Source organism: Heloderma suspectum, chromosome 2, assembly GCF_057233095.1.
Source record: "Heloderma suspectum isolate Gila_16-S chromosome 2, 16-S_ref, whole genome shotgun sequence".
Lineage (NCBI taxonomy): Eukaryota > Metazoa > Chordata > Lepidosauria > Squamata > Helodermatidae > Heloderma > Heloderma suspectum.
Window position 1 is genome coordinate 232,296,812 of NC_139459.1, and position 130,601 is coordinate 232,427,412.

At 48.3% G+C, this 130,601-nt stretch overlaps 3 protein-coding genes across 11 annotated transcripts; 2 read left to right on the plus strand and 1 right to left on the minus strand.

Annotated features, from left to right (window-relative positions):
* The first annotated feature begins 28,344 nt into the window (after positions 1–28,344).
* Positions 28,345–83,262, plus strand: CAMSAP3 (calmodulin regulated spectrin associated protein family member 3). Of its 2 annotated transcripts, none has more exons than XM_084838433.1 (17): positions 28,345–28,625; positions 52,991–53,256; positions 59,534–59,668; positions 60,446–60,544; positions 64,512–64,650; positions 64,786–64,925; positions 65,914–66,007; positions 67,748–67,799; positions 69,656–69,732; positions 70,735–70,807; positions 72,340–74,071; positions 75,049–75,185; positions 77,965–78,191; positions 79,629–79,725; positions 79,919–80,037; positions 80,327–80,445; positions 81,508–83,262. In XM_084838433.1, the coding sequence occupies exons 1-17, from the start codon at positions 28,478–28,480 to the stop codon at positions 81,808–81,810; spliced, it is 3,957 nt and encodes a 1,318-aa protein (XP_084694559.1). In that variant the 5' UTR covers positions 28,345–28,477; the 3' UTR covers positions 81,811–83,262. The 2 variants fall into 2 exon arrangements, with proteins under 2 accessions (XP_084694559.1, XP_084694560.1); XM_084838434.1 differs by having other exon boundaries at positions 28,364–28,625; positions 69,659–69,732.
* A 1,316-nt stretch (positions 83,263–84,578) lies between these two features.
* XAB2 (XPA binding protein 2) lies at positions 84,579–110,427 on the minus strand. Of its 7 annotated transcripts, none has more exons than XR_014788334.1 (19): positions 110,284–110,427; positions 108,923–109,071; positions 108,567–108,690; positions 103,681–103,878; positions 99,767–99,901; positions 99,439–99,603; positions 95,535–95,679; positions 94,976–95,130; positions 93,943–94,062; positions 93,473–93,604; positions 92,693–92,824; positions 91,382–91,495; positions 90,580–90,742; positions 89,746–89,936; positions 89,014–89,136; positions 88,456–88,627; positions 86,794–88,329; positions 84,893–85,002; positions 84,579–84,815 (listed from the first exon to the last, which is right to left on the minus strand). XR_014788334.1 is itself a non-coding variant. In XM_084838439.1 (19 exons), the coding sequence occupies exons 1-19, from the start codon at positions 110,326–110,328 to the stop codon at positions 84,754–84,756; spliced, it is 2,559 nt and encodes an 852-aa protein (XP_084694565.1). In that variant the 5' UTR covers positions 110,329–110,427; the 3' UTR covers positions 84,579–84,753. The 7 variants fall into 7 exon arrangements, 6 of the variants coding, with proteins under 6 accessions (XP_084694565.1, XP_084694564.1, XP_084694567.1 ...); XM_084838439.1 differs by having other exon boundaries at positions 88,203–88,329; positions 94,976–95,127; XM_084838438.1 differs by having other exon boundaries at positions 88,203–88,329.
* Positions 110,428–110,538: 111 nt separating this feature from the next.
* Positions 110,539–119,296, plus strand: PET100 (PET100 cytochrome c oxidase chaperone). Of its 2 annotated transcripts, XM_084838446.1 has the most exons (5): positions 110,539–110,628; positions 111,418–111,592; positions 112,393–112,479; positions 115,633–115,665; positions 115,752–119,296. In XM_084838446.1, the coding sequence occupies exons 2-5, from the start codon at positions 111,572–111,574 to the stop codon at positions 115,827–115,829; spliced, it is 219 nt and encodes a 72-aa protein (XP_084694572.1). In that variant the 5' UTR covers positions 110,539–110,628; positions 111,418–111,571; the 3' UTR covers positions 115,830–119,296. The 2 variants fall into 2 exon arrangements, with proteins under 2 accessions (XP_084694572.1, XP_084694571.1); XM_084838445.1 differs by lacking the exon at positions 111,418–111,592.
* The last annotated feature ends 11,305 nt before the right edge of the window (positions 119,297–130,601 follow it).

Genomic DNA, 130,601 nt, shown 5'->3' on the forward strand with positions numbered 1-130,601 from the left:
CAAAGAGCTCAGCTGGAATACTGTCATCTCCGCTAGCTTTGTTGTTAGTAATACTTCCTAAGGCCCACTTGACTTCACTCTCGAGGATGTCTGGCTCAAGTTCAGTGAGCACACTATCATGGCTATCAGGGACATTCAGATCTTTCCTGTATAGTTCTTCTGTGTATTCTTTCCACCTCTTCTTGATCTCATCTGCTTCTGTTAGGTCCCTGCCTTCTTTGTCCTTTATCATGCCCGTCTTGGCACAAAACGTTCCCTTGAGATCTCTGATTTTCTTGAAGAGATCTCTAGTCTTTCCCATTCTATTGTTTTCTTCGATTTCTTTGCATTGTTCATTTAAGAAAGCCTTCTTGTCTCTCCTTGCTATTCTCTGGAACTCTGCATTCAGTTGGATATATCTTCCCCTTTTCCCCTTGCTTCTTTCCTCAGCTACTTGTAAAGCCTCATCAGACAGCCACTTTGCTTTCTGGCATTTCTCTTTCTTTGGGATGGATTGAGTTGCTGCCTCCTGAACAATGTTACAGACCTCCGTCCATAGTTCCTCAGGCACTCTGTCTATCAGGTCTAATCCCTTAAATCTATTCCTCACCTCCACTGTATATTCATAAGGGATATGATTTAGGTCATACCTGAATGGTTTTGTGGTTTTCCCTACGTTCTTCAATTTAAGCTGAAATTTTGCAAGCAGCAGCTCATGATCTTAGCCACAGTCAGCTCCAGGTCTTGTTTTTACTGATTGTATGGAGCTTCTCCATCTTTGGCTGCAAAGTACATAATCAATCTGATTTCGATATTGACCATCTGATGACGTCCATGTGTAGAGTTGCCTCTTGTGCTGTTGGAAAAGAGTGTTTGCTATGATCAGCATGTTCTCTTGGCAAAACTCTATTAGCCTTTGTCCAGCTTCATTTTGTACACCAAGGCCATGCTTGCCTGTTATCCCGGTGATTTCTTGACTTCCTGCTTTGGCATTCTAATCCCCTATGATGAAGAGGACATCTTTTTTTGGTGTTAGTTCTAAAAGGTGTTGTAGGTCTTCATAGAACCGATCAACCTCAGCTTCTTCGGCCTCAGTGGTTGGGACATAGACATGAATTACTGTGATGCTGAATGGTTTGCCTTGGATTCGTACTGAGATCATTCTATCGTTTTTGAGATTGTACCCCAGTACTGCTTTTTATATAATTTTAATACATTTAAAATGTAAAGCATTGGGGGGTAGGTTTATATCAGCCTTCTCCACCCTTATACCCTCGAGATGTGTTGGATTACAATCACCATCATTTCCAGCCAGCATGTCATTGGGCATGCTGGCTGGGGATAATAGGAACTGTAGTCCAACACTAGGATGGGGAAGTGTGGTGTATATCCTACTGATCAATTGGGAAGAATGGCGCCTCCCTGCCTGCATGATTTTCCTTACATATCTATAAGTAAAAAAAGACAGAGGCTTCAATTTTTAAATAACCAATGCTGAAAATTGGGGGAGGGGTCTGGAATATCCTTGAGCTAGCCAAGACCTCATAGCCTCCCCCCCTCCCCTTGGCTACAGCCCTGGACTGGTATTAAAAATGGGCTCCAAGGCTCAGCCTTTGCTCAGATTAAGCCCTGATTGATTAAGTGCCCCACGTGTAGCTGAAAAAACAGAACAAGACCCAGTGAGAAGACAAGTCACTCTCTTCAGTGCTGAATTTGAATGGCTGGCAAGAGCTGCCCACAAAATGTTGACAGCAAAAGAAACTTCCTCTTCCTCAAACAGTACCCATTGTGTGTTCTTAACAAGGAAAACTGATGTGTGGTGAAGTCAGTGGTGTGCATGCACTGCAGACATCAATGGCAGAATTGAGGGCCACCACATGGGCACCGTTTGTGCTGGTACGTTCTGGGGCTGCAGAGTCATATGCAGCACACACAGAGAGATGATCGCTTCTTAACTGAGGGATACCACAATGTTCAAAAGGGACTGGAAGACGGAGCTGGAATCTGTTGCTGACTGGTCTGTGAATGGGTCATCCCACTAATAAGAAGTATGGTGAAGCCAGCTGTGAAGATAACGTAGAGGAAAGCCAGAACTGGAAATAGCGAAGGGCATCGGTCCACACTGCTCGAGGGCGGCCTCAGTGTCAAGATATTCCTCTTTTTAATGTCACTCATAAGCTGCCCCTTCGTCCTTCATTATACTAAAATGCATCTCATTATGTGTTCCCCATTCTCGGGATTTCCCTACAACTGTGTCTAATAGCTGCTAGGAACCACCTTAGTGCCTATCAGACTAGCAACAAGGTCTCTTTGTTCAGCTGCATCCAACCTTTGCTTTTACAGCAAAACATTGGCTGGGTGGAACGCTGACCTTCAACAGCCTGATACCAGGAGGCTCTGTCTCAGGCCTCCTTTCCTTACAGTTTCACTGAGTAACTCTTTTCCACATCTATAGTTATTTATTTATAGAAGCCACCTTTCAGAGTTACTTCTTCCAAGGCAGCTCACCACACGTCAGTCAAACTCAGAATTCACAACATATTACAAACCATAAAATCACAATGTAAAACACGAAAACATCTCAAGATATAACAGAAGTTGAAGCAGCAACAGCTAAAAACAGTATCAGCAAAACAGACAATTCGGGCGCAATCCTATGCACGTTTAGACAGAAAAAAAGTCCTATAATTCCTAGCATTCCCCAGCTAGCCATGCTGAGAGTTGTAGGACTTTTTTCCTGTCTAAACATGCATAGGATTGTGCCCTTGGATAGTTAAATACCATACATTCAAATATCAATTAAAAGCAAGTAGGAACAAAAATGTTTTTAAAGCCTGTTTAAAAATCATTGGTATAGGGACTATACTAACCCGCCTAGGGAAAGACTTCCATAAATATGAGGCCACCACTAAAAAGGCCCTTTCTCAAGTGCCCACCACTCTAATACTTATTTAATGGCAGGCCTGTGAGCAGAGCCTTAGAGGCTGATCTTAAGGCTTGGGTAGTTTTGTATGGGTGCAGGTAATCTTTCAGACAACTTGGGCCCAAACCATTTAGGGCTTTAAAACTAACCACTAGCACTTTAAATTGGGCTCAGAAACAAATTGGCAACCAATGCAGCTGACATTAGATGGGTGGAATATGTTCCCACTACCTGGCCCCCCTAAGACAGGTCAAGGCAACTGAATTCTACATCTACTGAAGCTTCTGAGCTGGTTTCAAAGGCAGCCCCCATGTAGATAACATTGCAATAGTCTGGATGTAACCAGAGCATGCGTGACTGTGGCAAGGCCTGCTTTTTCTAAATAGGGTTTCAGCTGGTGAATTCGCTGATAAAAGGTGCTCTTAACCACCGACACCACCTGTGCTTCCACCCCCACGCTGCAAACATGGTCTCTCAGGGGGAGTGCAGCCCCATCCAGAACTGGTTGCCCACCTCCATCCTGAGCAGCATATTTCTCCACTCACAGAGGCCACATTCGGATGTTTTAAAATCTGCTTACTGCCACATGTGAGCATTGAGCAGGATTGCACTGCATGGTCCTGCTCCCCCAACATTGCACATGGGACATCACTCTCCCAGGGAGCCTATGCAGGTAGAGCTGGACGCGCATTGGCTTCCCTCTCCAAATGTTTTTGTTCTGTGCATGAGAATGCTGGGCAGGAGCAACATGCTATGCATGACATCAGGGCCGGGCTACACAGTATGGCCCTGCTCCCCTCTCGTGTGTGGAAGTAAGTGGATGGAATAACGGCCACAGCTTGTTTGCTCTCACCCATGCCAAAACTACCTCCGGACACCTGTTTCGGTTTTCCACAGCTTGCCTGGAAATAGTTCGTGGAAATGAGAGGTAGAACTGTGTGTCATCTGCAAGCAAGGGTATTGCTAGGCACTTGAAAGATTTGGGGCCTAGGTCCATAGGACACAAATCTGCATATGCTAATTTATATATATATCTACACATTTAGAAATAATTACTAGGATTTATTTGAACTTCATAGCAGGCAAAGCCAGCCAATTAACTTCTCATCCAATCTCAAATAAAATAAATTCTTCAATTAATTTGCACCCCGCCCCAGATCATCCCAAATGAATGGAAAACTTTTTTTCTAAGCTTAATTGCCATGCAGGGAGAGATTCTTTGGGGGGTGTTGTAGCACACTGGGAGGAGAGAGTTAATCCTTCCCTCTTCAGTTCCAATCCCCTTGTAAAGCACCTCTTGCATGGCATCAAGGCTTAGGAAAAAAACCCTTTCCATCGGCACCAGTGGACACTCAGGGCTCTGGCAAATAGACTGGGAGAAATAGATTCGAGGCTGGGCCCTCATGGGCCCAGGCATAGCAACATGCCCAAACCTTCAGGCGACTTCTCCCAGCAGTCTCATGCAGATATTAAACAGCATGGGAGACGTCATCTGCCCCCTGCCCCCCTCTACCACTACACACAACCGTACATGTGTAGGGTCAGCATACACAGTCAGGAACCTTGACCTGTAGTGAATGTCTGGAGAGGGGAGTGGGTGGCACCAGATGCGTGGAGATGGATCCCTCTCTCCCTCCAAATGTTCAATCAACATGTGGACAGAACATGAGAAGAGGGCTATATGGTCTTTGGAACATCTTTTGCCCAGCATGTCTCATGCTGGCATCAGGAAGTAAGGAAGAGAAACAAGAAAACGCGGGTGGGGGGGACGGTCTCCTCTCCCTCTCTTACTCCTTTATAAACCTTGAACATTCACGGAAGTTCATGCAACTAGGTTTTTATTTATTGCCTAGTAAGAAACATCTTTAGCATTAGCATTAGACATTTTCAAAAATGAAAACAATTCCACCTGATGCTTTTCTGGGCTAACTTACCAGAAACGTGGAGCCCAGAACAACAATTCAGAACATTTATGGGGATTAGAAAGCAGATGGAAAGATGGAAAGACGTAAGTTTTTGGCGTCTGCATGACAGAGAAAGGAATCTGATGATAAGAGATAGAACATACTAGCATTGGTACCTCCCTAAAATGTAGATTTGCCCCTGTTAAAGGGGAATGTAAGTCATGTCAAGCTGTCTAAACATTAGCAATCATGGCAAACGAAAGTTGTGTTCCTCTCAGAGTGACTGACTAGTGCTGAACTCAATGGGTCAATAGAATTGGAGTCAGGCAAGAGTGGATGGGTGGTGAAGAAGGGGGAAAGAGGAGCATGTTTACCATTAATTATTTTAGTCCACTTTAAATCAGCATATTTTTAATCAACGCTGGTTTGGTGATGTCCTACAAGACAGAGCAAGTTTAAACGGGTGGGCCCAAGTTTGAGTAAAATGTTTAAGAAGCACAAAAGGATTGCTAAACAGGCACATGCAATCATCAAAGAAAACTCTCCACAAATGGACCTTTTTAAGACTCTGTGTTTCAAGTGAGATTGTCACACCACCTCTTTTCTGCTTGAGCCACTCAGTGTTGGCCTTTCCCCATCTTATTCATGCACTAAACTCAACATTAAACGTGAAAGAAGACACTTTATACAGTTCTCCATCCCCAAGTCCAGACCACAAGGAAAACAGCAGCGCAGCTATGGTTTCCACATGGCCTGCAAATAGCACAGGCCAAAATTTCTCACCCACCCAGCCTCTCTCTTTCCTGCCACCCCACTTAATCAGCTCCAGTAAGCACATCTGTTCGCTATTCCATAGCCACGCAATGCAAACAGGCAGATATTTCCACAGAAATATAACTTGGTGGGCATATTTCTTACATAGCTACATTAACTCTGCATATGGTTGTAACAGGCAGTGTAAGGTTTGCTTGGAAGTAGTTTAATGTAGTCCTAGTTGTATGATGGCTGACAGATGTGTTACGTTGTAGGGAAGGGGGGAGAGGAAGCAAGAAAAAGAAAACTATTGGCTTAGTGAAACTGTGGAAACCAAAACTGCATTTCCTCTTTTTGTGGAAGGTTTGGTTTATGGGGTTGTGGCTTGTGGAATAGTCCAGACACTGGCTGAATTTAGTTATTTGTGAGTGAACTGCCCCATTTTTAAAACTTCTTAGTACACTGTTGTTTTGTTTTGGTGCTGCTTCTTCTAGCATATCCACATTCATCCCCCACACCCTTTTTTCAGTTTATTTTAAAATGAGTTTGCTAATGTGTGGCATGAGCTTTTTTTTTCATAGCATAAGCTAATTAGGCCACTTTTTTTTCTTGTAAAAGACAGCTGAAGTCACCTGTGTGTGACCATGCATGTCAAGCTTGTCTCTTAGCCCGTCCAAGCTGGCTTGAGCGAATCTTGGCATCAGAAGCTGCCTCAGTCTATCTAGGCAACAAGCAAATTGCTCTTGATCTGCAACCCGCACACTCTCTTTTCCCCTGCTGCAGAGAGCATGCCCCAAGCCCTGGCTTCTTCAGGATCTGTCTGAAATACTAAACGTTCCTAACCACTGGCTAAACTAGTTTGTGTTAGTTCTGCAATCGAGGACGCAGCCAACACATGGATTAAAAAAGGTTATTTAAGAAGGTTCAAAGTGACAATAGTTTGGGAACTAAGGGAGAGGTGAGGAAAAAGTTGAGCAAAAATATCTATCTATCTATCTATCTATCTATCTATCTATCTATCTATCTATCTATCTATCTACCTACCTACCTACCTACCTACCTACCTCCAACTTAAAGGGGAGCTAAATCTGTACTTTGCATTTATCTTCAAGGGATTGGATCTACAATCTGCCTTTGGTGAAGGAAGGTCTTGCTATCTGATTTTTGGGGATCCTCCCTCTCCCACTACAGCTTGACCCATTCAGTGGGTTCTGTGTAGCATTCAGGAAGCTGGAGGGGCTGCCATGGGAAGGAAGGTGTAGGGAAGTTCACTTCCATCAGTGTAGCTGATCCAGCTGGAATCTGAATCCAACCCAAGATGAGTACATTGCCAGTGAGCTTTCGAAAGTTAGGATTCAGATTTTACAGAACACTCCCTTACCTATTGCAATAGTACCCATGCAATGTTTAAACCTTGAAGTCCCGTACAAGAATTTTTATTGTTATTGTTTCATTGTTACTTTGTAGTTTCTTTTTATTTGTACACCGTCCAGAGAACTTCGATTATTGAGTGGATTCAGAATTCTATAATCTCCACCTAGATGATGCCTCTTCCTTCCTGGATCATCATGACATACCATTTTGTTCTCTTCTAAAACCCAACAAAACTTCAAACACAGGTCTTTTCCAATATACAAGGTACAAGTCTAAGCATTAGGAGAAACTAAGGAACTGTTCACAATGGAACAGTCTGCCTTACGAGGTGGGGGGTGGCAGCTCTCCTTTATGGGAAGTATTTAAGCAGAGGCTGGATGGTCATGTGTCAGGGATGGTGCAGCTGCATCTTGCATTGCGGATCCTGTATTGAGCAGCGTGGCTTTGCTGAGAATGATCCTTTTGATCCTATGTTTCTAAGGTAGAACCATCCTTCTTTATAGGGCCTTCTATGAGGAATGTCCAGGCTTGCAAGAAGCTGATTGGTGGGAGATGCAGGGCAGATAGAAGGAAGTACTGCTTCACACAGTGAATAGTCAAACTATGGAATTCACTACCACAGGATGTAGTGATGGCCACCAATTTGGATGGCTTTAAAAGGGGGTTCGACAAATTGACGGGGGAAAAGGCTATCAATGGCTATTAGTCCTGGTGGCTATGTGCTACCTCCAGTATCAGAGGCAGTATGCCTATGGACGCTAGTTGCTGGGGAACATGGGTGGGAGGGTGCTGTTGTGCTCATGCCCTGCTTATAGTTTCCCAGTCGACAGCTGGTTGGTCACTGTGTGAACAGAATGCTGGACTAGATGGACCCTTGGTCTGATCCAGCATGGCTCTTATGTTCTGATGTGCTTTTCTCACCCCACCCCTGACAGGGAGAAAACTTTTTTGTGTCGAGTTGCAATTCACAACTTGTCTGTGCCCAGACCAGAATGCATAACAAGGTGGATGGTTCATTTGCCATCTACCCATCATCACCACCCACACGGGAGGCCTGGGTTCTGCTCCTAACTGTTATCTTGCCTTGTCCAAGTATTAGCTCATTTGCAAAATGAGCTAGGCACTAACACTTCTTCAACTTGTAGAACAAGCCCTTAATCAGGAGACCTGTAACCTGGTAAATCACAAAGCAATCTCCAGCATTATGAAAACTGCTCTTGTAAGTTGTGCAAACAGACAGACCAGCACAGACTTTCAGTCTGGCTGAGGAGTATGCTACCGCTATGAAAAGTGTGCGTGTGTGTGTGTGTGTTTTAAGCCCAGGCACCTCTGAAGACCTGAACAAATGCATTAGGTGGGGTTTACCTGCCCCTACAGTCATGTTTTCAACCCAAAGCACTAGAGGGCCTTCCATATTTTTAGTTTAAAGCCCAACAGAGTTGGGCAGTTGTTGCTCATTTGGTGCACAGGATCTAGCCTTCCCTAAATGAGGAACTTCTGCTTGGAGGGGGATATTTAATATTTTCCTAGCAAGCAAACCACAACACTCTATTTCTAGGAAAATATAATTCTTCCTCCCATTCTATGCCCTGTTGTGATCAAATATCAGTGCTCAGTCTAGAAAGAGGGGCTTGTATGGGAAATGAAACTGACCAATCTCAGCTCTCAACTCAGACACCAATCTCTACCTGTCCTTGGCAAACCAATATTCTTTTAGCCTGGCATTATCAGGATAGTAATAACAGCCTGCTTTAAAGGGCTTTGGAAGGATTACTGAGATAATGTTTGCAAAGTGCTTTGAGCATTTAAAGTATGTGTGTGTGTGTGTGTGTGTGTGTGTGTAATTACTGATGCTAGATGTTACTATTAAAGCAAAGTGTGAAGAAGCTCACCAGTCCTGCTGCATTTGGGGGCTCCCTATTCATTCTGCTGAGTAGGGCCCTAGACTTCTGCCCCAAAGTCCTTCCCTGAATGCATCACTGCCCCCTCCCATCAGTTTCACCCCTAGCAAGCCTCACAATTTGGTCCTGAGATTTGACCTGAACTTGCACCCAAGGAGAAACTGTCCCAGGGCTTCTTCACACATTGCCCTGAGACTAGTTAGTTTTAACTCCTGGGAATCCTGTTCTTGCAGGTGGAGGCACTCCCTACCTCACATCACTGTCGTGATAGTTATCCAGCCTTTAGGAACAGGTACACCCCTCCTCAGCAAGGCTAACACCCATCCCATCCATTATGTGCAGACTGTGCATGTCATGCTATTACAGTACCTTTTTATTACTATTATTATTATTATTATTATTATTAAAATTCTTTATATACTGCTTGATATCATAAGATCTCTAAGCAGTTTATATGAGAAATACATAAAATATATTTATGAAATACATACAATATATGAGAAATACATACAATATATGAGAAATACATACAATATAAAAACATGGTAAAACAATAAATACATTTAAAACATTCTAGGAACAATAAAACAGAGCACTGCCATTATATGTCAGGGAAAGGCTGAGTCAACAAGTGCATCTTTAAGAGCATCTAAAGTTCGCCTGTGTCCACTTCTTGGACCACGTGTGGGAGAGCATTCCAGAGGGTCGGTACCACATCTTACATGCCATTGAAAGCACACTGTTGTGACTTCAAGAACTGTCCTGCAAAATCTAAACTGCAGCAGGCTCTTTCGATAAACCCTTGGGCACCCAAGCTGCCTAAGGGTACAAACAGATGACGCTTTTATCAAGAAATTGCCATGGTTCATTCACCGAATTTTAGAGGGGGGGCAGACAATGACATCATTTTCCACTTGTGACCCTCCCATGCTTTCCCACTGCTTCTTCCATCTTATCTCTTTCCACAAATGTTCTGCTAAGGAGCTGCACAATGTTTTTTGATTGGTAGTGCTGGGAGGCCTCTGTCCAGAAGCACCTTAAGCCAGCCTGAAGCTCCTTTAACTGGGCAACCCTATCAAGGGGTGGGGTGGGGTCGGGGATCAGTCACTGCTATACTTGTAGGAATTCTGCAGTATCGTTTATATGCTCAGCCCTGGGGTGGGAAAACACACAACACAGAAGCCCCTCAAATGGTGTGAAAATGGCAGTCACACTTCCAGTGACCTTGGAAACACTGCCAATACCCATCAATCAGGACTGTGCCAGCCCCACCCACACATGAAGGGAGCCAATGAACTCACACCGATGGGGACATGCCCCCAGCACAAATCCCTGCATTGCAACATACATAACATGTCCAACAATGCCAGAGTTCCCCATATTCATCAGTCCCAGTAACCCAGGCCAGCAGTGACCCTGTTACAGTCTCCAGGTATCCCTCCAGGCAGGGGTTTGAATCTCATTGTGCTATTCTCACAACCACTGTTTAATGAGCACAAAGGAGAGGAATGTCATGCCTCTGCTGGAAGACTCCTCCTCCTCGGAAGAGCTGGAGGACCAGGAACCACCAGCCACCAGCAATGCCCAGGATCTGCCGGTAGACCAGGAGGAGCCCAAGCCCTCAGGGGTGACTACCATGAGGGCATCACCTGTGAAGGACAAGGACTCTGCCTCAGAGGTGGAAGCAGAGAAACCCCCAAGCCTTTTGGACAGATGCCACTTGAAAAGACAGGAACTCTGGAGTGTTAGACTGAGCCAGAGGCCTCCTTGTGAGAAAAGGTCTACTTGCATGTGGGAGGCTTGCTCACAAGGAGGACCTTTTCATCTGCAGTCAGTAGACAGCTCACAGCTGAGGCTTGGGTGTGGCTCTGACAGCCTCTGCATAAAAACAGTAGGGCAGGGCTGAATTACTGGAAACAACCTTGAGCAGAGCCCCCTGAATTTAGCCTCCCCTCCCTTGGCTGATTCCTGGAGTGAGTGACTTCTGAACTCTGCCCTTCTGCCTGCCCTTTTTCTACTGTGTTGCCTTGTGACCTGTGCTGTAAAGACTTTGTCTTTTGCCTGATTCCTGTTTGTACTGACTGCCTTGGAACTCTTGGACCCTTGAACCTGCAATGGCTGGGAAACTTCCAGACTGTAGAAATGTGACAAGGAAGGAGAAGACATTTTTCTCCCCCTCTCATAATACTAGAATGTGGAATCATCCCATAAAGCTGAGTGGTGGAACATTCAGTGCAGATAGAAGGAAGTACGTCTTCACAGAGCACATAGTTAAATAGTGGAATTTGCTACCAGAAGATGTAATGATGGCCACCAATTTGGATGGCTTTAAATGGGGATTAGACAAATTCATGGAGGATAAAGCTATTAATGGCTACTAGTCCTGATGGCTATATGCTACCTCCAGTGTCGGAGGCAGTACACCAGAGGCAATATCAACTGGCAGTACAACAGTTACTGCGGAACATGGGCAGGAGGGTGCTGTTGCACTGCTGTCCTGCTTGTGGTTTTCCTGTGGGAAGCTGGTTAGCCACTGTGTGAATCATAGAATAGTAGGATTGGAAGGGGCCTATAAGACCATCAAGTCCAACCCCCTGCTCAATGCAGGAGTCCAAGTCAAAGAATCCCTGACAGATGGCTGTCCAGCTTCATCTTGATTGCCTCCAGCATGGGAGAGCCCACTACCTCCCTAGGGAATTGGTTCCATTGTTATATTGCTCTAACAGTCAGGAAGGTTTTCCTGATGTTCAGCCAGAATCTGGCTTTCTGTAACCTGAACCCATTATTCCATGTCCTGCACTCTGGGATGATTGAGAAGAGATCCTGGCCTTCCTCTCTGTGACAACCTTTCAAGGACTTGAAGAGTGCTATCATATCTCCCTCAGTCTTCTCTTCTGTTCTCAAGGCTAAACATGCCCAGTTCTTTCAGCCTGTCCTCATAGGGCTTTGTTTCCAGTCTCTTGATCATCTTCATTGCCTTTCTCTGAACCTTTTCCAGTTTGTCTGCATTCTTCTTAAAGTGTGGTGCCCAGAACTGGACACAGTACTCCAGATGAGACTTAACCAATGCTGAGTAGAAGGGAACTAGTACTTCTCATGATTTGGAAGCTATACTTCTATTGATGCAGCCCAAAAGAGCATTTACCTTTTTTGCAGCCACATCACATTCTTGGCTCATATTCAGCTTGTGATTGACAACAATTCCAAGATCCTTCTCGCTTGTAGTGTTATTGAGCCAAGTATCCCCCATCTTGTAACTGTGCATTTGGTTTCTTGTTTTCTAAGTGCAGAACTTGGCTTTTATCCCTATTAGATTTAATTCTGTTGTTTTCAGCCCAGCGCTCCAGTCTATCCAGATCACTTTGAATTTTGTTTCTGTCTTCCAGGGTATTAGCTATACCACCCAATTTTGTATCATCTGCAAATCCCATCAGCATTCCCTGCACCTCCTCCTCCAAGTCATTAATAAAAATGTTGAAGAGCACTGGGCCCAGGACTGAGCCCTGTGGTACCCCACTCATTACCTCTCCCCAGTTTGAGAAGATACCATTGATAAGCACTCTTTCAGTCTCATTCTGTAGCCAACTGTGGATCCACCTGAGAGTTGTTTCATCTAGCCCATGTTTAGCTAGTTCACTAATCAGGATATCATGGGGCACTTTGTCAAAAGCTTTGCTGAAGTCAGGTATATTATGTCCACAGCATTCTCACAGTCCACAAAAGAGGTTACCTGATCAAAAATGAGATCAGATTAGTCTAGCAGGATTTGTTCTTGACAAACCCATGTTGGCTTCAGGTAATCACTGCATTGTTTCAAGGTGCTTACAGACTGAACACTTTATAATCTGCTCCAGAATTTTCACAGGGAATGATGTCAGACTGACTGTTCTGTAGTTCCCACATTCCTCCTACTTGCCCTTTTTGAAGATAGGGACAACATTAGCCCTCCTCCAGTCATCTGGCACTTCACCCATCCTCCATGATTTCTCAAAGATAATAGACAGTGGTTCTGAGAGTTCTTCTGCCAGTTCCTTTATTACTCTAGGATGCAGTTCATCTGGCCCTGGAGAACGGAACTCATTCAAAGTAATCAGGTGTTCCTTGACCATATGCCTATTGATCTCAAGCTGCAATCCTGCCCCTTCAGCCTGTACTTCGCCTTTGCCAGGGGGGTCATAGACCCTCTTTTGGGTGAAGACCAAAGTAGGAACTGAGCACTTCTGCATTTTCTTTGTCATCTGTTATCATTTTGCCATCTTTATTTAATAGCTGAACCACTATTTCTTTCCTGTCTTTTACTATGCACGTATCTGAAGAAAGCCTTCTTGTTGCTTTTAGTATCCCTCACTAACCTCAGCTTGTTCTCAGCTTTTCCTGACACCATCCCTGCAATTCTGTGCTACCTGCCTGTATTTTTCCATTTCCTATATGTGTCCTTTTTTGTTTTCAGGTCATCTCTAAGCTTTTTGTGAAGCCACATTGGCTTCTTCTGTTGTCTTCCACCTTTTCTTCTTGTTGGAAGAGTTTGTAATTGTGCCTTGAGAATTTCGTTTTTTAAACCCCCCCACTCATCTTGGACTCCTTTTCTCATTAGAGTTGCTTGCCATGGGACCTTACTTATCATTGTTCTGAGTTTATCAAAATTGGCTTTCCTAAAATCCTGGCTACACGTTTGGCTACACTCAGCTTTTGCTTCCTTTAGAACCAAGAACTTAAATATAACACGGTCACTTTCTCCCAGAGTTTCCGTAACTGCTACTTTATCCACTAAGTCATCTCTGTTGGTTAGGATCAAGTCAAGGATGGATGAGAAAACTATCTGGGCCCCAAAGTTCTTGAGTTTCCTTCCCAAAGCTTCAAAGTCTGGCATGATTTCTTCGTAGCTCTGCTTGGCTGTATCACTTATTCCCACAGGGATGAGAAGAAAAGGAAACCTGTCAGTGGCTTTATGAGTGTAGGCAACCCTTCAGTCACGTCTCTAATCCGTCCTCCTGGGAGACAGCATGCCTAGTGAGTCCATGGGTCTTCGCAACATGCTTGAGTTTCAATTCCATGCAGCAAGGAGACTCTCACTACTACTACTCTTCTCTTCCTGTTGTTGTAGGCCTTGGTTTCATTGCTTCTGCTTGACTGACCTTCAGTCTCTTTGCTCACTTTCAGAGAATGCTGGACTAGATGGACCCTTGGTCTGATCCAGCAGCGCTCTTTTTATGTTCTTAAGACACACCACACAGCAGCCACATAGCACTGTGGGCATGATGTCTGCAACGCATGCACATGGCCCTTGTGGAACAAGGGCTCAGTCCCACCCAGGGGGACTGTTTTGCCAAGCAGAAAAGGGAGGGGCCACAGACGCACAGTGACTACAGCAGCCTCCAGTGGCCTACTGCATAGGGCACCGGGTTGGGACTTTGAAGCCCGCTGGGGGAAGGGGGCAAAATGTCCCCACTCGCTGTTTGCATTCTGGACATAAGAGGGGTGGGAGAGAGAGAGAGCTCCCAGGATACAACCCTTCACTGCAAACACCACAGAGCAGTTCCCTAACCACTCAGCCACAGCAGCAGGTGAGATCAGACATATCACAAGGCACTTGCCTTCCCCTCTCTCCAGCCTCAAGTCATGTCCATACATGAGGAGCACAGGGGCTGCTGGAGGAGTCTAGCTGGGTGGAAGAAACAGCTCAGGTTTTACATGCAGATGGTCCCAGGTCTGAATCTAGGGTACAACCCCACACTAGGAAAGGTGATGAGCAGCCCACCCCCCACTCAGGCACAGCTGGCTGATTCAGTACAGAGACATGCTGTGTAGACCAACAGCCAGGCTCCAGCATGGGCCAGCCCGCCCTCTTGGTCCTCCCCCTGGCCACCCCAGGGACCAACACCTCCCCCTGCTCCCCACCATCATGTCCCCAGCCTTGGGCGAGGAGGGCTCTGAGGAGCGTTCACCGGCCAAACCTGGGGCTGCTGTACCACTGGCTGGGGAACTGGACTGGGTTCCTAATACTGAACCTGAGGCTGGTGGTTAGGAGCCTGTGGAACCTGAGCCAGGACCCTGGGCCCAATTCACCTGAGGCAGGGTTGGGCGAACATGCCATGGTCAAGCTCATTGAGCTTCTCTGAGCCTCAACGCTCAGTTCACCTCATTCGTGTTCCCAGACAGGAGCATCCCACCCACCCCGCCATGGGGAAAAATGTGCATTTTCAATTAGGGAAAACGTGCATTTTTAAAAGTGTGCACCCAGAATGCGCACTTCCCCCCCATTCATTAAAGCATGAAAATGCGTTGTTTTTGGGAAATGCGTATTTTAAAATGTGCATTTTTCAAAATTGCACATTTCTCTAATGGGCTGACAACTTCAGAAACGTGCAAACATTTTCTCTGAAAATGCACACATGGTCACGTTTGGGGTCGCAGATGGGGCTTGTTCGGATGTTTTGCGAACAGAAATGGAATTCTCCTGTGCCCCCCACCTGAGGAGCCAGTTCTCCTCCAGCCTTCCTTGGAGCAAGACGCTCGCTCGGGGCTTCCCATGGTGCTGCAACCACTGGCCCACCTGGCCTCCTGGGCACCTGCTATGGGTGGATCTGAATGCGGCCACCCCACTATTTTGCCTCTTCAGGGTAACACCCCAGCAGCCCTCATTGCCCCTCCCTCCCTCTCCCTGCCAGCTGACTAACTCAAGCACCCACCCCTCTTGTGTACCCTGAGATGCCTGCCCCCCCCCAGTGCCCCCAGGGGACTTGAGCGAGCAGAGAGAGGGAGGGCCCCTGTCTCTGGGCCCATAAAGCTGCCTGTCCCACTCTCAGAGCCCCACCTTGAGGCCCATCTCGAAACCCCCTGATGCAGATCATACTAGGTTCTGGGAAAGGAATCCTTATCGACCATTCTCTAGCAATAAATAAACACACATGCCCGCTACTGAACAGCATCTGGGGTAGAGTGAGTCCTCAAAGGGCAAGACAACCAGCCAGTCACCCCACCTGGGCTCCTTTACCTTTTGGCAGCTGCTTGACAGATTACAGGGTTGCAGGTGCGGCATCCCTGTGGAAGAGGGTGGGGTGGGGTGGGGGTGGGCAGAGAGCAGTGAGCCACATGCAGCAGGGACACACTGGGGGCTGCGGTGGAACTTTGCATGTGTGGTGACTACCTGTTCTGCTCCATGCGTTCAGGCTGTGATTCTGCAAGGCAAAAGTGCTCATGAGCTTGGCGGCCATGGCTGGAGTAGAGTGCATGGCCTTTACCAACAGAAGGCTTCCCTGCAGGTGGGGACAAGTGCCTTCCTGGGGGTGGGAGACGCCGCTCCCTGCTGTGGGGGAGGGGGGAGTGTTTGATCAATATCGATCAGGCAAGATACAGTGTTCACATATAGTAGCCTTCCCTGACTAGTGCACTCCAGATGTGTTGGACCACAACTTCCCTAATTCCCAGCCAGCATGGCCACTGAATTGTGGGAGTTGCAGTCCAATACATCTGGAGGACACCCAGTTGGGGAAGGCTGAATAGCAAAGTGGCAGGAATGGGGAGGCATGAGAGATGGCCACAGCAGGTGATCTGTTTTGCAGCAAGTGGGGCCCTTCCCTTGCTTACTTGTGCAGAGTGCTCTGTCCTGGCAGCCCCAGTTGCTGGAGTGGAAGCGCTGTCTGGATGTTTGGGTGTTTGTGTCTGGAGTCCAAAGGAGAGGCACCTGCTCAGGTTCTAGGTACAGAACTGTTAGCAATGTGCTCAGGTTCCCACATGTGTGGTGGAAACAGGTGGTTGTGCGGGAAGTGCTCCCTGTGTGCGCAAGTCTCAGAATACAAAAGGAAGCATAATAAGAAATACCCTCTACCTTTATTACTGCCAGTGCCAAATGGTATCTTGAGTTAGGGCACCAGTATTTTAAAATGGAGAGTCCACATCAGTCCTCATAGTAGGAAGCCAGGTATTCTCTTCTCTTAAAAGCAAGGCCTTCAGTTTCAAGGGGAAATAAGGTTGACTTGCCTCACTGGCCACCTGCAAACTCCTAGGCCAAGTCTAGGAGGGGAGACAATCAATGTGCAAAAACGTTTTCCTTCTACTTCCCCTGCTCATGCTACAGTTGATCTGGGCAGGGGGCACCATTATACAAAACAGGGATGGTTAACTAGGGGGAATGTCTAAGAAAACAGCCATAATAAAAACAAACAAACAAACCAAAATATCCAGAAATCCTGTAGTGAGTGGCAGGAGTTTAGATATTGATAATCCCACCCCAGTGATCTTGGAGATAGTCTGACCTGCATGTGGAAACTAAAGATTTATTAGGTACCAATCCCAAACCTGCAAGCAATCCATGTTAGCATCCAAGAAACATTAAAACACACACACACACACACACACACACACACACACACACACCCCTTTACAGGTTTCTTCTCTTCAGAGGGCTCCTAGCGCTACCAGGTGGAAGGCACTGTGCAGCTACTCATTTTTTTCCTCAATAGATATTCTGTGGTTTAAAAAAAAGAAAAAAGAATAAAAAGACAAGGAGGAATTGGTGGGAAAACACAGGAGGGTTATGAGTGGATGACAGTGTTGTCTGGATCTCCCATAAAACTCCATAAATGAGGCAGGGTCATGGCAGGATAAAAGCCTCATCTGGAAGTACCTACAATTTCATACATTTGTTCCAGACACATTCAACTCTCACAACTGCTAGGTTTGTCGCACCCAAGCCCATAAATGTGAAATTCAGTCTCTTGATCCCTTCCTACTTGGAGAGCACTCCTCAAAGGCTCTCCCCCTCCCCCCCCAAAGTACTTTTGGCCAGTTTCATTGCTACTGCTCCTCCCTGGTTGTTCTCAGCTGTAAGTGAAATTGGCAAGGTGGTGAGGAAATGTATGAATAGCACATGGGAGACTTGACTGAGCAAAATGAAATGCGGAAAGTCTGTGTGTGCAGGTGCAGCTGCTCAGTAACCGGACGAGAGGGAGAGGACTGACTCATGCTGTGATGAGCCATGTGCCATGCAAACGTCCCTCCTCCTGTATCTTCAGAGCCAAAAACAATCCCTTACCACTTCCCTACACAGGCTCACTTGCTCCTGGGGTTGTATGTTACAGTAAGTGCTGACAGATCTTGATTAAGGCCATAATCCTACATGTGAGATCTGCTGGTTGATGGGCTATGCTGGCTATTTGAGATATGCTGGTGGACAGTGGTCAATTTGGAAATGCAGGTACTCATTAGGACAATCCACATAACCACGCCCCCAAGGATACCAACAAACCATTTCCAGCAGTGTTCATCTCTACCAGGAGCATGTCTTTTGTAAAGCTTTCAGATTTTAATTGCCCATTCAAGACCAAGCCACCCCAAAATACTTTACATTACAACCAGTAACAATACTTTGTTGTTGGGAAAATTCCATTTCCCCCACAGCTACTGTGAGCATTGCAGCTAAGCTCAGAGGAAATGGGGAATTTTAAGTGGTGGGAGGAGTGGCAGATGACATCAGCGACTCTGCGTATTAAAAAAGGGCAGGTACTGCGTCCCTGTGAGTCCTGGCTCCACTACACCACTGCTGGTGGAACTTCTCAAATACGCTGGTGAAGTAGCTAAAATGGGGTGGCGTCGTGGGTGGGACAGAGGAGCACCCTCTCTCCTATACTCCCTGAGGCCATGCCCCTCATTGACAGTAGAACTTTGCATCAGCCCTAGAGCTGGCAGAAAGACACTTCCTTGAACCCTTGTCCTGGGAGAGCTGTGTGTGCTCTCTGCAGGTGTCCTGCTAAAGGGGCTATGTTGTGCCACCTCTCCTTCCTTCCCTTTGTGGGTGTTGTGCTCCAAAAAGGTGGTTGTGAGGCGCATAAGGAGACTTGAAACCCTTCCTGTAGGGACGTCTTGGGAGTGGCTTTACTGGGGTCGTTGCTGGCTGCATCAGTGGGGCTGACGGAACGGGGGAGCTCTGGCACCATTATATGTGTCGTGATGCAGGGAGTTGTGATGGGGGCATGTCCTTATCATTACGAGTTCATTGGCTCCTTCTGTGTGTGGGCAGCATGTGGGGGTCATCACTAGCTCTACCGAATGGATGGGCTGTGGTAGTGTTTCCAAGGCTACCGGGGGCATGTCTGTGCTGCAGTGCAGGACAGATCTGCAGCACAATCCTATGGATGTCTACTCAAAAGTACATCTTTTTGGGTTCTGGGACTTAATCCCAGGTAGGTTGTAAGGCTTGCAGCCTTAGATAGATAAAAGTAAAAATAATAAATAAGGTCAAAAGTTTGCATTATGTTGCAGATGGGTGTTTTTTTTTAATTCCATGTACTCTTATTACATGTATTCCTTTGAAGAGTTTAGAGCAAAATAATATGAAATAAAATAATAATATTAATAGAGAGAGCACAGGACAGGAAGGCCTGGTGTGCGATGGTCCATGGGGTCACGAAGAATCGGACACGACTGAATGACTGAACAACAACAACAACATAGAGCTTTCAGCTAAGATGCTTCACTTTACATTACAATCTTTACAACAATCCTATAATCAGTGGCGGGGAAACTGGTGCCCTCTAGATGTTATTTGACTGCAACCCCTATCATTTCTAACCATTGAACAGGCTGGCTGGGGTTGATGGGAGTTGGAGTCCAACAGCATCTGTAGGCCCACAGGTTCCCCGCCCCAACTAATGGAAAGTCAGCATTGTTATTCCTCATATTGCAGATGGGAGAGAGCACTGAGGGCAAGTGAGAGCGGCTCACTGAAGTCCACCCAGTCAGTTTATGACAGAGGTGGCATTCATACTAGGGAGTTCCTGATACGTAGGTCAGCCTCTTAGCCTCTGCACTACACCACCTCTCAGGTGGTTTGCAGGCAATTTCCCATTTAGATGTCTCAAGGCCTGCTTATCTTCAGCATTCTGCACCTTCAGCCCATTCTCTGAATTATAGCATGTCTTGAATCTCAAAAGGTTGAAGGCCACTGACCAACCTCAACTCCAGTTTCCTCCAACCTGGTGCCCTCCAGAAGTTTTGGATTACAAATCCCACCAGCCCCAGCCAGCAAGGCCAAAAGTTGGGGATGATGCAGTCCAAAACATCTGCAAACTTCACAGGCTGGTGAAGGCTGCTCTATTCTGTGTCCCGAGAGAAGGAGTAACTTACCTGGGAGTAAGTCCCATGGAACTTAGTGGGACATGCTTCTGACTACATGTACATAGGACTGCATGGTAAACAGCTTGATGCTGTTGTCCTCACTGCAGGGTGTGTCTGGGGCAGGAAATATTAGCACTAGACAATGAAGCATTACCTAAGCCCATCAGAGGAATAATTATCACTGGGACGTGTGGATAAGACAATGGTGGCAGTAATTTCAGTGGTAACTAAACCACTTCAGCGGAGATAAATCGATAGTGCAGACACACCCTGTCATTCAAAAGAAAAGAAAAGGCTGGAATTGTACTAGTAATTACAGAGCAAAACATTTCCCTTGCTTCCTGTGTCCTATCATCCCTCATCTAAAGTGCATTCTTTCCCTTCTTTAAGGTGTAGCTGTGCTAAAGCTCAGCTATACAAAAAAATGGTACAACGTCATAATTCAAGACAGATATACTTTAGCATGTTGTACTTGCCTCTGCAAATAGCTGGCAGATTTCCACGAGCCAGACAGTTTCACAGCAGATCTCAGGATAAACAGTTTCATGTCTGAGCTGGTAGAGGAAGGCGTAGTAAAACATTGGCAAGGAAGCTCAGTCAACAGGGGGCACTCCTCTCTCTCTCTCTGAATTGCTATGATACTAACAACTCAAGAAGGTGAGAAAATGAGGATCTTCTACCAAGACTCTACTCTTTTTCAGCTTGTGTTGGTTCGGGTGAGGTTTATAAGTAGGTTGATGGATTAGCACGATTTGGGGTGGTTCCTTCCTCCCCCAGCAGACCCCCTTGCCCCTTCCCACATTGTTCAGGAGAGGCCCCGAGCCCCCTCTGGAGATTCTCTTTTGTGGGAGGTGCAGCTGGCTGCAGGGGGGAGGAGGGACTGTTCCTTCTGTTCACTATCTAGGATCAATGTAAATGCTGATGCTGAGCTCCAATGTACAGTCAGTATAGTTCCAATACAGTTTGTACTAGAATTCAGGTCTCGGCCACAGTCCAAAGACAGCGATTCTGTCTTGCTTTTGTATCCCATTTTAGGACAATTTTAGGATTAAAATGGTTAACTAGGCTATTCCTTACAGTGCTTGACAAGGATTATTGTGCCCCATACCAGGGAACAGGTGGCTCCTGAGCCGTCTCTTGGAATCCAGCTAAAGATCTGATGGTTCGCTGTGGAGGTGTTGTGGGAGGCTGACCCCTGCAGCAGGGCTGCTTCTGAAGCACAAGTGATTTGTGGGCTCAGTGAGAAATCAGTATGACCCTAAGTGTGTTCATTTAGAAGAAAACCCCACTAGGTTCAATGGGATTTTCCCGCAGGGAAGTGTGGATAGGATTGCAGCCAGGACACAAATTTGTAACATGAATGTGTGAACAGTCCAGTGAACTTAAGAACAGAAGAGGAACCCTGCTGGATCAGGCCAAAGGCCAGTCTAATGCAGCACTCTGTTCACATAGTGACCAACCGGCTGCCTGTGAGAACGGCCCATGAGGAGGGCATGAGGTCCACAAGTAGGACTTCTGGAACAATGCTGTGGCTCAGGATAACGGGGTGATTCTGGGATGGGATGGCAGCATGGAGACCTGCAGGAGGTAGCTGGCTACATTTGGGGTGGGAGAGGGCAGGGGCCTGGCATTCCTTGTTCTTGGGGAACAGTGTATGCACTAAATCTCAATCAGTTCTTGCTTGCTTAGTGAGGGGCAGTGTGATACATCTAGCAATTGATTCAAAAGGGAGCGCTAGAACCATTCTGACACACAGACATAGGCTGCCACACTAAAATAAGCTCACGACTGGCCTCTTTCCTGACCAGTGCTAAAGGACAGCCACAGCCTGAGGAAGAAATGGAATATAAGAACTTAAGAGCCATGTTGGATCCGACCCAACGCCTATCTAGTACAGTATTCTGTTCCCAAATTGGCAAGCTGCTTGTGGGAAGTCCACAAGCAGGGCATGAGTACAATAGTACCCACATGTCCCCCAACGACTGGTATGCACAGGTGTACTGCTACTGAATCTGGAGGTAATATACAGCCATCATGACTAGTAGCCATTGATAGCCTTCTCCTCCATGAATTTGTCTAGTCCCCTTTTAAAGCCATCCAAACTGATGGCCATCACTACAACTTGTGATAGAGAATTCCAAAGTTTAACTATGCGCTGTGTGAAGTACTTCCTTTTATCTGTCCTGAGTCTCTCACCCTTCTGGTTCATCGGATGACCCCAGGTTCTAGTATGATAATTATCCACTTTCTCCACACCATGCATAATTCTGTACTCCTCTATCATGTAGATAGGAGTTGGACTCGATGGTCTTGTAGGCCCCTTCCAACCCTACTATTCTATGATTCTATGTCTCCCTTACTTGCCATTTTCTAAGTTAAAAAGCCCCAAACGTTGTAATCTTTCCTCACTGGGGTGTTGCTCTGACCCCTTGATAATTTGGATTGCCCTATTCTGCACCATTTCCAGCTCTATAATATCCTTTTTTTATATGCTCTCCCCTACATGTTCCTAGCCAGAGGTTGATGTCCTGTTCTAAAGTGTTTGCAAATGCATCTGTGAGAGGGACTCCAGAGTTCTGGCTCACTTACTTTGGAGAGTGTTGAAGATTCTAGAGTTTGTTCTGGCTAACATATCTGTCAATGATTAATGCACAGGAAGCTTTGGACTGCATTTCCCCACAGTAGCAATGTCAGACTCTGGCCTGCAACATGAGGCACTGTGCTTTCCCATTTCAACTGCTGACCTAGGGGAACACCTTGGCACATACGTCTCTAAGATCAAGCCCATAAAACAGGTGTAGCATCTTAATCCACTGACCAAGCTCATACTGGTGGATTGATTCAGGCACTTTAACAGGGATATCAAACTCCAGGAATAAGATAAAATCAGGTACTAAAAATCCTGGCATACATTCTCAGCTCCCGAGAAATGGAATAGAACCTAATTGGTTGAAAAAAGTTGGACAAGGCCTTGACTTGATTGGTCCCTGGCTCTGCTTCTGTATCTTGTTTGAATTAGGTTTTTCAAACTGATACAAGTATAGTTTTCCCACACTCTCATACTAGAACCTGGCTGGCTGGCGTGATGCTGGGAGCTGTAGGCCTTTTTTCTGTCTAAACATGCATAGGATTGCACTTTCAATCCAAACAAGTTGAAGATTCTATTGGGTGGACAAATGGCTAGTCCAGGAATAGGAATCCAGTCTGTTCTGGATTGGGCTGCATGTCCGCTTAAGGAGCAGATTCACAGCTTGGGAGTGCTCCTAGAATTGGCTTTGCTCCTGGATAAACAGGTGGCACCTGTAGCCAGGAGTGCTTTTGCACAGCTTCAAGAAGTACACCAGTTGAGGACTGTTCTACAAGGGTGGATGTTGCCCCAGTTACACATGCCTTGGTTACATTCAGGTCAGACTACTGTACTATGCAGGGCCAGCATCAAGAGTTGGCATGATTGGGCACCTGCCAGGGGTCCACACCCCAGCAGAGGGTACATTGACAAGAGCCCCCAGACCCGCTCCTCCTCGCCACTACTGCAAACTCCTTGTTCACCCGCCTCTCACTCTGGCCCAGACGACAGTGGTGGAACGAAGGAGGAACAGGTGATGCCATGGCCTGCATACCCATTGGCTCTCTGCCTGGCAAGCAAGCAAGCGGCAGCAAAGAGGAGGAGCAGCAGCAAGTGAACATGCTGGTGGGAAGGTAGGCTCACGGGGGGAGAGGGATCCATTGAAGGTGTCCTGCCCAAGGGCTTTCCAGAAACTTAAACCAGCACTGGGATATGCTCCACACGGAATCTGCTTTGCCTTTGAAGAGTGTCTAGATGCTGGACTCGGTGCATAATGCAGCAGCTCGACTTCTGACAGGAGGCTACTTTTGTGATCATATTTCTATTGTACCAACTTAACTGATTGGCTCAAATTTAACCTTCAAACCTGAAACAATTTGGGTCCTGAAGGATTGCTACTGCACATACACTTGGGCCTTTAGAGGGGGCCCTGCTCCATGTTCCATCTCAGGTATAGTTGGTGAGCACAAGGGACGGGGTCTTCTAGTCAGCGGTGCCCAAGCTGGGAAACTCCTTGCCACATGAAATCTGGTTAGCCCCATCTCTGCACACTGTCAGGCGTCAGCTAAAATGTTCTTGTTTGAATGTTCCTTCCAGTCACATATTAAATTAAATTTCATTACATTGATTAAACAAAAAATACAGTTATATACTCTTGCTAAACAAATAAGATCCTCTTGTCTTGTTATCTGCGTGCCATGATTGCTGCTCACTGGTTTTTTAAAAAAAATTATGTTAATTGGTTTTATGACTGGCTGTTTTTATTGATGACTATTTTGTCTACAGGCAGCATTCACGGTTCTGTGGGCAGAAGGTAGATCTGAATCTACGGTAGATCTCTGTGTGATTTGCAATGGATTGGCAAGGATCTCTGACTCCCAATTGTTTAATAACAGCAGACACAGAATGACTCCCGCAACTTGCTCTAAATTACCCCAAGAGCTTGGGGTAAACAGGAGTGGATTTTTGTGTGGAAAGACTGTGAGCTCTGTTCAGTTCTGGTAATCAAAAACAAATTCCTGGACTCAGAATTATTGAATTCAAAGTGTATGCCTTTTGCACCTGCCTCTGGTTGGAGAATCTCGGGGTTCTAGTACCCTCCCCCCATGTGGATCCTGCAGGCCTGAAGTCTGCCCATCCTTCCTATAGAGGAACTGAAAGGAAGGATATGTATATTTTAATAAATAAAAATTATTGGCCTAAGAGATTTATCGGTGTGGTTTACTGATAAAGTGGATTATTTTTCCTGCCTGCAGTCCTATACAAATTTGAAAGTTGCAGTGTAATTATCAGGGCTTATTTCCAAGTACATCTGTGTAAAGTCAAGTTATAAATTAGTTAGATGCCAAGACCCAGTTGACCTTCACTGTGGTAACATAATCACTTAAAATATGCCTTGCTTCTAGAAGTTGCCCTAAAAACTAATAGTTGCTTTATAATGGAGTCATAATAGGGGGAGTCACTTTTGTGTTTCTTAGGGTTCAATCCTATGGCTGCTAGACAGCAGCAATAGGATTGTTTGGTTTTAGGGGACTGACATCGGAGCCCACGCTCCAAGGTCAGTTCCCGGAAAACCACCTCCCTCGCCATCTCATAGATGGCAAGGATCATTCCTGGGCTCCGCACTCAAAAGAGCAGTGCAGAACCGGGCAAAAGAGGACATTCCCATTGGTGGGGAGGGGCGGGGAGTGCGGAAGTGCCAGTACATTTCCTATGCGTCGTCTGGCCTCCCCCCTCCCGCTCTGAAATCCCACAGCTAGACAGCCGAAATTGGCCACCTAGCCACAAATGTAGGGCAGGCAGAGCACGGAGAAGATCCCCTCCATGCTCTGCCCGCCCTGCATTGGATAGGTGAAATGGTCACCTTCAAGTTCGGAGGAAGCCACCTATCCCGATAGGATTCCTCCCTCCATTTTTTTAAAATATCTTTGTTTTAGGATTGCTTTAACTATGTTTCTATTTTTTATTTTGTTTTCTTATTGTTAGCCATCTGGAACACCATTTCCTTGGTGGAAGGGCAGGGTATAAATCTAATCAACAAACAAACAAATTTTTAGCAGAGTAACTAGTGGCTTCTATGGGGCAAAATAATAGATGTTCATGCTCAGCATCAAGGATGAGGACTAGATGTGAAAAACAAGACACTGTGGGGCTGATATTCTTTGCTTGCTTTCTTCATCTCTATAGAGTTGTTGAGATGGAGCAGTTTTTCCAACTGTCTATTCCCCAGGACTGTATGTTGAGTGGATTGTCCTTTGGTGTTTTAAGATTCTAACATCTGGAATGTCCTATAAAATAAAGACATCTGGAAAACATGCCCCTGGTTACAAACAATAACCAAACACCACCCAATGGAAATGTGGGAGGTTTCAAAATACATTCCTCATTTAAAAGCATTTTAGGGTGCAATACTATGTCCCCTAGACAGTGCCAGGAACACTGTTCAGAAACTGAACAGAGAATAGTTCAGTTTCTGGGATCCAAAGTCGGAACCAGTGGCTTGACCTTGGAGCCCAGAAACTGCGCTCCCTGCCCCTCATAGCCAGCGCGCTTCTCTCCACACTGGCTATGTCTCCATGCTCAGAAATGGAGCATGGAGACAGCAAAAAAGAGGCAGTCCCAGGGAGGGGAGGAAACTGCAGGAGCTGCTTTATGCAGCTTCCTATGCATGTCCTGGCCTCCTTCCCTCCTCTTCCCCCAAGCCTAGAAAGGTGAAATCACCCATCTAGGGAAAATGCGGAGTGGCTGGTGCATGGAGGTGAGCCAGCATGGCCAATGGTCATGGATGATGGGAGTTGTAGTACACAGACATCTACAGGGGCATGTTTCCCCAACACCTATATTAAACACTGCCCACATGTCCTGCCTAGCACTCAGTCCTTAGACTATGGCTGAAACAGAGTATGCCCCCTTTTGAGATGGGGATGCCCTATGCATAATCCACTATCTCCCAATGTATTGGGCTATTAAGAACAAAATAGCCCCACTAGATGGGAGCAAGGGTCCATCCTGCCCAGCATCCTGTTTCCAACTGTGGCCAGCTAAATGCTTCCTGCAAGCATGCCAGTAGGGCAATAAGGGTAACAGCCCTTCCTCATCATTTGCCCCCACCCCCTGAGCAACTGGTATCAGAGGTATATTGCTTCTGAACATGGCGGTTCCATTTGGATCTCATAGTTAATTTGTTGATAGACACATTCACCGAGGAGAGCAGGCCTCATTCCCTTTTAAAGCCAGCTAAGTGCCAAACTAGGTGCGATAGTGGCAGGTCCATGAATGCTTTGCCACCAAATCCTTATAAAGCCACAGAGGGGAGTGTGTGATTTCAAGTGCAGCCTGTGTGAATGGGGGAAACTGAGATGCCCCCCATCCCGATAACACTTTAAAACAGAGCCAGGGAACTTGAGGCCGTCCAGATATTGGACTCCAGCCAGCCACAGCCAGCATAGCCAATGTTCAGGGATGATGGGAGATGCGGTCCAACATCTGGAGGGCCACACATTTTCCACCCCTGCTTTGAAACCCCCATCCCTCCCTCATTAGGGTAGCCCCAGACAGGAGAAACACTTCTGGGGAAAAGACAACGCTTCAGATGGAAAAGCACACAAAGGAAAAAGAGCTTTACTCCACATTTCACATCCTCTGCTTTAAATCCCACCCTATTTTATAGGAATCAGCAGGATTCAGGTAAGGTCCAGCCACTATCATGTCTGATTGCAACCTAAGCCAGTGGCTATCACCACACCTTTGGGCAATGAATTCCATACATTATCCCCCCCCCCCGCTCCCCGCATCTGTTCTGACTCAACTGCCAGTGTCATTGGTTGACCCAAATTCTAGCCTTCGGGAAGAAGGAGAAAAACTGCATCTCCCCTCCTCACCATGCATAGTTTTTGTAAACCTCTATCCCCACCTTCCCCAACATGGCGCCCTCCAGATGTGCTGGACTACAACTGCCATCAGCCCCGGCCAGCTGGAGCTGATGGGAGATGTAGTCCAACACATCTGGAGGGCGCCAGGTTGGGGAAGGCCGCTCTATCGTGCCCACCCCCAAGTTGCATTTCTAACCCAAAAAGCCTATACACGCTTTTAGCCTTTCCCCCACACGGAAGGCGCTCCAGCCCCTGATCCCTTCGCTCGCTCGTTCCCAGCTCTACAACCCCCCTGGTGGGAAGGCGGCGGGGACAGAACTGTGCTTCGTTCCCCCCCGCAAAGCTCCCGTTCACCTACTGGGAGAGGGGAATGGCGGAGAGCCACATCCGCGCACGACGTCCTGGCGGAGTAAAAGAGCAGCGAGCAAACCGCGGCACGGGATCCCGGGGATCTCCCCGTCCCGTCCCCGGCGGGAGGGTCCTGCCTCCCAACATGGTGGAGGTGTGCCTGCGAAAAGCCCGAGCACGCGCGCGCTCCAGCGGGGCTGCGGCTCCTTTGTGTCTATCTCCAGGAGCAAGGGGGGGAGGGGGTTCGCTCCCAGCCTCCGCGCGGAGGACGCGCGCGGGGGGCGGGGGCGGCGGCGGCGCCGGCCGGGGAAATCCCAGGCTTCTCTTCGCCCCGCCGCCGCCGCCGCCGCGTTTCTTTCTCCCTGTAAGATCAGTGGAGCCCCCCGCCCCCCATCAACGCCGGCCTGCAAGGCGCGCACGCGCCCAACCCACCCGGCCTGGGCGGCGGCAGCCGCTGCAGCAGCTCGATCCCACCCTGCCCTCTTGCGCCGCCACCGCCTCCCCCCGCCCTACCCGGGGCAATTACCTGTCTGCAAGCCCCGCCCCCGCGCTGATTGACGGCACGGATCACGTGGGAGGGGCAGAGAGGAAAGACGAGGACGGCGGGGCGGGCGCTCGCACCTGGCGCTGGAGGGGAGGGAAAGCCGGACGGGGATGCGCTCGGCTGGGGCCGCCGCCAGCTTGTTCCCCGCAGCTGCCGCCGAGCCAGGCCAGACCCAGCTCCAGACCCCGGAGGGGGGGCCATGGTGGCCGCGGCCCCCGCTGCAGCCGCGGCCATGAGGAAGAGCTTCCTGGTGCCCGAGATCAAGCCCTTGGATCAGTATGACTTCCCGCGGGCGCGCAGCGCTGCCAGCCTGGCCTGGGTGCTCGCCAAGGGCTACGGGGGCGCAGGTACGGCTGGAGCCGGGCGGGCGAGCGAGGGAGAGCGGCTCTCCTCTTGGCGGAGCGTGATTTATTTTCCTTCCTGATCCCTGCTAGAGGAGGGGCGGGAGCTTCGGGGCTGGGAGTAGAGAGAAGAGGCGGCGACTTCGGCCCCTTTGGGGCGCTGTCGCGAGCCGATCTCTCTGGCGGCGGAGCGGCTCCTGGGTTTTGCTCCCGAGCCGCGTTCTCTTCTGATCTCTTCTTCGCCCGCCGCCCCTACAAGATGTCAGCCTCCCCCATCGCTCCTGGCTGCAGGGGATGCCCTACCTGCTAGCATCCGCTGAGGGATGGAGGGGGGCGGTGGGCTGCCTTGGCAACCCTCCCGCTTCCATCCCACCCTTTCAGCGCTAACAATGGGCTGGGCTCGGCGGCCGCCGCCGCGACCAGTTTGCCCGGGTGGGGCTGGCAGAGCCAGCGGGTGGGTCAGCTTTGCACCTTTCCTCTTGGTGACGATCCCCTAATATCCTCCACCAGGGAGGTGTTTGGTTGCCTTAAATTCTTAGGGCTAGGATGGGGGTTGGCGTCGGGTGCCTTTATTGCTCGGCATCGGCGTGTGTGGGGGGGCTGCCATGAGAGGCTGGGAGGGGTGCGTTCTGCCATGTCTACTGCAGCCCCTCTCCTAAGGCTGCCCTGTGTAAATCTCGCCTCCCCCTTCAATAACCCCAGTTCTTCCCTAGCTTTGTGTTTGCTTTTGTTACAAGGGTAGCCGCTGCCCGGCCAGCATGTTAGGTGAGCGCAGGGGCTTAAGGCGCTCTTTGCTGAGCACCCCGAGGTCCCGTTGGCTCGTGAAGCCCGAGGGTGCCATTGCTGCCCCACCCTTGGCAGTGGCTGTGGCAGATGGTGCTGGGAACAGGATGCCACCATTGGTGTGCTTACCTTTGTTCAGTGGCATCATTGCTGATGTTGAATTCCTTGAGGGGAAGCAGCGCTGTTGGGTGGGCGCAGAGCCCCAGCTGGAAGCTCCTTCCTCTTCCTCCTTCCTCGGCTAGCCTAGGCTATGGCTGCTGGAAGAAGAAAGAAAGATGGAGCTGATTAGTGCTGTCCTCAGGATGCTAGGCTAGATTTGATCCCTTGGCCTTGCCTTGGCACAGGGTATCTTAAACAGGAACGACTGAAAAGGCCACTCCGCATCCCCAACGTGGTCCTCTTCAGCCCCCTGGCAATGCCAGGCTCGGGACTATGTGCCTTGGCAATCCTGGGCTCCTGCCACTGTTCCCTTTGTCTCTGCCAGTCCTGGAATTAATGTCCTGTGAGGATTTGCAGACTGGCCTTGCTTGAATGCACGATGGAGTGGGAGGGGAGAAGAGGGGTAGCAGAAAATCCCTGGGGCGGTGGCGAGCGGGGGGGGGGGTTGACCCTCTTGCTGTTGCTTCATAAAAGTGGGTGTCGTCTTTGCTGATCTGGTGCCCCTGCTAACCCAGTTCTTGTGCCCCCCCCTCATCCTCCCCGCTACGAAAAGGGTGACAGGCCTGTTGTATTCCTATAAGTCAAGCTCTCTAGATCTGTCAGCATGCTGTGGATGTGGAGAGTGGTGATGAGCTCATTCTAAGGATGAGTAGCATGTGAACTCCTATCTAGCTGTGGCAAGGTGGAAGTCTGGGCCAGCTGTAGAGCCCTTGGCGCTGTTGCTAAGAGTATAAAGAGCTCAGTGTTGTCACTGTACCTGCAGGCAGGCTAGACTGCCTGTCAGGGGTGGCAGGCCTTCCTGTGTGTGTTGTGTGGCATTCCTCTGAGGATGCTGACCTGGGAATAACATAATAGGGTTTGAAGCCTGCTGGGCTGCAGGCCAGCCGGAGAGCTTGGAGCAGGGGAATGGCTTGTGAGGTTGTGGGACAATGAACAACTAGTCTCCCCCCCCCCAGGCCTTTCTGCCCCACAGTTGTTCCCTGCTCCCCCCCCCCGCTGCCCCCTGCAGATGAAACGTGATGCCTCTGGGGTGATGTGCAACAGCCATTCCATGAAGCAACAGGAGGGAAGGAGTAAATGGCTATACTTGGTGGGTGTTGAAGGGCCATGTGTGTGCTTCTGTGTGCATACTCACAGGGGTGTAATTGGATGGCCACTTCTCTAGTTTGAAGTTAGTGTAAATATGTGATCTGGTCATACCCAAGCAAGAACAGGTTCCCCTTGTCCCTGCCCTTCCATGTCACACTGATGACACACAAACAGTTCACTGTGATGGAAGGGAGAGAGCCTTGTCATTTGGCTTGGATGGAGGCCAAAATGATCAGCCTTGCTGAGCCAGTGCTGGGTTCAAAGTCCAGTGAATTGTGGAGAAATGTGCCTGCCAGAGTTTACCATAGCTTCAGACTGGAGCCTTAAAAAGCCCCTTTCTGTTTGCCAGTCAAGCCCTTCTGAGTGCAACACCTGCTTGTCCCATATCAGAAAATGCACATGGCACTGTTAGCAACTGCTCCAGAAATAAATAAGCTACTGGTAATAGTGGGAGTCATCAGTAGGCCCCAAGCCAGGCATTCTGTGGGATTGGTGTGTCCTACTGGTACAGCATGGGAGCTATTGAAAATCAAAGTGAAAGAGCAAAAACAAAAAACAAACCCTAGATATGATTGGGCTATGTTTTAAATGGTTAAATTTTATGAGGTATCTTCAATTTTTAATTTATTTATTTTTAATAAATGATTACATGCTTGCTGGCCATCCCTGTGCCTTTCACTCATTGGCCAGAATATCAGAAGTTGGGCACAAGCTTGCTTTAAAGGACTATTGCCTGCACTTCTTTTCTTCCATCAGTGAGTAAAAGAGGCAGAGGCTTTTATTTACTGAAAATTCAAGGAAGGGGCCTGGAATATCACTGGAGTTGGGCCCAGCTCTCCCAGCCTATGACTACAGGCCCTGGCATTAATGCTATGTACTGTGGGTTGGGCTGTCTTGGCTTACCTATCCAGCAACTGAGACCTTCCCTGTAACTGGGTCAGGAACTGGCTAACCTTTGGACAGAATTTCCTGGCTGATGTTGCTGTGCGCTATACACCCAAGAGAGTTGCTAGTAATTATGTGCATTATGATGGTAGCACCCTGAGGTTAGTTCCCTAAATAAGTTGGAATCCCCTGTGTGTTGGTTCACAAACTGGGACAGGCCCTACCCTCAAGGGGTTGTGACAAAGGGTGGGACAGGAAATGGCAGAGGAGTGGGAGTCACTGGTGCAAGGGCAGCCAGCTGAGACAGGCACACAAACCAGCTGCTTGGATAATAATCTCATTACATGGGACTGAGCCTTGCTGCCCCCTTAACACTCACCATTCTGTGGGCTGAACAGACATGGCTGCTTGGGTATCACCTGCTGTAGCACCTTAGTCCAAGTGACATGTTCTTCCTCCACCAAAGACCAGAAATAAAGCAAAATCTTGATCTCATGGTCAGCCTAATGCTCCCTCAGCCATACTCTTCCCTGGCCTGTTGCCAAGACATGCACAATGAATTATGCCCAGTTTGCCAAGTTGGCAACTGAAATGTAAAGAGCAAATTTGAGTCTAGCTATGGATTATTTATATATTAAATTTATGTCCCGCCTTTCTACCCAAACCAAGGCTCCAGGTGGCTAACAATAATAAAATTGAAATTAAAACAAACAAAAAAGCATAACTTACAAACAAAACAAATAAAAGCACAAATGAAGTAGACAGTCCAACTCCAACCCATTAAAAACCACTTCAACAGCAGACCAGCTTGCATGCCAAAGTCCTGCCTGAATAAAAACATCTTTGCCTGCCGGTGGAAGCACAACAGAGAGGGAGCCAACTTAGCCTCCTTTGGCAGGGAGTTTCAGAGCCTGGGAGCAGCCACCAAGAAGGCCTTCTCGCATCCCCACCGAGCACTCCTCCAATGGCAGTTGGACCAAGAGAAGAGCCTCCCTGGGAGATTTTAAAACCAGGGTAGGCTCTTATGGGAGAATGCAGCCTTTCAAATAGCCTGGTCCCAAGTTAGGGCTTTATATGTCATAGCCAGCACTTTGAATTGTGCCCGGAAGCAGACCGGTAGCCAGTGAAGTTGTAACAAGGGAGAGTCACATGCTCCCTGTAATTGACCCCAGTCAACAGTCTGGCCACAGCATTCTGGACCAGCTGAAGTTTCTGAACACTTTTCACTGGGTTTTACCCAGGTCCTGTGCCCCAAACCGTTATATCAAGCAGACACTTTATGCAATTGAGCAAAACCGTCTAGAGCCTGCTTGAAGCAGAATGGATGATTGCAAATGCCATGTGCAAAGCCTAGTATGAGCCTGGATAGGAGAGAACATTAAAAGAGTAGGATGCAAGGCATAAGGGTACAGAGATGTGCCTTACTCAGATGTCCCGGATACATTGACGTCTTCTTCCATTCCAGAAAGGTACCCTAGCCCAGTCCAACACCAAGGTTCCCACTTGCAAACTCTTCCTGCAAATCTTCAGGGAAATTGTTTCGATAGCCCACTTGGGTAGCTTGTTCTGCTGTCCTTTGTCATAGTGCACTTCCTGATGTCTGCAGTGCAAACCCATTTTGCTGTATCTAGGGCCCATGGCTCTTAGTCCTTCCTTGTCCTGGTGAACTACTGTAGCACCTCTCCTTTGGGTGGGTTTTTGTGTTTTCTTCCTAGCAGAGTGCTGGGTGTGGACTGGGGGAGGTCTGAGTTCAAAACTTTGCACAGCCATGAAGCTTGCAGGGTAGCCTTGGGGTAGTCACCATCTGTCAGCCCAGGTATAGGTGGCCTGGCGAATAAAATGTGGTTGGGGTGTGTGTATGTGTCTAGATGCACTGGTTTAGGCTTCTTGGTCAGGGGGAGGACAGGATAAAAATGTGATAAATACGTTATCTTCCCTTCCATAATTTCTACAGATTAAATATGATTGTCTCCATCCGCCTTTCTATATAATTTGCTAAGCCTTCAGCACACTCCCCTGAATCTTGCCTTTGCTATGTTTTCTAGAAGGTAATCTCGAAGATGATCCAGTTCTAAGTAAAGGGCTTTTACACCTTGTGGCTGGTGCCATGAGTGAAGCCTTTTTACAATAATATCACATTGTCAACTTTCATTTAGGTTATATAGATTTTTTAAAAAAATCTAAGGTCCTTCTTGATGTTGTGAGAGCTGAGCTCTCAATTTTCTCAATGTTGTAAAGATACGTTGGTGCTGATCCAGCTCTGGGTGCGTGCAGTGACTAGGTGCCCATCAGCATCAAAAGGCAGAGAAATATGGTCTAGTGCATCCTTCCCCAACTGGGTGCCTTCCAGATGTTGTGGACTTCACAACTTCCATCAGCCCCAGCCAGCATGGCCGATGGTCAGGAATTCTGGGAGTTGTAGTCCATCTGGAGGGCACCAGTTTTAGGAAGGCTGGTCTAGTGGTGTTTGATTGCTTGCACCTCAGTGCTCCCAAGGTCACTCATTTTAATCCTGCCCTCTCTGCTGGAGTTGTTCATCCTGTCTACAAACTTGAGCATATTCTCTGTTATTTCATTCGAGTGACTAATGAAAATGCTTAATAGAATTGCACCTAGGAGAGACCCCTGACGAACATTGCATGTTACCACCTCTCAGATTCTTAAAAAAAACAAATTAACTTTGTATTTCCTGTTTGGGTGCAGCTTAAATTGGTAACGGGTACCCAGTTCATGGCAGTGTCATTTCTGCCTCTTGGAATGTCTTCTGCAACTGTGTACACCAGCCTTTCCCAACCTGGTGCCTTCCATTAGCCATGGTGTCTGGGGATGATGGGAGTTGTAATCCAACAAAAATTCATTTAGTTGCTAATGACCACCACCTTTTCTTCTAGATGCCTAAAGGGTTTTTTTTAAAAAAGAAGATAGAAAACAAATTTGCTCTTATAATGTCTTATAATGTCTTATAATGTCTTATAGGCAAGATTTAGGTCTGTAATTTCCTGGATCCTCCTATTCTCCTTGCTAAATACAGAAACGATGAGTGGCTTTTGCTAGTCTGCGGGAACTTCACCTGTCTTACAAGATTTCTCAAAGATGATAGTTAGTGGCTTTGAGGTTTCTGCTTCTTGTCCCTTTAGCATTTGAAGGGGTGTAGTTTGTTAGGACATGGATACAATATTTAGCTATCTCTTTTCTTAACTTGATGGCTGCCTTTCCTTTGTATCTATTTGAAACTAGGTATCTAGCAATCATTACCTTTTGTGTGTGTTTTGAGGAAACTGAAGCAGAGTGAGCATTAAGCAGTTTAGCTTTCTTGTGAAAAAGGAATCCAAAATACCCCACCCCCCACCCCAATGCCTACTCCTCTGTGGTGCTGTATGATTCCTCTTGTCAACCATGAAGTTGTGTATTCATCCATGGAATCAAGTCCTGGATGCACTGTTTGACCTCATTCTTGGTGGGGTATGCCTTGTTATGTCAGACTGGAGTGCCCTGAATTGAATCCTCAGCTAAGTGCTTGCTATTGTAGCCTGATTGAACTGGTGCCAGGGCATTTATTGATAGGAATATGCCTCCTTGTCATCTCTTCTTGGTACTTCTCTGTGATCTTCTGGGACTTTCTAACTGCTCCACAGATGTTTGGAGCTGATAGCCTAATTCTTCCTTGGCCCTGCCTTGCACCGACCTGACAACATCCTCAGTGGTGTGCCCTGTGCTCTGTGGAGGATCCCAGGCAGTTGCTGAAGAACTTTGAACCTCTTCTACTAAGCTAAGAATAGTAGAGAGTGCTTAGTTGTCCTGTACCATGCAGGTGCTCATAACTGTCCTAAACATGTTGGGATGTTTATTCTTGATTGTTGTCATGGAGACAAGGGCCTGTGGGCTGATGAACCCTGTATTGACTTGGAGAAAGCTGTTGGCTGGTACTATATCTCGCAGCCCTTTAGGACCCTGCCTTTGCCCTCTCAGCCTGACAAGCTCAAATATACTTTGAGAGTTAGGCCAAGCTCTACCTGGCATAGTAATCATGGGCTTAGGCACATATGTTTGTATTGCCATATATTTTTACAAACTGGGACCCATGGTGTGGGAGATGAAAGATTCCAAACCCTGGTGTTTGAAAGCGATTACTTTAATAGTAACAAATGTTCAAACCCAGAACCGACCCATTCTGAAACATGGAGCATCACTAATCCCATTCTACAACATGGGCCTTCTTCTCCATTTCCTACCTATAAAGCCATGGTACCATATTATGCCGTCCCTGTGCTTGAGCTCAAGATCCCTCCCTTGAACAGCAGTGTCATAACAGTTATTCCAACAGAAATACACTTTGTAGAAAGCTGCCCTGCTGCTTGATCTCTCTTGGCTTAGAGCAGCCCCACCTCACTATCTGCAGTGCTCCATCACCCTGAGACTTGTATATAATGATGGGTGGGTGTTGTGAGTGACTGTGGTACTGACAGCCTCATCTGACCTCTGCTGCTTAACTCTATATTGGTCTAGGCCAGCCTTCCCCAACCCAGTGGCCGCCATATGTTTTCATATCATATAACAGAATCATAGAATAGTAGGGTTGGAAGGGGTCTACAAGGCCATTGTGTCCAACCCCCTGCTTAATGCAGGAATCCAAGTCAGAGCATCCCTGACTGATGGCTGTCCAGCCTCATCTTGAATGCCTCCAGTGTGGGAGGGCCCACCACCTCACTAGGGAATTGGTTCCATTGTCGTATTGCTTTCCTGATGTTCAGCCAGAATCTGGCTTCCTGTCACTTGAGCCCATTATTCCATGTCCTGCGTTCTGGGATGATCAAGAAGAGATCCCGGCCTTCCTCTCTGTGACCACCTTTCAAGTACTTGAAGAGCGCTATCATATCTCCCCTCAGTCTTCTCTTCTCAGGGCTAAACATGCCCAGTTCTTTCCGTCTGTCTTCATAGAGCTTTGTTTCCAGTTCCCTGATCATCTCCTGATTGTTCCCTGATTGTTGCCCTCCTCTGAACCCTTCCAGTTTGTCTGCATCCTTCTTAAAGTGTAGTGCCCAGAACTTGACACAGTACTCCAGATGAGGCGTAACTAGTGCTGAGTAGAGGGGAACTAGTACTTCCTGGGATTTGGAAGCTATGCTTCTATTAAGGCAGCCCAAAATAGCATTTGCCTTTTTTGCAGCCATATCACCTTGTTGGCTCATATTCAGCTTGTGATGGACAACAGTTCCAAGATCCTTCTCACTTGTAGTGTTGTTGAGCCATGTATCCCCCATCTTGTAACTGTGCATTTGGTTTGTTTTTCCTAGGGGCAGAACTTGGCATATATCCCTATTAAATGTCATTCTGTTGTTTTCAGCCCAGCGCTCCAGTCTATCAAGATCACTTTGAATTTTGTTTCTGTCTTCCAAGGTATTAGCTATCTGTCCAATTTTGTATCATCTGCAGTTTTGATCAGCATTCCCTGCACCTCCTGCTCCAAGTCATTAATAAACATGTTGAAGAGCACTGGGCCCAGGACTGAGCCTTGCCGTACCCCACTCGTTACCTCTCCCCAGTTTGAGAAGGTCCCATTGATAAGCACTCTTTGAGTCCGATTCTGTAGCCAACTGTGGATCCACCGGATCGTTGTTTCATCTAGCCCACTTTGAGCTAGTTTGCTCGTCAGGATATCATAAGGCACTTTGTCAAAAGCTTTGCTGAAGTTGAGGTATATGATGTCTACAGCATTCCCACGGTCCACAAGGGAGGTTATTTGATCAAAAAATGAGATCAGATTTGTCTGGCAGGACTTGTTTTTGACAAATCCATGTTGGCTTCGAGTAATCACGGCATTGTTTTCAAGGTGCTTCCAGATGGATTGCTTTATCATCTGCTCCAGAATTTTCCCAGGGATTGATGTCAGACTGACTGGTCTGTAGTTCCCAGGTTCCTCCTTTTTACCCTTTTGAAGACAGGGACCACATTAGCCCTCCTCCAGTCATCTGGCACTTCCCCCGTTCTCCATGATTTCTCAAAGAGAATAGACAGCAGTTCTGAGAGTTCTTCTGCCAGTTCCTTTATGACTCTAGGATGCAGTTCATTTGGCCCTGGAGAACTGAACTCATTCAAAGTAATCAGGTGTTCCTTGACCATATGCCTATCGATCTCAAGCTGCAATCCTGCCCCTTCAGCCTGTACTTTGCCTTTGCCAGGGGGGTCATAGACCCTCTTTTGGGAGAAGAGTGAGCCAAAGTAGGAATTGAGCACCTCTGCCTTTTCTTTGTCATCTGTTATCGTTTTGCCATCCTTATTTAATAGCTGAACCACCATTTCTTTCCTCTGCCTTTTACTATGCATGTAGCTGAAGAAAGCCTTTTTGTTGTTTTTAGCATCCCTTGCTAACCTCAGCTCGTTCTCAGCTTTAGCCTTCCTGACACCATCCCCCCCAATTCTTTGCTACCTGCCTGTACTCTTCCTTTGTTACTTGACCTTCTTTCCACTTCCTATATGTGTCCTTTTTTGTTTTCAGGTCCTCCTTAAGCTTTTTGTGAAGCCACATTTGCTTCTTCTGTTGTCTTCCACCTTTTCTTCTTGTTGGAATTGTTTGTGATTGTGCCTTGAGAATTTCCTTATTTATTTATTAAATTTATTAATCGCCCATCTGGCTAGTCACCCAGCCACTCTGGGCGATGTATAACATAAAACAGTTTAAAACAATAAAATTCAACAATAAAAATATTTTCTAAAATACCCTAACCCACCCCAAATGCCTGCCTGAACAAACATGTTTTTAATGCACGGCGGAAGCTCATTAAAGAGGGGGCATAATGGAGTTCCTTAGGGAGGGAGTTCCACAGAGTGGGGGCCATCACAGAAAAGGCCCTCTCCCTCGTCCCCATCAATCTAGCTGTCCTGGCTGATGGGACAGAGAGAAGGCCATCCGAGGCTGATCTTGTTAAGTGGCCTGTCTGGTGTTGCTGGAGGCGATCCTTAAGATAAAAGGCTTTTTTTAAAAGCTCCCACCCATCTTGGATTCCTTTTCTCATTAGCTTGCTTGCCATGGGACCTTACTGATCATTGTTCTGAGTTTATTAAAATCAGCTTTCCTAAAATCCAGGGTACGCGTTTGACTACACTCGGCTTTTGCTTCCTTCAGAACCAAGAACTCAAGTACAACATGGTCACTTTCCCCCAGAGTTCCCGTAACTGCTACTTAATCCACTAAGCCATCTCTGTTGGTTAGGATCAAGTCAAGGATAGCCGATCCTCTAGTTCCTTCCTCTACTTTCTGTAGGAGGAAGTTATCCGCCACACAAGTCAGGAATTTTCTGGAGGGTCCATGTTTTGCAGAATTTGTCTCCCAACAAATATTGGGGAAATTGAAGTCCCCCATTACTACTACATCATGCTTCCTTGAAACATTAGCTATTTGCTTTTCAAAAGTTTCATCCTTGTCTTCTCCTTGATTGGGTGGCCGGTAGTAGACTCCGACCACCAGGTTCCTTTTATTCTTTGCTCCATTTATTTCAACCCAGATGCTCTCGATGGGGCTACCAAGCTCATCCTCCTGTATTTCTGTGCAGAGATATGTATTTTTCACATACAGTGCAACCCCACCTCCCTTTCTGTTCCTCCTGTTCTTTTTGAACAAGTTATATCCTTCAATTGCTGTATTCCAGTCATGAGAGTCATCCCACCAAGTCTCAATTATACCTATCAAGTCATAATTTCCCTCCTGTATTAAGAGTTCAAGTTCATAGAATCATAGAATCATAGAATCATAGAATAGTAGGGTTGGAAGGGGCCTACAAGGCCATCGAGTCCAACCCCCTGCTCAATGCAGGAATCCAAGTCAGAGCATCCCTGACAAATGGCTGTCCAGCCTCGTCTTGAAGGCCTCCAGTGTGGGAGAGCCCACCACCTCCCCAGGTAATTGGTTCCATTGCCGTATTGCTCTGACACTCAGGAAGTTTTTCCTGATGTTCAGTCGGAATCTGGCTTCCTGTAACTTGAGCCCATTATTCCGTGTCCTGCACTCTGGGATGATCAAGAGGAGATCCTGGCCTTCTTCTCTGTGACAACCTTTCAAGTACTTGAAGAGTGCTATCATATCTCCCCTCAGTCTTCTCTTCTCAAGGCTAAACATGCTAAACAAGTTCATTCTGTTTGTTTCCCATACTCTGGGCATTAGTATATAGACATCGAAGACCATGTGCTTCATAGTCTGGCTTTCTTCCTACATGTGTCTGAAGACTATTATTGGGCACTATCAGAGCTGTTCTCTCCATTGCAGTGCATGCACCTATGTCCATTGTTACCCCCAACATTACATCTCCCTTCCCCGTAGGATTCAGTTTAAAGCCCTCCTGATGAAGTTCTTCATGCTGTGGCCAAACAAATTCTTCCCATCCTTTGTGAGGTGCAACCCGTCCCTTGCCAACAGCCCATCTTCCAGGAAGTATAGCCTGTGGTCCCAGAATCCAAATCTCTCTCGTCAGCATCACCTTTGTAGCCAGTCATTCACCTGGAGTATTTTTTGTTCCCTTTCTATCCCTCTTCTAACTACTGGAAGGATGGATGAGAAAACTATCTGGGCCCCAAAGTTCTTGAGTTTCCTTCCCAAAGCTTCAAAGTCTGATGTGATTTCTTCGTAGCTCCGCTTGGCGGTATCATTTGTTCCCACATGGATGAGAAGAAAGGGATACCTGTCAGTGGGCTTTATGAGTGCAGGCAACCTTTCAGTTACGTTATGAGTGCAGGCAACCTTTCAGTTTCGACTACAACTCCCATCAGCCAGCATGGCCAATGGTCAGGAATTCTGGGAGCTGCAATTGAAAGCATCTGGGGGGCCCCAGGCTTCCCCAACTGGTGCCCTCTAGGTGCTTTGGATTACAAAGTTGGGGTTTGCTGGGCTGTGCTTTCTCTCTGGTGCACAGACTGAAAGGCGCCAGGTGGGGAAAGAGCTTCTGAAGCATTTGTAGCTGTGGAGAGCTTTCTTCCAGGTGGGAGGAGGGTTGAAGACTGTTCTGTCATGCCAGCTGGAGGGGGATGGAAGCTGTTGACACTTCTTTGCAAATCTCCTCCTTGACTTTGCCTCCAATCCAGTTTAACTTGCTGGTTCCCAACAGGCCCACAAGCTGGCAGTTTCCGCCTCTTGGTGGCTTATTCCCTTGCCAGTGGTAAACAGCTGGGTTTGTTTCCCCTCATACTGATTTGATATTGTGGCGCTGTACTGAGTGGTGCAAGATCTTCTCCCCAAACGCAGTGCACACCCACTACTGCCAAGGGCCACGCTACAGGAGCGGCAGTTGGCATAGCGATTATTCGGTTCCTGTGCCACCCCCACCCCTGGCGATCTGGGGGAACTCGTGGGATATTATTTTTTCATATAGGGTTCTCTGGAGCAGAGTAGCCAATGGGTTGGTGGGAGTTGAGGTCCAGCACATCTGAAGGGTACCAGGTTGGGGGGGGGCAGGAGTAAATTTTTTTTCCTCTATTATGCTGAAAAGGGCAACCAAAATGATCAGTGGGCTAGAGTGACTCTATGATGAAAGCTTATAATGTTTGAGGCTTTTTAGTTAGAAAAAAAGGTGAGGCGATACATTATAGATGTTTATAAAAAGCATGCATGGAGTGGCGAGAGAGAAGTTTTTATAGCAGAACCCAGGGTCATCCTATGAAGCTGATTGGTGGGAGATTCAGGACAGGTAAAAGGAAGTACTTCTTCACACAGTGCTTCGTTGAACTATGGAATTCACTACCATGGGATGTGGTGATGGCCATCAACTTGGATGGCTTTAAAAGGGGATTAGACTTTCTTATAATTGTGTGCTGTCTTCTGTATTGTGTTTTTAGTTTACCTGTACACCGCCTAGAGAGTTCTGGTTATTGGGTGTGCTAGAAGTGTAAGAAATGAAATAAACTATAAATAAAATATAAATGGCTACTAGTCATGATGGCTGTATGTTACCTCCAGTATCAGAGGCAGTATGCCTCTGTATGCCAGTTGATGGGGAACATGAGTGGGAAGGTGCTGTTGTGCTCCTGTCCTGTTAGCGGGCTACCCGCAAGCATCCGGTTGGCCACTGTGGGAACAGGGTGCTGGAGTAGACAGGCCTTTGGCCTGATCTAGCATGGCTCTTAATTTCTTATGAAATTGAAAGCATATAGCCATCCTGCCAGGCTTGATGCTGTGCATGACTGTTGACATGGCCTTGTAGCTGGCACAGCTTTGCCTTCCAGAAGGCTGACCTTATGGGAGACTTGCTGCCCCTCTGTCTTGGCTGTGGCCCTGCCATAAAGCCTGAGCTGTGACCTTGCTGTTCCAGGAGGGAGGGGGCTGCTGCCCTGCTTGTTTTTCTTTCTAATCCGGCTGCTTGGCAAAGACTCCCACATGTGATTTTTCAAAACGGTTTCCTGGCTTGAGTCAAACCCCTTTGCCTCTGAGACCCTTATCCTCTCTGATTTGTTGCATGCTCCAGGGTACCCACCACTCTCTGGTCTTGATCTGTGTCTGACCAGGCTTGACACCCTGTATGATAACTGCCCATAATCTCAACAGGAACGACTTTGGTCCTCAAGTAGGGGAATTCTCTCCCTTACCCATAATGGCAGTATTTGCTGTTAAGCGTATGTCTGTGCTGCCTTTGCACTTCACCCCACCCCACCCCAATGATATTCATCCTAGCCTTGGTGTGTCTAGTGGTTCCTTTAAAAACCTTCCTTGGGCCTCAATAATTTAGGCCTAAACAAATGGGCTCTACTACTTCAGGCTGCAAGTGGGAGAAGGCACAGCTTTTGAATGCTCCCTGATGTAAAAAAAAAACCCAAAGCCAAACAGCACCTAGGGCATTGTGGAGAGAGGCCCTGGTTTAGCCCCCTTTCCCTCCTGTGCTAGTTTCCTATTTTCAGGATTTTAAAAAAACCTTGGGAGAGCATTCAAAGATGTGACCCTCCATATGCCGTCTGAAGTGAGTGAGCCAAGGGGCCATGGCTCAGTGGTACAGCACCTGCCTTGCATGCAAAGGGTCCCAGCTTCAGTCCCTGGCATCTCCAGGTAGGACTAGGAAAGACTCCTGCCTGAAACCCTGGAGAGCCGCTGCCAGTCAGTGTCGACAATATTGGGCTAGATGGGCCAATGGTCTGACTCAGTTCAAGGCAATGTCCTGTGTTCCTAAGTGGTACAGTCCATTCTACCACCTGAGGGCTCTACCATGTCAATCTGCTGTTACAGATCTAGCCTCCATATCTGTCTTTTACTGCTGTATGACTGAGTTCTGCTGGTTAATATGACTGGATGAGTGAAGATCCTTTCCCTTGATCTGTTTGGGCTACATGCCCTTGTTTCATGTTGATCACAGACTTGTGCTCCAGGGTGAGAGCAGTGCCCCGGCCTGCCCCTTCCCCAGCCACTTCAGTGGTTGTGCTTAGGAGGGGGCTAATCTGGCTTTCTCTGCCTCCTGGTGACATCAGGTTCCATCTTTCATGGCAAGTCCTCCCAGGCCCTCAAAGCTATGTGTTACCCTTCTAAGTGCCTGCTTGTCCAAGCCTATCCTTCCTGAGATACAACACCTGCTATACAGGTGCTGCATGTCACTATTGGGATTGAAGCCTATGTCTGGGAAGTGAAGTCCAGGTGATAACGGGAAGGATGTGTTCCATTATACAGCTGATGTCATTTCAGGCTACGGTACTCACACCCAGAGGCCTCCATTGCATGTCAAGACCTGCTGCCTGTAGGGGTGTGATGCTGTGCCAGCTGCATATTTTGTCTTCACCCCTCTGGCTCTTGCATAGTTCCTGGGATGCTTTTGTCACATGGCCTCGCACAAGCCCCTGTGCTTTTGGGTGGCGGTGGCAGCAGGAGCAGCATAATAGGCTTGTTGAGGCCCATGGATGATCCACAGTGGGGCAGAGAAGCTGCTGCTTTGCCAGGGTTGGAGGAGCACACCACAGCTCACCCTGCTGGCTTGATGGGCAAGAGCAGGGTCTTCTTGGAGATATGCGGCACGTGGCTGGCTCCTTCTGGCTTGAGTCGCCTCTGACGAATGCTGCCCTCTTTCCTGTGTTCCAGCAAACTGTTGATGTGTCTTGGAATTGCCATTCAGTACTTCAGGGCACATTCCCATGATTAGATCACGATTTAACATGGATTAGTAAGTGCTCGAGGTGTTTTAACCACATGAGTGTTTGCTAACTTAGGCTGGCCTTCCTCAACCTGGTGCCCTCCAGACGTGTTGGGCTACAACTGCCATCGTGCTGGCTGGGGATGATGGGGGCTGTAGTCCAACACATCTGGAGGGGGCCAGGTTGGGGAAAGCTGGTCCTAAGGCCCAAACATGTTAACTTTTTTTTTTTTTTAAGTGTGTAATGGTAGTAACCCAACAACCCTTTTAGAAAAGAAAAAGCAGCTGGGGTTGAGGGCAACTAAGAGCCAAGTAAGATTTAAGGGGAGACGCTTAACCCTGTTTCTGATTGCCGTTTCCCAGCTTCAAATCACTCCCCCCCCCCAAATATTTCTCTCCTGTGGGGGTTTCAGATGTGTGTGCCTGAGGGCTGAACTGGACATGACCTTAAATGTATCTCCGCATTTAACATGCAGGTTTTTAGAAATGCAAATAGCACCAGTGGGCGGAGGGACTAATAATGATTGGTATTGTAGAGGCAGGCATGGAAGGGGGGGTTGACTTTCTTCTTCCCGGCTGTGGTCCTGAGGAAAATATCTCCTCAAAAGGTAGTACCTGCATATTAGAGGGGGAAATCCCCCACTGACACTATGTCTAGTTTGGTCCAGAGAGAGCATATACTAATTTGAAACCCTACTTAAGGCAACTCTGAGTAGGGAAACACTGGGCAGGAAAAATATTTAGCATTCCCACCCAGTCCCCATTGCTTCTGCCCTCCCAGTCAGTCTCCCCACCAGTTTCCTGTTTCAAAAGGGCTGTCAGGCTACCCACTGTTACATGCATTTGTACATAATGTGTAGTTTGGGTCTGGGTGCAAGCTTCTCTGTGTTGTGCTTCAGTTCTTTCCAAACCTGTTTGTATGTTCTCGCCATCCCATGTTGGTTCATGCTTTTTTCCCTCATGACCAGTGTGGAGCCAGTGTGGTGCGGTGGCTAAAGTGTTGGACTGGGAGTTGGGAGATCCGGGTTCTAGTCCCCATTCGGCCATGGAAGCTCACCGGGTGACGCTGGGCCAGTTGCAGACTCTCAGCCCAACCTACCTCACAAGGTTGTTAAAATGGAGAGGAGGAGGAGGATTATGTACGCCACCTCAGGTTCCTTAAGGAGGAAAAAAAGCGGGATATAAATGAAATAAATAAATGACCACAAGCGAAGATTAGAATGAAAACAGCACTCTCTTAAAGTGTCCCCTGGGATAGTGGGAACACTTCCCCTTTTGTATTTCATGTTTAAATGAAACCCATGAACCTGAGTAGTCTTAACACATCTGTTGAAATACCTCTCTGGGTTCAGCTTCCATCTTTCAGAAAAGAATGCCTGGGGGACTATTGCAGGAGACCGGAGGCTCAGAGCTAGGATTGCTGTCTTCTTCTTTTCCCAGGTCTGGGAGTTCCCACTTCCCTCCAAAACATGCTGAGCTTGTCATTTGAAAGTGTTCTCTGTGCACCATGGCGTGTGTCTGCTGTGGTGATGTTTTGTTTGAAGGAATCAGCAGGTTACCATTTCATTAAGTTTTAACCTGCATTTTCCCCTAAAACCTGCAGGGCCCAAAGCTGTTTATATAATTACGGATTCCTCTGTCTCCAATTTTGTATCAAGGATGGTTTTCTGTTTTAGGTCCTTTGTGGTCAGTGGCTACAGGTGTAACTCTTAAGCCTATCACGTTGGGACATTACATGGCATCATCTTTGCTGCTCATTAAATGTATTATAGCTCGTGCCTGCTGGCTAGAGGCAAGGGAGGGTAGTTGTCCAGGATGTAATTGTTGGGAGAGCTTGTTTTGTTCCACCTGTCCTCTGTGGCTTAGTCTTTTTTTTTAAGTCAATGGCCTGTGAGGTGTTGTAACTCCCTGTCATGGTAGTTGGCCTGACTCCTTTTTAATACCACACTGGGTGTAAGATGATAATTGTAATGAGTCCTACATGTGAGGGTCAAATGAGATGTGATGTTCATCATGTGCTTTGGTCTTGAGTGACTGATGAAAGAAATAGCTGGTGTAGGGCCCCCAGTTTGGAGCTGGACTGTGGTGTGGGGGGAGAAGGCTGTCTTTAACCTTTTGTCCCTGCCCTGGTCCCAGTCAGAACCAACCCCTTTTCATGACTGCTCTTTGCAGTGGGAGGAAAGCGCACATTGGCATAAGTGGGAGCTTTCCTTCTGCTGTGAGTGACAGGTGTGGAGTCCCTGATTCTGATGGGTGTCATGACAGGGGCAGAGGGTTAAAGCCTGTTTCCCCCCATGGGTCAATGAGCCACACAAGGCCAAACCACATGACAAAGATACTTCACAACATCAGTTGCGAAGTACTAAATCACAGCATTCCCTTGAGTTTGATGGGTCCGGCCTCACGGACTCTTGCCCTGAGTTTTTGGGCAGCATCAATGGTAGCCTCTATCTCTCGTGCATTTTCAGGCCTTTCTCCTTTGCACTTGCCAGATGTTTGACATGGTAGAGCACACTGGATTAAACTGTCATGGGCACCTGGTGCTGAACTTTGCTCTGGAGCTCAATGCTTCTCTTGCCAATATCCCTCCCCTGCCTGCATTCAAGCAGGCCCACTTTGCTCTTCCCATCGTGGAAAGTTCATTTGTTCTGCATATTGAGGAGGCAGCTGTCATTTTTTAAGTTTCTTCACACCTGAGCATGTGGCTGCTGCTCCCTGTAATGTGATAAGGCAGCCTTCCGGTGCTGGCTGGAGGTGATGGAAGTTACAGTCCAACACGCCTGGGCGGTGCCAAGTTGGGGAAGGCTGTGATCAGGAAATGGCCTCTTCCAGTTGTGGCTGACCTATGAAAGGGATCCAGCACAAAGAGCAGGAGAGGCTTGTTCCCTGCACATATGCCATAGCAGGGATTCCAAGTGTCTGGGGCCTGCACTATAGCATTCCTGGCATTATGCTTAATCCAGCAGTGGTTAACTGTAAAGGAGAAGGCAATGCTGAGGAAAGCTGGGTTTGGAACCTGGCCATTTCTAAGTGCTCTCCCTTTCCAGCCTCTGTGGCTTGCGCCACCACTTTCTGAATGAGAGAGGAGTTGCAGTTAGCAAAAACTGGCAGAACTGGAGGAAGAGCAAGGGGGCTCATCCATGGTGGTTCTTTATAACCTTCCCCCAGATATAAGCAAACTTTGGTTGAGTCCAGGCTAAGGCACAGTTATCTGTTGGGAGGACCCTCTCCATCCAGGCAAGGGCAGCTATGCTTCCAGCCCCAGGGTGTCAGTCTTGCTGGGACTTCCTGGGCTGCAGGAATGAGGTAATTTCTGTCCACTTGCATTAGTGCAAAATCAAGTTCAAGTCAAGGCCTTGGCAGCAATACCGTACTAAGAGCTTTCCTGTTTGGCCTACCTAGATAAGTAGCTTTGGCTGGCGATGGGATGAGCTCCCTGAGGCTGAACCAGCTTGCATGGGCCACCTTTCTCCACTTCCTTCTAATATGGGAGAGGGAGGGTCCTGCTTCCTTGGGAATGGGGTGAAGGCAGATAGCAAAGGTAGGTTAGTAGTTGGGCCCAGAATATGATGGGTTTCTGCATTCCACTGCCCCAGCCCTAGTGTGCCACAGCTCCTTCCTTAAGCGAGGGTAGATGTGTTGCCTTGATCATCCTTGGAGCTGCATTGGTAGTTTGCCATAATGGGCTTGCTCCTTGTGCAGGGCAAAGTACCCACCTTGATTTAGTTGGGAGCTTAAGTAGGTATTAGCAGCCATGGTGGTCCTGAGAAATGTTTGGTGCTTGATGTAGGCCAGGCTTCCCCAAGCTGGTGCCCTCCGGAAGTGTTGGACTGCAGCTCCTATCATTCCCAGCCAGCATGGCCATTGCCATTGCTGGCTGGGAATGATGAGAGTTGCAGTCCAACACATCCGGAGGGCACCAGCTTGGGGAAGGCTGATGTGGGGTCTGCTTTGCCTCAGGAAGGGTCTGTTTGAGGATGTCCTTTGTTGGGAGAGGCTTCAGCTCAGTCTTGGCCTATGGCCCCTGTTATCCCATGCCTGGGTTATTGTCTGCTCTGCCTGTATTTCCCAATAATAACTGGCTCATAGAATCATAGAATAGTAGGGTTGGAAGGGGCCTACAAGGCCATCGAGTCCAACCCCCTGCTCAATGCAGGAATCCAAGTCAGAGCATCCCTGACAAATGGCTGTCCAGCCTCGTCTTGAAGGCCTCCAGTGTGGGAGAGCCCACCACCTCCCCAGGTAATTGGTTCCATTGTCGTATTGCTCTTACAGTCAGGAAGTTTTTCCTGATGTTCAGCCGGAATCTGGCTTCCTGTCACTTGAGCCCATTATTCCGTGTCCTGCACTCTGGGATGATCAAGAAGAGATCCTGGCCTTCTTCTCTGTGACAACCTTTCAAGTACTTGAAGAGTGCTATCATATCTCCCCTCAGTCTTCTCTTCTCAAGGCTAAACATGCCCAGTTCTTTCAGTCTCTCTTCATAGGGCTTTGTTTCCAGTCCCCTGATCATCTTTGTTGCCCTCCTCTGAACCCTCTCCAGTTTGTCTGCATCCTTCTTAAAGTGTGGTGCCCAGAACTGGACACAGTACTCCAGATGAGGCCTAACCAGTGCTGAGTAGAGGGGAACTAGTACTTCCCGGGATTTGGAAGCGATGCTTCTATGAATGCAGCCCAAAATAGCATTTGCCTTTTTTGCAGCCACATCACATTGTTGGCTCATATTCAGCTTGTGATCGACTACAATTCCAAGATCCTTCTTTCTTGTAGTGTGCTTGAGCCACGTATCCCCCATCTTGTAACTGTGCATTTGGTTTCTTTTTCCTAGGTGCAGAACTTGGCATTTATCCCTATTAAATGTCATTCTGTTTTCTGCCCAGTGCTCCAGTCTATCCAGATCACTTTGAATTTTGTTTCTATCTTCCAAAGTATTAGCTATCCCTCCCAATTTTGTGTCATCTGCAAATTTGATCAGCATTCCCTGCACCTCCTCCTCCAAGTCATTCATAAAAATGTTGAAGAGCACTGGGCCCAGGACTGAGCCCTGCGGTACCCCACTCGTTACCTCTCCCCAGTTTGAGAAGTTCCCATTGATAAGCACTCTTTGAGTCCGATTCTGTAGCCAACTGTGGATCCACCGGATTGTTGTTTCATCTAGCCCACTTTGAGCTAGTTTGCTCATCAGGAGATCATGGGGCACTTTGTTGAAAGCTTTGCTGAAGTCGAGGTATATGATGTCTACAGCATTCCCACGGTCTACAAGGGAGGTTACTTGATCAAAAAATGAGATCAGATTTGTCTGGCAGGACTTGCTTTTGACAAATCCATGTTGGCTTCGAGTAATCACGGCATTGTTGTCAAGGTGTTTCCAGATGGATTGCTTTATGATCTGCTCCAGAATTTTCCCAGGGATTGATGTCAGGCTGACTGGTCTGTAGTTCCCAGGTTCCTCCTTTTTACCCTTTTTGAAGATAGGGACAACGTTAGCCCTCCTCCAGTCATCTGGCACTTCCCCCATCCTCCATGATTTCTCAAAGAGAATAGACAGCGGTTCTGAGAGTTCTTCTGCCAGTTCCTTTATGACTCTAGGATGCAGTTCATCTGGCCCTGGAGATTTGAACTCATTCAAAGTAATGAGGTGTTCCTTGACCATATGCCTGTCGATCTCAAGCTGCAATCCTGCCCCTTCAGCCTGTACTTCGCCTTTGCCAGGGGGGTCGTAGACCCTCTTTTGGGAGAAGAGTGAGCCAAAGTAGGAATTGAGCACCTCTGCCTTTTCTTTGTCATCTGTTATCGTTTTGCCATCCTTATTTAATAGCTGAACCACCATTTCTTTCCTCTGCCTTTTACTATGCACGTAGCTGAAGAAAGCCTTTTTGTTTTTAGCATCCCTTGCTAACCTCAGCTCATTCTCAGCTTTAGCCTTCATGCTGTGCTTGGGAAGGAATGGGAACTGCTGTGTTCACAATCTAAGCACTTCGGTGTCTCTCCTCCCTCCGCTGCCCTCCCCCTCCCTCCCAAGTAGGACGTTCCCAGTGTTGGATGCCCTGTGGACTTGGAGGCGGGTGTGATGGGCTCTCTGCCAGGATGGGTGGATGGGTTTGTTTGTTTGGGCCCTGAGCCATGAGGCGGGAAGGAGCTGGGATGGTAGCCACAAGTCTGGTCTCGTGCAGTTGTGGTTGTGATCAGGTGGTGCTGAATCAGCTGGTGAAGCTGTTCCACCTGTTCCTCTTGTGCTCTCACTCTCTCCCTCAGGAATGTCCTGTCCTCCCAGCCAACTCACTGGCAGGAGCTGACACGTATATCTTGAGTCTCGTGGCCTCACCTCTTGAGGAAATGGCCGGTGGAGCGCGTGCATCTAAGCCCTGGCATTACCTTTCTTTTGGGAGTTGAACATGTCTTTCTTTTCTTATTCCTGCCATTCACAATCCAGAGTGCCAGAGACCCAATGGGAGGGAGGGAGTCACACTTCCCCATAGAGGAAAGAGTTGCCTGGGCTTCTATTACATGTTTGTGAGCTTGTGGGAGGCCTGCTTCCCGGCTCCCATGAAACCCTACTCCAGCCTTCCCCAACCTAGCAGGGGCATGCTGGGAGTTGTAGTCCGACACATCTGGAGGGTACCAGGTTGGGGAAGGCAGCCCTCCTCTTTTTCCGAAGCAAAAGATTAAATCTAGAAGTCCTGACCCATTAGAATAAATATATATAAAAAAGATTTTATTAGTTTTCCAAAATAAAATCAACCAAAGCAGCAAGAAGAAGAAAAAGAAAGAAGAAGTAAAGGAAGTAGATTCAAACTTAATATATTTCTTTTTATCTAATTATTGACAGAGGGTAGAACGTTTAAAAACATTCATGTTTTTCTGCTTTACTTTACAAACCAAGACGTAAGTGGAATCTATAGGCTGCATAAAAGTTTTCATTATAACTCTTCAATATATCAAATTTATATTTAGTCCCTGTTCCATAATCTGAGGAAAGCCTTTGACAAATACTGCTGTATCAGTATATAGAATAAAGTCTTGCCATATTTTATACAAGTCAGATATTTTGATTTTGCCTTTGGCTATCTTCAGTTGGTATGTCAATTTGACTAGGAGAATAAACATTATTCTCCTCTTGCAACTCCGCAATTGGACACAGGATTCTCAGCCCCCCTCCACCTCCCCTTGAGGTAGTGATGGTAAAGCTCTGGAACCCCTTTCCACCCTGTGTCCAGAATGGGTGGTTGTATCTAGGGCTGCTGATGTTAAATCATGCCGCTGGGGTAAGTAAATAAGTTCTTTCTCTTGTGGCTGGATGCCAACTCTGGCAGTGGCTTCCCCTAAGCTGTCTGTCTGCACTGTGCTTTCTCAGTGGGGCATGTTTGTGTGTGAACTCCCACTTGATGCCTAGCAGAGGCCTTTGCCTTCTGTCCTGTGTGTCTGTAACTCGGTTTGGAGTACTCCAGTCTCGTCTGATGCCCGACTGTGCGGTGTCGCAGCTGGCCTCAGTATTCCCTGCCCATGTTGCTGTTTGCCCTCTTCCTTCCCTCTCACTGTTGGAGAAACGTGAAGGATGGGGGAACCCCCTCCTCTCCAAATCATAGGTGTTGCCATATCCAGGTGTGCATGTGCAAATGCTTTATGATGCAGGAAGCCAAGTATTGTGAGGGCAAGCAGAGATTAGACTCTTTCTTGTGGTCTCCCCTCTAGTCTAAGATGCTGACTGGTGATATCGATGGTCTGTTCTTGTCCCTGGCTCTGGGAGAGCCATGTTGTGCCCCTCTCTTTCTCCCCCACCCTCGGAAAGAGGTTGGGGAAAAGAGTACCTGCCAAGGTTCCTAGGTCCTTGTTCACTTTCAAGGTAGCTGTCGGTCTCTTGGATGGGCCAGTAATGGAATTGCAAGTGTGTATGAATGGGCAGTGAATTTGTGCAGTATATTTTGGCTCCCCCATCCCACATTTCAGGACTATGAGCTCAGTTCCCCTGATAGTTGGGTAGGGAAGCCCACCCATGCAGGGAAGCCCTTCCCTTCCTGAAGAAATCAGCATGTCCATCTGGGCACAGGAAGGGGTAATGGTGCAACAACCTTCAGCCAGTCCTCCAGTTGGTATGTAGTCTGATCAGCAGTAAGTTACTAACTCACAGCATGTCTTTGAATATTGAAAATGGGCATTGCAGCATGTATATTAGAGTTTCAAACTACGTATATAGACATACAACTTGAGGCATTTATAGTACGGAGTGGAGCCTCCTTGGACAACCTGTGGCGGCTGCTGATGGAGGCAAGGCAGGCTCCAGCAGGTTGCAGGAGCAAAGTGCCCTGGGGCTCTGATCATGCTAATGCTTCCCTTTCTTTCTCGCCTGCCTGATCTTGGACTTATATGGCAGCAGAGGCTATGTCTGGGAAGATGTATGCCATCTTGGTTTCCCCACAACACTCCAGAGCAATGCTACTTGGGGCGCTCTAGAGCACTGTGAGAACATCAAAATGATGGGCAGCTTCCTTGCCAGGTCCACTGCCATCCCTCAACCAGGCGGCCAGGAGGATACCAGGTAGTGCAGCAGGACCCCTAGCTTGACCTTTCCTGCAAATGCCCATTCCCAGATGCTTTCCTCCCAAGCTGCTGCCATAACCTCATGACCAACTGGGCAAGTGGGCCAAACAGCAGCACCAGTGGGTCCCTGTCATGACACCTGGGCCCCAAGTGGATGTATATAGCCATCATGGATGCTGGCTACATACATCCACTCTGGTGCAGCTTTGAGCAGGATTTGATGGGTCTGCTACTTGTTTGATTCCTGGTGAGAGGAGTGAGGAGACCAGTCTGTAGTATCATTGAGGATCTTCCACTGGCCTTGACAGCTTGAAGGCTGCACAGGATCCCCTTCATTTTGTGTAACTGGGCATGAGTAAGCCTCAAGGAGACAGGTCTGTGGTGATGGGAAGATGAAAGGGAGGTAGACCCTGAAGGGCCCTGGAGCGTGGGAAAGGCATGATATCTGCAGCACTTCCTCTGCTGGTACAGGTTATTTTTAATTGCATGTGTACCCCCTTTTCCTTCGAGGGAAGCCAGGGTGCAGTGTCCATGGGGGTATCTCATTTTATTCTCACAACAGTCTAGTGTGATAAGGTTAGACTGAGAACTGGTGACTTGCCCCAGGCTATTGAGCTTTGGGGCTGAGTGGGGATTTGAACCAGGGGGATCTCTTGCATCCAAATCCAACTCCTAGCAACTGGCTATACATCACTGATGTGGGATAGAGATGGCGTCGGCGGAAACTCTGTGGCCTGCAGCACAGAGGGCACAGCTGGATAGCTGTGACGTATTTTAGGGAAGTGGAATGGGCGCAAGAAATACCATGACCATTTTGTCTTCCAGAGCATGTCCCTGCTGAGCTGCGTGAGCCCTTCTATACGGACCAGTATGAACAGGAACACATGAAGCCTCCCCTCATCCGCCTGCTGCTCTCCTCAGACATCTACTGCCGTGCCTGGCGCCAGGCCCTGCCCCCGGGCCCTGAAGGTGCCCCTTCCCCCAAGGAGAATGCGGCCTTGCTGCAACTGCTGGCCCATCGTGGCTTGGTGCCCACCTTCCAAGAGAAGCCTGTCAAGGAGGCTGACCTGCACCACAAACCAATCAGGCTGGTAAGTCTGCAAGCAGGCCCACGATCCCAGGTGCTACCGTTTCTATCTGTTGCTCTCAGGGAGGAGGCGGGATAGATGCTGTTTGTTCACACTGGGGAGGATGGAGGAGCAGTTCTCAAGTTCATCCGCTGCAACCAATAATGGAGGTGGGGAGCCCAGAAGTTGTCTTCTCCAAATTCTTTGGTAGGGACGTTCTGCTATATTTTGAATGTTTTAATTGAAAATGTATTTTTTAATGTTTTTAATGGAGGCCTCTTGTATCCTGTTCTTAAATGTTTTATCTGTGGACATATTGTCTTTTAAACTTGGGAATGTGGGAAGCTGCCTTATACTGAGTCAGACCATTGGCCCATCTAGCTCAGTACTGTCAACCCTGACTGGCAGCAGCTCTCCAGCATTCCAGGCAGGAGTTTTTCTAACCCTACCTGGACATGCTGGGGATTGAGTCTGGGACCTTCTGCACGCAAAGAAGCTGCTCTACCCCTGAGCCATGGCCCTACAACATTTATGTTGTAAACTGCTTTGAGATTTTTTTTAAAGATATAGTCAAGTGGTTTATAAATGGATTAAATACATAAATTTAATGCGGTACATTGGGTTGCTCAGGGAATGATGCATGCATTGGGGTGGCTCAAGTTGAGGGACTTTGGTCCCTTTGAGAATCCTGGATGAGAGCTACGTTCAACATGTACAGCTTCCCCGCTTCAACACTCTGATGGGAGAAGTTGCACTTGTGGGAGGCTGTATTAAAAATTAGTCTACGAAACGGATACTTTACATTATGAGAATTTGGGAATACGGTTGCCCTAAATGGCTGCGATAACGCCTGGGTTGTGTATGTCTGCCTGGGTTGTGTGTTCTGATGTTGCTGATGCCGGTGGGGACAGTGCCCTCTGTTGCAATAGTAGCTGGTACTTCTGTAAAGAGAGAAGTGGTGGCTGTTCTGGGCATGTGCTCAGTGCAATTAGGGGAACAGAGATTTTTTTTAATGAAAGGACTCCCCCCCGCCACTTCCCCCAGAAGGCAGTCTTTGAGGTCTGCTGAAGATGGGGAGGAGGAGGCCAGTCCAAACGGAGCTGCTCCTGTTGATGGCCTGGTGTAGAGAAGATACCTCCCTGCGCTGTCCTGTGCGAGGGAGCCTGGTGAAGGCCCTGAGGGTGACAGACAAATCCCCAGACCTCCCTCTGTGCCTGCCTGCCTTTCTCTGTTAATACTAGGAGTGCCCCATGTGGCGCCGCAGCTTCAGGGTGGGGCCTTTACAAGCTTAGATCCCAGCCACCCCGTGGGAACCCCTTCCCTCATCTCTCCGTGGGTGGGGAGGGCTTAGGTGTGGCCAAAGTCACCCCAGGAATAGCTTTTTCCCAGGGCTTAGGTTGCCTGTTGAGGAGAGAGGAACCTGCTGTAACCACCTTGAAGCACTAAGCTTTTCAAGTGCTGAACTCCCAGGGAGCAAAGATGGGTCACGATGTGCTAAAGATTAGATGGCCAGTGTTGCCAGTTGCGCATGAATTCTTGCACATGTGTGGTCAATTAAGGGCCTCATAACAAGGTACAAGAACTTTTTTACTGGTACCAAAGTACATGAGAATTCAGGGTTCCTTTGATTTGGGCATCATGATAGCAGTTCCTTCTGTAGCTGGCAAGTCTAAAGCAAGAGCATGAGAGGGAGAATGCACCAGAGCAGCATATCCCAACATGGTGCCTTCCAGATATTTTGGACTACAACTCCCATCAGCCCCAGCCAGGCCAGTGGCAGGGGTGACAGGAGTTGTAGTTCACATGTTTGGAGGGCATCACATTAGGAAATACTATGCTAGAGAGGACGGGGTGTTCTTGTGTTTTGCTTTACTGCTATTGTTGCCCCAAGCAGGGCCAACAAGAGACCTTGCTGTGTATCCCTCCTTTAAAAGAACCTATACCAGCAGACTGTGGGAAAGAGATTTTTCTCCCTGTTCCCAAATTTATCCATGCGGATTGCGGGCAGTGTCACTGCTGGAGGTGGAATGGAGTGGGGAAGGCTGAGGGTTTTGTTACTTGCATGAAAGCAGATGGGGAAAAGACGAGAACATTGAAGGGAGGCAGCTGTGCTTGAGAGAGGGACTGGGGGGCAGACAGAAGGAAGCTGAGGTTGGAGTTTGTCTGCCCCCCCATCAATGTATGAGGGTTTAAAAAACAAGAATGTTGAGGTGGGGATTCCAAATAAGCTGGCAATATCGCAGGTAGAAAGCATTCCCTTCTTTGGCAGGGTCTGGTCAGTGTTAGTGGAATGGCTCCCTGCAGGAGCATAGGGTGCCACATTAAGCCAGAGTGGCTGCTTCTCCCAGATTCCCTGGCCAGTGCCAGGAAGGATGTTTGAATTGTTAACCACCCCGAAGGTGGGGGTGGAGTACTCTACTTTCTACTCCTGTGGACCAGCGATTATAGAGCTTCTGCCTGATGCACGCGCATGCGTGCGGCAGGAGAAGGCAAGGGGGAATCCCAGCTGCTGGTGCAGCTCTGCCAGCAGGTGCCTGCCGGGATTGGTCTGCGCTGAGCGGGTCTCTCCGATTGCTATTAATTTTGCTTTGGTGACTTCTGTCAAGGCTGGAAGGAGGGATCGGAGCACCAGTTTGCTGAAGTTAAGGATGTCTTTTCTCCTTCACTTCTTGTTGTGCTGGGGAATGCTGTCAGTTGAGGAAGCTTGAAAGGAAGGATTTATCTTGGGGGACAGGGAAACATGGATTGAAACGCTTGATTCTGAAGAAACTTTCGGAAGCCTCCTCCCCACCCCACAAAGAAGGCATAGGTCTTCCATGGGGCAGAAAGTACGGAACACAGAGGGCTGGGGGGTTCAGGGGAGAGAGAGTGCAGCTGGATTGCCACTACTGACACACACAAACACATGCACACACCAACTCCAAGGATGGGAGAGCAAAGCTGTGGATTAGTTGCTCCGTGGAGGGAGCTGGTAGCGGCAGCCATGTTGGCTTGCTGCCAGCAACGATATTGGAAAGCAGACATCAGTCAGAGCTGAGCAGTGGCAATTATCCTACTCCCCTGGCCTTGCCTGACACAGTCCTTGTGTATTTATTCCACAGAGCCTTTATTCAGGTCCACGGAGTGTGGCTTGGGCTAGGGTTTACGCCTGTTTCGTGGTGAGGAGTAGGCCCAAGCATCTCTGAAGCCAGGGGAACTGAATTTTGTAGTGGGAGGTTTCCTCACCCTGTGTTAGGGGTATTCCTGCTCTGAGGCAGGGGGGAGACCTGTATTCAGGGTTTTCTTTCAGGCTTGACGCATCCCTTGTTCTGCCATTCCCTCCCTCCTCCTCCTCCGAATCTGAGTTCCACATTAACAACCTCTCATTCTTGATTCACTGCCTAGTCAACACCTTTTTCACTGCTGCAGTTCCTTGTGCTGTGCTGTGGCAGATCCGGCTGCAGGAAAGCCTGGGCGTGGTGCAAAACTACCAAGAGTCCTATATCTAGCCTGCCTGCTGGTCTTGCTGCCTTTCCTTGCAAGGCCCAGTTTCTGTCAGGCACTTGGTGAGGCTGCTTGCTCCAGCGCACGGATGGGGAACCTCTGGCCTGTGGGCTGAATTCGGCCCACCAGGCCTCCCCATCCAGCCTGTGAAGCCTCAGGTTAGGCTCTCCACCTCAGACATACGGGAGTGAGAGAGAGTGGCTCCCAACTGAGCCACAGCCTCAAGGGGCGCTCCTTGAGGCTGTGGCTCAGTTGGTTTCGCTCCCCTCTCGCCTTTCCCAGTGGGAAAGCCAGCTTCGAACTGAGCCACCAGATTGGGGCCACTCCGCTCCTCAGCTGACCCACGTGGCTCAGCTCAGGAGGGCCCTGATTTTCATCCCCATTGAGGTGTGCTGAGTGGGGTTTTTTAAACCTCCCTGCCCAGCAGGCCATTATGTTGATGAAAATGCCGCTTCTTCAGCTCATTTCCATGGATCAGCTGGGGAGGGGGGCCTGGGAAGGGTGTGTGAGTGTGTGTGAAAATGTTGGGCGGGGGATGTACCAGCATTGGCTTCGTCCACTTTTGGTGGTGATCCCACCCACTGCTGGCAAGCCCCCCACCCCCGGACGTCTCTGCCTGGGGCTAATTCAGCCCTTAGGCCGAAAATTGTTCCTCACCCCTCCTCTAGTGCTTCATGTCAAATGGGTGCCATGTGTTCTTTGACTTCTGGTATTCTTTTCTCTCCCCCCCCCGCCCCTCCGGTTAGAGCTGTGTGGGATATGGTGCCTCTGTGTCAGCAGCCAGTTCCTCAGACTTCCCCTTAGTAGTTGCCAGTCTTATTTGTTTTGGTCATAAGTGCGTCCTAGGACTTTGGTTAAGGGCTGTATTCATCCCAGTTTACAGGTGTGGACCGACTTCCCAGAGCTCGTGTTGGGGTTTCAGTAAAACCATTGTAAGATGTACCAATTTATACAGTCAGCGGAATAAAAGAGTAAAGTGTATTCTCTTTGAATACAGCCCCCATGCCCCCTGCATGTGGAAAATGAGAATGTCAAGGGGAGTTCAGCCTAGTCTCTCTTTCTCTCTCTCTGCCCCCCACCCCTTTACATGCATGGAGCTTTTCTTGTTGGAGAGCATTCAATTATGCAACTCCATCTCATAGAACATTACCAGTTGAATTCTGCTGATGGTGTAAACTGAACCTCCATGTGAATGTGGGGTGAGCTTGGCCTGAGGGCAGGGAGAGAGAGAAGGAACACTCTCTTCTCTCGCTTGCTCTGTTCTTGTTAGCAGTTCTCTGCTGGTAAACAATCCTCCAGCACTGCTACGTGCTGTTCTTCAGGGCTTGTGACCTTCCTCTATACCAGGGATGGGCAACTTGTGGCCCTCCAGATGTTGTTGGACTACAACTCCTATCAGCCCCAGATAGCATGTCCAGTAAGGGATGATGGGAGTTGCAATCCAGAGATGTCTGGAAGGCCACGAGTTGCTCACTCCTGTTTTATGCATCCATGGGAAGTAGTGGGAAAGGGCTCAAGTTCAGATTACCTATGAGTAGAAGAGACGCTACTCAAATCTCTTGGGTTAGGTCAGCCTTCCCCAACTTGGTGCCCTCTAAATGTGTTGGGCTGCAATTCCCACTGGCTATGCTGGCTGGGAATTGCAGCCCAACACATCTGGAAGGCACCAAGCTGGGGAAGGTGGTGTGAGATGGTCTCATCTCTGCTCAGGCCGCCAATAGGCACCTTTGGGTCTCCTGAGCGAATGCTCCTCTCTGCTGATGCTCTGCATGCAGGTCCACTCCCCATATTGTGTACATTGCTGGGGTGGATATTTTCATGGCAGCAAGTAATCAAGAAACTGAACCTGGCAGGGTCACTGTGGGCAGCAAAGTGGGGTTGGGCATTGGCCTCCCAAGAGAGAGAAGCACTCTTGTCCCTTTTGTTCCCCCTTTAGGATCCCAGACAGCCTTTGGCATTATTGGCAGGGGCTGTGCCAGGGTCTTCCCAGAGAAAATTGGCTTGCAGCCTATCCTGTTAGGTCTTCCCAAGAGTTGCAGAGGTTCTTGCTCCTGGACCAGTGGACCTGACTATCTTGTAGCTTGCGCCGAGAAATCGTGTCTGCAGAATTTGGGGTGTGTGTGTGTGTGTGGCAGTGGGGAGACAGGCAGACTCCATACATGTTGTTAAGCCTGGTAATGAAGATTTCCCTATATCTGCACCCCCTCCCACCCCAGGCTGCTCTCATCCAGGTTCATCTTAACAGTATTAAAAGCTTAAGACAACTAATCCAGCTCTCCTGTGGTATAAGATTGAGTTAAGGTAGGACTGAGCTTGCTCGGTCCAGGAAAAGGAGGATTCTGATGTTACTGTGATTTTGCCAAGCGTCTGCCCTTGTGGATTTCTTTTCTTCCCTCTTTCCTGCTCCAAACCTGTATCCAATGGCAACTGCCCTGATCACTCTGGCTCATTCATGTCAGCATCCTCATACTATACCCCTGCTGCACTCTGTCTTGCCTTGTTTTATACCGCCAGGGGGGCTAGCTGTCACTCTCTAATCATAGAGCTGATCTGTGTTTCTCTGAATGCTGAGAAGGGGAAAGAGAAATAAGCCAAATGCAACTTGGAAGTCCATCCTAATGAAGGATAAAGCTTCCTTCCACCTGCCCCAGCATTAGTGGCCAGACAATTCTCCCTTCCCTTGGCATTTCAGACGCTGGTGGTACTGGGTGGTATCAAGTGTGCGTCAGAGCCCATTTGTGGGGCAAGAATGCCCTTGTGGCTAGTGCCCATCATCTAACTTGCCCCGTCTCTTCTCTCTTCCCTGCCACACTTACAGGGTGCCCACTTGGCACTGATTGACTCACTGATGACAGCATTTGCGTTGGAAGCCACCAGCTCATTGAGCGTTGCACCAGGTACTGATCCAGCTGCCATCTCCTGGGACCAGAAACTTCTGCACTGGATAGACATGGTACTACATGTATTTACTTATCATGCGTGGGTTTAATCCTTCCTCCCACTTCATCCACAGGCCAGCCCTGCAGGAGCGGTTAGGCTGAGCATCATGACTAAGTGGGATTTTGAGCCCTGGTTTCCCTAGGCCAGGCTCTCTGGCATGCCACATGAGAGGCTGGTCAGGTGGTTGCAATGGATTACTTGGACTGTGGGCCCATTGGGGATAGAGACGGATAGTGCTGAAGTTGCTGCAGGTTCAACCTTGAAGCAACAGGATAGGAGCAGGGTAGAAATGTAGTTCTGTTAGCCACTTTGAATATAATCTCATGGAAAAAGGTGTGTGTGTATAAATGAGTGCCAGCTCCAGGTTTTTGAGGGCCCTTGGGTAAAACACCCTCAGTGGGCTCCCTCCCTTAGTGAGGAGTTAAACTCACCAGCTGCTCTCACTCCTCCCCCTCCCCCTCATCATAGCTGCCCCACTTGTGTGCTTGAAAGGCAGAGAGCCAGCGGGCAGCAGCATCTATTGCTGCTCCTTCTCACTTTGCAAGAGGAGGAGCAGGTCCGGGGGCTCTTGTCAGTGGGCCCCTGCGGGGGTGTGGGCAGGAGCAGTTTCTTGATCCTGTTGTGAGCTGGGATCAGGTCGGCACCTATGTTTTTGGGAGACCCACATGGACTGCATCCTGTTTGGGAGGCAAGCAGAAGAGGAGGGAAGGGCACTTCAGCACCACAGAGGTTTGTGGGGCCTGAGGTGGTGTTGCTTATTCACGACATGCTCCTGGTTGCCTCCCTGCAGATCATCCACAAGATCCAGCAAAGCACCGAGCAGGAATGTTCTCAGCAGTCTGCTTCTGGTACCGACGGCCAGACCCCAGCCTCCAATAGTGGTCCCAAGGTGCGTGTGCCTTGCTCTTACAGCTTCCTTCTGAATGAAGCTGGGCGTGTTGGTGGGACTAGTGTCTGGGCTGTGGCATAACTGGGGGGAGGGCGGGTTGGTAGGTGGTCTGTCGACCCTGCCCCGTTAGTCAAAGTGTGGTGGGGCATAGAGAAGAGGGTGGCTTGTTCCACATTGGCTTTGTTCTGTGTATGAACCGCACCCCCCCCCCGCCTTATTGGACAATAATTTGCTGCCTCCCTCCTGCCCCCTCTGCCTCAGGGTTGGGCACTCCCCTGTCCCACTTGTAAAACTGCTGTGCTGCCCTCATTCTGTGAGGTGGCCTTGGTCTGCTTCATCTTCCCCTTGCCCTGTGGGTAGCTCATGTGTCTTCCTGGGAAACCAGTGGCCATTTACTTCTCCCCAAAGCTGTTTTGTGGAGCTGGCTGGCTTTGCCAGGCTGGAGCTGTTGAATGAGTAGGGTGGGGGTGGGTGCAAAGTGCCTGCCTGGGAAGCCATCTCCTCTCCGTTCCCGACAGGCACGATGGCCTCATCCCAGCCAAGCTGCCTCTCTGGCTGCCTGTGCTGTGAGTGCAATGCAGTCCAGGTGTGGTATGTGACGGAGCTTGTCTTTTTCTGCATCTCTTCCCTCTTCTCCTCCCCATGGCCTCCTCTCTCTCTCTCTCTCTCTCTCTCTCTCTCTCTCTCTTTCCTCTGCTTTAGTGTCCCACAAGGTGGTACTGGAAACTGGTTCCTGTAAGTGGGCGGCTTTACTTGTTATCTCCCTGCTGCCTCGGCTCCTGTGCTGCATGCCAGGGGGACCCAGAGCAAAGGATGCTGGGGGTTTAGGACTTTGGAGCAGAGGTTCCTGTGTGGTGCAGGGAGGGCTTCCCTTGAGGAAAATTTCTGGCAGCTGAGTTGCTCTGCTCCTTGTGGGGATGGGCACCGAACTGTGAAAGCAGAGGGGTCCCACCTCTCCTGGGCAGTAGGAGTGTTTCCACATGAGACACCAGCGGCTGGGATGCTGGTATATCCCAGCATCCTTTGTTCTCATCTCCCTTCCCTCCACCATCTGTACCTGCTTTGGTCTCTCTTAGCTCCACGTCGCCTCTTGTGGGAACCCTTGAGGGGCAGTTGACTAGTTGTGTGTGTGTTGGGGTAAGGGTTCGTGTGTCTCTTCTTCCTGTCCAGATAAAACCTCGGGTTTTGGGGTGCTTGGGGGTCTAATGGACAGGCAGCAGAGCCTTTGTCCAGAGATCAACAAGAAGCCCCCTCGTGTCACTTGTGTGGAGGGGTTAAGAGACAGCCAGAGCAAGGCGGCTCATGCCTGGAGCTGCCAAGTAGGAACAGCATGCTAGTTACATGACATGCCTTTATTCCCCCCCCACTTTTTTTTTGTTGCCTTCTGCCCTTTTGCTTGCTGCCCTGCTGTACCTGGTGCAGCCAAGGATGTGACCGGAGGATACTTTGTCCAAAAGGTCTGGATAGGATGCAGCGTGTAAATGTTTAGGAGTGTGTGGGATGCTGCAGAAAGGACAGGGCCTCAAGATTCCAAGTGCATGCTGGGAGGCATTAATCTAGGCAGGACATTAGGCCTAAGCTAGGGCCCCAGTGCCCCTTAGAGCATCTCCCCGTCCCGTCTTGCAAGGCAGCAACCCTTCCCTCCTCCCTCCCTCCTTGCGGGTGCATTGATCAGGCTCTCTCTTTTCTTTGCTATTGCATCCAGCATGCCATCGCTTTTTGTTTGAAGGAGTCGGGGAATAAGCCTCCTGTGGTAATGTATCCGTCGGCGCGCGCGCTTGCCCGCCCGCCTGCCCGCACCACCTTGCCATCCACTTGGGTTGCTGCTCTAGAACTTCTGGCTGTTCCTGCTGCAATGGGCCTGCCCCCACCCCACATGCTACCAACTTGCTTGGGGCTTCAAGAGGCGAGCTCCCCCCACCCCTCCCGCACCTTGCTGACATTTTTCAGGGGCCTTTCCCCATGTCTGGAGCAACTGGCAGCTGCCTCTAGTGGCCCCAAATGTTCATGGTGCAAGAGACCTGCCACTTGGCTACAGCTATTGGGAGTCGGCCTCATTTAGTTCCTCTATGCCTGAAGGGGTCTGAGCACAGACAGTGGGCCGGTTTGCATGATCAAAACAGCCCAGTGTGGTTTATTTATGCTATGGTGGGTGGGGTGTGTGCTGGCGGCCATTTTGAATATTCAGCACCTGGCTGTGGCTTGTCATGTTGTCTGAACTTGGGTGGCAGGGTTGTGCGAGGGTTAAACAACACAACAAGCTGCGGCCGGGCATTGAATATGCAAATTCCTCCTGGCAGGCGCTGCTGTCCACCATGGCATAAATAAGCCACGCTGGGCTGTTTTGATCATGCAAACTGGGTCAATCAGTCATGTGCCCCTTTTATTTATTCATTTTATTATTACATTTATAGCCCGCCTTTTTCCTCTTGCAAGGTGCCCAGGGCAGCATACATTGTCCTCCTCCTTTCCAGTTTATCCTCACAACAGCCCTGTGAGGTAGGTTAGGCTGAGAGTCAGTGACTGGCCCAGAGTCATCCAGTGAACTTCATAGGCAAATGGGGACTAGAACCCAGGCCTCCTGAGTCCCAGTCCAACACTAACCACCACACTACTTTGGCTCCTTGCCCCTTGTCTTCCCAGAGCCCACAGAAGTCTCAGGTTGCATTTCCCCTTTTTCTTAGACACCCTGTTTGTCAGGGCTAATTGTGTGTAGGCATCCACCACTTCTCTCTTCAGAAATCCATGGTCTGCCCATGTGTCGGGAAGGGAAACAGGTGAATGTGGTCACTGGCATAAAGCATTCTGCTGTGATAGGAGTTGACCGTTTTAGTCTCTAGCCAGGTGACCCCTCTCCTTCTACTTGTGTGGGGTCTCTGCCCATCATCCCTAGTTGGTGGATGTCTAAGCAGCAGGGGCAGCGCAGGGCTTGCACTCTGAATTCCTGACTTGAGCAGGACTGGGGCTGTGGGGAGGGGCAGGTAGGCATCTGGTCTCCAGCGCTTGCTGTGTATGGCTAACTCTTTTGCCCTGCACAGCCCTGTAACCTTTTCCCTCTGATCCTCCCTCCAGTTCATTGCAGCAGGAATGGAGGTGCCCCCAGTGCCTACTCTGATTTTTCTTCTTCTGCTGGCCTGCTGGGTGTCTGTGTCTGTCTGTACACCTCCTCCCTTCCCCTCTTTGCCCTGTACACCATCAACGCGCGGCCTATCCTGCTCTGTGTGTGTCTCTGGTGTGGGGGCTGGCTTTGTCTTGTCTGCTGTGTCCTGGGGTGAGGACAAGCATGTCTGGAGTGGGAAAGGATAACTTGTCATTGTCTGATGGAGGGGAAAGTTTGACAGATAGCTCCTCTGCCTTCTCTCCTGTCCAGTGCAGATCCTCCCATTTTAGAATCCCCCCACAGCCAGTGTGGTACTCCAGCCCCTTGGGCCTAGTGTGGGACCAGGACCTCTCTTGGAACAGTTGTGGGAAGGGGAAGAGGGGCTCTGGCTCTTTTGAGTCACCCGGAGCTGCTATAGAAGGGAGAGGGTCTCCTTTTCTATTCCTCTAATGGCTGCTTCCTTCACCTCCCTCCTGCTTTCCTTCTCGGCTGCCTTTGAAAGGGCTCTTGCCCAGGTTCTCGCTTGCCCTCTCCCCTGCTTTATATCCTTGTTCCCTGCCCAGCATGCACTCTGCTCTTGGTCTTGGGGTGGGTACCATATTGTGTGTACTCTTTTTGTTTGTTTGTTTGCTTGGGGAGGGGCCCAGTGTCAGCTAGTCCTTAACCCTCTGGGTGTCCACTCCCAAGAAGAGTTTGTGAGGGCTGCTGCATGGTAAAGTTTGGAGAAGACGGAGCTTTGGGTCAGAGGAACTTAGGGGGCAGAGCCGTAGACAAGGGAGGACACAGTGCCAGCTTTTCAGGTGGCCCTTATGCAGGGCTAGTGCCTGTTGTCGTCTTGACTTCTTCCTGCATCTCTGTTCTGTTCAGATCCGCTATCGGAAGGACAAGGCACTGCCCAAACAGACTCCCTGTTTCCCTGCCATCACAGGCATGAAGGATCTCGCCAGCGGGGGTGCCATTGCTGCCACCATCCACTACTACTGCCCCCAGGTTGTACGCCTTGAAGGTGAGTCAGTACTTTGGGGTTGGGGTGGAAGGATGGGTGGCCATTTGGAGCTTAGAGCTATTAGGAGTGGAACTCCTCCCCCCGCCACTCCCATGTTACCACTAACAGCCATTGTGCCCTTCCCCTGCCTGGTAGATGTGTGCCTGAAGGAGACGATGTCTGTGGCAGACAGCCTGTACAACCTGCAGCTCATCCAAGGCTTTTCTTCTGACTACTTGGGTGGCTCTTGTTTCCTCTCGTTAGAGGACCTGCTGTACATGCCCCCTGTGCTGAAGGTGAGTTCTGGAACTGGTGAGGAGAGCTGCAGCTCAGTGGTAGTGCACATGCTTGGCAAGCAGAAGGTCCCAGGTTCAGTCCCCAGCATCTCCAGGTGGGGCTAGGAAGGAATCTTGTCTGAAGCCCTGGAGAGCCGCTGCTGCCAGTCAGTGTGGACAGTGCTGGGCTGGATGGACCCAGGGTCTGACTCGGCATAAGGCAGCTTCCTATGTTTTGGTATTAATTCCGTGTCTTTGCCACCCAATAGCCAAAGCTCTCTGGGCAATTCACAGCAATTAAAACCATAGAAGGCATGCTAAAACATAATATAAAACTTTTAAAAGTGTAGAAGTACAGTGGGAAACCAAAGTAAAGGCTTGCAGCAGTGTAAAGATCTGAAAATACAAGGACAGACTTACAACCTACAGGTGAGGTGGTCCTTGGCCAGAGCGCCTCTGCCCCTGGGGAGGACGTGGGATGCCCTGGCTACTGGAAGGGGGCTTGCCTTCACAGCAAGGGAGAGTAGCTACCTGGAAGGCCTCTGGCCCTGTGGCCCTGCTTGGCACAGAGGGGAAAGGCTGGCTCCCTGTCCTGTGCAGCTGCTCGTGCAGAGCAAGCAGGGATTAGCAAGTGGTGCCAGCACTCAGTCTGCCTTGGCCCTAATGAGCCTTGGCCAGTGCCTCTGGCTTCACTAATTAGAGGCTGGCCTTGCAGAGACAATGGGGCTTTTCTGTGGTGAGTGGCAGAGTGGCGCTGGCCAGGGGGCAGTGGGGGGAGAGGCTTAGGCATTAGGAAGGCGGTCTCATCCTGTGCACTAGCTCCAGTCCTGGAAAGACTGACTGCGGGGTTATGCAGGTGTTAGAGCAGAGACCCCTGGCCTTCCTGCCCACCCCAACTCCTGGCCAAGGGAAGGGCAGTTTCAGGACTTGGGGCCCAGTGCTTTGAGGGGAAAGAAGACTCTGTTTCCTCCCCAGAGTCCTTTGCTAATTTAGTGTTCTGCTTCCCCAGATCAATGTTGGTGTGTTCCTGGCTGAGTTGTTCCTGTGCTTTGAGGTGCTTAAACCAGACTTTGTACGCCCAAAGGAACTTCCCGGACTTCAGGGTATGGTACCACCCCCCACCCAACCTAGTGAATTGGGTGAAGCGCAAATAGTCTAGGATGAGAGTGACGTGGCCCATTCCCAGCTTCCTGTGGATATCCTGATCTTCCTAACCCTATTCAGATGTTCTTCGCACTTGTAAGCTCTACATGCTAGTTCCGCCCCCGTCATCGCCTTTTACATATGGAGGGCGACTGTCCGCAGAGGAGAGCCTCCTGATCTGTGGAAACTGTCCTGAGATTTTAAAGCCAGGGAAAATCAGGATTTTAAAATCTCAGGGAGAGCTTTCCTGGATACTCTCCTCTGCAGGTAGTCACCCTCCATATGTAGAGGACAAGAATGACAAAGGAGAGGGTGGAGCTCACACACTTCTTCCCACTCCCCATCCTCATATGCTGAGCTTACATGCGAGGAGAATACCTGAATGGGATTCATAGAATGGTAGGGTTGGAAGGGGCCTACAAGGCCATCGAGTCCAACCCCCTGCTCAGTGCAGATTCCTGTCTTGCAGTGTGGCAAGATAGTGTAGAGGCCAGGTTAATATAGTCCTTATTGGCAGGGTTAGATATGCTGTGCACTCACAATTCCTAATAAGTGTGCTCAGCCCCCAGTCTGATAGTGTAGCAAGTGTGCCTAATTCAACGTATGCTTCAGAGTATGAGAATTTGGATTTTTGAGGCATTTGGGGTGAAGTGTGGGGTGGGGAAACTGGGCGAGGGAAGAGAAGGCAAACATGATGGGGCAGTAAAGGAAGGCAGGCAAAACGGCTTCATTGCAGCCAGATTCAATCTGGGGGGAGTTATTATTAGTGGCATGTTTTCAAGACTTTTTGTAACCCTGAGGCCTATGCACCTGCACTTGCTTTATGGCAATTTTCTGAGTTTCTCAAGCTTCTGGAGGGAAAAAACGACACCACACTTGCACAAGACATCAAATCCAGTTTGTACAGGCGTCTGGCTTGATAATTGGCACTTGGGTCCTCTCTCCTTCTAACAGGAAGGTGGGGGTACTGCATATGCCTCCCACATTTTGTGGTATAAAGCAAACAGAATGTGAGAGGTATGAAGCATTCAGACCAAAAAAATAACCACTTTAAATCTGATTACGTCACGAAACCTATTTGCAGCTTCCTCCACTTCCAACTGTGGACTGTGGATTCTGTCAGAGGATGTACATTGTGCTCATCTTGCTTTTTCCCAAGTGCTTACACAGATTGCTTTGTCTTGTCATACTTCATGGCTCCTCCAAGTAGTTGTTAAACCCTGGCCTTTCCTAGATAGTTTTGTGTTTTGACGTTGCAGACAATTTTGTGATTTTTTTCCTCATTCATTTTATACAGCGGATGGTACATTTCTTGCCTAAACTGTAAGGACAGCGCAGACTGTGTTATATAGCTACACTGTTTATAGCATGTGTGCACCTCAACCCCCCCCCAACACCCACACACCCACTGGTGCTTCGCATTTGACAGCTGTCCATCGCCAACTCACCTTTCCCCAAATCAGTGCCCTGCTGATTAAGTGGAGCAGCTGCAGAGGCTGCTGGGACCTGGCATGCCCCAGTCCTGGAACAATGGCCCTCCTGTTTGAGCTGAGAGTGGAGCAGGCTTCTCTCAAGCACCTTGGTACACGTGGCTGGCATTCCCACCCTCTCTCCTGACCTTCTGTTGACTTAATTGCCAGTCTGAGCTCTCCGCTCTTTCCCTTCCCTGCTCGTTCGCTAAAGTGGCTGTTCTCTTTCAGATTCCCCGGGGCTGAACGACTCTTTGACGCCCAAGAGTGCGAACAACAGCAGGTGAGTGAGCCTCCAGCACTCTCGCCACCGCCTTGAGCGCGCGTCCTCACTTGCCTGTGCTGGGAGCGTGGCTTGGGGCCCCGTGTTTCTGTAAACGGGGTGGAAGGGTTTCTAAGGGGCGCCCTCCCCTTGGAGCCTTGTTCTGGTGCCAGTGCCTGCAGAGTTAGGGAGAACAGATGGTGGCTCCACCGCGAGTCCTCTTCTGCCAGGCAGTAGTGCCCCAATGTGTCATCAGGGGGCCCCACCAAGAGGACAGTCACTGGGTCCTGCTGTGTCAGCTGCGGTTCCTGACCATAATGTGAAGCTGCCTTAGGTTGGGGCAGGACCAGCCCTACCATTAGGAAGAGTGAGGCAGCTGTCTCCAGTGGCAGGTGCTGAGGGGCAGGGCGTAGACACCTGTCTCTGCCATGCAGCCTGCCTTGTACCCCCTAAACTAGCCCACCACCCTCAGGCGTACTGGAGGACACTGTCCTGTCAGCAGTGTTGAGTCAGCAGCCGCCCCGGGTGGCTGTTGTCCATGGCATGAAGGGAGACGCCCGCTCGTCCTTCACCTCGGGCAGCGACATGGGTGGGGCCTGCCCTGGCTTGGCATGTGCTGTCACCAGCATTCGTGGCTGGCAGCCTGATAAGCCACATCCAAGGCTTCCAGAACGGGCCTGCCGTACGTGGAGTAATTCTGTCGGAAATGCTGGGATGGGGGCAGAGCCCAGGCCATGACCTGCCAGATCCATGGGCCACCCGGGGGTCGATGGAGAGCTCCAAGCAGCCTCAGCAGCGTTGAAGCTGAGATGCTGATGGCTTAACTGTTCCCTTCCCAGCAGTGCCCAAAGATCATGTCTCAAAGCAGGCAAATATTCTCTTTATTGAAGCGTGATGGGCAGTGATGTGTGAACAGGCGATCCTGCTGTTGTGGCAGGCTGAGCTAGGTAGCCCTTGAGGGGGCCTGACCGTTTCTGTGCTATTTGCTGCTGCCGCTCTGCTTGCCCAAGGGCCTCTTTGCATATTAGAAACTGCTCAGGGAAACTCAATATGGAAGCAGCTATTCCTGGAGTCAGGGTGTGGGGGGGAACTCCTCGTATTTTGTGGTGGCTTGGTGCCTCCTTATGTTTCAGGCTGGTGGGGCCTTCCTTTGCCCCAGGGATGGAACCGAGTCCTGAATGCCCAGGTGCGGGAGCAGCATGCTCCCTTGGCTGATCAGCAGTAGCTGTAGATCAGGAGAGCCTCCCTTACCTGGATTGAGTTGCATGGGTGGAGGGAAGAGGAGCGCTCTCCTGGCCAGAGCTGCTGTTCCCCCATTGCTCCAGGCCAGTAGAAATTGTCGCTCTTCTTGGGGGACAGGGAAAGGCTTTGATCTTAAGGCTGGCACTGATCTCCTCCCATTCGCAAGCTATGGGAATGCCTTTAGGCAGCACGTTAAAGGAACAGGTTCCTGCAAGCCTGTAAATACATGTTCACTTGATCTGCCAAGTGAACGAGCCTGCCGACGCTTTGTGCTACGTACACATACACCACGCGTATAATGTAAGGCAGTGATTCTCATGTTGTGTGAATTCCTTCTTGAGTCTCTGTCTCCCCTCCCACCCACCACCCACCCCCAAAATACTCTAGGTGTTTTCCCTGTAGGATTTGCTTTAAGCACCCAGTTGCCCTCTACAGCCTCCCCTTTTGTGTTTTGCAGGTTGTCTATATTTGTGCTGGTAACTGGCTTGAACTCTTCTCTGAGGGAGCCCTGGTGGTTGTGGCTGTAGGCATTGGATGCTACCCTCCTAACCATTGAGCTACAGCATTAGCCTTCCTGTGTGTGGCTACGAGTTTTGTCTTGATCTCATCTCTGCTTGTCTCTCTCGTTCTACCAGCAGCTCCCCAGTGTTCAGCTTCCGCCACCCGCTACTGCCTGGAGGGCAGGTGCAGTCCCCACTCTGTGGTTCCTTAGGTGAGATGCTGCTCCCTGTATTCTTTTCTTTTGCCGCCCCTCCAATGCGAACTACACATAAAAGAAGTCACATTACAAGCTTAAGCAAAGCATAAACCTCTTGGAGGTCCGTTTGGGAGATCTTGATCATAATTATCACCATCTCTCATGGTCAAAGGGGGGCTTCTTTTTTGTTGTCTTGAAAGCTCTTGGTGCTGGATAAACATTCAGTAATACTGGGCAGCTACTGCACTTTTTTCAGGGGTAACAGAGCCCTAGTAAGCCTGTTGTGGCAAGCACAATTTTAAGAGGGCTCTGACAAGATGTGCTTTCTGTTTGTTCGACTAATCTCATGAGTAAGGATGGGTTCCGCTGAACCGCAGTCAGGGCTGCTGCAGACCTATGCACACTTTGGCGCAGACATGCATAGGATTGCACTATGAGCTGGTCTTCGGTGACTCTTCTTCCTGTGAAACTAGTTTTTAATTATAACTTCAAAAGAGAGTTGTTGACATAAGTAACAGTGATCCAAGCTTGTGCTAATTGGTTTGGGTACTCATGGGGGGAAGTCCTGTGCTTTTTGTTTTGTTTTTCTTTCTTTCTTTCAAATGCGTGCTTGGCTAAAGGACACTTTTGCCAAAGAAGGGCAGTGTACTCTTACAGTAGCATTCCGTTTCACTTCTTTCATGTCTGCGTGCTCCTCCTTATTTTGATCTAACGTGGGGATTACTGTTCCCTAGGCCAGGGCTGGGCAGCCTGTGGCCCTCCAGACATTGATGGACTCCTCCTCCTCATATCCCTTGCTGTTGGTCAGGCTGGCTTGGGCTGATGAGTACTGGAGTCATAATCACTTCTGGAAGGCTGTGAGTTCCCCAGCCCTGCTCTGGGCAGGTCTCCCCCTCTGATGCCAGCCATCCCCTTAAGTGTGGGATTTGAATCCTGATACCACATCGTCAGGAGACCCCTGTAGTATCCTCTTGGTTCTGTGCTCCTCTGTGACTTTTTATCTCTTTGTTCCCGTAGGCTCCCTGCATCATTCCACATCCATGTCCCATGTAGAGGGCTTTGGTAAAGCATGGAGCAAGAAGCAGCTCAGGTGAGAGGGATGAGGAGGCTCTGTGGAATTATGGGGATGGTAGTCCTGAAAGATGAGGGGGAATACCAGGAACTTCTTAGCAAGGATGTAGAGCGATTGATTGGTGATGCTTTGGAGGTGCACGTGAATTGAAGGGGATGTTTAGGATGTTAAGTTTTTGGCTAGGGTTTGAGCACTGCATTTGTACTTGGTAACATACATTTTATGTATGTTAGCAAGTACAAATGCAGGGCTCAAACCCTAGCCAAAAACTAGGCTAGGGTTTTTATGTACGTTAGGGATGGATGGACAGACAGACAGATACATAGGTTTTATTTATTTATCTATCATTTTAAACAATTTAAAGGAACATCATTATATGTTAGATGATCAAAAGCAGATAATATGTTGGGAGGGGGAAACCCAACTGAATAATTAAGGCATTTTTTCTGAGATGGAAAAGAAGCCATGAGCATAATTAATTCCAAACATGTATGTGCAAAAAGCTAAATAGTCTCCTATGATATACAGTCCAGAATGTACACAAGGAAAAGACAACCATCTAGTCCTTATCTCTGTGTGATTCCAATTGTTCAGTAAAAGCCTCAGCATCCTTCTAAAAACTTTTCGTAGAGATTGTCTTTGTCCTTTCGGAAGCTGGAAATTTAAGTGGATGCTTTAAGAAATCAAAATTCAGTACCACCTTATATGTTTGTTCAAAATATATTTATTAGAATAACTTTTATCCTGCCTTTCCATTTACCGAAGTAGTGCTATTGTTGTTTAACGAATAGTAAAACCATCAATAATTAAACAATTAATACTGTTAAAACCCAGAAACAGCATGGCAGATAATTAACATCAGAGTCAGCTTAAAATTCCAAAATTAATAAAAAGGCTACCTGAACAAAACTGTCTTCACCTGCCCGATGAAAGGGCCGTGGCTCAGTGGTGGAGCCCCTGCTTTGCCTGCCGAAGGTCCCAGGTTCAACCCCCAGCATCTCCAGGTAGGGCTGGGAAAGAATCATGCCTGAAACCCTGGAGAGCCGCTGCCAGGCATCCATGGGCTAGATGGATGAATGGTCTGACTCTGTATAAGGCAGGTTCCGACATTCCGATGAAAGCCAAAATAAGATTTTATTTTAAATTATTTTGCATAATTTATACTGCATTCTGCTAGTCATGGGGACTTTGCAGAACACCAAACCTGTCTCCATTGACCACCAGAAATCTGCTCAGCTCCACCATCCCATTCCTATGGCTTCTGAGACTTACACATTTTCCAGGCCTTTTCTTCAGAGCCCAGAGGACTAGAGACTTGGGTTTTTTTGTTTTCTTTTTTTAAAGTAACCTGAGATTCTTGGGATACAAAGGGTGAATACGTAAGGCCAGAGGGTGGAGAGGGCATACCGAATCCCTTCATAAGTACAGACCTGGATGCAGAAGGGTGGGTGGGTGGGGAGACATCATAGGAGGCCATGGTTGAAAGGTGGACCTAGAAAATATCCTGCTTGCTCCTTTTTTGCTCCTAATAGTCACCTTCTCTTTCCCAGCCACCCGCTGTCCCAGGCAGTCTCGTTCAGTATCCCCTTTGGCCTGGACAGTGATGTGGACATTGTGATGGGCAACCCCGTGGGCATCCTCCGCTCAGTCAGTTCTGACAGCCTGGCACCAGCCCTGTATGCCTCCCTGCCTCGCTCCCCCCGCCCCCGGCCTGGCGACGTGGCTGAAGCCCCCAACGGGTTAGTGACGCCGTCGCCCCATGGGGCTGGGCACAAGAGCCAGGGGGGATTGGCTGTGGAGAACGGGCTGAGTGACGGCTACTCTGACCTGCCCACCATCGAGGAGGCCCTGCAGATCATCCACAGCAGCGAACGGCTGCTCCCCGAGGGCGCACCCGATGGCTTTTACCTACACTCGCCGGAGCCCCTGAAAGCTGCTGTGCCAGGAAAGCTGCCCACGCCCACGGCGTACCGCTGCCACAACGGGCCTCCCAGCAGCGTGGAGCCTGCCCAGGAGGGCAGTCTGGACTCTGATGCAGAGGAGCCCCTGCGGCCTGTGGGCCCCCCCGATGATTCCACCTCGTGCGTGAGTTCGCTGAGCTCGCAGCCCGACAGCACGGCTTCCTCTGCCTCTGGTGTGCGCATGACCAGCTTCGCTGAGCGCAAGAAGAAGTTGGCGGCCACGGACAGCAAGTCCAGCGGCATCAGCTCGGAGGGCTCGGAGGCCGGGCCTGTGCCACCCGATGAAAGCCCGGCCCAAAGCCCCGCTCTCAGTTCAGAGATGAGCCAGTTGGGGGCACGGCTGGAGGAAAAGCGTCGCGCCATCGAGGCTCAGAAAAAACGCATCGAGGCCATCTTCACCCGCCACCGCCAGCGTTTGGGGAAGAGCGCCTTCCTGCAGCTCCAGAAGGCACCTGATGCCCAGGCTCACTCTGAGGATGGCCGCCTTGCCCTGGAGGAGCGGCTTGCCCAACTGGAGGCCGAGGAAGAGGCTGGCAGCCCTCGGGCCCGCCTGGATAACAGCAAGCAGGTGACCTTCTCCCCGGAGATCACCAAGGGGGGTGGGCTTGATGAGAACCTGGGCGACTACAACCGGGCAGTGGCCAAGCTGAACACGGCTCTGAGCTCGCTGCAGCTGGACATGCAGCGCCTGAGCGAGCAGCAGCAGCGCCTCATGCAGGAGAAGAAGCCGAGCGCACAGGCCTGGGTGATCCCGGCCCCACGGACCAGCCGCGAGGGGGCACCCCCCCGCTCCTCGCTGGAGCTCTCCTCCCCATCGCCCTCACCCTCCCCGTCCCGCAAATCCCGCTCACCGCAGCCCACTCCCAAGAAGTCTCCAGCCCCCATGCCCCCCAAGAGCCCCAAACACACTCGGCCGGTCGAGCTCAAGTTGCCGACCCTCACGCGGGTTCTGACGCCCCCCCACAATGTGGACACCCTCCCGCACCTCCGCAAGTTCTCCCCCAGCCAGGTGCCTGTGCAGACCCGCTCCTCCCTCCATTTTGCTGAGGACGAGGCACTGCCAGGGCCGGAGGTGGAGTCCCAGAGCAATCTGCGGCCTGTAGCTTCGGTGCCTCCCCAAGGGGGCAACGGCCGCGTTTCTGGCGATGGCACCAGCGATGTCTCCTCGCCCAGCGACCGGCGCAGCAGCCTGATCGAAATCCCCCTGTCCAGCTTGAAGGGGGAGGAGGACGACGAGATGGACGGCGACGACTCGCTGGAAGAATCCATTGCGGAGACGTTGGATTCTGAGCCCCGTTCTGGTCTGGGCTTCTTTTTCAAGGTGAGTGCTTCCCCCTTCACTACAGACGGTTCCTCGCTGATTGCTGGAGCATTCCACTTTCTGTGGAAGAGGTTCTGGAGAAGGGGCACGGCTGTGGAAGGGGGAGAGGGATTCGGCTTTTCTCCGGGGAGCAGCCAGTCCGGAATTGGCATGGGGCGCCGTGGAGACAGGTGTTGGGCTTCCAGCTCTGCTGGCTGGCGCAAGGCAACATGAGTCGGATGCGTGCAAGGGCTTGGCAGCGGGACTGGGATGCCGAGGGGCCCCTTGCCAGGCATAACTCTACCCAGGGCTCCCGGGTGGGATCAGCCGGGCAAAGTACACACGCAGAGTGCACGTGCATGCAATTTAACACCACATCTCCTTTTTGAGAGCCTCGGATTCAGAAAGGAAAGGGGAAAGGCCGCGTTTCAGAGGCTGCTCTGCCTGCAACCAGTTTGCATCATGTCACCAGCTGCTGCTCTCTTGTGGTGACACAAGTCCGTGCAGCACCTGGACCTGGGACTAGCCGTAGTGCTCAGGCATGAACTCCGGAGCCGGAGCTCCGCTATAGGAGTGCATAGCATGTGCATGCTGGTCGCTGCCAGGGCAGCTTGGGGCAGGGATCTACGGTGGCCATTTCTGAGCTTTTTGCTTGTCTGACCCAGTTTCAAGGCATAATAGTCTGGTGGCTCCAGATGTTGCTTAGCGGTGGGATCCTGGTCCTGGCTGCGGATGCTGTGAACCACGACTTGGTCGAGACCCGTAGCAGACAGGATCACGCAGGATGTAAACCTGGTAGAAATGGCTGCAGTGGCATGCGGATGTCCTTTGCAAGCTTCTGACATGGGGCCTTTGCAGATGGGCAGAGAGAGATTGGCTCCAGTCTAGGGCTGGGTAGGAAACGGTCGGTCTGGGCTGGTGACTCTCCTCTTGGAGGCAGAGAGTGATGCTGCATCTGCTGAGGCATCCCCCCGCCCTGATGTGCCGTCTTTGTGCAGGATGAGGAGAAGGCTGAGGAGGAGATGGCGCAGAAGCGTGCCAGCCTCCTGGAGAGGCAGCAGCGGCGCAGTGAGGAGGCCCGGCGCAGGAAGCAATGGCAGGAGGCAGAGAAGGAGCAGAAGAAAGAGGAGACCAGGTGAGGTGGCAAAGGACGAGGCACAATCTCTCTCTCTCCCCCCCCCGCCCCAGACCTATTTTGGGTCCTCTTCATATATCTGTAGGGTGCTTTGCTGTGGTGACTCCATCTGACTGCAGTGTGCATGTGAGTATTGGCACCCAGTAGTTGGTGCCCATAGAGGTATGGGGCTGGCTTCTCCCTGTGTACTGTGGCAAAGGTGTGTAATACTGACTGGGGCCTTGGACACTGAGAACGAGATTAAAGTGTGCAAGTCTGTTAAACCTATTCTAAGAAGTGTGTCTGCATTTTTCTTGCCACAAAACATGGATGCTTGGGGTTGGATCCAGGATCTGCCTTCCATGACAGAAAGGGCTCCGCTCTCAGAACGTCCCTCCATTTGATTCCTGTCCCCCTGCCCCAGCTCACCCCATTCAGCATTCTCTCGGGATTCCCTGTGTCATTTTCAGGAGGCTGGAGGGGCTGCCATGGGAAGGAAGTGGGTGGGAAGACCACTTCTACCAGCACAGCTGATCCAGCTAAAATCTCGATCCAACCGCTCAGGTAGGGCCAGGTCAAATAACTCTTGACTAAAAATTCTTAGAACAGTGGGCCAAGAAAGCTTGCTTCTGTTGTCCAAGGACCTTCAAGGGGGCAGAGGTGCCATGGAAGTTCCAGGACTTTTAATTTAAACCAGTGCATTAGAACATACTACTTACTTATTTTCAAGGGAGTTTAGAATCCCCTGGGATGATCTGGTCAGGGCTGAGACATTCTCCACTTGCAGATTGTTCCTGATCAGCTGCAAGCATTGATGAATTGGTATATTAGCTGGGTGGTGGTGGTGGTGAGGGGGTGTTTGTTTTCTAGCTGTAGTTTAAACATTTGTAGCAGAATGTGCTAGGACTGCCTGGAATGGGACCTAAGCACAAGTAAGGATAACAGTGCAAAAGAAGTTTGTGCTAGTCCATAGATTGTTACAAGCAGAGCCCTGCAAATAAATGTGGCGGTATGGAGTGCTTCTGTTTCAGGATTCCAGCCATGCTGGTTCATTCATTCTCCCTGTGTCCCTGTGTTCCTTCCCCTCCCCCACCCCAGCAACAGTCAATCTGTACATGGAGCATGCTCAGTCCTCATTGGCCTGTTTTGGCTTCCTCTCCATTTTGGGTTTGTGGGGAGTGTGTGTGATAGGCACAGTTCTGTCCAATCCCAGTTGTGTTCAGTTATTTAATTTCTCCACTGATGTTTGTGGGTAGCTCTCTGTTCCAGCTCTCCATTGCATCCCTGGGGACATTTAAAAATAGCTTCTCTGTGTGAATGTGAGCTGACCTATCCAGACAATGAAATTATTCTTTCTACCCTTTGTTGTATATCTATGTGTCTCCTTCTCCATTCCCCCTTTCCAGACACTTCATTCCATTCCCACTTCATTGTAAATTCATTTTCCTCTCTCTTACTCAACATTCTGTGCCATTGAGTTGCTATGGGGCTGTTTGGGTTTATTCCCCACCCCTTAGAGTTTTCTCTTAAAGATTTTTTTGTTGCACATCTGCAAATGCAGATGTTACCTCTCTTTTGGTTGGTGCAGTTTTGGGTGAGCATGTGAAGATTCAGATCGTATTAGAAGGAATGGTAGCGGTTTTCTGTGGCGAAGCTGGCACCAGGGGTGTGTGTGTGTGTATTGGGGAGCTTGCCAAAATGGCATCTGTTGCCCCACCTCCATTCACTGTGTTTACTGCTGGTGCCATGGTGGACTGTGATCTGTGGCAGGGGCTTGCAAGCCAACCACCAGTTTAACATTCCCCTAATGCCCTGATGTAGCATTGCTCCAGGGCATTGAGGGAATGTCAGTAGCAGCTTCCTACCTCCTTGCTGCTGCTGCTGCTCGGTAAAATCAATTGAAAAGGCAGTGGAGGGCAAGAGGGCCCAGCTCAAACGCCAGTGGGCCCTTGGCAGCTGCCCAGCTGTGTTGGGTGCTGCCACCAGTTCTGACCTAGTGCAAGATGTTCAGTTCCTTTCTCTGGATTATCGAGTAGTTGCAAACTTTTAAACTTGCATTTTCACCGTTCAGAACAAAAACACTGCTTGCCTGTCCAGACTTCGGCTACGTGGATCGGCTAACTGGCTGGGTCTGCTGCTGTTAGAACAGAGATGTGAGCAAGGCATTGATATGAACTGTCTCTTCTTTTAGGCCATCACTTTCTAAACAATGGAGCTTGCCTTGAGATACTGTGGTGTTCATTGTAATCACTGTTTTGTATTACAAAGCCTTAATCTAGCCTTTACCAACCGGGTGCCCTCCAGATGTGTTGGACTGCAACTCTCATCATTCCCAGCCTGGCTGGATATGATGGGAGTTGCACTCCAAGTTGGAGAAGACTGCCTTAACTGAATATTTTCTAGAGTTTATACATTCAGAAATCCCTTTTCATATCCATTTAGCTGCTGTGGAATTCCTGTAGGTCTGCCATGCCATCCCCATGCCTCAGCAGAGGATCCTGGAGTAAATTCTGGAGCACACGCTCGGTTTATATGGGACACTGGCCAGGCGTCTTGTTGCTCTGTGTGAATGGAGAACCCAGCCCACACTCGTGACTTTGCATGGCAGGGGAAGAGAGCCAGGGTGGTCTTGTGGGGAAGCTTGTCCGCTTTTCCTGACTTTTCTCGTTGACGAATCCCCAGAATGCCTTTGAGGCCTTCCAGGTCCCTGAACCTGTTGAGAACGACGAAATGTGTGGCGGGGCACGTGGCTGTGTCGTTGCTTCTGACCTCTGGTGGCCCTTTGACTGTGTTTCCCCAGGCTGCAGATGGAGGAGCGGCCCCGGCAGGAGGAGGAGGTGGGGCCGAGGCGTGGCGACTTCACCCGCCAGGAGTACCAGCGGCGCCATCAGCTCAAGCTGATGGAAGACCTAGACAAGGTGCTGCGGCAGAAGCCCACCACGGTGCGTGCCCTGAAGAAGGGGCGGCCCAAGACGGTCTTCTGTGACGACTCTGCCCTTGCGCGCAGCCCTGTCAAGGGGCTCCTTGGTAAGCGTTGCAACTGGCTGGGGGGAGAGCGTGGAGGAAGAGGGGAGCTGGGCATATGCTGTAGGCGGGGAGCAATTTGTAAATGGGGCTGCTACGTCCCATGGGGGAGGAGGATGCAGGGTGCCTTGGAGTGTCGGTGGGGTTGGAAAGGGATGGGGAAAGGCTCAAAGGGTGCCGTCATGGTGGTCTGTTATGAGTCCACCCTGCTCGCTGGGTGCCCTGTTCAGCAATCGCCAGGTTTTAAGTATCGGCTACTGATATTGGCTATGCAAAACAGGGCAGGGATTCCCTCCTCCCTGCCTGAGCTGGCCCAGGATTTGGAGACACCCAAGCTATTGGTGCTGGAGGACTTTAATTTCCATGCCGAGGCCCCTGACATACATGCAGCTCAGGATGTCATGGATACCATGGGCCTGCTTGAGCTGATGTCTGCCCCCACTTGTCAAGGTGGATACATTTTGGACTTGGTTTTCACTGTGAGGCAGATGGATGGTGATCTAGTAGTGGTGGTGGAGATTGTGATCACTCCTTTGTCATGGACAAATCATCACCTGGTAGAGTTTAGACTTACCAGGACTGCTAACATCTGCAAGGGATAGGTGAGGGGAAATGGTCCACCTTCAGAGGCTTAGGGATCCAGATAGATTCCTGATGGCTCAGGGGGAATCTCCTGCCTGCATGGTGATGATGGTCCTGTTGAAGCTGTGAGTGACTTCTGGAATGGGGAAGTGACCCTGGCTATTAATACAACTACTCCCGAGTGTCCTTTCTCCACCCATAGAGCAAAGGCTGCTCCCTGTTTCCTGGGGATTGTTGGCAGTAGAACGGGTGCAGTGATTACTAGAGCAACAATGGGGGGAGGCTTGGGACTAAATTGTACCAGACGCAAGCCAGAGACCATTTTTGGAACTACTCCATGGCAGCGATGGCAGTTCAGAAAGCTTACTGCTTCAGCACCGTGGCCACACAGGATGGGCCAGCATAGTATTTCTGGGTGGTCTGTGGTCAAGGTCCCCAGAAGTTGGAGGTTACCACATTGGCCCACTGTGACCAATTTGTGGGGCATGTTGTGAATAAAATCACTCTTCTCCATTCCGACTTTGGACTCCATTAATACGGAGCCTGTGATGTGCCTTCTGCAGCTGCTTCTCCAGTGACTAGGGATTCTTTTCCACTTGTGCAACCTCAGGATGTGGGCCGAAATCTTGGATCGGTGTGGTCAGCCAAGTACATGCTTGACACACCCATCCTGGCTGGTGAAAGCAGCCAGAGGTGAGCTGGCTGACTGGGTGGACAACACAGCAACTCTTCCTTATGCGAGGGTTCTATTCCATCTTGCCTAAAACTGGCAGTCATTCATCCCCTGTGAAAGAAGCCCTCTGTGGAGCCCAGGGGGAGGGCGCTCTGCCAAAGCCTGTATGTGCCCATTCTTCCTAGGCTCCAGGCTCAGCAAGGTGTACTCTCAGTCCACGCTCTCACTTTCGACGGTGGCCAACGATCCCAGCAACACTCTCTCCTTCAAGCGATCCTCGCGGTAAGTGTGCGGCACTTCTCCCACCAGGGACTGGTGCACTAATGCCCACAAGCCACCCTGGAGCAGGGTCTCTGGCCATTGTTTGGGTCTGAGGCCAGGGTATTGTGGCTGGCTGTAAGCCCAAGCATGTAGGTTTGCTTATGCAAGGCTGCAGCACTCGGGGATCAAGGGTAAACACTTATCTGTTCTGCAGAGCTGCATCTCCTTCTGGGCCAATGTCTCCCAGCCGGTTGCTGCCAAACCAGAGCCGGGAGCGTGACTGGGAGAACACGTCAACTGCCTCCTCGCCTGCTTCCATTCCAGAGTACACTGGTAAACATCTGCTGTCTTCATTCTGCCCTTTCACAAACCCCACTTCCCTGCCCTGATGCTGCAGATGCGGTCTGGCTAAATCTCTCTTTCCCAAGTGCCCTGGTAAAGCTGGTTACCTTGATCTGGCCCTGGCTGTGCATACTCTGGTGCACTAAGGGACCTCTGCACCCGCCTTCTTGCCATGCAACAGATTTGTGAGCCCCTCTGCGTACCTTTGCTGGGCCTGCATTCCTTTGGAGAGTGGGACACATCACCTGCCTTCTCTGCTGATCTCGCCTTCTCTCTGCAGGGCCCAAGCTGTACAAGGAGCCCAGTGCCAAGTCCAATAAGTACATTATCCACAATGCACTGTCTCACTGCTGCCTTGCTGGCAAAGTCAATGAGCCCCAGAAAAACCGCATCCTGGAGGTGAGCTCCGGGGGGACTGGAGGGTGGTGGGGCAGGTCATCAAGTGGTTGTGGCTTGACAGCTAGGGAACATGGAAGAGGCCTTCCTTGCCCCTCATCTGGTGAGCTGGCTATCCCCATAGCATGCATACGTTAAAGTCTGTTTATCTCAGAGCTGGGTATAATGTTTGCTTCAAGAAATCAGAGGTAGGGTTAAAGTAGGTATTTGGCACATCTGCAAGTAAGCAGTGTAGAATGAGGGAGAGAGGTGTATGTTTGTGAGAGAGGGAGAGAAAAAAACTGAACATGTACAGTCCAGGATGGCTCAGAGGGCAAAGAGTCTTTGGAGGTGGGCCATCTGTATAGCTTCCTCTTCACTGCTACCATATGCCATGTTTCCCCTGCTTAGTTAATTTCTGAAAATCAGTTGCACAGGGAGAGAGAGAAAGAGGAGCCAGAGAAAGAGAGATGGGACAGAGATGGAGGGAGGGGTGTGAGAGTGGAGCCAGAGAAAAAAAGGAAGAGCAGCCAGAGAAAAAAGGAAGGGGAGCCAGAGGGACAGAAGGCAGGAAAACACAGATATGGGGCCACTCCTAACTTTTTTGTGATGCCCCCCCCCCCTTACAGGAGTCAATTTGTAGTGGTGCCCAGGCACTTTTTCAAAATGCCAGATGTGCTCCAAAAGGTTGGAGACCCTTGCCATAAAATGAAGTGCAAAGGCTTGGTTATCTTCTTTAGCTGTGATGTTGGGACCTAAGAGAAGAGTTCAGGCAGAGTGCTGGTTGAGATGTGGAGGTGGCTGACCCTGCTGCCAGAAGATAGGAGAGACCCCTCTGATATGTGCAAGTGGGTTGATACATAAAGCAAAGCCGGTCTCCAGCCTGTCTATGGGGAAGAAGAAAACAGTGTGGGGCTACTCTTGCTCACCTAGTTTCACGGTGTGACCATCTGCAAAAACTTAGAACTGTGCCTTCTAGTTGTTCTTTAGCAAATTCTAAGGTTATAGGGTTTCCTTTGGACTTCACCCTGGTGTTTCCTAACCCCTGACTACACACATCTACTTTTTCCCTTCCTCTGTTTTAAGGAAGTTGAGAAGAGTAAAGCCAATCACTTCCTCATTCTGTTCCGCGATTCAAGTTGCCAGTTCCGGGCGCTCTATACGCTGTCAGGGGAGACAGATGAACTGACGCGCTTGGCAGGCTATGGGCCACGCACCATCACCTTGGCCATGATCGAAGGTATCTACAAGTACAGCTCTGACCGCAAGCGCTTCACTCAGATCCCCAGCAAGACCATGTCCATGAGTGTGGATGCCTTCACCATCCAAGGCCACCTCTGGCAGACCAAGAAGCCAGGCACCCCCAAGAAGCCAGGCACCCCGAAATAGCTGGGACTGGCAGTTTGCCGTGTCTACTCTCTCCTTTCGGCCAGGACTTTTGAGCTGCTGTTAGGTTGCCAGCCCAACTGGGATATGTGGGACCTTGCAGGTGGCCTGAGATGGGTGGCTTGAGTAGACAGGGCTGTGAGGCATGGGTGGACACCTTGTCCTGGAGCAGCGCTATCTCTGGCTGGATCAGAGCCATCTGGAAATCTTGCACATAGTTCTTGTGCCTGGTCTGAAGATGAGACTGCTGTTGGCGGGCTGGGGTGGGGTGGGAGGGACAGATGCTCTGGAAACTGCCAAATCCCATGATAAGCTCAAGGCTCTGAGTTGCCATAGTGACACTGCCCTACATAGGGCCTTAGGCGTCTGGGCTCTGCATGCTGTGTCTGCCTTCAGCCACCATCTGAATGTCAGTCCGTAGCCAGAGAAATGAAAAGTCTCTTTTTTTCCTTCTGACTCCTGCTTTCCTGGGCAGTGGTGCCCAGGCCCTCCTGGGTACTGTGCTGGGTTTTCTCATTCCCTGGGTGTTCCTGTTTATATTTATACATACTATACATACATGCATATATATATATATATATAGGAGCTATTTAATGATTTTTCAATTATTTGTATATAAAAAGGAACAAATTGCGTTTGGAACAGTGGGGCAGGGTGGATTTGTATGTGAGGTTGGCATGGTGGGGGTAGCACAGAGCAGGGCGTGTATGTGTGTGTATGTCTCTCCCTTCAGCGTCTTTTCCCCTCAACTTTTGTTTTGTTTTGTTCTACTCCCTTGTACACAAGGGCTATTGGGTGTAGGGATGGGAAAGGGCTGTTACATGTGATAGCATTTTAGCAGGCATTTCTGGGACGGCAGGTTATTAGTAGGGCCCCGTTTCTCCAGTGAGACAGCAAGCTTTAGCTGGCCCCTCCCAGTTAAATGTTGAGAAGCTGACAGTTGCTGTAGGCACAGAGCAGGCCTCTGTGCATCCTGAGTTGAGCTCCCCCCCCCCCCCCAAGCAGGCTCCTACTACTCTAGGAAGAAGTGAGCTCCATCCTCTTCCTCCTTCTCCAGCCCTTATCAGTTTGGAGCTATAGTTTGGTCTGGAGGCAGAGTAGGCCCTGAATGTAGGTTGTTCCTTCCAAGAGCCAGGGGAGGCCTGAGCCCAGCGTGCTCCCCCTAGCCCCTGCTGCTTGGGCATCCTTCTCCTTCCCCATGTCTGCCTCCTGCCCTTCTGCAGGAATCTTAAGGCAAAGAGTGGGAAGAAGGGGGTGAAGCCAGTGCCATTCAGCTTGGGTTCCCTGGCCTGGATCCGTCTTGTTCAACTTTATTCCTGGTCTCCTGTGGTTGCTTGTTGCTGACTGAATGTCATGTCGGTGTTTGGGGGGTACAGTATAGTGCAGGATTGGGTTGGTGTGAAAAGCAGCAGGGGCTTTGCCCTGTCTGCTTAATAAAGTAACTTAAATGAGGTCTTTGCTGGTCATTTACTTGGTGAAATTTTGAGTCTTGCGCCCAAAAGTGGAACCTGTACCATTGATTACAGAGTGAACATCTGTACTTCTACACATGATGAATAGTGGACATTGAATGCACCTGTAATAACCTGGAGGCAGCTTGCCTCATGGTTTTGAAAGCCCTTCTTCCATTTTTCTCTATCATTGGTATTATGGAGACACATGCCTGCTTTTACTTACAGCATTGTCCATTTATCAGCTGCTAAAGAAAAGCATATAGAATCCATAGGGAGCTTACGACATTTGGGAAAGCTGTAAAAGTAGAGGATTAATAGGGATGTGAAACATGGGCTTTCAATACAGAAGAAACCATTTTATGTGTGTGTTTCTACATTTATTCCTTTAAGGGTGTAACTAGTGGAGTAGGACTAGCTGCTAATGTCTTGCCTCTGTTATAGAACTCTTGCCTCTACTTACAGTGGTAGGCTAGTTTACATAATGGGTTAATAGATGTTCTATACGTTCATCCACTTGGGTGAAGGAAGTGTGGTGTCTCTCCAGCACATTCTAGCCCAGAAGTAATGGAATGCCTTCCTGCTACAGCATGAAGCCAGTGTTCCAGTATTTGCAGTAGGTCCAGTGCTAACAATTCAGCTACTGCTGTTTAAGCATACCCTTTAACTGATACTCTTAGACATCACAGCTTATTCATCGATCTGCTTTAATCTAATGCCTGCAGTTGTCCAGTAAAAGTTACTGTTGGCACCAAGGCAAACTAGTGAGAAGCTTTTGAACAGTATTGCAGGCTTTCCCAACCTGGTGCCCTCCAGATCTGTTGAACTACAACTCCCATCACTCAGTCTGTGGATGGGAGTTGTAGTCCAACAGAGCTGGACAGCACCAGGTTGGGGAAGGCTGCATTAGAGAAATCTACCATTAGCGGTCCCCCCCATCTTTGTATACTACCTTTCTGTAGTACAAAACATGTTTTTAAACATACAACACTTAGTTCATAGCAATTAATGTCAATTAAGGAATCACCCTGAAATTATACAGTAGTTTAAACACATGTATTTTGTATTAACTTCACATCTATGCATCAAGCTGAGTTTGAGACAAACTGCACAAGCCTCTCAGCCCTGGAAATTCCTCGTGATCAACCCTGCCTTACCAGCCTCTTTCTTACTTACCAGCTGAGCTAAAGGTTCTTCTAATTAGGAAGCAGCAATGAAGCATATACCAACACTGCAGCTGCCAGTAGCAATTAAGCTTGCTTACTCATGGAGAGGACAGCCACTGATGTTACTTCCCACCTTTCCCCAAGAACACAGCAGTCACTGACAAAATTATTTTATAAATAGCAATTTGTGACAAAATAGAGAAGGATGCTACAAAGAACAGTAGCTTAGATGATCACAACGAAAGCAGTCAGTTACATAGGTCCAGGCTTATAAAGAGGGCATAGCCTCTCCTCTACCAGCTCAAAGCAGTTCACTGGCCAAAGACAGCTCAATCATCCTTAAGGCCCCCAAACACTGCAGAAGGGATGCTTTTCTGCTCCAGCTGTACCTCTGTAGGAGAGAAGTGGGATAGTTAATATAGAGGACAGAGACAAACTGGATTGAATCACATAGCCACCTTCTCTTACCATCAGGCTCGTTATCCTCACTCTCATCCCCATCATCCAAGTCAATGTCTATCTCATCAGGGTTAGCCTGTTTGGAGAGTTCAGCCAACTCACTGCGGGAAGCATCACTCCTAGAAATAAGGGGAGACTCGTGAGACACAAAGAGTGCCAGCCAGCAGCATACTGGCAGTGACTAACCCCCAATGCATGTGCTTCCCTAATGCAGGAAACCCTCCTCATGAGCAGATCAAGCTGTCATTTCAGTTTCACATGGCTCTTGACCTCCTCAGCCTGTAACTGAAAACCAGTAGTCTAAGGTATGCTGATCAGGGGTCCCTGGTGGGCACCTCCGATGGTGGCCTCAAAGCTTTTCACTCCCTGCCCCCTTCAAAAATAATTTTTTAATTAACAATTGAAAAGCGTTAGGGTGCCAGGTTCACCTTCCTGTTCCTGAATCTATTGCTAATCAGCTGTTGAGCAGAGGCAGGAAGAGAAAATAAGGCAAAGGGGTAGAGGGGAGAGAAAGAACGAGGCTAGAGGCTTGGCGTAGGGAGAAACTGAGGAAAAGAGGTTGTGTGTGTGTGTGTGTGTGTGTGTGTGTGTGTGTGTGGCGGGGGGGGAGAGAAATAGGCTAGAGGCTGGGAGTGGAGAGAAACAGCAATATAAAAGGGTGAATAGGAGAGAAAGAGCAAGGCTGTGGGCTAGGATGGGAGAAAAATATTAAGGAAAGGGTCTAGGGGACAGAAATAGTGAGGCTAAATGCCGGGAGTGCGTGTGTGTGTGCGCGTGTGTGCGCGCGCGTGTGTGTGTGGGGGAGCAATGGGGAAAGGCCTTTGTGGACAGACGGAAGACTGAGCAGGCCAGGAAGCAACTCTTTCCATGTTCCCCTCCCAGCCTCTAACCTCACTGTTCCCCCCACCCCACCCCTTGACTAGCCAGGCCTCCACAGCAGCCATTGTATGACTAGCCCTCCCTGGGAGCCATGTTTTGGCAGTGCCCACAGCAGTTTCTCAAATTCCCAAATGGGCCCAAAGGTCCAAAAAGGTTGGGGACCCCTGGAATAGGTAGTTCAGTATTTATTTTTATTTATTTACAATATTTATGTACCACTCCACAGCACATTATTTTGGAGTAGTGAACAGCAAAGATAAAAGATTAAAACTCCATGCTAAAACAAAACATTTTAAAAGAAACAAATTCTGAATTTAATAAACTCTGGCTGGTCACTCAAGGAAGGCCTCTCGAAATAACAATGTCTTCAGGAGGCACCAGAAGCAGCACAACACTGGCACCTGCCTGAACTCCAAAGGCAGGGAGTTCCACAAGAAGAGGGCCATCACACTGAAGGCTCTTCCTGGTGGACCCCATCCGGACTATGGGTCCATGTGGAACCACCAGGGACATGGTCTCTGATTATCTCAGTGACTGGGGAGACTAGTAAGGAAGAAAGTGCTCTCTCGGGTATCCTGGTACCAAGCTGTTTAGGGCTTTGTACACTAGTACTAAAACCTTAAACTTGGCCTGGTAGTGAATACGCAGCCAGTGCAGTTCCCTCAGTAAAGGAGTTACATGCTGAAAAGGGGTAGCTCCTGACAACAGCTGAGCTGCTGCATTCTGCACTAGCTCCAGCTTCCGGACCAGCCTCAAGGGTAGCCCCACATAGAGCGCATTGCAGTAATCCAGTCTTGAGGTTACTAACACCTGTACCTTTGTGGCTAAGCTATCCCTGTCCAGGAGAGGCAGTAGCTAGTGAACAACTGAAGCTGGTAAAAGGCACTCCAACAGACCATGGCCACTTGGGCCTCCAGCAACAGTGATGGGTCTAGGAGTACCCCCAGACTACGAACCTGATCTTTTAGAGGGAGTGCAACCCCATACAGAACAGGCAATGAGCCTACCTCCTGGTCCTAGGAACCACTCACCCACAGGGCTTCCGTCTTGCCAGGATTCAGTTCAGTTTCTTGGTCCTCATCCAGCCCATTCCTAGGCACTGATTCAAGACTTGCATAGCCTCTCCCCATTCAGATGTCACAGGGAGATAGAACTACGTGTCATCAGCACAGTGATGGCATTTCATGCTAAATCCCCTAATGATTGCTCCCAGTGGCTTCATATAGATGTTAAACAACATGAGGGACAAGATGGTACCCTATGAAACCCCACAGCTCAATTGCAAAGGGGCCGAGGAATGGTCACCCAATGTTACTCTCTGAAATCAGCCCCACAGGTAGGACCGGAATCACTGTAACACAGTGCCTCCACTACCCATCCCACAGAGTCAATCCAGGAGGATACCATGTTTGATACCAAAAGCCGATGAGACAGCATGCAGAATTAACAGGGTTGCACTGCCCCCGTCCCTCTCTTGATAAAGGTCATCCATCAGCTAACCAAGGCTGATTCAATCCCATTACCAGATCAAAACCCAGACTGGAATGGGTCTAGATAATCAGTATCCTCCAAGAGTGCTTGCAGTTGCTCTTGCAGTATTAGCTCAAAAGTGCTAGCTTAGTGATCTGTGTGCTGTGTGGCCGTAATTGTGACAACGATAATGATGCCAAATATTTAACACACATCAAGCAAAGAGAAATATAAGGGTGAGGGTTCCAGTGGTATAAAAACATATCAGTTGTCCCATTGTCTTATTCGTAAATCCTTCCCTTGGAGTCTTATTAGCTACCATTGTACTCCACCATGTACCCTCTCAGCTAAGAAGAATCCAATAATGCACTGGTTCCTTCCTTCTTTCTACTCTCAAAATCTACAGATTTTCACCATAGCATTTGGTGGACATGACTCCAGTGTCCGTCACATAAAAACTGATCAGAGTTCTCCTTGACAATCAGTATCCACATCCTGCTCCTACTAAGCCAAACCCTAGTTTAATTCTTCACTGCAGTTTGACTACCTTTCCAGGTTGAGTACATGTACATACATGGACAATAAAGCTGTAGGTACATTAAAAGCACAGAGGCTTTGCCTATAGTTCCATGTATATAACCTAAATCTAAGGAAAACACATTCTTAAACCTGTTACTACAAATACATTAATATATAAATTTACACATCAGTCTACACTCTACGCTAAGTACACGTTCTAGGCATCGACTGCCTAGAGTCTCATGGCAATAGCAATGCTGACTTTATCTCATTTCTGATTTCCTTACGGCCTGCTTGTAACGGCAGCTAAGACTTCTGACAACTCTCCAAGCTTGCAACAAACGGTGTGGTTCGTGCCCAACCCTGAAATCTTGCAATTTGACCCCTGCTGATATTGCATGCTGGGTGGAGGGAGGAAACTAAGCAAGTCTTTCACCTACAGCACACTCACCTGACAAACAGGATCTTCTCCTTAGCTCGGGGCTGATCTCTCTCTGCTTCAGCTGCCAGCTGCTCTGCCCGCTGCTCTAACAGCTTCATGTCATCCATGCCACTTTGCCCAGGTGCCAGGTCAGACACTGAAACCAAAAGACAAGGAGGGGGAGGGGCAGCAGAGACAGAAAGGGGTTGGAACTGGACAGATGCAGTTGACACCCTCCCCACCCAGCTCTACCAGGGGCTATACATAGGGCAGCATGGCTTACCTGTGCCTGTGGCATTGCTGTAAACTTTCAGCATCTGGGAGGCCATGAAGTTGACCTGAGTATTGTAGGTAGCCTGCACACTTCGCTTAATGCGCAGCATCTCCCGGATTGTGTCTTCATTCCCATGTCGGATCTCAAATTCCTTCCATGTCTGCCAGAAATTGGCAGTAGTCTGGACAGAGAAAAGGTGTGTTTTGGGGGGTGATGAGGGAGCAGGTAAGTGATTGCACAGTTCAATAGACTGGTGTGGCTGAGCGCAGGAGAGTACAGAGGTCAGTGGCTACTGTGTCATGTATCTCTGCACGTGGAGTGGCTGATCACGAGCAATGGCCACAGAGAGAGTTATCTGTGCAGGAAGCAACACCTACCCCTTCTAGTCTACACCCTTACAGATACATAAAGCATCTTTGCCTGGACAGAGTACAATATTGTTGCTGCTAAGAAATGATCTTTGAACTGAATGGGAAGCTACCAGTTTTAACCTTGCCATATCAAATGGGAGGTCTTTCTTCCCCTGCCTACTAAGCAATAACAGGATTTACAGAATAGGTCACTTACACGGGGATCACTTATCTGTGAACAGTAGGAATAGATGGCCCGAGCTCGATCTATTTCACCCAGCTTGCACTCCATGTCGGCAAAGCGTAGGCACATCTCCCGGGCATGTTCATCGGACAGCACCTGCAAGGGGATATTTTATTTATTTTTTGAAATAAACATCCCTCCCATCAATATTTCTACTTCCAGAGCAACTAACAGGTAATATAAAAACAGCTTATCAAAGCAACAGATCAAATTGGTTGACACAAGGGCAACGAAACTAGTAGAACAAAACTGAATTAAATGACTGGGAAAATAAAGACGGTATTTAGTGACAAGGGACCCACCGTGGACAATCAGGTGAGCCTCCTTGGGGAGAGTGTTTCAAAGGCATAATACTGCACCAAAGAAACTTCCTCTCTCTGGTTGCCACCTGCCTTGCCTCTGCAAGTGGGGACAATTGGAGGAGGGCCTCTGAAGATGACCCTAGGGCAGGCTTGTGTGCAAGAAGGCAGTCCCCAAGCTCTGCAGGGCTTTATAAGGCAATAACTGGCACTCTGAGTTGTGCTGGATAACGCATTGCACATTAACCCCCAGAGGAGCAGCGGTTGTCACAGAAAGGATATTCACTCCAAGCAGAGTGGGAGGGAACTGGGTCCTCGTAGTCAGCCACTACATAACAGATTATGCCCCTCATAAACCGGGGTGGCCAACTGGACCTCCAGTCTGCACTACTGGGAGAGAACTAACCTCAATAGCCTTCTCGTAGATGCTACGGGTGTGGGTCACCCCATAGATTTCAGCTGCTCTCTTGATGTAGATATTGTACATGTCGTACTGCTCTGAAGGCTGCACAGCCTGAGTGGCTCGCTCATACACTGCCATGGCATGGCGGGCCAGCCCATATTCCTCTTCCAGCTTGGCATACAGCAGATAGATGGCTGTGAAGAGATGGGAGATTAAAGCCAGGCTACATCCCTTCCCATCTTTGGTCAACGCTTCTCACCAAGACTTTGGGGTCTTTTGTGATCTAGAGACCTAGAGCAGGGGTGGGCAATGTGTAGGCTGAACTATCCGGAGGGCCACAACTCCCATCAGCCCTAGCAAGCATAGCCAATGCTGAGAGATCATGGAAGATGTAGGCCGAAACATCTGAAGGGCCACAAGTTGCCCACCCTGGTCTAGAGCTACAACACACCATGGTGGCACTCCTCATACCAGAGACGACAGAAATGAACCCTCCCTTAAATGTGAGTTACTCCGATCCAGGTTACCCTCTGCCACTGAGACAGGAGATGGGGAGGTGGTGTTAAACACCACTCCTGCAGGAACCATAGTTATCAGACCTCAAAGTACATAGCTCACAACACAGAACTGCTTCGGCCAGGTCCTGGAGCAAATCCATCAGTATAGGATACCCCTTTCACCCTGCCACTTGGGCCTAATCATTTCCCATACCCCAGTTCCCACTGTCCAGGAGGACAGGACCCAGCTTTTCTGGTTATCCACCCACTCCCATCCACACACGACTAGCCCATGGGATGGGAGTGTCTCTCCCTTGCAAGAGAGCACCGCATCACATACTCTTAGCATATTTCTGGGGACAGCCATCCAGAGCCTGTTCAAAGAGGTCCCGAGCACGCTCCAACTTCTTGCCGCCATAACGATCAATGAATTTGGTTAGGTAGGTGTTCCAGATGTCGTACACATTTGGCCACTTGAACAGTGAGATGCCCCTCTCGTATGCCTGCCAGACAGAATGGGTGGTGGGAATAAGATGACCACAGCTTCCTTCATCTCAGAAGGTTCCAGCCTATTCCCCACTTGCACATATGAAGCTGCCATACTGAGTCAGACAACTGGTCTCCGGAGCCCAGGACTGCCTGCTCTGACTGGCAACCGCAATCAAAGATCTCCAGGAGAGGACAGGCCTTCTCCAGCCTTGCTCCCCGACAGCCAAGATGCCAGAGAACAGGTGCATGCAAAGTATGCACTGTACCATACAGCTTTGGGCCCCTACCCAGCTAACTCTAAACTCCCTGCCCCATAAAGCTCTGCTTGACCACTTTCCAGTGTTCTGGCTACACCTGATTGTAGGCCAACTCTTCCCTGCTTGTATAGTTCTGTGTTGCTCAGCCCATGTCATGCAATATGAAATGGAATCGTGTGCTAATTTATCCCGTGATTCCAGAGACACAGCATCTGTGCAGTTCTCCTTTGCTACCCAAGTGCTAGCATCCCAGCATGCTGCAGCTGTTTTGGAGCCAAGGTCCTCTTCTGCTCCACTGCCTGCAGCCTTCAGATCCAGTGGTGCCCAAGCCAGCCAACCTCCCACTGCCCAAGCTGCTGTGGAGAGGAGATGGAAGTGCTGAGGGGGCCAGCTCACCTTGAAGCTCTCCTCAAAGTAGCTGTGTTCTTCTAGGAAGAGACCGTAGTTAATGATGATTTGAGGGGTGGCGATGCGCAGATCCAGAATGCGGTCATACACAGCTTTAGTAGACTAGGATGGCAACACAAAGAAGCATCAAGACCAGGTTGCACCAATACAGATACCGGCATTACAGGCACAGCCTGGACCCCTGGGTCATTACCCCTTGTCCAGCTATGTCCACAGACATGGTGAGGGCACCAGGCTACACACCTAAGCATGCGCCGGAGTCCCCGTTGTCAGTATCGTATGCCTTTTCAAGCTGCTGCACACAGCTGGTCAATCCAGGGTGCTTCCTAGGCCTCTATGACAAACCAAGCGAACTCCATAGAGCCCAGCTGGATTGCAAGAGCATTGGGGAGCAAAACAGGTAGCATGGGTGTACTGGGACAGGGACAGACTAATGGCCTGAAGGAGCGGGCTTTACACAAAGCAGCTAGCAATGACTAGGCGTGAGAAGGGAAAGTGGGAGGCGGTTCTCTGGGCCTTGCTGCCCTCCTTTAACCACTCATGGGAAGGAAGGAGCAGGTGGTTCTGCTCCAGTAGCCCTGCTGTGGCCCCAGCGCCTCGTCATCGGATCATTTCAAAGCCACCGCCCTGAAAGGAGGAGGAGCAGGGGACAAACTCTGGAGGACGACGTAGAGATGACAAGGAAATACTGAGAACCTTTCGTTTGGGATGACTCAGAAAAACTGCAAGTCTAGGAGTAACTAGCAGACAGAGGCTGATAGAATACCTAAGCTTTGACTTGGTGCCAAGCAGAAAGAATATTAGTTCAAAAGCAGTGCATCTGTGCTGAGCAGCTAAAGCTCCTCTTAAGGGACCCTTCTCCAGTCTTGGGAGGCCTTAAGTGGCAAAAAGTCATTTGCTCTCAGGGCAGCTTGTCCCAGTAAATCCTTCTGCCTGCTAGAATGGGGCTGGATTTCTAATCCCTCTTTAGTCTAATTCCCAGACGTCAACCCTTGTGTTCTCTCTTCCTCCCTCTCCGTGCCAGCTCAAGGAGGCCTTTTCTGCCCTGCACTTACTTCCTCGGACAGTCCCCAGACACTTAACAGCAGGAGGAGATGAAGGCTGATTGAACAATGATTAAACCGGCCGGAGAGAAGCACCATAAGAAGAAGAACAAAAGCCCAGAGCTAAGACTTTTGCTGTCTGGACAAGGTGGGCCGCCGTAAATTCTCCAAACAGAGATGCTGGCGGTAGCCCTTCCCATAATCTCAGCAGGCACCGGGAGTGGAGGGAGAACGGAAGCCAAAAAAGGCCACTTACATTGAAGGTGCCTAGACTTTCTTCCAGGTCAGCCAACATGGACCAAACCTTGAGGGACTTGTATACACGGCTCTGCACAGGTTCCGAGGAATCAAAATACTCTGCTTTCTTAGCTGGGATGGCTGTGGCTTTCTGCAAGTGACAAGGAACAGTAGATACTGGTGAAAGTGCAGAAAGCAGAGCCCAGGGCTGCAAAATGACCGGTCCCATGAAATCTCAGTAGCACTTGCTGATGGTTAAGAAGTGGGCTCTTTTTTTCTTTAAGACAAATACTTTTACCCAGACAACTCTGCCAGCACAAAAGAGACCAGGTAGCCTTGTTTATCCTTCCAAGTATAAGAATGCAGGAGTCTTGGCTCCATGCATCCCTTTTGTAACCACAAATGTGCCATTCTGCTTGTAGAGTAAAAGGGAGCCATCTCCTGCCTCCCTGTGATCCAAAACTAGATCCCACTCGATTCAGGAAGATGTGGACAGAACAAAGGAGCCCTATGCTTTGATCACAAGACCATTTGTCCTTCAACTCAAAAAGTAACCTTCTGAGCATGGGTAAGGAACCAAAAACAGCCCAGGGGCTGGGTTGCCCCCCAAACCCTGCCCACAGGATGGAGGACATGGGCGGGGGCCCGCTCCCTGACATCATCGGATCCCTGGCCACAGTGCCAGTTGGAGCTCTTCAGCCCAGGAGCCAGCTTTGCTCATCCTTCCCCTTCCCCGCTTTTGGGTAACACAAAGGAGCCCCTGCTTGATCATCAGTCCCTCTTGCCCTCTTCTCCTCACCCGCAGGATGCGCAGTGCTTGGTCATAGTTCTCATGTCGCAACTCCATCTCGCCATACTCACACCACACGCTAGCCAGTTCATCCACTTGTTTGAAGTTCACCTTGGTGGCCTTTTCAAAAATTGTTCTTGCCTGGGACAAGTAAGACAGGCAAAGTTAGCGGGCAAGCCAGGCCAGGAAGGGCCCACAGTTTCAGCCTCTCTCCTCCTTGGGCTAGGCTGTGTAGTGTGCGGCAGGTCATATCCCCAGTGACTTGAGCAATGCGTCACCAAGGACTGGCGCTTGCCCTGGAGCCCCTACAGCTCCATAAAGCTCATGGAAACGAGCCACACACTGCTGTCATGAAGGACATTTGCGACCCAGAATTTAACCCTCTCTGCTGTGAGTCTAGACAGCAGCTAGCAAAGTGAAGCAGGAAACATCCCTCAAAAGCAGGGCGGCGTTTGCCACCACCCCAGCACATCACTCACATCGTCTATCTGTCCATTGACCTCATAGAACTTGGCAAAAGAAACCCACAGCGTGTGTGTCTTTCCGGTGGCTTTAAATGGGTCAACGGTCTGCACCGCTTCTGTGTACGTGTTGATGATCTGGAGGGTGTAGGTAAAAAAACATAATCAAGGGGAGTGGGCATTGGAAGGTTCCTTCCTTTCTTCCTGAACCCTAGGCAGGCGTTGCTGTGAAGAAAAGCACAGCGGAAACACAAGGTGCCTCCTAGTACAACTTGTGGCTTAGTGGATAGGGAGGAGAGTGCCCTTGCCCGGGAACACCATAAGGCAACAAGTAGGGAGAACAGGCTATTCACATCACATTTCCAGCTCAGCCCCTCATGGCAGGCTCACTGGGCCAATATGGGCATTCATTTATCAACACTCCTGTGAGCAAATATGCTGAGGCAGCATCTGAGTTCCCATTAGCAGACAGAAGCTTTCAGTCCCTCTGATGCGCAACTCTTCAGCGTACCAGAGTTGGGAAACTTTAGGCCCAGGGGCCAAATCCAGACCTCTGGGATCCTCCAGACACCCCCCGCCCGTTGCTGATTGTTTGATGGTTTCCTGGCTTTTGCGTAGTTTTTCCCCATTGGAAAAGGCTGAAATGCCTCCCCTGAGGATTACGTACTGGCGGCAAGAGCTTGAAGCGGCAATGCGCTGGCATTTTGATGTTTTGGGCCCCACCCCTTTTGCCTTTGGCCCTGCCCACCACTGAAACATGGCCCCTGGGAGCTCCTCTGAAACTGAACTTGGCCCTTGGGCTGAAAGAGGCTCCTCACCACCGCAGTATCGCTACCTCCTGTTTCGAGCCAACTATTTGCACTGGCCTGGCTATCGCTGGGCAGGAGCGACTCCCAGGAAGGCGTTCACATCAGCTCCAAACCCCAATCAACACAGTTCATCTTTCAGCTTCAGTAAGAAATCTGTCCCCTCGCAGCTTTGGCTGGCCCGAGAGTTCAGTAGCTCCCCCTCTCCCAGCACTGGCTCTGCTCACATCACCATGTTCTCCTACCTCCCGGGGTTTGCCTTCGTACAGTTTCACCCGCTTGTGCCACTCGTGGACGTTGTGGGGATTCTGGCGCAGGAGGACACTGTTGAGAAGCAGGGGCCGGCGTGTGATCAGCTGCTCAAAGCGCGCAAGGCGCAGCTCCAGGTCCACATCATCTGCTTTCCACATCACAGGGAAAAAGAGCAGGAATGAGATCATGTAGGAAGGCAGTTGCTCGTAGCTCTGGCTCCCTCTGCTTTCTTACCGATGTGCTCCAGTGATCCCAAGCTCTGAAGGGTGTGCACCCAAGGAGAAGGAAGGAAATAGGGAACTGCTGTGCCCAATTGTTGTTGTGGGGTGGGGGGAGAGGAAGCAGCTCTCTTTTAATGTAAGGCTTTATCAATGATAGAACCACAGGGAGAAACGTCCACCCTAACCTTAAGGTTCAGGGAGACACCAAGACAGCCCCTGGAGTTTCAGCAGCTCTGGCACATGCTCCCCAAAACGCAGCATGGACAAGCTTTGCTTCTCCTCCTAAAGGGAAGGAGCAGCATCTGCTTTCCACCAGCTCTGCTGCTCTTACCCTCCTCCTCGCGTCCCATCTCGGATGTGGTCTCCATCTTTGCGGCAATCATGCTCTCCTCAAACTGGGCATAGCTGTCAAACACCTGAGTGAAATCCCGCACGGTCATCACTGTCTGTATCGCTTCTTCGTACACGTCGCGAGCCTAAGACAGACAGAGCAAAGGGATGACTGGCACGGCTCCTGTCCACAAAGGGTGGCAGTGGTGGTGGTCTCTATTTCCACCACCACCAGCCTCCTAGCAGCAGCCTCTTCTCTCCCATCTTTCAGAGGAACTGATCTTGAGAAAGCTCAGACCACCACTAGGATGGGCATCCACCATTACGGAAGGCAAGCTCCTTTTTTCGTGGGAGGAACCAGTGGACCACAAGGAAGCTGACTCTGGGATGAGAGGGATCTGCACTGAGGTAATCTGTCCCCGGAAGGGGCAGCAGAAGCTTCCTGTGCTAAGGAACAGCAGCTGTTTAATAGATGCCCATTAACTTACCACAAAGTGATAATTGCATTAGAACAGCTCAGAGCTCAACCCTATATTTAAAAGCAAAGTTCAGGCTACGGGAAATTCTGCACTGAAGCGCAGATCAAATCCAAAGTCTGTTGGCTGAAATAGTATCTTTGGTCCTAATTTAAGAAGGAATTAAATTGCAGAGTCTCCTAGATGTTTCATCCAGAACAGTTGGGTTCAGCTGGCACCAAAACAAGAAATGCATTACTGAGTAGTAATTCTCAGCCTTCTCCCACTGTCCATATCAGGGTTTCTCTCACCTGTCTGCTGACCTTAGCACTAGCCAAGAAAAAATATCAGGGATTTCTTAAAATCTATCTGGCATCCCATAAAGACATTAAAATTGTGTTTATTTGTTTATTTATTTATCAAATTTTTATACTGCCCAATAGCCGATGTTCTCTGGGTGGTTCACAAAATTAAAACCACAAAAATAGAACAGGATATACAATATAAAAGATGATAGATTAGAACTAGAATAAAAATACAACCAGAGTAAAACCTAGCCGCAGTGCAGATATTTAAAATGCAATAGCAGATTTAAGACAGCAGAGCTAAAAAACTAGAATGCTAAAATGCCTGGGAAAGTAAAAAAGTCTCCACTTGGCGCTGGAAAGAGTACAAGGTAGGCACCAGGCAAACCTCTCTAGGGAGTTCGTTTCAGAAGCAAGGTGCTACAGCAGAAAACGCCCTTTTCCTAGTAGGCACCTGCCTTATCCACACAAGTCAGAAAGCACTAAGATTTTTATCTGTGAACAACCACTAGGGAAGACAAATTCGGAATATGTAGAGGTCCAATACTGTTTCTTTGCTGTATATCAATGGGAGTCTCACAATTCTGAAGCCCAACGAACAGCAGGCCTTTGGAAACAAGTCTGCACAGCAGCAGGGCATTGAATGAAGTTTGCTCAATTTGCTGCCTTGATCAGATAAACTGTAAGTGGCCTGATAGCATCTGTTTGGTTCTCCCCAAGCCAGTAAAGAACCTGCTTCTCTACTCCAATGACAGGCCTCTCTGTAAATCTTGGTGAGGAAATCTATTCAACTGAAGCACTGCTTACTATCAAAATGAGTAACCTCACCTTTCTTTGCTTCAGTCCTCTGAAACACTGCTGAGGCATACCATAATACCTAGACTATTTTCTAAATAGCCAAACTAAATCTGATTTAGAGAGCTTTCACTGCCAGTGGAATATGGAACAAAGCGCTACACTTAAAATGCTTCAGTGGCTTTGTGCACTGAAATTTATTAGGATCCTACAGTAAGGAGTTGGATCCAGATTAAGTCACATGTAGGCTCCATTCCTACGTAATGGCAGCAAATCATGGGTTAATCAAAGACATTCAACCCTTGACTGGCTGCATGCATTCCACCACCATTTTGCATATGCAACCTCTAATCAGAGGTTGCTACATGACGGCCAAACCCGGACACTATAGGTTAATCATGGGTTAAGCAACCCAGTTAATCTAACAACTTGATATAGGTTAATTGCAGGTTGTTTAACCCACAGTGTAGTGTAGTGGTGAGAGTGACGGACTGGGAGCCGGGAGATCCGGGTTCTAGTCCCCACTTGGCCATGGAAGCTCACTGGGTGACTTTGGGCCAGTCACAGACTCTCAGCCCAACCTACCTCACAGGGTTGTTGTTGTGAGGATACAACGGTGAGGAGGAGGATAATGTAAGCCGCCTTGAGTTCCTTGCGAGAGGGAGAAAGGCGGGGTATAAATGCAATAAATAAATAAAATAAATAAATAATGTCTGGGTTCCAATGTCACATACCAACTTCTGATCAGAGGTTGCATATGCAAAATGGCAGCAGCATGCACCCAGCACACGCCATGGCAAATTGTGGGTTAATTAACCCCGACTTGCCGCCATTACATGTGAACTGGGTCTTAAGAGTCGACCAACTGAAATCAGTTAGACTTAACTCAGTCATGACTATCATAACTCTCATTTATTTCAAATGGATCTACTCTAAGTGTGACTAAATCTGGATCCAACCCAAGGTGTTTAATTTGTACTTTATGTATTGTGAGAGGCTTTGAATGTCTTTGATGGACAGAAATGTTTTAAAATCACCCATAGAAGGGATATGTTCAAGACTGCAGGGTTTTCTATACCTCTTTCAGCAGTGATAGATCCCTTTACCTTCTCTCCTATGCAGTGTGATCTCCACTGTTGTCATGCTTTTGCCCTGTCCTTGCCCCTTCTCTTAGCTCACTAGCCTTTTCTCTTTATTAGCTACTTCTTTTGGCAGCCATCCAGATTTTTCAACTTCCTTTTTCATTTGGCAGGTTGGAGTGAGCTCTGTGGGTTATTTTGTCTACTGTTTGATGAATGTTATCTACAAAATCTAGAAAATAAAAGCCTTATTTAAAAGAGTGACTGGGAAGAGGAAAACCCAAGGCTGGAGACCAACAACAGAGTTGTTGTTTTAAAAAAATACAGGATTGTGGCAACTTAAAGACTAATACATGTATTATGGCATAAGCTTTCGTGGACTACAGCCCACTTTATTAGACACAAATTGTTACCCTGAACTACAAACACACATACACACATTGTGGGGAGGAGTGTAAACAGTAAGGTCAGAGGGAACTGAAATGCAATACAGTGATAATTACCTTATTTATAGTGGCCATTCACAAAGGAGTAGTTGGATAATAATTGAGACACCTTTGCATTGGTGAGCTGATTAACATATGTAGTGCGATTAAAAAAACTTTGACCTTGTTCAAGCCACAGGAGGTAAATGTTGTAAAGTTTATGCCATAGTACATTTGTTAGTCTTTAAGGTGCAATAAGACACTTTGTTATTTTGCTCCCCTCCCTGCAAGTATGTGTGCATTTATATATATACTTGTAACTCAGGATAACACTCCATGCATCTGATGAAGGTGGCTGCAGTCCATGCAAGCTTATACCAAAATAAATCTGTTAGCCTTTAAGGTGCTACAAGACTCTGTTGTTTTTGTTGTTAGGAGCTACCCCTCTGCAGACAGTTATTTATAAGCAAATTGAAAGTGTTCTCAAAAAGGCTTCACAACTTGTATTGCACACACACATTTCTTCTGTCCAGCTGTCAACCTTGGTCAAACAGGCTTTGGAATCAATACTAACACCTACAAAACCAAATTAATAGGGGCAAAAGTAGGGTGTATGAGTATATCATGACTAATAAACCCTTATTTAAACAGCCTTCAGCCTTCTATAAAATCTATTGTCTGTCCCAAGCCCAAGGTTTTCCATACAAAGTCTCTGATGGATCTGGAGTTAAAGGAAACTGTTCAGGGGCTTGACTGTTACACTCTGTGCTTTTGTGAGCTTCAAACCGGGATCTGGCTCTGGCCAAGTCCAAGTCACAATGCACATTTCTGAGACGAGGTGCCTACCTTCTCAAAATGGCCACTGCGGATGTAGTAGTCCGCCAAGGAACACCATAGCTTGCCCAGCTGGTCAGTGAAACGGGTCAGGCCTCCCCGGATGATGGCACCCACATCGAGAGACTTCACCTTGTCCGGATTCTGAGAGATGAGGTCACAGAGCTCATGCCATAGCTGCAGAGGAGAGCACAAAATGTCAGAGATCTCGAGGCCACTGAGAGAAAAGCAAAGCAAAAAGCATACAGGTTCCATAGGAGCCATCTTTAGATGAAGGAAAGGAGACATTCGTCATACAATGCTGGAGGGTACAGCTCACTGGCAATTGCAAGGGCCTCACTTGATAGTTGGATTTGCCTTCCTTGGAGACAAAACGTTCATCATTCACCACCGCAGCAAGGCGGACAGCAGCCTCATCTAGGCGGTCAATGGAGTGCAGATACTCAATATACTCCTCAGCATTCTCTGGACTAAGCTGAAACATAAAGAACCGACAACACATCACACTCAGAATCCACCAGACCTCTGGGCGTGCCAGTATGGTGGCAGCTGGAGGGCTGAAGATTAACTACAGCATTGCAGGAAATGTCAACTTGGGGCTAGCAGGGAATACAAGAACTAATTAACCTACTTTGTACATGGCAGGCTGCTCAATTGACTAAAGCTATTATCTCAGAGAGAAGACTTAGGAAAAAAGTTGTACTTTGCAAATAGCATATAACAGGTCAGCTTTCCCCAACCTGGCACCCTCCAGATATTTTGGACTACAACTTCAAGCATTCCTGAGCATTAGCCATGCTGATGCTAAGCAAAAAACAAACTAAAGCAAAAATCCTTTATGAACAGAGGGATCCAAGCATTATCACAGTGTTGTTTCTATCATATGCCACAAAACCATTTATCTAGTCAGTTGCTTAAAGTTAACTAAGGTTTGTTGGGAAAGCTGTCGTTTCTTTAATTCAGTATAACCAGATTTGTGTTAATCCAAACATTAAAACATAAAAGTGGCAGGAGATAAATACACTGCAAATTACAGATTTAGAGTAGTGATCTTTCCGTAAAGAGGTGTTTAGACCAAGACGCAGCTCGCACAATATGACTGACTCGCTGTGGATTATTTAACCCACGGTGAGCTGTGGCATGCGCCGGGCCTGTTTTGATTGCACAACCCCCAATCAGGCTGATGGGGGATTGTGCCACGGCATCTGAGCCCTATCATCATGGATTATTCAAGGGTTGAACAACCCTCACTTAAGCCACGATTTGTAGTAGGGATTAAACAAGGCTTGTTTAACCCTTGAATAACCTGTGATTACTGGGTTTGGACAACACGGCACAATCAAAATGGTAGCTGCATACACCCTGGCTCATAATTTATTTATTTTATTTATTTACAATATTTATATATGGCTCCATATCTAGAACAGATTTCAGAGAAATGAACACAAGAAATAAAACAGTAAAAGAATAAAAAGATTAAAACACCACATTAAAATTATTACTTGTTTAAAAACACAATACCAATAAAAACCATAATTAGTCAATTAAGGAATGCCTCCTGGAATAGTGCTGCTTTCAGGAGGCGCCAGAAACAACGCAGTGTTGGTGCCTGCCTGCCCTCCAGGGTTGGGGAATTCCAAAGAAAGGGAGCCGCCACACTGAAGGCTCATTTCCTGGTGGACTCCAACCGGGCCATGGGTCCATGTGGAACCACCAGGGACATGCCCTCTGATGACCTCAGTGACTGGGCAGACTGGTAAGGAAGAAGGTGCTCTCTCAGGTATCCTGGTCTCAAGTTGTTTAGGGCTTTGTACACTAGTACTAAAACCTTAAACCTAGCGCAATAACGAATAGGCAGCTAGTGCAGTTCCCTCAGCAAAGGGAGGGAAAGGGGCAGTTCCTGACAACAGCTGAGCTGCTGCGTTCTGCACTAGCTCCAGCTTCCGGTCCAGCCCCAAGGGCAGTCCCACATAGAGTGCATCACAGTAATCCAGCCCTGAAGTTACTAATGCCTGTACCACTGTGGTCAAGCGATCACTGTCCAGGAGAGGCCATAGCTGGCGAACCGAAGGGCACTCCAAGCCGCCATGGCCACTTGGGCCTCCAACGACAATGATGGATTTAGGAGTACCCCCAGACTACGAACCTGATCTTTCAGAGGGAGTGCAGCCCCATCCAGAACAGGCAATGAGCCTGCCCCCTGGACCTGGGAACCACTCACCCACAGGGCTTGCCAGGATTCAGTTCAGTTTATTGGTCCTCATCCAGCCCATTCCTAGGCACTGATTCAAGACTTGCATAGCCTCTCCCCATTCAGATGTCACAGGGAGATAGAACTGCGTGTCATCAGCATACTGATGGCATTTAGCTCCAAATCCCCTAATGACTGCTCCCAGTGGCTTCATATAGATGTTACACAACACTGGGGACAAGATGGTACCCTATAAAACCCCATAGCTCAACTGCCAAGGGGCCAAGGAATGGTCACCCAGTGTTACTCTCTGAAATCGGCCCCGCAGATAGGACTGCAACCACTGTAACACAGTGCCTCCAGTACCCATCCCACGGAGTCGATCCAGGAAGATACCATGTTTGATGGTATCAAAAGCCAATGAGAGATCAAGCAGAATTAACAGGGTTGCACTCCCCTCATCCTTCTCTCGATAAAGGTCATCCATCAGGGCGACCAAGGCTGATTCAGTCTCGTAACTAGGACGAAACCCAGACTGGAATGGGTCTAGATAATCAGTATCCTCCAAGAGTGCCTGCAGTTGTTCTGCCACTCCCCTCTCCAGAACCATCCCTGAGAAAGGGGTATTTGCAACTGGGCAGTAGTTGTCTAATACCACTGGGTCCAGAATGGGCTTTTTCTGAAGTGAAGAAGTAACACATCATGGGCCAGCCATGTCACGTGAAGCAGCCCTAACAGTCTTCAACCAAACTTCACAGCAACAGCCCGTCTTTAACTCCAATGAACAACAGGGGACCCACTTCTATGGTAAAATATTAGGTGAGTTCGCACGACACAACAACTTACATGAGTGATAAGCTATGCAGTGTGGGTTGTTTTGTGAACAACCCACAGTGCTAGTTTGTGCGGTCAACATACGATCGGGCGGGTTGTTCCCACCCCCTCCTTTCCCCTCGATCCTCCAGCCAGGTCTGCCCAGTATACTAGGAGACAAGAACCCATCTTGTCTGCCCCCAAGTCCCCCATCCCTACTCCTATCATGACTCTGGTCATGGTCAGAGCTTTTTAAAAAATTCTCCTTTTTTAAATTGCACAAAAATGGGGCTGGAATAATTCCCTTCACATTTTCCCTGCCCCGTGGAATGTACACAAATGCACAGTTTTAATTATTTTTTAAAATCAGGTTATGTCAGAAATATACTGCCAGTATATACAAGGTAGCATGCAAGACTAGACTGTATGTCCACCATTATCTGTGAGAAAATCTTTGACCCGAACCAGAGAAGTGCAAAATTAAATAGCACTTCTGTCCAATACTCATCCCTCAAGAAGAGATTTCCATTTGAGAAAAAGCTATTTTATTTTTCTGTCAGAAGCAAAATAAATCGAAATGTTATGTGCCATTTAAGAATTTATCTCACAGCTTTCTGATCTCTCTGTATCCTCTTTAGTCTTCAAATATTTTTCCAAAAACCTTGCATACCCAAGCCAAATACGGTATTTCAGTAAGAGTCTCAGCAAACATTATTTCCATGCTCCTAGTCAATGCCACATAACAAAAAGTACTCTAGAACAAGGGTGCAGAGAAGGTAGACCTGGATCTACTGGTAGATTTCTGCATGATCTGCAGTAGATCACCAACAATTCCTGACTCCTGATTGTTCTAGCAATAGCAGCAACAAAAAGACTCCCCTCCTGCCCTAAAATTGTGCTGCTGAAATGAAAAAAGCTTGGTGTAACCAAGGACAGATTGTTGTGCTGAAGGACTGCAAGCTCTGTTCAGTTTTGGTACTCAAAACAAATTCTTGCCCCTGGAATGCTCTAATTTTAAGTGTATTTATTTTGCACCTGGGTCCAGTTAGGGGATCTTGGGGTTCTAGTAAAAAACAAGTTATATCATGCAAGCCTAAAGCCTGCCCACCTCTGGTCTAGAACAGCAGGGCCTGTCTGCTAAGCCACCACACACAGAACAAAATACTTTCTTTAGAGAGCGCATCCAAGTAGCAGAGAAGTGGAAATTCCTAAACAAGACAAGTTATTCAGGGACAGGCTGGGCCTCTTACCTTCAGGTATCTACGGTAGACTCGTACAGCTGTCTCGGGTAACGGATACAAACGCACAAATTTCAGATATAGTGGCCAGATACGATGGTGCTGTGTGATGGGCAGGGCCCGGAGTGCCCGGTCAAAGGTCCTGCGTGTACGAGTGATCCGACACTGGTCCATGAGAAACTGGCAGTAATCTAGCCATATCCGAGGCATCTGCAGGCACGCAAAACAGTAAGAATGTAACACCTACCTTGTTGGATCAGATTGAACGACAATGTTCTCCAGCAGCCTGTTTCCCAGCAGTCAGATACTGCTGGGAAGTTCACAAGCAGGCCATGATGACAATAACTGCTTGCCCCAGTCTGTTAATCAAGTGGGACACTGCCTCGGGATACATAGGCTCCATTCTTAGCTGTTCTGCCTAATGGCCACTGACAGCTCTATCCTCCACTCTAGTTTTTAGTTCAAAAAGTCAGTTAACCTATTTGGTTAATCACCACCATTTTGCTATAGAGAATTCCATAACTTAATTGGGGCAGTCTGCACATAATAGTGACAAATCACAGGTTAATTAACCTATTATTTGCTGGGATGCAAGTCCTGCACAAGCCACTTCCACTTACTGTAATCACCCTCTGATTGGCGTGATTGGAGGTTGTCAGCGTAATGTGTGAACCCAGACTGCTGAGTAGTTTAAGGGGCTAAACACCGCAGAAGTTAACCAAATAACAAACCATGGGTTAACTGCTTGGTTGTTTAGCCCCTGAACAACCCAGCAGTCTGCATTTGGATGTCACACTGACAACCTCCGATCATGCTGATCAGAGGTTGTTTACAATAAATAGAAGTGGCTTGGGTGTGAGCCGTGACGTGCAAACCAGGTTGTTATATGTTATATGAAATACTTCTTTTTGCTTGTCCTGAACCTACTTGCCAATCAATTACACTGGATGACCCAACTTCTAGTGCTTTAAAGATACTGTTATTCATTCTCTCCAAACAAGTCATCATTTTATAAACCTCTCAGTCATTTTCTCTGAACTAGAAAGCCCCAACTTTCTAAGCCTTTCTTCATAAACAAGATGATCCATAGTTGTTGTGGTATCTTCACTAGCTCTACCGTGTTCTTTTTGGGAAAAGCATGTAGAATTCTAAATGTGGAAGAACCACAGATTTAGGCTGAAGATGGATTATTGCTTTTAAAAAAGTTGAAGGTGACATAAAATCATTACTGCTCTTGAAGTATGTACACATTTCTTTTATCCCACCTTTTCCACTGGTCAAAGAGATTTTGCACGCCTTTGCAGTATTGCAAAACCTGTTTATTACAGACAATAGTTGGATGAGTGTCCATACAACTTTCAACACACTGAACAAACAATTGTGTGTTTCCACTCTTAAATAGTGGCATTATGATACCTGTATTATTTTAACCCATTTTTTACTAATGAATTTTTTACACTGACTTCGGCTTTTCATTGCAGGACCACACATTTCCAAACAGCTTTTTACTATGACCACAATCTCTCTTTACTGAGTAGTTGGTGCCAGTTTAGACCTCATCAGTATAACACTCCCTTCATGGATCACTGCCTTGTTGTGGCAAAGGGGCTTGCGTAACTCAGTGAAGCCATAAGCTATGCCGTGCAGGGCCACCCAAGATGGACAGGTCATGGCGGAGAGTACTGACAAAATGTGGTCCACTGGAGAAGGAAATGGCAACCCACTCCAGTATTCTTGCCAAGAAAACCCCATGGAACGTATCACAAGGCTAAAAGATATGACGCCGGAAGATGAGCCCCTCAGGTTGCAAGGTGTCCAATATACTACTGGGGAAGAGCAGAGAGAATTTCCAAGTAGTGCCAGAAAGAGTGAAGCGGCTGGGCCAAAGCCGAAAGGACACTCAGCTGTGGATGTGTCTTGTGGTGAAAAGAAAATCCAATGCGGTAAAGTACAATATTGTTTAGGAACCTGGAATGTAAGACCAGTGAATCAAGGTAAGCTGAAGGTGGTCAAACATGAGATGGCAAGATTGAACATCGACATCTTGGGAATCAGAGAACTAAAATGGACAGGCATGGGCGAATTTAATTCAGGTGACCATCATATCTACTACTGTGGTCAAGAATCCCTCAGAAGAAGTGGAGCAGCTCTCATAGTCAACAAAAGGGTGGGAAAAGCAGTACTGGGGTACAATCTCAAAAATGATAGAATGATCTCAGTACGAATCCAAGGCAAATCATTCAACATCACAGTAATTCAAGTCTATGCCCCAACCACTGATGCTGAAGAAGCTGAGGTTGATCAGTTCTATGAAGACCTACAACACCTTCTAGAACTAACACCAAAAAAAGATGTCCTCTTCATCATAGGGGATTGGAATGCTAAAGTAGGAAGTCAAGAAATCACCGGGATAACAGGCAAACATGGCCTTGGTGTACAAAATGAAGCAGGACAAAGGCTAATAGAGTTTTGCCAAGAGAACACGCTGATCACACAAGAGGCGACTCCACACATGTACATCACCAGATGGTCAATAGCGAAATCAGATTGATTATGTACTTTGCAGCCAAAGATGGAGAAGCTCTATACAGTCAGTAAAAACAAGACCTGGAGCTGACTATGGCTCAGATCATGAGCTTCTTATTGCAAAATTTCGGCTTAAATTGAAGAACGTAGGGAAAACCACTAAACCATTCAGGTATGACCTAAATCATATCCCTTAAGAATATAAAGTGGAGGTGAGGAATAAATTTCAGGGATTAGACCTGATAGACAGAGTGCCTGAGGAACTATGGACGGAGGTCCGTAACACTGTTCAGGAGGCAGCAACTCAATCCATCCCAAAGAAAGAGAAATGCCAGAAAGCAAAGTGGCTGTCTGATGAGGCTTTATAAGTAGCTGAGGAAAGAAGGGAAGCAAAAAGCAAGGGAGAAAGGGGAAGATATATCCAACTGAATGCAGAGTTCCAGAGAACAGCAAGGAGAGACAAGAAGGCCTTCTTAAATGAACAACGCAAAGAAATGGAGGAAAACAACAGAATGGGAAAGACTAGAGATCTTTTCAAGAAAATCGGAGATCTCAAGTGAACGTTTTGTGCAAAGACGGGCATGATCAAGGACAAAGAAGGCAGGGACCTAACAGAAGCAGATGAGATTAAGAAGAGGTGGAAAGAATACACAGAAGAACTATACAGGAAAGATCTGAATGTCCCTGATAGCCATGATAGTGCGCTCACTGAACTTCAGCCAGACATCCTAGAGAGTAAAGTCAAGTGGGCCTTAGGAAGCATTAGTAACAACAAAGCTAGTGGAGATGACAGTATTCCAGCTGAGCTATTTAAAATCCTAAAAGATGATGCTATTAAAGTGCTGCACTCAATATGCCAACAAATTTGGAACACTCCACAGTGGCCACAAGACTGGAAAAGGTCAGTTTACATTCCAATTCCAAAGAAGGGCAATGCCAAAGAGTGCTCAAACTACTGTACAATTGCGCTCATTTCACATGCCAGCAAGGTTATGCTCAAAATCCTACAAGCTAGGCTTCAGCAGTACGTGAACAGAGAACTAATGGAAGTACAAGCTGGGTTTCGAAGAGGCAGAGGAACTAGAGATCAAATCGCCAACATTCGCTGGGTCATGGAGAAAGCAAGAGAATTCCAGAAAAACATCTATTTCTGCTTCATTGACTACGCTAAAGCCTTTGATTGTGTGGATCACAAGAAACTGTGGCAAATTCTTAAAGTGATGGGAGTACCAGACCACCTTACCTGAGAAACCTGTACGAGGGACAAGAAGCAACAGTAAGAACTGGACATGGATCAACCGATTGGTTCCAAATTGGGAAAGGAGTACGACAAGGCTGCATATTGTCGCCCTGCTTATTTAACTTATATGCAGAGTACATCATGAGAAACGCCAGGTTGGATGAATGACAGGTCGGAATTAAGACTGCCGGGAGAATTATCAACAACCTCCGATACGCAGACGATACCACCCTAATGGCAGAAAGCGAAGAGGATCTCAAGAGCCTCTTGTTGAGGGTGAAAGAGGAGAGTGCAAAAGCTGGTTTGAAACTCAACATTAAAAAAACGAAGATCATGGCATCTGGCCCCATCACTTCCTGGCATATAGAAGGGGAAGAAATGGAAGCAGTGACAGTTTTTATTTTCTTGGGCTCCAAGATCACCGGAGATGGTCACTGCAGCCATGAAATTAAAAGACGCTTGCTCCTTGGGAGGAAAGCTATGGCAAACCTAGACAGCATAGTAAGAAGCAGAGAGATCACCTTGCCGACAAAGGTCCGCATAATCAAAGCTATGGTTTTCCCAGTAGCAACGTATGGCTGTGAGAGTGGACTATAAGGAAGGCTGAGCGCCGAAGAATTGATGCTTTCGAACTGTGCTGCTGGAGAAGACTCTTACGAGTCCCCTGGACTGCAAGGAGGTCCAATCAGTCCATCCTAAAGGAAATCAACCCTGACTGCTCATTGGAAAGACAGATACTGAAGCTCAAATATTTTGGCCACCTAATGCGAAGAGAAAAGTCACTGGAAAAGACCCTGATGCTGGGAAAGAGTGAAGGCAAAAGGAGAAGGGGGCGGCAGAGGATGAGATGGCTAAATAGCATCACCGATGCAATGAATATGAACTTGAGCACACTCTGGGAGAGAGCGCAGGACAGGAAGGCCTGGCGTGCTATGGTCCATGGGGTCACGAAGAGTCGGACACGACTTCATGACTGAACAACAAGTATAACACTGGAGGAAAAGCTCTACAATCAAACAAATGTGAGGCCTTCACACAGATATCATCACAACCCTATGAATACTAGCCATCATGACTTCTTCATTCCTCCCACTTTTTACCAGCCCTCTAAGCTTACCACCTATGACTGTACCTTGTGCATGAAGACAAGGGCACGCTCATGACAGTTGTTCACCTCTTCATAGCTGGGGTCTGTTACACACCGGCTCTTCACCTGTTTCCGTCGCTGCTTAAGGTAATTATACCACAGCTTGTAGCTGCAAAACACAATTGGGGTTGGGGGTGGGAATCTTATAGGACTATTTCCAGCAGAGACTAGAAATTAGGTCATGGTTAAATCCCCCCAGCCAGTTCTGGAGGAGCCAGAATTATCCCTACGTGTACATTATTTTATTATTTTACAATAAAGCCTTATGAAACACTGGACTGGATCTGTGCACACAGTTTGCTGAAGCACTCTCCACCTAAGAATGAGACACAACTGCATACCTGCCTGGCAATTCCTTAAGAGCTCTCTCATAGATCAAGTTCAAAATATGCTTGGGAGCATTCTGCTTGAACTCAATGTAGCGGATCCAGCACTTGACAGAGAATGGATTGCGCAAGATCTCTTCCTCATACTGCAGGTCTTCCTCCTCCTGTGTTGGGGGGAGCAGATGGTGATGTACATTTAGAGAGAGGACACACTCCTCTTTTTCCTTCTGCAACACTACAGCTTCAGCATACCAACACCGCTACTTTCAAGCTACCAAAGGGGAAAAATTCATAACTTTACATGTAAACACAAGAACTTTGGCTTTTGGGTGGTATAGAAATGAAATAAACAAATAAATAAATAGCTAAGAATGTAACGCATGAGCCAGAAATTCACCAGTTTAAATCCCACCACAGCCATAAATTTACTATGTCGCCTTTAGAAAGCCTCTCTGACTCACCCACAGCTGCCCACCCTCCACCACAACCTGCAATATGGGAATAATATTACTGGCTTACCTTACAGGACTACTATAAGTGTTAGCAAGGGTCAAAGTATATGGCATAAAGAATGTGGAACTGCTGCCACCCCATGTCTAATTAAAACAATGTGTGATGACACTGCACATCACTGGATGGCAGGGGCAGAAGAAGCCCAACATGATCATGTCATATCACTCATTGTTTGTATGAGATGTTTCAAGAAAGAGAGGGTCAAGTCACAGAGAGGCAGCGGCTCCATCTTTCATAACACCTGGTCTGCCCATGATATGTTCGCAAAGCACTAAAAAAAATCCACAACTTAAATGCGAATCAGAATTATGCAGGATTACCAAGATGGAATTATTATACAAGACTTGCCATACACAAGACTTTCTGCTAGCAGGAAGCCTGCTATATGCCTACTTTTCTCTACGACTACAAGTTCTCAAACGTGGATTTCCCTGAGGGTCACCATGCAGACAGTTGCATATGACAGCCATGAGTTCTTCGCGAGCCTCCCCAGAACAAGCTTCCTCCCTACCTCCTTGGCCACCAAAGAGCTGATCCAGCGCGGAGAATAACCCATAGCTACTAGGCAGGGCCCTTTCCCTTTCCCCAGGAGGGAGAGCTTCTTGGGGCGCATTCACAATGCTGCAAAGCCCACCCACTAGAACGACGCGGCTTCCCCTTCGCGTGGTCTGCTTATTCAGCAGGGAGAGGGAAGCAGCCCGCAGACGCTCCACACAAGCCTCTCCTGTTACTTCACGGGTGCCCTGGCCTAGAAAAGGGCTCCGCTGTCCCAAAGTAAGCTCTGCGAGGCAACGGAGCTGGGCCTGGGGAGGGACCCATCCGACCACGCCGCCCCCAGGCATCCCGCCCCCGGCCCCACTCACAAAGAAGAGCTCCCGCTTCCCCAACACCGTCTCCAGTTCCGGCATCGCGGCCTCCCCGCCCGAGGCCAAACAGGGCGCGCGAAAAGGACGCACGCGCGTCGCTGAGATCCATCGATCGACTTCCCCCCTCCGCTTGCGTCATTCGGGCGCCCTTCGGCAGCGATCTTCCTATTGGTTGCCCAAGAGCGAGGGCGTCGCCTTTCCCCCTTCCGTCCGTCGCCGGGCGCCATGTTGTTGCATGACGCAATCCTGGGTGGGCTTCGGGGGAGGAGCTTGTGGCGCGGGCGGGGTGCCGTTCAGCTCCGGCCCGGCGGCGCAATGGGGGTGAAGCTGGAGGTGTTCCGGGTCCGTGGCGCGGGGTCCCGGGCGCGGGGGTGGGCGGATTTCTGCTTAGTCGGCAGAAGAACATCGGGCGGAACTCCCCCCCTCGGCAAGACCGCCCTAGCGCCGCCCACCCCCGCTGTGTTTCCTGGTGGTGCGCCGAGCCCTTGTGGGCGACACCGGGCGGATTCGCCTAGCCCTCCCTGGCGGCTCTCTCCGCCATCACGGGTGCTCTTTCCCCAAGAGGCGGGATAAAGAGCAACCCGGTCGGGTCCGGGGACCCGCAGCACAGGCACACGACCCCCTCTCGCCCCCCGGGTGCCTCCGCTTGTGGTAGCGAAGGGGAACGACTGCCGCGCCAGGTGTTGTAGGACTGCAGCTCCCATCAGCATAGCTAATGGTGAAAGATGATGGGAGTTGCAGTCCAACAACATCTGGAGGGTCATGCATTCCTGGTTTATGGGATGTCATTTTGAAGGAGTGGGCCGCTAGAGTGCTTCAGCAGGCTCTTAAAAATGGTGATCTTGTTTGTTGTTGTTCAGTCCGACTCTTCGTGACCCCATGGACCATGGCACGCCAGGCCTTCCTGTCCTGCGCTCTCTCCCGGAGCGTGCTCAAGTTCATATTCATTGCATCGGTGATGCTATCTAGCCATCTCATCCTCTGCCGTCCCCTTCTCCTCTTGCCTTCAGTCTTTCCCAGCATCAGGGTCTTTCCCAGAGAGTTTTCTCTTCGCATTAGGTGGCCAAAATATTTGAGCTTCAGCTTCAGTATCTGTCCTTCCAATGAGCACTCAGGGTTGATTTCCTTTAGGATGGACTGATTGGACCTCTTTGCAGTCCAGGGGACTCGTAACAGTCTTCTTCAGCACCACAGTTCGAAGGCATCAATTCTTTGGCGCTCAGCCTTCCTTATAGTCCAGCTCTCGCAGCCATACGTTGCTACTGGGAAAACCATAGCTTTGATTATGCGGACCTTTGTCGGCAAGGTGATGTCTCTGCTTCTTGCTATGCTGTCTAGGTTTGCCATAGATTTCCTCCCAAGGAGCAAGTGTCTTTTAATTTCATGGCTACAGTCACCGTCTGCGGTGATCTTGGAGCCCAAGAAAATAAAATCTGTCGCTGCTTCCATTTCTTCCCCTTCTATATGCCAGGAAGTGATGGGGCCAGATGCCATGATCTTAAGTTTTTTTTTTAATGTTGAGTTTAAAGCCAGCTTTTGCACTCTCCACTTTCACCTCAACAAGAGGCTCTTTAGAGGTGATCTTGTTTACAATGAAATAAATGTAGTGTCGGGTATTTATATTTTCCATATGTGCATGATGTTTAAATACTTAAAATGTAAGCTACACTTATGGAGGGGTATTTATAGGGAAATGCTGCCTTTCCCCCAAGTGCTCTTAAGCCCACTAATTCTGTGGCCACAATTATGTGCCATCTGACCTGGAAATAAGTGAAACATGTTGCTGTTGAGTAAACGTGTGTACGATGGGGCCGCACCACATCTACTTTTGCTCTAGAGAGCAACACACCCCTGAATGTTACCAGGGGCTGTTCCCTCTTCGTTATGTCCTGGTGCAAATTGACTGCAATCTATAACTTTTTCTCTCCCATTCTGCCATACAATATCATCCTGCCCTTTAAGCAAAAAAAAGGGAGGCAGGGAGGCTTTTGACATAACAGGCCAGGTCAGGCAGAATCTGATAACATTCTGCAAGGTATCACCTCCGATGGATTTAATCAGTGCACCTGCGTGAGCATCTCATTTCCTTTCTTCTTTCTCCTGCAGATGATGCTGTATCTGTCTTTCCCTGTTGCTATGTTCTGGATTTCAAACCAGGCAGAGTATTTTGAAGAGTATGTAATCAAGCGGAAGGTCAGTCTTCTGTAATTAGAAAGCGGAGAATGGGGTGGACTAGTGCAGTGATTTCCAAACTTTTCCTGTGCAGCTTTATCTGTCCTTGAAATTCTGCTGTTAATTTCAGCTCTGGAATTGGAATAGGAAAACGGTGACTTTTCTTTTTTTAACTTGCATTATCCTCCACACTCAAGCCTGGCTCCTACAAGCAGGTGTGCAAAAGTCTGATGTTGCCCACCAAGACCTCTTTGACCTAATTGGTCCTGGTCCACCATTTGGCAGGAGTCATTGGTCTGTTATATTTGCATGAACAAGTTAAGAAAAAATTACAGCAAGTGGGGCTGTAACAAAATGTTGCAGTGTATCCTTCCTCTTAAAAGGTACACTCTTGTTCAGGGTTCCAGTCAGCCATTTCCTCCAAGGAGGACATTCCGCTCCCCCTTCAATTTTTCTTTTTTAGTGGTCGCTCTACATTCTGTGGCTACTTAGCATGCTCAGTACTCATTGGCCTGTTTGGGGACAGGGGGTTGGTCTCTTAGGTTTTGAGGTTGGTGTTATTTTGTTTGTTTTAAAAATTTGGTACATGTGCAAACCTCAGGTGATACATGTCTCTTGTTTCTCAGTGGCCCCATTTTAGCTACAGTCCTGGTGGCACTCAGCACTTGAGTTTGCTATTAGGAGGAATGATAAACCAATAAGAAGATAGTTCTGTCCTGTGCCTATCCCAGGGGAAAGTTCATCTAACTAGAAGATGTGCTTCCCACATGTTTATATCTGGGCCTAACTAAGAAAGATGAGAGCGTGATGAAAATATGAAGCCCCTCCAGGTCTGCTGGAACTCTGGTTTTCTTTCTTGAAGCATCAGAGATAGTCTTAACTGAACATAGGATATGTGGTGGGGCAGTTTGCTGGATGCTAAGAAAATGCTTTTTAGTTGGAATGTTACAGTCAGGGCCAGAAATATTGGAACAAGGGGCTTGACAAAAGTGGGGCACTAACCATTCAGGAAGGACAGCCAGTGGCATACACACACACCCATCGTTGGTGGCTCATAAGTAATGGAACAAGCCAACATCATCTCAGACGTAAGGATCGCCTTTAATAGCTGGATGAAAATCCTTTGCAGTTAATGACTGCCTGAAGTCTGGAACCCATGGACATGACCAAATGCTGAGTTTCCTACCTCGAGGTGCTTTGCCAGGCCTTTACTGCAGCTGCCTTCAGCTGCTGCTTGTTTGTGGGTCTTTCTGCCTTCAGTCTTGTCTTCAGTAAGTGAAAAGCATGCTCTGTTGGGTTGAGATCAGGTGACTGACTTGGCCATTGAAGAACATCCCACTTCTTTGCCTTGAGAAACTCTTGGGTAGCTTTTGCTGTATGTTTTGGTCATTATCCATCTGCAGTATGAAGCGGCGTCCTATCAGTTTGGCAGCATTCGGCTGAATCTGAGCAGAAAGTATAGCCCTATACACTTCAGAATTCATCCTGCTGCTTTTATCAGCAGTCAGGTCATCAATAAACACCAGTGGCCCGGTTCCGTTGGCAGCCATACATGCCCATGCCATAACACTGCCTCCACCATGTTTGACAGATGATGTGGCATGCTTTAGATCATGAGCTGTTCCTTTCCTTCTCCATACTTTTCTCTTCCCATTATTCGGGTACAAGTTAATCTTGGTTTCATCAGTCCAAAGAATCTTATTCCAGAACTGGGCAAGCTTTTTTAGGTATTTGCTGGCAAAGGCTAATTTGGCCTTTCTGTTCTTGAGCGTTACCAGTGGTTTGCACTTTGTTTTGACGCCTCTGTATTTACATTAATAAAGCCGTCTCTTGACTGTAGATATTGACAATGACATGCCTACCTCTGCAAGAGCATTCTTGACCTGGCTAGATGTTGTGAAAGGGTTCCTCTTCACCATGAGCAGAATTCTGCCGTCATCCACTTTAGTTGTCTTCCGTGGTCTTCCAGGCCTTTTGCTGTTGCTGAGCTTGCCAGTTAATTCCTTCTTTTTCAGGATGTTCCAAACTGTTGTGTTGGCCACTCCCGCTGTTTTTGTTATCTCTCTGATGGGTTTATTTTGTTTCCTCAGCCTAATGATGGCCTCCTTCACTCGCATGGACACCTCTTTGGGCCTCATGTTGGGGGTTCCAGTGAACAGCTACCAAATGCAAATGTAACACTCAGAACCACCTCCAGGCCTTTTATCTGCTTGATTGGTCATGGGGTCCCCAGGAAACAGGCCACACCTGGCCATGCAGCTGCTTGTCAGCCATTCGTTCCATTACTTATGAGCCACCAACAATGGGTGTGTGTGTATGCCCCTGGCTGTCCTTCCTGAATGGTTAGTGCCCCACTTTTGTCAGCCCCCTTGAATTACAGCTGGAAGTCCTGACTTCGCTCCCATCTGGGTGTGTTTCCTTTCAACTTCAATGTGGTGGTGTACAGTGGCCAACTGCCAAAACAGTTATCCTTGTTCCAATATTTCTGGCCCTGACTGTATATGGTGTGCTGTGAACATAAGAACATTAGAAGAGCCCTGCTGGATCAGACCAAGGTCCATCTAGTCTAGCATTCTGTTCACACAGGGCCAACCAGCTGCCAACTGGGAATCCACAAGCAGGGCGTGAGCGCAACAGCACCCTCCCACCCATGTTCCCCAGCAACTGGTGTACATAGAGGCTCACTGCCTCTGGTACTGGAGGTAGCACAGAGCCATCAGGACTAGTAGCCATTGATAGTCTTCTCCTCCAGGAATTTGTCCAACCCCCTTTTAAAGCCATCCAAATTGGTGGCCATCACTACATCCTGTGGCAGCCAATTCCATGGTTGAACTATGCACTGTGTGAAGAAGTACTTCCTTTTCTCTGTCCTGATCTTACTGCATTTAGGAGTAAGCGAGGGGAAACGGGAGAATAGCTGGTTTGCATGGGTTGTTGTCCTCCCCCCCTCTCCGTACTTTCTGTTCAGGTGTACATGTGCTTGCTTGTTGCATGGCATAGCTTGTTCACTTGGCTGGTTTTCCCTGTGCATTTGATGCAGTTCATCTGCTCTTTGCTTATGTGTCACACTAACAGTTAGAAGGTGTGGATTCATCTTTTTCAGTATTCATTTTGACTTTCAAGTCTCTCCATCCCTGCAATTATATGATTCTCCTCATGATCCTTTTCCTGCAGAGGGAGATCTATCCGCCAGAAGATGATTACCAGGTAAATATACCTCCGCTGTAAATATTGTTATTGTATGTCTAAGAGAAACAGATTGATGGCGAAACTGGCATTTCTGTCTCCTCCAGAGAAAAGAGTTGGAAGACTTCAAAGAGCGAATCAGGAAGAAGCAGGAGGAGCGGCTGCTGCAGATGGCGAAAGACTAATGGTGTAGCATTCGCCCTCTCCCCGCAGTCCGATGCACTCTCAAGAACGTTGTCATCGCTAGTGTCCTTCTCTTTTAATCTGATTGTGCTCCTCCAAGATTCTGTGGATGATGACATGAAGGGAATTCCAGCACGGTTCCACTTTGTATTCCCTAATAACGCTTCCAAATGTGCCAGCTAGTGCCTCAGTACTTCTGGGGTAAGACTGAGGGGAAAGGGAAGTGGATGTTGGCCATTTCTGTCATGTTATTCTGTCTCTTTTGAACCCTGCCCTTGATTTGGCAGGTGTCTCATATGAGCCACTTTGAATAAAAGCACTATATAAGAAGGCTGAACCTCTGCATATCTTCCTGTAAAGCAATTCTGATGTCTTCTGGGGTGCAGTTTGTGCTTCACTTGCCCCTTTGATTGACGTTCAGGCTCTTTTATCAAGGTAGTAAAAAGTGTGTCTGTGAATCCTACTAAGCTGCTTTAGTGGAGAACTGGAGGCTAGAACTACATTTCTGGATAGTGATGGATACATTATTAAGTTTATGTGTTGATGTAGGTGGGGGCCAGGGGAGGAAAACATAGGAATGGTGTTTTTTTTCCGTGGGTGCCTACAAGTATACCATTTTGAGAGTGGTGCTGGCAGTTTCACTGCTTGGTAATTCCGTTCTGTTGTGAGATCAGAAGAAAAATGGCTTCAGGTTTGAGTTGGAATAGGGAAGAGCCACCTGTGGAAAGCCCTTATTGCTCGCTGCTGTGATGTGAAGCTGCCTCCCCTTATCCCCAGAGTAGTTTCGCAACTCTGGGTGTGTGGCTTAAAAAAAACACCTAGGGAGATGAATGGATAAATATACATGCAGCATATTAAAAATAAAAGTAAAAAAACACGCCTGAAGCGTGGAAGGAAGGGGCAAGACTGATGGCGGAACAAGCATTTGATTTGCTGGAATATCTGACAGTCATGCAAATCGGGAAGCCAGGAAGAAAGTGTGTTCAGTCATGCTGCAGGTGAAGACCCTGCTGAGATTTCTCTCTTTTTTTTTTAACATTTTGGCTAATTTTTATTCCTGTGACTTCTGTGCAATCTTATGCATGCCCGCTCATGCCTGGATAAGCAATTGCAGCCTCAATTGACTTTTTATGAGAACTGTATATTTCTGGTGAGCCTCCTGTCCAATTACCCAGTGCAATGAAAACTTGATTTTACCATTCTCAAAATCCACACTTGAGAAAGTCCTTCCATGATTATGTATTTTTGCAGAACATGATTTTGTTCTGTAAATAATCACCCATTATACATCCAGTTCTAAGAAACCTTCTTTTATTGCAATTGTACTCAGTGCTTTTCTGAGGCTGGGGGATGTCACTAGAGGTCCCTAAGAGGGGTAGAAGCACAGGGCTATGGGGGGGGGGGTGTTTGGGAGCACTGAGTATTTTGGGGTAGAGTTGCATATATTCTGTGGGGAAGCAGCACCAGTGCCAGATGGAATCAAGAAACAAGGTGTGTGCATGTGTCTGAAGGGCAATAGGATTCAGAGGTCATAGTAATGTAGGAAGCTGCCTTACGCTGTGTCAGACCCTTGGTCCATCTAGCCCAGTATTGTCAACGCTGCCTGGCAGCAGCTCTCCAGCGTTTCAGGCCGGCTTCTTTCCTGGCCCCACCTGGAGATGCCTGGGACTGAAGCTGGGGCCTTCTGCATTCAAAGCAGGTGCTCTGCCACTTGAAGGCAGGAAGAGGGAATTGCAAGAAATGGAGCAAGACTGCGAGGACCTAGTTATCAAAGGTGTTTGGCGCTTAGGCCCCTACCTCTGGGGTGGAGGAGATGTGAGGTTAAAGCAAGGCATGGTGGACTTGGAAGAGGAGGTCTTGCAGATCTAGCTCTTTAGGAGGAGGTACTGGGGCCCTGGGCACTGACAAGTTTGGGGGTTGGACTTTTTACTTTGCCCATAACAGCTTCCAGTTGCTTCCCATGGATGTGGTTGATGAAAGAGAAATAGCCATCTGTGGGTGTGATGGGGGCGAATGGGGTATCTGAAGCAGCACCTTCTGGTAAAGCCACATCCTTGCTCTCCTGTTGAAGCAAACAAAAAGGTCAGTTGTATCCCAAATTTGTCTTTCCTCTTCTCATCTGGCCTCTAATGCCATAGGTAGGCAGAAGGTAGATCTGAATCTACTAGTACATCTCTACGCAGTTTGCAATATGTCGGCAACTGATTTCTGTCTGCCAACTATTTAAAAATAGTGGCAACAAAATGACTCCCTCCTGCCCTAAGTTATGCTGCAGAAATGAAGAAAGCTTGGAGTAATCAGGAGTGGGTTTTTGTGTGGAAGGACTGTGAGCTCCATTCATTCCTGGTAATCAAAATCCCCAGCTCAGAATTCTTTAATTCCAGGTGTAGGTATTTTATACTAGGCTCTGGTAGGTGGATCTTTGGGTTCTAGTAAAAAACAAAATAGCTCTCACAAGCCTAAAGCCTGCCCATCCCCATCATAGATGATTCTGATACCCAAATAGTGGCCCTTATGGACATGGTTTACGTCTTCATATACATCAGAATCCTGATCCCAGCAGCTTTATGCAGTAAACCACCTCTAGTTTCCCACCAAAACCACCATCAGCACCGTCCACCCTTTGCTGCAACTTATGCAGGCCACAGTTGTGCACTGACGGCTCCTGGGACTGGGCAAACGTAGAATCGTAAGGTTTTCTGGTAAAGACAGGGCGCTCCAGGCTATTAATTCTCATTGCACCAAACCAGAATTGGAAAAGGTGCAACAGCTGTAAAATTAAAAGTATATGTTTAATGAGAAATGTTTGGGGAATTCAGGATTGGGTGAGATGGAAGAGAATATTGGTTGTTGCACAGAAAACATGAAATGAACACTTGGTCTGTAGCTTTAAAGTAGGCTCCTTACCAGTGTTCTCCTAAGGTGCACGGTTAGGGTTCAGTTTCCACATGCGTTCATTTGCTGCAATGACAGTTCTTGTAGATCTGACTGGTATTGTGCTCCCCTTTGGCCTGTGATCATGCCTAACAAGGGATATAGGCTGGAACAGAAGATGCTTTAATTGCTCCTTTCTAGTCTGGTTGTGCAACTCGAAAGAGACTTTAGAAATAACTTTAGAATTAGCATCCACCAGGGGGTTTTAAATGGCCACAAATTATTTCTAACTTCAACAGATAAAGGGCTGTCGGTCTGTGGTGCCTCTCAAGCCTAAAGGTATGCAGGATGGTAGTGCTCCCCTGTTAATTCTTGGCCTCCCCCCACCCTCAATAAGATGTATCCAGACCTCACCTGAATTTTAATTTGAATGTTTTTCGCCCAAATGTTAAGGTAATCTTTTTTGGACTTCCAAACCTATCATTTTAATGAATCTTTGTTCAGTCTAGCAAATAACTAAACTAATATTTTTTCTTCTTGTTTCTTTTTAAAAAAGGGATCTAACCTTTGTGCTATTAAATAACGTTCAAACACTCAAGCTTCCTTTAGCTGTGAAACATTGTACAGTGCAACGGGGGTAGAATGGGTTTGCATGGTGAGGTTTCAGTGGGCCTCTGGCCAGATCTGTACTCCTTTCAAGTTCCCAGGGCCTGGAATGGGTTGAGTTTCGGTGAAGAATGCCCTGAGGGGTTCTGAAACAAAATTGCTTTGAAGGCATGATCATGTACACTCTTGCACTGCCAGAGGAGTTATTCATAATTTGTGCATGCTGAGTCTGATGCTGCGGAAATAGGATCTAGGGCTCAGGTGCTTGCAAGAGTGCAAGGAAGGTTGATGAATTATGTTGCAGCATAATAATAATAATAATAATAATATCTAATAGGTTTAGATACTGCTGAGCATATTTAAAAATACCTCTAAGCAATTAGAGCAAAGAAGCACTGTGATTCTTGTCATTATTATCAGCCAGATCTTTTATAGCAGTGTTCCCTAACTTGGTGCCTTTCCAGTGTTTTGGACTTCAACTCCCATCAGCCCCAACCAGCATGGCCAATGATCAGGAATTCTGGGAGTTGCAGTGTACAACATCTGGAAGGCACCAGGTCGAGGAAGGTTGTTATATAGGAAAGCACTGGTGCAGATACTTCAGGGGACAGATGTAGGAGAATCTGACACATTGGGGAGGCGAGGGGTGGGATCATCCTAATCTCAACCTCCGATTGCCTGGCTTTGATGATGGACTTTTCCTTTTTCTGTCCATGGTGGTTTCTTAATTTCTGTTCCACAGGAGTAAGGAGATCAGTGATTCCGAACATTCCTGGGATGATATGCGAGCAAGGCCAGCCCCATACTTTTTGCTGCCCGAGGCTAAAGACAAGATGGCGCCCCCATTCCAACTAGATTGGCAGTGGAATCTTATTTCAATACTGGCAGCAAGGCAGTGTCCTCCCCTGCTCCAGAGGGCAGCAGAGTAGCTTTGGGGGTGCAGGGAACATACAGCTCTACCCATTCTGCGCCCCTGAGCAGCTACAGCCTGAGGTGGCTGCCTCACTCTACCCAATGGTGCCTGTCTGCAAGACCATTTTTGCAATGCACTTCGGGGCTGCTGCCATTTGGCAGACATTCACTTAATTTGTTTTTATCCTTGCTGAACATAAGATGGCAGAGCAGCAGGGGGTGTGGTGAATCTCTTCACAGCAATGGGATCCACAATGAACAGATGCCTCCATGCTGTGTCCTTGGAATGGAGGCAGAAGATAGTTTTCCTTCTGCCAGGAAGGGCTAAAACCTTGCTCTACTATGAATATGTAGATGCTTGTAAAATAAAGTGAGCCAAGCTGTGTGCTCTGGCTTTAGCACCTATGATCAATGCTAATCCAAGTCCATTCAATTTAGCAGTTTACATTTCCAAGAAAAAAAATCATAGCACAAGATCAAAACAAAACACAGTCATTCCACAGTGGCACACTAATAATCACAAGGGTCCCATTAAAGAGACATGTAGCTAACAGCTGTGAAAAGCCTATAATCCAATATTTTGTGTCCTTTACCATTTTTTCCACATATTCCTGGGATTTTGGCCTAATGTGGGCTCAATTCTTCTAAGGCAAAAATATTGCTGGTTTTTACAGTACCAGCTAGATTTATAGTACAAGAACAAAAGAGACAGACCTCTAAACAGAGCAGTTATATCTGATCAGTGCTGTTGTATTCCATTCTGAATCACAGGAGCTCATGGTGACAGCTCCCATTGCCCCCAAGAAGGATCCATAGTCAGGATTTCCTGCTTTTCTATTATTTATGCACCGGGGAGGTAACATTCCCTCAGACTGCCCCAGTTAAGTAACTTACAACTCGGGGTCTGAGAGATCAGCCTTAGGTCACCTAATTATATAAATAACATTTCAATTGCATCTTAATGGCATATTTTTCATTTAAAAAAAAATCTGTTGGCACCTCCTCCCACTCGAGTCCTAGGGATGGTGGGGAGCTGTAAATGGAAATAATCAGATAAAACTGGCTGCTAAAACAGCTTGCTCTATTTATTTCAGAATATTTTACCTTCCTTTTTTCTCACAGAAGCTCATACAATTAACAATGTATTATGCAGACTTGGAGCTTTTCTACACGAGACATTTATTGTGCGCTCATTGTTCCCTACTCATGGTTTTTTATGGGTACTTTAGACGATATTGTGACCCTCCAGTTTCGCTTCTGTGTCTGAAGAGCATTTTCAGTGAGTTTTTTTAGAGCAACGAAAATGTTGTATTTATGAAAGTGAAAGAAAACGCTGTTTCCATTTGTATTTCCACTATTCCACTGTACCACAGTGCCACCTAGAGGATATGAAGCGGAAAAGCAGAAAATGAAACACTCTTTGTGCAGTACTCCAATCTCAGTTCTGTGACAAAACCAAAAGTAGATACAGCGATTAACAGCCACGCGTAAAAAAGCCCTTAGATGCCACTGTGTGAGTTACAGGATGCCATTTTTGTTTAGATTAATTTCTATTACTACATCCCAAGGCTGTGGACAAAGTGCTTTGAGGAGTGTGACCAACTACCCATTTGCTTGCCCCTCATACAAACATAGGAAACTGCTTTACACATCAGACTGTGGGTCCATCCAGCCCAGTACAGTGTACTCTGACTGGCAGCGGCTCTCCAGGATTTCAGACAGGAGTCTTTCCAGCCCCACCCAGAAGGGATTGATCCAGGGACCTTCTGCATGTAAAGCAGGTGCTTTACCACTGAGCTCCGGCCCTTTGCACTCATCCCTCTGGGCTCATAACAATCTCTTTGTAGAAAGATGACCAAGTGGTACCAGGAGTTGATTAATGCCTTGTCATGAAGCAGCAGTGAGACCATTCCTCAAGGAAGCTCCCTAGACCCCAAAGATGGTTCTGTCGGCCAGCCACAACCTCAGTTTTGGTGGAAGGTGATGGCTGTATTTCTCAAAGCATTCTTGGATGATACTGATTATCTAGATTGGGGGTGGGCAACAAGTGGACCTCCAGATGTTGGACTCCAGTTTCCATCAGCCCTAGCCAGCATGTCCAATGGTCAGGGATGATCATTCACTTAATACTTTTCTATCCCGCCCAATAGCCTAAGCTCTCTAGGCAGTTTATGAAGATTTAAACCTTAAAAATACATTAAAAAACATTTACATACAAACATATAAATAGACAGGACACCCAGAGACACATATATCTCAAACAATGTTAAGGTGCAATCCTATGCAAGTTTAGACAGAAAAACAAGCCTACAACTCCCAGTATGCCCCAGCCAGCATGGCTGGTTGGGGAATGCTGCGAGTTGTAGGCCTTTTTTTCTGCCTATGCATGTATAGGATTGCAACCTTAAACAATTAACTATAGGAACAACCCAGGATGGGAGTTGCAGTTCAACATCTTGAGGGTTGCACATTGCCCACCCCAATCAGATCTGTTTCAATCTGCTTCTGACCTTGGTTTGGCACTGAAACCGCTTTGGTTTCCTTGTTCAATGACCTGTGTCAGGAGAAGGACAAGAGCCAAGTGCCATTGCTAATTCTTGATCTCTCCTTGACTTTTGATACAATTGACCATGGTATCCTTCTTGGCCAGCTGTCCAGATAGGAACTGGGGACTCTGACCTCAATGGTTCCATTCTGATCTGACGGATCAGTTCTGGGAGGTGGTGTTGGAGAACTATTGTTCCGCCCCTTGGCATGTGCTACGGTATCCCACAGGGGCTATTTTGGTCCTCATGCTATTTAACATCCAAATGAAACTGCTGAGTGAGGTCATCTGGGGATTTGAGGTAAGGATGCTGATGACCCCCAACTCTGTTTCTCCAATTCATCACATCCAGGTGAGGTGGTAGATGTGATGAATGTGTGTCTGAGGTTAGTAATGGATGGAATGAGGGCTAATAAACAAGCTCGATCCAGATAAGGTGGAGCTGCTGTTTGTAGGTGGCTTGACCAAAGAGATGGTGGTAGCCCGTTTTCAAGGGGTTGCACCTCCCCTAAATAATCAAGTTTGCCGTCTGAAGGGTGCTGTTAAATCTGGCTCGTTCTCTGCTGAAGCTCAAGTGGTATCTGTTGCACGCAAAGCCTTCTGCCGACTGAGGCTGGCCACTCCTGTACAGGGAGAGCCCGGCTACTGTTCCGATTCCCCAGGAACATTCAGGTCATTCTCCTGCAGTGAGTTCTACTTGGGGTTGCCTTTGAAGAGTAAGCTGAAACTACAGTTGGTTTGGGGAAAAGGCAGCTACATTGCTGACTGGGATCAGTCAGTCGGAACACCCGTCACCCATTTTAAAACTGCTCTACTGGCTTTCTGTCCAGTTCCAAGCACAACTCAAAAGTGTTGCTTTAAAGCCCTATACAGCTTCAGATCATGCAAGATGAGCCTGCCCAGTTCTGAAGATCACCACCAGAGGACTTACTCTCTGTGCTCCCACCATTAGAGATTAGGTGATGGTGACTGGTCACCAGATGGCCAGTTTAATGAGGTTTAGGTGCCAAGTTGTTTGTTTTTATTTGCCCAATTTTTTAATCTATAATAATAAAAGAGGATGTGTGTGTCTGTCAGTGCCATAGCATCAAGATGGTGAAACCTAGACACCTGAAACTTGGTATGCGTGCTAACAGGACCCCAGAGGTGTGCACCTCGGGGTTGTTTTGTTTTCAAGATGCATTTATTTTAATTAATTTAGATGTGTCTGTGTTTGAAGCCTGCAGTTCCATTGTGGGTCACTAGGTGGCAGACTTCCCCAGCCAGTGCATAGTTTTGCAGTCGATGGAGTTTGAAGCTGGGGGGAGTACGAGGGACATAGTTACAGCATTTCCCCTTCCCCACTGCAGTTGGGCAGCTGTCCCTCAGGGGAATGGAGTGAGTAGACCCCGCCCAGCTATGGTGGTGTACCACCCTATGCGTAGGGGTGCCAGTAGCCATGGCTTCACTCAGATGGGGCAGGCACAATGTGTCTCAGCTGCGTACATTTGCCTGAAGGCTTTGCTGTATCGAACTATTGGTGAAGCCAGGTTCTTTTGTTAGTGATGATGCTGTTGTTTTAGCTTTTTGCTGACAACTTCATGTTTAAAGAATTTTAAATTTTTAGGATGGCATTTTAATGTTCTTGGTTGGTTGTTAACAGAAGTGCTGTAAACCACCTTGAAAATGTTTAGTTACTAGGTGGGTAGACATTTAAAAAGCAAGTATTGCAAATTCCACATGCTGTAAACTTTTCCCTGTCTATTAATGTTCGGCATTTGATCTTTGTGTGCTTCTTCATTTAATGTTCGGCATTTGATCTTTGTGTGCTTCTTCATTCGGTGATCCTGCTGCCCACTTAATTTGCTCCTGTCTGTGTTCTTCTGGAAAGGCTATGTGGTTTTAGGAGGAAGTTCTTCCCCTGGTTGGAAGGGGAAGACACACAGGCTCAGGATAGCTTGCTGAATGCAGTCTGGTCTCCCTGCCATTGGTCACACTGGGCCTGGTAGTCTCATTGGCTGCTTACCAAATAACAGCGTCCAGAGTTTGTCATTTCACCTGGGCACAGGGTGGCATTTGATTCAGGATCACTGTGGCCATCCCATACTTAACAGCTGGGCTTTCTGCTTGGATATGGACTACTTAAGATTAAGAGATCAGAACCCGTTAAGAAGCCCATTATTGCCAATGGGCAAAATCCAAATAAAGTTATGAGCACCTAAGACAATTGATTTATTTCAATGTGTTGGACTGTGTCCAAAATGAGTGCAATCATTGTGCATTTGTTCCAGGAGGGATCTTTGCATAGTGACTGTATGATCAGCTGTCTTTGTACCTGGTCCCCTTATACCCACATGTTACTCCCTACAGTTATCTTAATTGTTGACAAACTTAATGTGCATTATTCATACTATACATATATGTTTGCATGTACAGTCAGTGCCAGAAATATTGGAGCAAGGATAACTGTTTTGGCAGTTGGCCACTGTACACCACCGCATTGAAGTTGAAAGGAAACACACCCAGATGGGAGTGAAGTCAGGACTTCCAGCTGTAATTCAAGGGGTTTGACAAAAGTGGGGCACTAACCATTCAGGAAGGACAGCCAGTGGCATACACACACACCCATTGTTGGTGGCTCATAAGTAATGGAACGAATGGCTGACAAGCAGCTGCATGGCCAGGTGTGGCCTGTTTCCTGGGGACCCCATGACCAATCAAGCAGATAAAAGGTCTGGAGGTGGTTCTGAAGGTGTTCACTGGAACTCCCAACATGAGGCCCAAAGAGGTGTCCATGCGAGTGAAGGAGGCCATCATTAGGCTGAGGAAACAAAATAAACCCATCAGAGAGATAACAAAAACAGCGGGAGTGGCCAACACAACAGTTTGGAACATCCTGAAAAAGAAGGAATTAACTGGCAAGCTCAGCAACAGCAAAAGGCCTGGAAGACCATGGAAGACAACTAAAGTGGATGACCGCAGAATTCTGCTCATGGTGAAGAGGAACCCTTTCACAACATCTAGCCAGGTCAAGAACGCTCTTGCGGAGGTAGGCATGTCATTGCCAGATCTACAGTCAAGAGACGGCTTTATGAATGTAAATACAGAGGCATCAAAACAAAGTGCAAACCACTGGTAATGCTCAAGAACAGATAGGCCAGATTAGCCTTTGCCAGCAAATACCTAAAAAAGCCTGCCCAGTTCTGGAATAAGATTCTTTGGACTGATGAAACCAAGATTAACTTGTACCAGAATGATGGGAAAAGTATGGAGAAGGAAAGGAACAGCTCACGATCCAAAGCATGTCACGTCATCTGTCAAACATAGTGGAGGCAGTGTTATGGCATGGGCATGTATGGCTGCCAATGGAAACGGGTCAGTGGTGTTTATTGATGACCTGACTGCTGATAAAAGCAGCAGGATGAATTCTGAAGTGTATAGGGCTATACTTTCTGCTCAGATTCAGCCGAATGCTGCCAAACTGATAGGACGCCACTCCATATTGCAGATGGATAATGATCCAAATCTCCAGCAAAGGAGATCGTTACCTTGTCGTGGTGCTGGAGCTTGAGCACCTCAATGACGTCATGAGCTAAACTGTGAAGGGACACCCAAGACGGGAAGGTCATGGCAGAGAGGTCAGACTAAATACGATCCCTGGGGAAGGAAACGGCAACCCACCCCAGTATTCTCGCCATGAAAACTAAATGGATCAGTACAACTAGAGATATGTCGGTATACCATCGGAAGATGGGACTCCCAGGTCGGACGATGGTCAAAATGCTACTGGGGAGGAACAGAGGATAAGTTCAACTAGCCCCAGATGTGATGACGCAGCTAGCTCAAAGCCGAAAGGACGGCTAGCAGCCAATGGTGCTGGTGGTGAACGACGAATCCGATGTTCTAAAGATCAACACACCATAGGAACCTGGAATGTAAGATCTATGAGCCAGGGCAAATTGGATGTGGTTACTGGGGAGATGTCAAGATTAAATATAGACATTTTGGGCGTCAGTGAACTGAAATGGCCTGGATTGGGCCACTTCACATCAAATGACCACCAGATCTACTACTGTGGACAAGAACACCACAGAAGAAATGGAGCAGCCTTCATAATTAATAATAAAGTGGCTAAAGCAGTGCTTGGATACAATCCAAAAAATGACAGAATGATCTCAATGCGAATTCAGGGTAAGCCATTTAACATCACAGTGATATACGCCCCAACCACAGATGCTGAAGAAGCAGAAGTAGATCAGTTCTATGAGGGTCTGCAGCACCTACTGGATAGTACGCCAAAAAAAAAAGATGTTATTTTCATTACAGGAGACTGGAATGCTAAGGTGGGTAGTCAAACGACACCTGGAATTACAGGCAAGCATGGTCTGGGAGATCAAAATGAAGCAGGACATAGGCTGATAGAATTTTGCCAAGACAAGTCACTGTACATAACAAACACTCTCTTCCAACAACCTAAGAGACGACTTTATACATGGACTTCACCAGACGGTCGACACCGAAATCAGATTGACTACATCCTTTGTAGCCAAAGGTGGCGGACATCTATGCAGTCAGTAAAGACAAGACCTGGAGCTGATTGTAGTTCAGATCATGAACTTCTTATTGCACAATTTAGAATCAGACTAAAGAGAATAGGGAAGACCCACAGATCAGTTAGATGTGAGCTCACTGATATTCCTAATGAATATGTAGTGGAGGTGAAGAATAGATTTAAGGGACTAGATTTAGTACATAGGGTCCCAGAAGAACTATGGACACAAGTTCGCAACATTGTTCAGGAGGCGGCAACAAAAAATGTCCCAAAGAAAAAGAAAACCAAGAAAGCAAGATGGCTGTCTGCTGAGACACTGGAAGCAGCCCAAGAAAGAAGGAAAGCAAAAGGCAACAGTGAAAGGGGGAGATATGCCCAATTAAATGCAAAATTCCAGAGGTTAGCCAGAAGAGATAAGGAATTATTTTTAAACAAGCAATGCGCGGAAGCGGAAGAAGATAATAGAATAGGAAGGACAAGAGACCTCTTCCAGAAAATTAGAAACATTGGAGGTAAATTCCAGGCAAAAATGGGTATGATCAAAAACAAAGATGGCAAGGACCTAACAGAAGCAGAAGAGATCAAGAAAAGGTGGCAAGAATATATGGAAGATCTGTATAGGAAGGATAATAATATCGGGGATAGATTTGACGGTGTGGTCAGTGAGCTAGGGCCAGACATCCTGAAGAGTGAGGTTGAATGGGCCTTAAGAAGCACTGCTAATAACAAGGCAGCAGGAGATGACGGTATCCCAGCTGAACTGTTTAAAATCTTGCAAGATGATGCTGTCAAGGTGATGCATGCCATATGCCAGCAAATTTGGAAAACACAAGAATGGCCAACAGATTGGAAAAAATCAACTTATATCCCCATACCAAAAAAGGGAAGCACCAAAGAATGTTCAAACTATCGAACAGTGGCACTTATTTCACATGCCAGTAAGGTAATGCTCAAGATCTTGCAAGATAGACTCCAGCAATTCATGGAATGAGAATTGCCAGATGTACAAGCTGGGTTTAGAAAAGGCAGATGAACTAGAGACCAAATTGCCAATATCCGCTGGATAATGAAGAAAGCCAGGGAGTTTCAGAAAAACATCTATTTCTGTTTTATTGACTATTCTAAAGCCTTTGACTGTGTGGATCATAACAAATTGTGGCAAGTTCTTGATGGTATGGGGATACCAAGTCATCTTGTCTGCCTCCTGAGGAATCTGTATAACGACGAAGTAGCAACAGTAAGAACAGACCATGGAACAACGGACTGGTTTAAGATTGGGAAAGGAGTACGGCAGGGTTGTTTACTCTCACCCTACCTATTCAACCTGTACGCAAAACACATCATGCGATGTGCTGGGCTTGATGAAGCCAAGGCTGGAGTTAAAATCGCTGGAAGAAACATTAACAATCTCAGATATGCAGATGATACCACTTTGATGGCTGAAAGCGAGGAGGAGCTGAGGAACCTTATGATGAAGGTGAAAAAAGAAAGTGCAAAAACTGGGTTGCAGTTAAACCTCAAAAAAACCCCAAGATTATGGCAACCAGCTTGATTGATAACTGGCAAATAGAGGGAGAAAACGTGGAGGCAGTGACAGACTTTGTCTTTCTAGGCGCAAAGATTACTGCAGACGCTGACTGCAGCCAGGAAATCAGAAGATGTTTACTTCTTGGGAGGAGAGCAATGACAAATCTTGATAAAATAGTGAAGAGCAGAGACATCACACTGACAACAAAGGTCCGCGTAGTTAAAGCAATGGTATTCCCCGTAGTAACCGATGGCTGCGAGAGCTGGACCATAAAGAAGGCTGAGCGAAGGAAGATAGATGCGTTTGGACTGTGGTGCTGGAGGAAAATTCTGAGAGTACTTTGGACAGCAAGAATATCAAACCAGTCCATAGTCCAGGAAATAAAGCCAGACTGCTCACTTGAGGGAATGATGTTAAAGGCAAAACTGAAGTACTTTGGCCACATAATGAGAAGACAGGATACCCTGGAGAAGATGCTGATGCTAGGGAAAGTGGAAGGCAAAAGGAAGAGGGGCCGACCAAGGGCAAGGTGGATGGATGATATTCTGGAGGTGATGGACTTGACCTTGGGGGAGCTGGGGGTGGCGACGGCCGACAGGAAGCTCTGGTGTGGGCTGGTCCATGAAGTCATGAAGAGTCGGAAGCGACTGACTGAATAAACAACAGCAACAACAATGATCCAAAACATACAGCAAAATCTACTCAAGAGTTTCTCAAGGCAAAGAAGTGGGATGTTCTTCAATGGCCAAGTCAGTCACCTGATCTCAACCCAACAGAGCATGCTTTTCACTTACTGAAGACAAGACTGAAGGCAGAAAGACCCACAAACAAGCAGCAGCTGAAGGTAGCTGCAGTAAAGGCTTGGCAAAGCATCTTGAGAGAGGACACTCAGCATTTGGTCATGTCTATGGGTTCCAGACTTCAGGCAATCATCCACTGCAAAGGATTTTCATCCAGCTATTAAAGGCGATTCTTAAGTTTGAAATGATGTTGGTTTGTTCCATTACTTATGAGCCACCAACGATGGGTGTGTGTGTTTGCCACTGGCTGTCCTTCCTGAATGGTTAGTGCCCCACTTTTGTCAAACCCCTTGAATTACAGCTGAAAGTTCTGACTTTGCTCCCATCTGGGTGTGTTTCCTTTCAACTTCGATGTGGTGGTGTACAGAGGCCAACTGCCAAAACAGTTATCCTTGTTCCAATATTTCTGGCCCTGACGGTATGTAATACCCTTGCATTCACCTCTTAGGCATATGATCCCTTCTCATGTATTCTTGAGAACATTCCCTTTGTTAGCAACATTTGGGGATGAGTGCCAATCTTTATATAGCCAAAACTACAGTGCCCATGCACAAGAGAAAGGTGTGTGTTTGCAGTCATCTTACAACTACGCCTATTTATCAATGCTTTACTCTAAAGATTTGTGCTGTGTGACTGTGAGCGTTCCACAATGGTTACTAGATATTCATGTTCAATGGTCCTGTTTACATTTGTTGATGCATTCAGTAGGTGGGTGCACTGCCACATTCTGAGAACATGTGGGGGAAAGAGACAGGAGTGGGGGAATATGAAGCAGTCAGAAGTTGTTTCACTTCCTTCTGGCCTATCTACCTGTAATGCAGACCAGGATCCCTATTGGCCTATGTGCAAGATGTATATGGCTGCCATTTAGAGGTCAACTGTGATGTGTGTGTGAGTGCATTGGTGCACACAAGCAAGCTGTTCTGCTCAGTGAAAGTCCAGGTGTGGTGACCGTTAGCTATTCATCAATTGCCCAGG

What these genes read in the sequence shown, in the direction of transcription:
- PET100 (XM_084838445.1), top strand. Translation starts at nt 110,602, where the DNA reads ATGGGGGTGAAGCTGGAGGTGTTCCGG. An exon ending in AGTATGTAATCAAGCGGAAG is followed by an intron (nt 112,480 to 115,632) that starts GTCAGTCTTCTG and finishes CTTTTCCTGCAG; the next exon opens with AGGGAGATCTATCCGCCAGA. An exon ending in CGCCAGAAGATGATTACCAG is followed by an intron (nt 115,666 to 115,751) that starts GTAAATATACCT and finishes TGTCTCCTCCAG; the next exon opens with AGAAAAGAGTTGGAAGACTT.
- CAMSAP3 (XM_084838433.1), top strand. Translation starts at nt 28,478, where the DNA reads ATGGTGGCCGCGGCCCCCGCTGCAGCCGCGGCCATGAGGAAGAGCTTC. An exon ending in CAAGGGCTACGGGGGCGCAG is followed by an intron (nt 28,626 to 52,990) that starts GTACGGCTGGAG and finishes TTTGTCTTCCAG; the next exon opens with AGCATGTCCCTGCTGAGCTG. An exon ending in TTCCATTCCAGAGTACACTG is followed by an intron (nt 80,038 to 80,326) that starts GTAAACATCTGC and finishes TTCTCTCTGCAG; the next exon opens with GGCCCAAGCTGTACAAGGAG.
- XAB2 (XM_084838436.1), bottom strand. Translation starts at nt 110,328, where the DNA reads ATGCCGGAACTGGAGACGGTGTTGGGGAAGCGGGAGCTCTTCTTT. An exon ending in GGAAGCGGGAGCTCTTCTTT is followed by an intron (nt 109,072 to 110,283) that starts GTGAGTGGGGCC and finishes CCCCCAACACAG; the next exon opens with GAGGAGGAAGACCTGCAGTA. An exon ending in TCAATGGACAGATAGACGAT is followed by an intron (nt 93,605 to 93,942) that starts GTGAGTGATGTG and finishes TACTTGTCCCAG; the next exon opens with GCAAGAACAATTTTTGAAAA.